Source organism: Amphiura filiformis, chromosome 9, assembly GCF_039555335.1.
Source record: "Amphiura filiformis chromosome 9, Afil_fr2py, whole genome shotgun sequence".
Classification (NCBI taxonomy): domain Eukaryota; kingdom Metazoa; phylum Echinodermata; class Ophiuroidea; order Amphilepidida; family Amphiuridae; genus Amphiura; species Amphiura filiformis.
The window spans coordinates 23,461,617-23,605,795 of NC_092636.1; the positions used below are offsets into that span (position 1 = coordinate 23,461,617).

The window sequence follows — 144,179 nt, forward strand, 5'->3', positions numbered from 1 at the left end:
TGAAGAAACAATTTCACCGTACATCTTCATTTCCCAAACAAGTTTCTACAAAAAACAAAACAAGAGGAACTTGGAGATTTGTGTGTGGAATGTAATTTAAATTGTCAAAAGTGCCTAGTCATAGTTTCAACAATTGTTGGGCAGGAAAAACCTATGTACTTGTGGCCCTTGAACATGTTTAAAACCAAACTGCCAAGAGGTTGACATAGGAGGTTTGCTTTAAACATGTTCAGGGGCCAATGACACATAGGCGGTTTTTCCTGCCTAACGACGACTATTGTGTCACTGCATTGTGGCACATTATTTTGGAATATTCAAATTAAAAGGCAAAGGTCAAATTTATTTCGGTTGAAAAGACAACTAATAATCGGGTCCAAGTTAGTATCAGAACGTCACTTGCAACTCTATTATCATCACATTGTCCAGTTTCTATTTGATAATTTTCCAACTCTCCTCTAGGTGCTGAATGCTGATGTACTTTCATGGTTTCTGGCACTTAGTATAATTATGTACTCTGTATACTTTGAAGAACGTATATGAAGTGTGAATTCAAATGCATCAGATTGTGGTGCATTGGTGGTAATGATATGATTGCATCACATGCAGCCGTTACGAGTGCCACTTACAGTTGCGATATTTACCAAGGACGCACACACCCGACTGTCTAATGCACAACATGATACACTGTCAGAGCTTCATAGAATAATTCTAGATGAACACAGTACATTATTTATAGGACTGAGTGTCATTAAACTCGAAAATGTCAGGAGTAAGGATATTGTTACATTTGCAACAATCCATTTTGATTGAGGCAAACAGACTTCAGATTTTCCCTGTTTGGTTACAATGTAGGCCTAAACAATGAAAATCACTTTTATAGTAGTACAAAACCATATAGAAAGCAGTTCTGCTCAGATTGGGCTTTCCACACACCTCCTATGAAAGACATGATCTTAATCTTCGAATTCCACACAAGGAGTACGAATTTCGAATGGGGTTACCTGAATGGGCGGCTCCATTTGAAATCGCCGATTCAACGCCCCACATGTGGGTGAGAAATTAAGGTCATGTCTTCCATAGGGTGTACATGTATGTATTTCAACCAGAATAGCAATTATGTTGCGCTGAAACCCGAGCAATGTAAACCAAAACCAATGGATTTCACTTGTTTTGCTCACCCTTTAAAAAAAACCTGTTGCTTTTTCTATCACTCAAACAAATAGTCCAGTTTCTACAGATCTAAAGAAACACACACGCAAGCAATTTAGAATACACACAAGTTAGCAGTTTATAATAGAGTTTAAAGGCTTGCAAAGTAAACCCTTACAAAATAACTTAAGTTTTTTCTTAATTTAAAAAACATGACCTCTATGGATAATAATCATCTTGACACCGATGAGAAACGAGGTGGTTGCATTGTAATCATGAAAAGCTGTTTAAATACATGTTATATATTACAACAAAAAAGAGCACCCTGGATGTTAAACATACAAAAGTTCACAATTGATAAATACACTATAGGATGCAATACAATTGCAACTTATTCATTACTTTACTGAGTTGTCATACAGTGTTAATAATCCCGCTTTCTTACAGATTTTTCTTAAAAACACACATCTACATTGTTCACTACCCCATCCCTCCTTCCCCCTCCCGATTTTTGCTACAGTTAAAAAAAATTCACCGCTTTCCCCATGATTTGTAAATGGTGTATGATTTTCAATTACACATCTTGACGGGTAAAAACTGACAATTTATCATCCATCTTTATTCTCTTCAGTACTGTTTGTTTCATGATTAATATTAAATGACCCACAGGTCTCGCAAGATCTAAGATTTACCTATTCAAAACCACACACACGTGTTACTTGTGAGTAACTTTTTTTTTAAAGGAAAGGGTTATTATTTTGTTCACACTTTTTTGCACACTTTAGTATCAGTCTTGCAGCATCATATCAAAAAAAGTCATTCTGGTTACTATGGAAACAAGGCATTAATGGTCCATTGACATAGCACTTAGAATTGAAAGGATTTTGACATTTACATGAGTTTGTTCACATTCAAAGTGATTCTTTTGTGACTTCAGTATGCATATAATAAAAAATAGGCAAATATAAGGTATAATCATAATGCATCAATAACAGAGTTTTGTATTAAATGTAGATATTGCAAATAAAATTTTGTACGAAACTGTAGCTAATTTGGACACATTATTTGATATATCTGCATATGTAATCATGGTAAAATACTTTTGAGTTGAACATTCTGTGTGTATGATTAAAAAATATTGAAACAAATCTGCTGGACGTTTGTAACTTTTCGTAAAGTTCATTGGCGCTTAGCTTGCTTAAGCATAAAATATTTCCGCAAAATTCTCTTTGATATACGTGAAAATACAAAAACTCATGCATGTCCATGTTTACATATTAATCACAATTTTTACACTTCAAAACAATACATGCAGAGTATTTTTTTTCACATATATACAAACAGTAGATTCAGTTCATGATCTATTATAACGAGCCATTTGTTATCAAAATAATTGGTCCTCAAAATATTGAATGGGGAAAAATGTGCTGATTGGAGCGAAACTATCTATTGAAAAACAATTACAAAAGCAATGGTAATGAACATGATTAGCATTTAAGAATGAGGTACAACATGATGAAGAAATAATTAATTTCACACACTTTTTGAGTGCACTGCCCATCACTATTTGGGCTGTTCCAGTTAAAATACATACACTCCCTATGGAAAACATTCAGCTTCAACACAGGGAGTGTGAAATTCAAATGGGGTTACCATTACCTCTATTTAAAATCTACACCCCCTTGTGTGGGAGATTAACTAGTACTTCTTGTCTTTCACAGAGGGTGTATGGCTTTTAACTGGAATAACCCAAATATCTTTAAGTAATACTGATTACTAGTAGTAGCCTCAAATATGAAAACACCCCAATTTTTGACTTTGCTACTTGTTACAAGCAGCCTATTTCCCTGAACTAGATTTTGTTGAACTTCTTTCAGCTTGGAAGAGATGAGTAATTTGCCATTATGGTCTACTAAGGATTAGTTACAATGATATTACTATTTGTAGGCTGAAATTTGAAAATGGGACTTCTATTGTTATAATCGGTGATTATGAAGTGAAAATTTAAAACAATGTATGATATTTTCAAGGCGTTTTCAATTATAAGGTGCCGGTACATCATCTGCAGATGTTCCTAGTGAATCCGAGGCATGTCAATAACCCGATACACATATAAATGCACATCGGACTAATTGTCTCGGACTCTTCCCAAGACTCATATTATAAATGTGTTCTTACATGTATTTTAAAACCAATTTGACAGAAACAGTAAAATAACACAGAAAAAGTTCAACTTTTGAGAAATGGTGACCATTCTTGGAATGGAAGAACTTGAACTTAATAAATAATAGGGACCATATTATGTAGGACTACCTACATTATATACTGACTGCATTGTAACTAATACTGAGTGTCCTTCGCCATGCTTCAATGATTTGGTAGTCCGACAAGATGGGCCTTCCTTCCTCTCCACTGAACTAAAATTTGCAAATCATGCCTGATGAAAAACTACTTCGCTAGGCAGTTTTTCATGTTAAATGGACAAATTTTCTGATTCAATGAAGATATTAACAGTGAGAAAATACAGGCCTATCATCTTGTCGGATTACAGATTGGTTTGGTTTATATCATGGAGAAATTGATATTTTTTGGTTATTTATGCACTGGCAATTCCATATTATTCCTACACAAAAATGTGATATGAAAAATGTTAAGTCCAATAGTAGTATCAGAAGCAAGGTGCGGACCGTAGCTTTTCGCATCCAGAGGTTTGACAGAAAGACAAAAATAAACAGACACGTCATGTTCAAGGCAAATTTAAGGCCTTTAAATGTGACATTCTGTGCAAATTTGTCTCTCGAAATTCATTATAGGGCACTAGCACTGGGCAAAAGTAAATACTAACTTGTTCCTGGATGATATCTAGTGAAGGCTCCTTCATATTTGCTTTTTATGCGCTGAATAAATATTTAAGATTCATAATTTTGCAAGTTTCACTCACAGTCACATAAAGAATACACATGTTTCATGAATAAATATCAGTCACTTGCGCTGGAAAGCATATTGCGATAATTCATACTTAAATGTTTGCGTAATGCCCGTGAAGTGAACTTAAATACATCGATTGCAACGGCAGATTAGAGATATTATAAATGATGTGACGCATTTCAAAAGCTTCCATTTTAAGTCCGTTGAAAATATAGTGCATGTGATTAAAGAAACACAATACAACATGTATATGCGGCTATCCATGGCTATTTGAAACGGGAAGAGTGGGGTAAGAAATGGTGTCCATCCTGAAGAGCTTATGTTGCACATGTTTTCCTCCTGGTAGAGAACCGACATATCATAGTAACGTCCTTGTGTCTACATACAAAAAACAATTCATAAATCACAAGAAAATTGTTTCTTCTTCTTCTAAAATTAAATATAAAATATCAAAAACATTGTCAGAAGTTTTCAAAATTTAAAATAGCACAGTCCCGGCTGAGGTTTTGGTTAACATTGTGAATCCTTCCTCTCGCTTCTCTCTCTCTTTCTCAGTACAGTCGCCATAGCAACATGTATTTAAGTTACCATAGCAACAAGGCACTTTATGTTGCTAAGTAACAAGGCAGTAATGTGAGTCTTCATTTAGGAAGATGGAGGGGCGAATGATTCACTGGTAGAGAATGTATCTCTTGATCATGGTGGGTAACGGAAGTTGGTAGATTTCTTCCAGGTTTTCCTTGCCCATGGAGACGCGGATCGATCGTCGACACAGGTCTTGCAGAGGAAGAGGTGATGCTGCAATGGGGAGATAAGAAAAAAGCAAAATATTTGTAAGACATTTGAAAAAGTGGCTGCAAACTCTAGGAAAGGTCTAGTTATGCAAAGACATGTATGAAATACCATACTGCAAGAGAAAGGGCTCATCCTGCAGCATAATGGCACTCTCACTATGGATCACAATGGCCTCATCCCAATGGCATAGTTCAATAACCTCAATAACAGTCACAGTGCAAAATTTCACTTCAAGTTGCAGAGTGTGAGTTTTTGTACCCAAATTTTCAAAGGTCATTCAATGAATGTACAAATGCATTGGGGTTAAAGAACTGTGCCATGATAGATGCGAATGTTGTGTCTCATAAGATTGTACTGTAGAAAATATGACATCCCATTTCAAATTCCTCAAAATTTTTCAACTAACCCCATGAGAACTATACAGCTGTACCTGCCAATTGGCCAAAAAGAAGTTTTCATTATCAGTTGGACCAATCAGCAACATTGTTAGAATAATTTCACCATGCAAAAAAATTTGGGTGAATTATTTGCAAAGCTCCATTCTGATAGGTGATTAAAGTGCAGACATCATGCAGTGGACCAATCAGAGGCAATGTTAGATCGGCAGGTAGAGCTCAGGGGGTTAAAAACGAGGGCAGCTATTTATAAAATGTCGGCTCATGAACTGAAAAGGAATTGATAAGTCTATCCTCTTCAAATTATAAATACATTGTTGACTTGTCTCCTGCCGTGTCTATAAATAGATTGTTGTCTTTACTGAAAGACGGTCTGAACACGTGCACGCCAAATTAAAATCATGCATGGGTAACACTTATCGAGACTAATACCAGTGAACCATTCGCTTTTCATGTTGATGCCGTATGTATTTGTTACAAAACATGTTTGTCCTGCTCATAAATGTGCACAACTACGGACTATTAAAATCTTTGGCAGGTTTAAATATTACTAGGTGCGCTAAAAATGGCATCATCGTCATGGCAACTGGGTTGACAGATTATTGTGTGGATCAACATCGGATGGTATTAAACAATAACATTTTGGCCTTAAGTTTAATTTTGTAATACATAGATTAAAGCTCATGATTCATCATTATTATAGTCTGCCCTCCTAAATCAAAATGTAGTCTGCTAATATAAATTAAAACCGATTTTCTGTCTACTGCCTTTGTATTTGGGTGACAAGCATTTTATACCCAGTCTGCTCACAAGAAGCCAAAAAAAATCCTATTTATTCTAAATGCAGTACATTTGTAATTTAAATAAATTGCGCACCTCATTACTTGCGTAGTTGCTACGCCTACTGCGCCTTCCGCATTTTAAAGAAATAATTTGCGCACTTCATTACATGCGTACATTGTATTATGCTGCGCCTATTGCGTTTTTCGATAAACATGCGTGCATTTGTTTTTCGCATTTCAAAATTGCGAGCATGCGTGTATGAAAAGAAATAATTACGCACTTCATTGCATGCGTGGTTGCTGCGCCCATCGCGTTTTTCGATAAACATGCGTGCGTATATACTGTGTCATTCGTTTTTAAACATGCGCGCTGTCATACTTTTCTAGTGAAGACGCGTACGCTTTCAACGCTGTGAATTTATTTGTTTTGTTTTGGAGTTACAGTTCAGTGTTCAGCTATTTATCTGATGATCGCCGTTTTAGGCGTGAAATTCCGAGTAATAAATCATGCTGTTATAACATAATTACGCTGTTTTATGTATTTTAAATCAGTCAATATATAGTAAGTCCAGTTGACTAGATTTTAATTTAAATCAACTTGATATACATAAATCAACAATAAATCAAGCAAGTTTTCAAAGTATATGATTTGTAGAATGAACATTTGCAAAACATCAGAGTATTATTTTTCAATAATATTTTGATTTAGATAATGAAAACCAATTTTTTTTTGGCTGTTTCGACCAACAATGCTGCGTCTACCCTTAATAGCAGCTCAATTTTTATTTGGCATAGTCTTACGGGTTTTTTTTATCAGTCTTATTAAAATCACTATGAAAGTAGCATATCCCTTTGCTTTTAAAGGCCATGCATGATAGGGGTCAGCCCCAGTAGCACAATTTGAATAATTTGGGACATCCTACGCGTGTAATTGTTTCCATATTTAACACAGTGCAGAAGTGAACCTGTTAAAGGAACATAGTCGTTACCGATTATAGGAATGGCTAATTAACAAACGAGGAGACACAGTGACCCACCAAACACAGACTAAGATCCTGAATGATTACTTCCTTTAACTCATAGTGGCTAACTTGTTATTCCTGCTGTAGGCCTAATTAATATGCCTACTTATTTATTTGGCCAACTCATACTACCCACTTCAATATATTTATCGTCCAACCACAAAACAAATTTGTTTGTTTTCAGGATAAACAATGATTGGACCTCCCACATAATGATGATCTATCGTCATATTTTGCACTCACTTTTAAAATATGTGCAAACATGAAAACCTATTTATTATACAGATAATAAATAATAATCATGCATTTTTCTCAGAAAATATGTTTTCTTTGGTGTACCTTGCTTTTTTTCTTTCATGTTTTCTTTGTTTTTGAAGCCACATTTTAATTCATCTGGTTTCCTTTATAATGTGTATTGTTTGACTTCATCCTATATTTCAAGGTAGGATTGGGAAGCACATTACTTAGAATAATTTCAACGTGATTCTCATCTGGAAACACCCATCACAAAAGGACAATAATATGAAAAAGGACTTTATCAACATCTAGAAGCACTAGAGAATCGTCAGTCTGTCTATAAATTGAAGACAGAATTAAAAAGACTGTTTGCGTCTGTCAACCAGACCAAAATGACATACTGCGCAGCAACCAATCACCCTGCGCCGATGCCCCGATGTCAGACGCAAACTAGTCTTTTTAATTCGGTCTTCAATTATACCAACAGCATTACACCGCTGATGACGGAGAATGGTGTCTCCCAAAATATTTGGTTCAAAAAGCGGGTGTTGTTGAACAGTTTTTTAGCTTGTTATACCATTAATATCAATATGCTTTGACAAAGCTCTCAGCAATTTGATATTGAAACTTATTAATTCACAATGTTCATATTCGGTAAATATAAAACTTATCAATTCTACTTACGTTCAAGGCCTCCAAGGTATTTCATAGTAATCTCACAATGTCCCCACACAGCACTGACAATAGGATACACAGTTTTCCCTTTAAGTCCTCTGAATGCTATTCCAAGAAATTGTCCGTCGGGCGCTGTAACTGAGCGCATTCTTCATCCATGTCTAGTATCATCAGAAATGAGTCCGGAACTGAGAACGATTCGCTCCCTGGCAGGAGTGGATAGGGCATCCCTGATTTATGTTTTGCATCGTGGAACAACTTCTTGCGTCCTAAATCCCAACCCCATGATTCTGGATTGTTTCCTCACGAGTGACTAACAACCTACGCAATGTAAAGGTGCATTTGACGTGCCTATTCCGACCACCGCATGTGTGCCTCTCTGCCTTGCATTCCATGTAATTTCAAACACATGAAGTCCTCTAGAGAAGCCTGCTTTACCACGAATACAGTCTGTACTCTGGGCAACAGGATGCCTATGGAAAGTTAACGGGTCATCTTCTTTAACAAATATATTCAATGACCTATCTTCTTCGTTCCATGCATATTTGTACTGTTGTTCCTTGTCCGCTGGTGGCATATCCAGCAATGTATCAAGTCTGTTGGGTTTTACAAGATCACCACTATATGTCAGTTCTCTATGTAGAGATTTGTATGAAGGTTCTCTGGCGATCTGCTTCATCCCGCCTGAAACTTTCTGACCCATGACAACAGATCGACTCATACAATTGCCCGCCGTGATGGCCTCGGTGTTAGCGGTGAACGATATCCCTCCAGTTTTTAACAATGAAGTATCTCCTTAGTATATACTCCAGCTAGTTATATGAATCAACACAGTATAAATCCAAAGCGTGTTGTTACCTTATGGTGAACATGTATGCTGATAAATGACACAAAGGATGTGATTTTTCTACACTAGTGTGCTACGTAGTACTCCCACTCACAGGACTAGTCATTAGCCAGCAGCACAGTGAATAAATGCTACACACACTGGCTGCCTACTCAATCTGGTTCTGTACAATCAGCTGGTCCACTGTGCCTTCATAAACAAAGGAGTCACTGCGATGACATCATCAGGACGCAACCATTCTGTGAACAGGTGAGAACAAAAGAGGGGAAATTAGGTGGTGATAAATAGATTTTCTTTTGTGTTTGCACTGGCCTTGAGAGATACTGAGTAAATAGCCAATAGTACAACAATGAAATAGTTAGATTTTTATGGAACACTGCATAGGGTTAGTACTTTGGAGAAAATTACAAACTTTATATAGGTCAAAAGTGAAGAAATAAGATTAACATTATGGAAAGACTTGGGTGGCGAAAAAAGTTGCATAGAAAAGGACAAACTGTAGGCCTATATTTCACCTGAAATAAGTATCAGCTGCTGAAATATATGGAATTTAAAATTAATCCCATTGATATTTTTTTACACAAAGAGACAAAAGAAATATATCATCTAGTATGCCCAGCAAATAACAATTAGGCCTATTATTACCAATACCAGATATTCTCTCATTGTTATGTTGAAATATCATTGTGCTACAGAAAAGGGCATTGTCCTTGAGTCTTCACATTGACACAATAAAGGCCAGTAAATAATGAACATGTGATATCATATCATTACAAATATTGAAATATTTCAAAACACCATTGCATTTCCTGCCATGCCATTCCAAATCAATCCAACTTATTTCATTAACACGTGCTCTGTTGAACTTCCCTAAACAATAAAAAGCAAAATGTCATGACAATAAAAAAGTGTGCCCTGTCACTTAATCATTTCAAAACTTGAATGTTCATTGTTCAATATCTGTTTTTTTACCCAAAAAGTGAGAAAATGTTCCTCAAAAATACATTTTTTAATCAACTGATTGAGAAATTGCAAAGAATGATAAAAATACTACTGACGATATACTTCGTATATCTGTTGGAAGTATATCTGTTGAATACCCCAGTTTTTATACACATTTCCTAGTTTTGGAGATTGATACAAAGGTTATCAACCTTTTACAAAACTTGACTGTTCATTGTTCAATATCAGTTTTTCCACCCAAAAAGTGAGTCAATTTTCCTCAAAAATACATTTTTTAATCAATTGATTGAGAAATTGCAAAAGAATGATAAAAATACTACTGACGATATATATCTGAGGACTACCCCAGTTTTATATACATTTCCCTGGTATTAGTTTTGGAGATTGATATAAAGGTTGTCAACCTTTTACAAAACTTGACTGATCATTGTTCAATACGAGTTTTTCCATCCAAAAAGTGAATAAAAAACCAACATTTTAAAAATTTGATTGAGAAATTGCAAAGAATGATAAAAATACTACTGACGATACTACCCCAACTTCTATACATTTCCCTGGTATTAGTTTTGGAGATTGATACAAAGGTTATTAACCTTTTACAAAACGTGACTGTTCATTGTTCAATATCAGTTTTTCCACCCAAAAAGTGAGTCAATTTTCCTCAAAAATACATTTTTTAATCAATTGATTGAGAAATTGCAAAGAATGATAAAAATACTACTGACGATATATATCTGAGGACTACCCCAGTTTTATATACATTTCCCTGGTATTAGTTTTGGAGATTGATATAAAGGTTGTCAACCTTTTAAAAGAATTACTGTATAAGTGGTCATTTTCGCGTACAGTTATTTTCGCGATTTGTAGTGAGAGACACATTTTCGCGAATGTTATTTTCGCGATTGCCCAGTCCTCCCCTATACTTATAATACATTATGGCATATATTCGCGAGGTGTTATTTTCGCGGTTGGAGCTCTAATCGCGAAATTCGCGAAAATAAAACCCTCGCGAAAATTTCCACTTATACAGTAGTGTATCACAGTATGAAAGTCAGTGACATGACTAGCACTTTAGCAGCATTTTTTACACAAACTATTCAAACTTCCTCTTTTCATACCAAATTAAAAACAAAAGGGGAAATAAAGAATATTGAGTTCGTTTCTGAGAATTTGTTTCAATTTTGATTTTCCTGATGTTATTGAAACGACATAAGCAAATACAAAGTTTCACAAATCTATGATACTATTAATTGTTACTTCTTGCAATGCGTCATTTTGTATTAAAAAGCACAATTTCCCCATTTCAAGAAGTCAAACTAAAAATTATAGTCCTATATTGCCATGTCTCTATCAGAAACAAAAAGTTTGATATGCCAATGTCATTTGATCAATTCTGAAACAAGGAAAATACACACAAATTTAACATAAAAACTAAAATCCTTTCAGTGTCACTTACTATGTTATACAGTTCATGTAGTAAAGTCCCAAACAATGAGTTGACCATATCAAAAAGATGTCAAAAAATATGAAAATCAAGATTTGCAGTTCTTACAAAATCAACAAACAACCTCTACATAAAATTCCTCCTCAACTTGTGAGATGACACAAGATCGTTTCCATTCCTTATAAACTGAACTATTGTCCATAAAAGGTCCCTGACCCAATGTTACTCAATCATGATATTAACAGTAATGATCAATGAACCATTCATAAAGTAACAAAGCCTGCCCCATTCATTGATTAGGCTAGTTCCTTTGATCCTCTAAGTGCCTTTGTGTCAACAAAGCAAAGGCAGTAAATCAGATTCTAGTAGGCATCCTCTTTGAGACTCTTGAATGGTAATTAGGTGGTAAATATATAAATGTATTGTTCAAGTGTATGTGCTTTGCAACTCATTTCAGGAAGCAAATAATCATTTGGAGCTTTTTGGTCCCCCACAGAGGGGGGGTTATTTTAGCAACTTCTACCAAGGCAGAGGTTTACATCCTGCATCCTGGTTTTATGCTAATCAACCATATGGTAGATAGAGATATGATAGCATCCCTTTGTTTTGGGTAGAGGATTCTTTCAATATCTGTACATTACTAGTCGATGCATCCTACTTGTTTTGATAGCTTTGTTTATTTCTTCTTTTAACATCAGCTATATCAAGATGATTTTGAGGCTTTTAGCTCTCAGCTAAATTGACCTTACATATGATTTTTTTGTTCTTGTTTCAGTATTAGGCCAAATAAAAAAAATAAACATGTTTCACGTCCCCTGTCGCTTCCTTTTTTGAGGTTTCTTCAATTTTATTTTTTGAAATTCAGTTATAACTTTTCAAAAACTATGTTTAGGAAGTAGAGATGCTTTCTATAGCCTTGCTAATATACAACTATACAAGAAACACTTTTATAAGGGTTTGTGATAGTTAGAGGGAGCCTATCTCTCAGAACAACAAATAAAAAGAGGCCTCCTCCCGGGCCTCCTCCTTTTTCCAGTCATTTATTGTATACGCTAAAACAGCTCTAATTATGGGTATTTACACTGATTTTGCGATAAAAAATAAAAAGCCCCATCTTCCTCCTTTTTTTCAAAAACCCGGACGTGAAACATGTTTTTTTATTTTACTTAGCTTTATCTGTATAGCCTGTACTCATGGTACGAGGGCTAACTAACATAATTAATTATCTAAGTACAGGGAATTAAAAAAAAAAGCAAAAAAAAAAAAACATCTATTTTTCATATTTTGTCTTCACATTTATCAATTACATGAAATAATTAATCTGAAGGTCTATTTTTGGCTAAATTTGAAGAAAATTACATGCAAGTCATTCAGATCAGACAAAAATAGACAAACTAAAAAACAAGAAAATATTTAAAGTGATCAGCAAATAGTCAATTATTCTAGAAGAACTGGTATGCCAAATTAGATCAAAAGAAGTTCATTAAGAAAATGCCATAATTAAATCCAAAGAGACAGCATATTGATGCAATCTGCTTATTATTAACTCAAATAATTTATCAATCAATGTGCTATTATTACCCTGATTACACTAGTGCATAATAATACATTAATGATATTCTGCATCTGTCATCCTTGCCCATCTATATATACAAAGACATTAAACTAGGCCAGATGGAGCAGCCGATTTCTCTTTCATTCAGTTTTGGGAATCCACGCTCTTTCGTAACGATGCATAATATGATATTCTGTTGAGCACTGTCAATCTCTCTCTCAGCCAAGTACTAGTATTGACACACGCTGATTGTTTTCTAGCTAGTAGTTCGGTGACTGTATGTGCGCTGTAGTTTACGATTCCAAGAAACTGGCCTTGGTTTATTAACTAGTAGTACATGTATAATACTAATACTAGAGCAACAGTTATCTTATTGATTTATATATCGTAGTTGGGCAAGAAAAACCCCCGTCTGTGTTTATGACCCCTGAACATGTTTAAAACAAAACTGCCAACCGGTTACATAAGAGGTGTTGCTTTAAACATGTTCAGGAGCCAATGACACATCGGACGTTTTTGCTGCCCAACGATGATATGATTTTATTTAGAAAATACAAAAGCTGTGATTTAGAGTAGCGTTCACTAGGATCCACAACATGTTCACCTATCAGGGCACAGTTCTCTAACCCTAATACATAGTACATTCATTGGGAATTTGGGACCATAAACTCATACTTGGAGGTCAAATTTTGCACTATGCATGTTTAATTGAGGTTGTCGAACTATGCCATTGGGATGAGACCATTGTGGTTCATAGTGGTAAAACATTGAATAGAAAGAAACCTAACATTCTGTTTTGACTTTTTTCGCTCAATATTTTTTCGTTTAAATTAAGCAGGAAGTTGGTGGCTTCTTCAATCATCAATTTAACAAAAAAATTTCACTAATGAAGAGTTCTGATTCGGTTTTTGCCCATCACTTGTAACGAAAACATATAATTTTGCGAACAAACAGCTGTATTATTCATGACAAATGTTGACAGCAACAGTAATACATGATAATTAACACTTAAAGTTGGTTACGTTATAGACAAGAGAAAAATCACAAAGTAAAGATTAATTTGGACTTAACACTTGACTTGTAGGATTTACTGTTTAACGTTTAGGAAATTATTGTCAATGTGAGAACCCAGGTGTTTACCCTCTGCGTATAATTTCTTGTAAACAAATTAACGACTAGTCTGCGGGGTGACGTAGGGGAGAGGAAGTCGGATTTGCTCTTCAGTCACTTAGGGTTGATAAGTGTCAGTGTGATTTGTTCGAGCTAAATGTGTCATTTGTCGCTAATATTGATTTTGAGATACAGCCCATAATACTGTTCAATTTTTGTTGTATTTTATTGTTCTGAGCCATACAAGAATGAACATAACGCTAGAACCGTAAGTCCAATTGTGATGGAGTTTTCATTTAAATAAATCTTCGAAAATGGTACATATCATGAAATTTAAAATGGAATTTTGATTTTACTTTACAAATGACCTATTTTGCTTGACAGCATCACAACAAATGACTTTATATTTATACAACAAGTGCTTCACTAGGATCCACAACATGCTTATCTATCAGGGCACAGTTCTTTAACCCTTAAACATTTGTACAATCATTGAATGACTTTTGAAAATTTGGGTACAAAAACTCATACTCTGCAACTTGAGGTCAAATTTGCACTATGATTGTTTAATTGAGGTTATTGAAAGATGCCATTGGGATGAGGCCATTGTGGTCTATAGTGCTTGTTGACACACACACCTTGTTTTTCAGGCTGAATGGAATGAGAATCTAAAATAGACTTGTTTTTCAGTATACCAGACAGTGGACAGGCTGAAGGGCTTCACCAAAATACAAATGAAATGTTGGTTTCCATGACTTTATGATGTATAGACGTAAAAGCGACTATTATTAGTTTATTCATATTCAAAGGAATGAAGAGAAGAGCTGAGGACAGTTGTGAGTGGCTATAGGCCTAGTAAAAAAGATCAGCATTAGGAAAAGCTACAAACAATAATAAATACCCAGCAAACACAAAACATTTTGTATGAAAAATGTTATGGTAAAATATTTTTTGCAAACATTTCTTGCCAAATATTTTGTCAGTACTTATGGGCATCAATCTGGGGGGCAGGGGGATGTGTCCCCCAGCTTTCAGCAAAATAACCCATTTCTTGTTCTTTTCAGCCACTTTTCGACAATTCAGGCCGATTGCCCCCCCCCCCACACATTTCAATATGGATTGATGGTAAATGCCTGTTTCACATTTGACACATTTTCAACAGTTCCCTAATTTTCAAGTCAAGCCATTTGTAACGTTCCAATTTGATAGCAATCTGCACTGGTTTTAATAATACCGTAATACCATCGTTATCGTAATACCTGTCTGGTTATACGTGGAATACCTTCTCCTAATTCCACTTCTCTAATCACAGGTATGAGACACAAAGTCAACAAGCTTATCAATCAGTAGATTAGTCATAATGATTGAACCTGCATGTTGATTACTCACTATAATCACTAATATAAGCACTCACCTACTAAAACATGACAAACATCACTCACAAACAAACAAATACAGAAATAATACAAGTGCTATAAATGCAATCTTGATCCTGATCAACAATATTGACATACTGATAATATTCATAGCAGAGGTATTACTACATGTACCACACTGAATGCATGTATTATTCTGGAAGCTAATATTAACGAGGATAGTACTTGGTATTCTCCTGAATCAACATTGACAAAACTGATATTTCAGTGGATAGAAAAACAGAGAAGTTTGAGGATATAGTCTTAATACAATTAATATTTGATAAAAAACACTATGTTGATTCCCAACCTAATAAATTTGATAAAGCTCCACACCTGCCGATTTTATGCAAGCAGACGATTTTGTCCGGTTCTGGGAAGTGACATTTGCTAGTTCTCTGTCTCTAAACTCTTTTTGTTTAGGTTGATAAAAATTCCAATACTTTTCACTGCTTTCTGCTGAACCTGGACCGATTCTCTGAAAGTGAAAGCATACAGTAGGAGATAAAACCAAATTCAGAAAACCATGGTGATTATGGTAATTGTACACTGAAACCTGCACATGTCACTATGGACCACAATGGCCTCATCCCAATGTTATAGTTCAATAACCTCAATTAAACACTCATAGTGCAAAATTTGACCTCAAGTTGCAGAGTATGAGTTTTAGTACCCACATTTTCAAAGGTCATTCAATGAATGTACACATGTATTGGGGTTAAAGAACTGTGCCCCTGATAGAGAGTATGTTGTGGATTATTGTTATTTCACTCCAGAAAATTGATTTCAATTCTATTCAAATTCAATTCTTTCTACACCTGGAGTCTTGCTATTCAATTCAAATTCAATCCACCTTGCTTTACAATTAATTCAATTCAATTCCAATTCAATTTTTCAATTTCAAAATCATTTCATTTCAATTCCAATCCAATGCAGTGAAATCAACAGCTAATCAATTTCAATTCAATTCTGAGCATTCATTTCAATTCCAATTCAATTCCAATTCCAATACAGTTGCAGTTTGTGTTAATTGACCAAAGGCACGCTGCACAAACTGTGTTAGAGATTGAACACCTTTTTGTCCTCGATTTGTAAACACATGTAAAATCTAAACACAAATGTCAAACTTCAAAACATCAAGTGTTTAATATAAACACAAGGCATCAAATTACTAAACATGTTTAGCATTTAGACATGTTTACAAATCAAGGACAAGATGGTATCTAGAATGGTGTTTAATATCTAGACACTGTTTTTGCAGGGCATGTTTTAAATTTTAATACCAATTTTATAACACTTGAGTAGGCAACACGAAGTCAAAATCAAGTACACTACTTGTCACAAAAGCATTTCAACAGAAGATGCTTTTGTTATGTTAACTCACTTTTCACATTCAAACAATGCGAGTGATCCTTGACTTCTGGGTCCTATCATCTATGCAACTTTGGAACTTCTTAGTTCCTAGGTAACTGACTTCCTAATATTTGTCTTAATTTCTTGTCCACCATGCACATTATTTTCTAAACTTCAGGTGTGTGGTACGATCGATAATGGGACCCTGTCCCCACACTGACCTCAAAGATGTCAAAAATCAAGGTTTTGATACTAGATAGCACCTACTTGTCTCCTGCTCCTCCTAAGATTTTACACCCAAAATCCCTGTACTTTTGAAAAAGTGTGAAAAAACCTGTCCAAGATATAAACATTTTCTTTAATGGTTTTCTCACAATTTGTTCAAATGTACATTGAGCATAAAAATTAGGAGCTTGAGAAAAATAGGGGCTTTATGATTAGTTCCAAAAGTTTGAGATCTTTGGCAAGTTGGAGGGGGGATCTCATACTCACATTATCGATCAAGAAATTTAAAACATTCGGAAATGCCAAGAATCAATTTGCATCATATGATATCAGTGTCTTTATGAACATAGAACCCATAATTTTTCCACATGACAAGAGAGACAGTAAATATTCTTCTAAAGAAAGATTAAGAAGAACTCCAAAAAAAGTCTCAAAAAGTTTAACTATACCTGTGTTTGACTACTTTTAATGTTCTTCAATGTATGTGTATTTTATGCTATCAGTTTTAAATGAAATCTTTCCAGAATACTTAGTTGCAATATGTTTTGTAACACTATTGATGCAAAATTTTTAATGTGTGTCTCTTGTGTGAATAGACCTGGAAGTGTAAGGGCACTTTTTACAGGTGGAATGATCTGGAATCACAGACATCTGCTTGTGAATTGAAATGCTGAATTGAAATCAAAGCTGGATTTCATTTCAATTCCACTTCATTCTTCATCACTCAACATGATTTCAATTCCAATCCAATTCAATTCTTCATTGCTCACGATGATTTCAATTCCAATCCAATTCAATTCATGCCCAAGCCCACTCATTTCGATTCCAATTCAATTCCAATGCATTGAAATGAAAATCGCCCAAAATTCATTTCAATTCAATTCGATTTCAATGCATTGAATTAACATTATTGTGGATCCTTGTGTGTAGGGGAGGCAAGTTGTATGGTTTCCATGGAAACCACCCAAGCTGGTATAATTGTGGTAAGTTATTTTTGGGAGAAACCCAGCATTTATCTGTACATGAAAAAGCACGTGGACTGGGGTCTTTTCACTGTTGGCACTGGCTTTTTAGGAATGGGAGGTACACATGTAAGATTAACATAATTAATAGTAAGTTATTTCAAGAAGAAGTCTCAGTATTAAAGTGTTATCTTAAGAAAAAGGGTAGGCCTACATATGGCCAAAAATATGCAATATTTCAATGTAGGGGAACCTTTTTCCTCAAAAATGTAGGCCCTACTTAGAAATAACTATTTTAGAGAATTTCCCTCTTGTATAGTACCATTCTACTTTTTAATGTTTCTTTTTGACTGGCCTTCAATTTTTCATCTTCATACCTACATAACATTTTCTTGAATGTCAATATTGAATCAAATCACACATACATGTATCATTGAATTATAGTTTTTATGATTTTTATAAATGACATTTATTGATAGGGATCCAATCATCATGATCATAGACTGCGCACGCACTACAAAAATATATCAATCTTGAACTAATTCTAGGCCCACATCCTACTGAACATTTTGATCTACATGTACACGAATATCCAAAGTAATGCACATGACTGGTTTCAAGGCAAGAATGTTTACCTATAATAGTACATATACCCTTCACACTCCTTGTGTCAGGTGAAGGGTAAAATAATAACAATAGAGGTCACCCTATTGGTTAACAGGGTGACACAAGGACAATATATTAAATCCAGACTGCTGGCAACTTGCATGGCCAACCTAATTATTTAGACCTTCTTTCCTGAATATAAAAACCAGAGTTTCAAAAACCTTTTTATTTTTTTCGAGCATGTTGCACTTTTATAATTAATTATCTCCTTTCAATTGCATACTTTATAAAATTAGATTAAAAACTATTACAAGCCTGGGAAAAAATGTTTATTTCTTGGGAATAGGTCTATATTAAAGCCAAATGTCCATGAAGATACACAATGTCAGCATCTTACATGTACATGTATGTACGTATATTTCTTTGTTAGTGAATTTTCCCTCCAAAAGTCCAAATTTCTTGCATCCCCCATTTTTCAAACCCTGACTAATTAATGTACGTATTTTTAGAGATAAGTTAAAACATAGCAAATACAATTTTTTTAAAGCCACAAAAACACCACACCCCTTTATATTAATTATTATATTTTTTTCAATAAATATGAAAATTCCAGGCCTGTTGACATTTTTCTGATAGGTTTTTCCTCCTTGCATTCAAAATATATTTTTGAAACAAGCGGTTACTAGTATTATTATAATAGAACTGACCAAAACAAAATCAGAACAGGCAGTTTGACTTTATCATGTTTATGACAACTTGTTTTTAAAAACGCTGACAATGATAGTCCATCAATAACCACACACTTCCTGACACTCCACATCATAAACAGCAAAGGAACAAACAAATTACTACTACTTGTACAGAAGAGAGGTTTGAAATCTCCCCACAATGAAAATATCGACAACATTATATCAACTCATTCTAGGAATTACATTGAATTAAAAGCAAACAATGGTTGGATCAATAAATATTACAATCAAAGCAATAAGAGGAAATCTAATGTTGTTGCAATTGGAATTGTATTGATTTGTTTGGTAAGATGGTGGCCTAGTAAATGATGTTTAATTGCATTATTCCTGGTCTACACAGGAAATACACATTTTGCATATAAATAATGTAATTTCTTGTAAAACAAAACATTCTATGTGACACGATCTGGTCCATGGGGGCCAAAGGCGGCAAATTTGAAACTGAGATAAAGGTAAAAATATGGAGTAAAAAACAATAAAATACATAAGAAAATAGACATGAAAAAACTTCAAACTTTAGAACCAAGTATGCTAGACCTTTGGTGTTTTCAGTAAATGATAGCCTATTGTATGTATAATGTGATAATTACAAGTAACTATGTTTCCAAAAATGCCCCCATGGACCAGATCGTGTCACATATGGGCTTTTTTGACTATTTTGGCTAAGAAAAAGAGCAAGGTACACCAACTTGATGTGGGGAAACAAGTATATTTTGGCTGCTTCTCAGATTCATCAATGTTACACAGAATAAAATAAGCTTTATTTGTTATAAAGGCTATACAGATATTACATAATTTATTAATGATGCAATTCCTCATGTGACCAACTGATAATGCTTGGCAAGTGAAAAAAAGCAAAAACTAAACTACAATAACAACAACAAACACAATATTGGACAGAGTTTGTTCACTATAAATGTGAGCTTTTTATTTTGTAAATTAAATCTATAAATACTGGAACTAAAATTTGCAACTCACTTTGCTATGATGCGTCCTAAAAAACATCGGACTTCATCAGGCATCTGATTGATGATGGTGTGACATCAGAGTTGCAAATTTTAGTTCCAGTACCAGTACTAGATTTAATTTACAAAATAATATTTTGAACTACTGGATAAAAATAATCTACACAAAGATATAAAGTCTCGGTTTAATACTAGCGCTGAAATCCTAAAAATAAAATTTATTTTCTATCTCTGGTAATAGAGTAGAGCGCAGATAATTTGAGACCTACGGGTTACCAGAACTTCAGCCCAAATTGTGGGTCAAGTCAGTAAAAGGTAACCCAGTATGTTCACTTAGGCCTAAAAATTATTTGATTGCCGTAACCCGACTGACCCTAAAAATAAGTCAGACCCTAGACTTTTTTTGTTGAAAAAAAAGGTAAAAAATAAAAAGAAAGAATTAAATTTAAAAAGAAAGAATCAAAAAAGTTCCAAGGCCTTACACAATTTTCCGCTTAAAATGTGTGTAAAAAAAATAAAAAATTGCAGACCGACCTACCCATTTATTTTTTTTATGTTACGCCAATCAAACAATTTTTTTTAAGGCCTTAACCATTATTTTCTATGGCAGAAAAGAAAATGCACCTAAAATTTGCAGTTGCAAATGTCAAAATGTCACCACATTTTTCTCCTATAAACCATCAGATTCTATGGGACAGGAAGTGGTAAAAATGTAAAAATCGGGGTAAAAAAATTTCACAAGTCATTCCAAATCATCCTTCATCCTGCCTATACACATGATCGCTCAGCATGTGTTCAAACTCAAGCAATGTGCCCAATACTCGGTTCATCATCCACTCTATTGTCAATTAAACCATTATATTGCAAGCCGGTTTACTTAATTTCCTAACCAATTGGTGGTAATCACTTTGCAACCCATTTCCACATTGTGATCTCATTTAAAAGAAAAGAAATCCTGTGGTTTTATCACAACTTTAATATTACTCTGTATAGTCAGCCTACGGATTTGAACTGTTGAATTCAACAACCCACAAATGTGTGCAATTTTAAACTTTGGCTGAACTCTCTGTGCACAGCTGAGAATCCCGTTCACTCCACTTTCCACAGGTGACTATATGTAGAACTGCACATGGTAAATGCCAGTTCATCCTTGACCTAGCAAAGTTTTCTAGCACAAAGTATAAAGGAATCTGAATTGTAAATTATTGTAATGAGAAGAACAATAGGATAGAACATGTTGAACAATGATATAGTCATTGACCTTTATTGACCTCAAACCTAATGGTAGGCCCACCTGGAGTCGCACCTATAGTGATAATACACACATGAGGTGTGGCTACCATCAATAGCATGACCAAACAAAGAATTACATTGCATGCCACATTGTTCATGTTCTCCACTTTATTTTTTTCTGGAATCAAACTGCTAATTAGCCCAAGCAACCCCCGCTCTATGGTAAAACAATGCATACCCATTTCCATCCACTGAAGAAAGTGCCATAGCAACGATTTTTTTCAGAGGGGCCCAAGGTTGATGGGTGGGGGGGATTTGAAAGAAATGGGCAAAAAATACCTTAAAAAAGGGGCAAGATGTTTCACAAGAAGAGCCACCTTACCCCTTGGTTATGGCACTGTTAATATGGTACATTCCAGACCGGGGTACTCAGTACAAATGACCATACGGGACATGCCATAAATATGGGTAGCATTTTCAGCCTCTTGGTATATCAATGACCCCTTTTTCAAAGCCTATTTTGGTATATGAATGGGTCCTTTTTTCAAAATTTTCTCAATTTTTTTCGGAAAATAGCCCAATTTTTCCGTAATCTAGCCAACATTTTCAAAATGTTCCCAAATTTTTGAGAAAATTTGTAAAAACTAAGACAATTTGGGTTAAATTCGGCCGAAAATTTTGACTTTTGGTATATCAATGGGTCCAAATTTCTTGAAAAAATTTGTATATTTATGGGTCCACTTTCAAATTCTCAATGGCACGTCCCTACCAAAACCAAACTTGAGTACCCCCCCCCCCCGATCCCCGAAGTACAGCGTACAAATGTAGCCCCTAAAATGGCAGTGCAAGCAAGCACTAGTATTATCTCATCCACATTCTATCACCTGCATTTGATAGCCACTGTTCCTCTTATCCCATTATTGTAGGCCTAAATAATTGTTTTTTTAAGACAATTTTTTTAAAACAAAATTAACATTATTTTTAATACCAGACTATACATGATAATCACCATTAATAACATTGATATAAATTCCAACACTCACCAATTACCTCACAAATAAAAATAAACAATGACACTAAAACACCGCTAAATCGATCATGGCATACTCCTCCTCGCAACAACACGCACCAACACACACGTGCGCACACCTAGCAAAGGAAACCATGCCCTGATCAAAACAATGAAGCAATGGTGTAGACAAAGTTAGCCAACAATAACAATGCACAATACAACCCATTTTTCCACCTGCGACCACCAGGTGATACCATAAAAATGTGGAAATGAAATCATATGGTCTATTGATGAACACTCAGTTTTGGAATCTCTCTAAACAAAGAGATCCAGCACTTTAAAAAAAATTGTTACCCTATTTGTTTTGTTAGTGTCATAGATGTACTCATTTTAAAAGCGGGGGTTAAGTTGAATAAGCTGAAAGGTGTATTTTAAAAGACAAATAGACAATTTACATGGATCTGTAAGTTCTCTACTATTAAAAAGTAGAGAAATCAGCTGAGACATGTATTTGAATGGGGCTACAACTTTGTCAATGGGTTGCTGTTTTCATCATTTTTTGCCAAATTTTTCATTATAAAAATACCTACAGTAATATCAATTTTAATGACTTTAACTTACACAATTTCAATTTTCTTATACTTCGCTGGGATCACAGAATGGGCCTTTAATGTAGCAGTGATCATAAACAATATTACCGCAAATAGATAAATAGATGCAATGGCAAATAAATGTGCATCCTTTTGTTTGTGCATGGCAAATAATTGTTCTCTCAAAATTTTGATTAAAAAAAAAGAAAAGAAATTTGTTATCTATCAACACAGCGACCACACACGTGCAAATATTATTTCTTTTATAGGTCATGTACAAAAACACAAAATTGTGAATGTAAATCAAAAGTTAGGACTAAAACTTGTGTTGTAATACAATTACAACTTTACTGAAATCAGGGATCCCTGCTGAAATCAATTACAACTTTTGCCCGCTTTTAACTGAGTATTTGTGTGAATCATTATGCCGTACTGAGGCGAGTATAATAATAGTTCCACATTGAAGTTGTATCCATTTTGAAATCATTAATAGAGTATGACATGAACACAAATGATCACTTTGCATATTTAAAACACAATTTTTTTTTCAAGTCAACCATAAATGATCCAAGCATTTAGCTGTAGGTCCAGGGATACTCCAAACAAACAAATAAATAAATGCAGATAGTTCCTCCCCCCCCCCAATGTTGACTATTTTTCACCTAAAAATGGGGGACGGGGGTGGGACTATACTTGAGTCGGTATGATCCTATAGCATTTAGCTGTAGGTCCAGGGACACTCCAAAACTGGAAAAAAATTATTAAATTAGAGCGTAGTTCCACCCCACCCTCCAATTTTGAAAAATGTTCACCTAAAAATGGGGTGGGCTAAATTAGAATCAGTACAATATTATCAACATTAGTATCCCATCTAGTACAAACTACAACTCATAACATGATGAAGGATATCTGCTTGATTATTTCCAATCTGAGGTTTCATAATTAATAAACAGCTAGTAAAGCGGGCCTGTTTGGCACACCTTTATAAACTTGTATGAATTAGCTCCCACTCAATGATGTAGATAGTATACCAATCCCAACAGAATAAAAACATATCTGACATACTTTTGCATATCTATTGATTTGTCTGTGTTGCTGATTCATTCATAATAATAACACACATTTGTAATGATGTCATTACTGGTCATTCTGTAATTTCAGCCAGCACTGCATTACCAAGAATAGGTTCATAAAATTTTATTAATTTGATAAAATGTACATGCACAGGTATACTACATTGTAAAGTATTTAAAGGAGTATTGCACACTCCTAGCATCATCTGTTTATGACATTTTTCGGTAAAAAGCTTATCCCCAAAATTTGACGATATTTTTGCTAAACAAATTAATCTGTAAGAATTTTTTTGTACATAAACATTATATAACCAGGTTTCCAGTGGTATAAAAATAATTTTTGAGAAAAGTGGGGGGATGAGGCTGTGGATCACAAAATGCCCCTTTAAATCATTTTGCAGAAAATCTAATGAAATCAAAACTTACCACAATATTTATGTGTTCAATGTACATTGTTTGTTTTATTGTTGAAAAGCTATGGCATTTCTGTGTATGAGCGTGCCAAAAATATGTTACCTGGAAAAATACCCAATATAAGTGAGTTTTCCTCACTCTTTCTACAATTCTTGCTAAGGATATTTATACATTTATAATAAATATTTGAATTTTATGTAATAAAATACTACAGTGTCTGAATAGAGATGACTAGCAAATATTTGTATAGTACTCTCACACTCTCTCAGAAGCACTTTCCAAGTAATTTTATATACAAAATTGTAAATTCAACGAAACCTCCCTAATAACTCTCAATTCTGCACTTTCCAAGTAACTCACATAAAATTGTAAATTCGCCAAACGGTTGCGTCCCTGTCGACTTGTATTGACTTGTGTTTCACAACATTGGAACTAGGTGCAAGCATAGCAGAACATTAGTTTATTTCTTTTGCTAGTTCAACACATAGGAACTGTCGAGACTCTTGTCATCTCCATGCCCAGCTCTTGACTATTAAAATGAATATCCATGGCAATATTTTCCTGAGTGAAAAAACTTTCAACAATATCTGGTATTATATACCCAATCCATACCTATATTTATCCACGATTAGTGACCATTAGGGAAAAACGCTTCAAGAAACACCAAAAGAGAGATTACCCAAACCCCAACAAAACCAGGTTGATGACTCAAATCAAGAATTGTTATGCATGCAATATAGGAACCTCTGTATGCTATGCCAGTTATTCATACATTTCAGTTTCAACAACGAATACATTTTTGTTTGAAAGGACTTCCTCCCAAGTATTCAAAAGTGAGCCCATTGGTTTTGTTGTAATTGGCTTGATTTCAAATTAAGAATTCCAGTTCATTCAGGAGTTTAGATGAAACAGATACATACATATGTACAAACCTACACATACGTATTCTCTGTGGACTTTGAGATGGCTACGTAAGCTTACGTACATTCAAAGCAAATGTTAAAACATATTTGATTTCTTAAAACACAGACGATAACATTACATGGGGTGATGCGTTATATTGAGATGAAAATAACGTGACAAGATGACACCAATGTATGTATGATTCTGTGCACTATAATTTATTAGGCTTTTAACATAAGGTCTGTATTTTTCCCCCAAAATTGAATAAATAAACAAAACAAGACTATTTTTTGTTTGGCATATCATTATAGAACTTTATGCCATATAGGGGTATAGCTTCTGTTGTTTTCTTAGAAATGTTTTGATGAAAGAATAATTGCTCGAACTTGGGTATATAGTAGGCCGGCCTACATCAAACTACATGTAGATATCTGGTCTGAAACTAGTGAAATCTATGATCTTCCTAAAGTTTCTGCATAAAATTTCTATGTCAAATAAAAACACTTGCACAATTCACAATAAGCCTATCTATCAATCAATCGATCAATAAATTAATCAATCAATCAATCAATCAATCAATCAATCAATCAATCAATTAATCAATTGAATCTGACAAATTGAACCTAATTGAAAAAAAAAAATAATGCTGATAAAATTCTAAAAATACAGATCATTATGACCAAAATTGAATAAATTATGGTGTATGTGTCCTCCTTTCCTTCATAGTTTAAAATCTAATGTCCTGTGTATTGTTATTATGTGTAGGCTGTGGGTTTCTAGCCTGGCCTCACCCTAGATACATATTCTGGGATGTGGTTATTTTTAATGTGTGCCAAAATATTGACCCTACTGAACACTGAATTTTGAGTAGAACATTAGTACTCATTCTGTGGGTCTTGATTACAATATTGTTCATTCTTTGCATAAAATTGATTACAATATTGTCCATTCTTTGCATAAAATTGTGTATTTTGAGATATACCACAGAGAAAATGCCAGCTATGTGTCAGCTATTGCCAGCTATGTCAGTGTGTTTTGTAAATACCAAACACAAATTGCTTTTTATTCTCTACATGTAAGTCGGCTAACATTAAAGAAATGGTATAAAAGGTTTACAAATGTAGTGGTGTCCACAATTTAACTAACTGACACAAAAAAACAACAAATGGTAATGTAAGCTCCTACCTTCTATAGCAATCTGGATAGGCACACAGGCTTATTATTACAGGCCTATTATTTTCATTGGACCTTGTAACTTGTCTTTCAAAAATAGACACTGTTGAAGACCTTATTTTTTCTCAAGCTCCATGAGGTTATTTTTTACATGGTCATTAAGCATGATTAACTAAGTAATTATTAATTATAGGAAAAAGCTACATTGGCAATCTATTATATTATTACAAAAATAGCCAACTGCCCTTCAAAAGCTTTCAAAATATTGAAGTACAATATTCACATGACACCAAGTAAGTTTTAGGCCTATATGGTTAACATATTAGGCCTATGTGGTTAACATTTTGATGAGGTGACTCGGTGTGAATTTAGCTGAATTTGAAAGGCATATGTTCACCATAATACACTCAATTTGAAAGGACTATTTTGGGGGTACACTGTATGATGTCATTTCACAGATTTGTATAGTTGAAAAGTCACATCAAAGTTCAAAATGTTTCTAACAATACACTTCCTGTTCAATGATATTGGCCCCAATGACCCATACAAGTGAATCACATTTCATTTAGGCATAATTATTGACATCCAATCACTTCATCCATCAGGACTGTTTGTGAATGTGTCCTTTCTGCAAGATACTGATTTAATAACTAGTAGTCATGGTAGTCATGGTAGTAGTACCTCACATCACACACCAATTATAGGCTAATGAAAGTCGATTCCTTGTTTCCCGTTACCCTACTCCGCTCAAAAGCAATTGCTGGCCAAATATTTCATTATTTTGAATAAAATGTTTATTTCTAACAAACTTTAACATACCAATAAATAATTGTGGTTTTAAAATATCATAAATCTCTTTCTGTTGATTTTCAGGGATTTTCTTTGCAGTAGGAGCATGTTATATGGTTAATAATGAATTTATAATGAATACCTACTCAATTCTTTGTCCCGCACTTTTTGATTTGCTCTGATCTCATCCCGTAAAAAATATTGAGAAACTTTTGATAATAGTTGTACAATCACCTTCATGTGGTTGTAAACTACATCTGTAAACTACAAACTGTGATTTATCACATGTATACATGGGTAGTTATTGGTTTACACCTGTAACAGATGCAATAATGAAATGGTATAAAATAATGAATAATGGAAAATGAAATGGTCACCTACACAGCCATGAAAAATTGTGTAACGGGAAACAATGAATTGACTTTCATTGGCCATACCAAGAATGACACCACAAAAATAGATCACTTTGTAATAGCTTAGTAACTCAATATTGACCTCATTTTGACCAGGCTTGACCCTATGATTCACTGTTTTTTCATGTTTTGTAAAAACTCTTTTCACTTCCCCATTCAGTTCTTCCAAGAGAAAGCCACAAGTTGACCACATAAGAATTATTGCCCTCATAGACACATCACATTCAATCATAAACTACATATTCATGAGCCATATTCAATAATCATTAAAACCAAAATTATGAATCATGATGAGCCACCCAAGTGCTACTGTTACACCTTTCCTCAAAGGCTTATCACATTAATGTACATGAATTCATTTTTTCTTACAATTTGATGATGATCTTTAAAAGATGAATCGCTTTTTTGTACAATTATCTTGAATTCTTGCATTAAAGGAGGATTTCATGATCCTAGCATCCTCCTTTTATGACATTTTTCAGTAGATATCCATGAAAAAGCTTACTCCCAAAATTTCAGTTGATTCTGACCATTTCACAAATAGTTTTACATTTTGTTTGTATTTTGTGTCAAAAACAATGCCATAAGTTGGTGTGTGGATTCATTAATTACTTTTATCAGCTTCATTAGCAGACATATGTGAACATGATTACTTACATTGTAGTGTTACACAATGATTAATTAATAAGAAAATTTGAAAGTAAAAGCATTTGAAAATTGCTATGCTATATCAATTGCTAGAAAATTACAACTTAAAATATTTTAATGTACAATTGTAAAAACTTACTAAAAATCACTCATTAAAATATCAATACCTGTATCTGAAAATTACTGCTATTTATGAAAAATATATAAAATTATATTTATGACAATATTTATCAACACAAAAAGGAAGTGACTTGCAATATTCAATAAAATATGGAATAAATGATAAATAAATACAACAAAATAAAGAAAACCCCCATTAATTAATCAAGGTCACAGTCAACTGAGTAAATTAATAAACCACGCATTACAAATTGTGATACATACAAGATGACAAACCCTGACTGAATTCTCACCTAATGAAATCATAGTTCTATATTTACCGTATCAAGTAAAGCATCTAAGAGTCTAGTCATACTAGCTGGTGTGCTACCCACCCACCCAATACTACGCTGGAGCGTATCTTACGAAACTGCCTATCCACATGGTCCATCCCACTATGTATTCATGGTGAGGGTTAGTCACTGGGCAATCTGTCACACTGGCTTCAGACCGGAGACTTGTCATCATAGCTGTGTGTGTAATCGTTTGTCAACGTAAAATCAGCTGGTTTGAAATGAATTATTCACCGTTAGAATGACGTGAGTCCTGATCATCATAGGCTCTATTCTTATGTAGGTAGATGTCCTGATAATACTGCAAAGTGCCAATTTTTACATGATATAAATTTTTAACCCAACAGCGATGTCAAAATTTTTTGCTTCTTTTAAATGTGGCTAATTTCATGTTTTCTACATAGTCATAGGCTTGGCTTGTACACTAAATGAACTTTTTAATCCGTTTTTAATTTCAGGTACATGTAAGCTATTAAAGAAGACTGCGAAAAGCACAAAAATGAGTGTAGCACAAAATGTTGGTCTTTTTGGAAAGCAACTACATTTACTGTATAAGTTGAAATTTTTGCACAATTAATTTTTCACGCTTTACCAATTATAAATTGTTTCCCTTGTTTTTAAATTCACAATTCCAAGTTTCCTTACATTGACCTATACACTAAAGAAATATATTTGCATGTTGTTATTTTCGTGGCAGCAGCTTGGAACACGAAAAATGTGAAAATAAATGTAGCATGAAAATTTCCACTTTTACAGTATTTGTATCTTCCTGAACTAGATTTGACCTAATAATTAAAAGCAGTGTATCAAGTTCAAGTTCATATCAAAAGAAACTGATAATAACAATACTCAGTATTTAAAGGGAATAATCAGGGAAAAAAATCTTGTAAGGACTTGTCACATATATCTAACATCACTTGCTACTCCCACATTGTATGCTATCAAGCCAAATCTTTATCGTAACCATATTCCCTCTTAAATTCAACAAAATATATAAATTTGAGGAAATTCTATTTTTGACTAAAACTTAATATGCATTATTGCAGAAATGAAAATAATTTTAAGATTACAATCTAAGTTAAATGATTTAAACTGACAAAGTACTTAAAAACAAACATTCAACATTTTCTGAAAGCTGTGATAACAATGCCAACCCCAGCAGAACACCTGCGAATTGCAATTCCTTTTGATACAAAAACCACAAACAGTACATTTTCAAACAAACAAAACACATATATAATTCTTTATTTGTCTGGTAAAATATTTTTAACAATGTGGCTACAAAAAGAGTTGTCATTCAGATTTGTGTGGATTTAGCCTATCCTGCTGAAAATAAACCTGTTAATAATTTTAACCACTTCCAGTTCAATATTTGGAGAGCCTATGAGGGGCTGGGGGGAGGGGGGGGGGTGAGTGAGACTTACTCTAGGGAAAATATTTGCTGAAGAAACTGATGGAAAAAAAAATTACATTTTTGTTTTAAAAATTAGCCTATCAGTATCACTGGGTTTTTGCCTGTTCTTTTATATAATAGTTTGATGAGCTTGTAATCGACGGGAAATGTTAGGCTTTTACCACTACACCGAAAAGCAGACCCAATAAGAGTGCTATTTATTAGTTGACATGTCTGTTCCCTATTTTAAGTGTTAAAGAAAATAGACAAAGTATAGGACTTGAATTACTGATTCGCGATGCTTCTGACATGATGTCACTAGAAATTTTCAAAAGAAAATATTTTGCTATTAATCTGCGATATTATAAGGTCTGCTGATTACGAGCTGATCAAAGTATACAAATACCGACGATGGTTACATGCATGCGTTAGTACCAAAACTAATTATTAGCAATTTCAATGGTTTCTACATTTCACTTAAATTTGTCTCCGAAATCAACAAACTAAATTTAATATTCTACTCAAATGTTACAGTTTGCGTATTTAAATGGTTACCTTACTATTTCTTACTTACAATTCTCATAATTCATTTTCCTTTCCAAAGTTCTATAGATAGCTCACTCAAAATGGCTTTTGGTCCTACAGAGGTTCAAAAAGTTGTGTTGTCCAAAAGTCTTTTAGTCCACATCTGTACAGCTTCCCACAGAAACTACATACATTGAACACAAAACCCTGAACTCAATAAGAGATTTTATCACAAAAATTTGCCTGCTGCTTTTTAACCTCTTCAAACCAACACCAATCTATGTTTAGAAAATTCTTGGTCAATAAACAGCCATTCACAGAGAGCTATACAGAACAATTGAACAATGAGAGTTAAGTTGGAGTTTATTCCTGCTAAAAATAGTTTGCAGCAGATGGTGAATGGAAGGATTGAAGATCAATTCTCTCCAACAAAGGAGGGATGATGATAAAATAAACATACTGCCTCATTGGGCCATTCCATATAAAATTCACAATGACATGTATCAGCTAAATGCAAATGGACTATCACAGTTGAAATCCACACTCCCCCTGTGAAAGATTTTGGTAAAATTGTCCACAGGGGAAGTATGAATTTCAAATGGAATGGGCAAATTAGGCAACTCCATTTGAATTTCATACACCCTCTGAGAAAGAGGCTGAATCTTCCACAGAGGGAGGGTATTAAGTGTCAAATAAGAGTTGGTTAATATGCTTTTCCATTTGAAATTCATACTCCCTCTGTGGAAGACATTTCCAATATCTTTTTAAAAACAGGGGGAATTTGGATCTCAACTGCAATAGCCTGTTTGCATTTAGCTGATACATATGTCATTCATAGCACATGAGTGCTATTTTTAGTGCTCAACAATGGAATGGATTATCTAATACCATTCTGGGGCATTTAATATATAAAATCACTGCATTGAATGATTCTTATTCAATTTTTCTTTCTTTTATTATGATAATTGATCTCTTGCATGAATATTGTTACATGTATACTGTAATATGAAGTGTTTTTTTACCATAATTCCTCCCAATCATGGTGTTGCATTGTTGGATGCTACAAGGTAATTCATGGACCACAGTCCTGTAGTGAAATATTTAGTCAGTACAAAGTTTGTGCAGATTTCAGATGAGATATTTAAAAATATGTTATACCACCGGCATGTCCAGGATCTGTTCCTGCAGGGGGCTCAGAGGGACTTAGTTATGCAGGGGGCTTGATGGCTAAAATTGCCCAAAAAGCGGCTGATTTTACATGATTTTTTAACAAAGTGCGGGGACTTATCACATCTGGAATCTGTACCAAAATGTTCGAAATTTTTTTTTTGGGGGGGGGGCGGTAAAATTATGTATAATGGGGTTCAGTTTTCAGACTCCCTGCTACAAATTCCCACACACTCAGCTCAAACCTATCAAGACCCCGCTCTTCAGTTCCTAAAGATCTTTTCATTGATATTTTTCGACAAGGTTACCGACAGACAACAAGTTATCCCTTACAAGGTTGACATCTTACTTGATCAATACCATCACAAAATAGGGGATAAATGGGGGATTGAAATTGATCCAAGGCCATATTATTATGGAATATCTGACAGAAATTACACATGAATCAATACGAAGACCTTCCCCAAGACATTGACTCAAACATGCTCATCTCTCAGGAGTCACAGTTTCAGAGAATAAGGCCCAAGCCTCGAAATAAGTGGGCGCGGGGAGCAAATTTGCTTTCGTAAAGCCACCAATTGCTCCTGGTCCTTGTACAATTCACATGAACCAGGAGCAATTTTCTAGAACAAATTGCTCCTGGTTACAGTTTTGCACTTGATGCAGTAGTGCTGGTATTACCGGTATATGCAGAAAAGGATTACTATTTGTAAATTGCTCCTGTTTCTTCAGAAATTGCTCCTGGTTGTTGTAAAACCCCAGTGAACCAGGAGCAATGTTCAAAAACAAATTTCTCCTGGTTCCAGTCTGCTTATTTCAAGGCTTGATAAGGCCTAAAAAATTGTTTGATTGGCGTAAATATGGCGCAACATAAATTTCGTTTGATAAAGGCTTTGGAACTTTTTTTCTCCTTTTTTTAAAATTTATTTATTTTTATTTATTTTTTATAACTTTATTATTTATTAACTTTAACAATTTATTTTAGGCCTAACGTTTGAATGTTCAGTTGTTAGTTGGATGTCATTAAACTGTGGCATAAGGCATGATGCTATTTGGGTTCATCAGTGATCTATTTTCAAACCCAGCCTTTTCAGAAGCAATATTTTGGATGATGATGATCATCATGGATTACATTTTGACCCTGATCTCAATGTCATAAGAAGGGTACAGCTTGTACTTTCAATAGGATTCTGTATCCTGTTTATAAGGTCAAATTAAGAGTCCATTGTATCTCAAATTAAATGAGAACTTTGTTTTAACAGACAGACCTATTTATAGATCTGTATGAAAGGGAATTATTATAATATGATCACAGATAATATGCTCTAATTTTTATTACCCAATTTGTTTTGTTTTTTAATTAAAAAAAAAAAAGAATGAATAATTGAATAGTTTTGTGAACTTCATCGGAACTGCAAAGAGGGCCGTTGTACTCTGGTGACTACTGTAGTACTGACTACTGAGTACAGAATATATTAATTATTGAGTACACACACTCAATGCAACCAGTATCATTAGTTTGACAATAAAATGCCTACAGGTAAAAAAAATCTTTAGAAATTATTAGTTTTTATGCGAGCAAAATATAAATTGCCATTTCAATTGATTCAAGATAGTATTTTAAGGGCATTCTATACATATAAAATAATATTAAATGTTCATGCTATCAATTAGGCCCCTAAATAGCGTTCTGCTGACAACAAAAACTGAGCAAAATAATTTAATATCAAGTTTTCTATGCAAATAAATATCAATTGAATTTTTAATTGATTTGAGATTTGTGTTTTTAGTGCACTACACAATTAAGGAATTACCAACTGAATAGTGTGGACCTGAGTGACCTCTTGTATGGTTATTGACCTGCCCTTGCTAGCCATATATGACCTTAACCATATGACCTCAACTTAGATATGCTCAAATGCACATTTAAACATGTGTTATAATGTGGTGCTCTTGATTAGGATCAAACTCCTGCCAAAACTGTTTTAATATTCCTGAAACTTTTTTCATAAATACTGATAATTTTCACAAATGCAATACTAGTCCAAAGTTTATTTTCAGACATGTAGCATTTTGGATTTGACCCCTGGTGACCCCTAAAGGTTACAAAATGTCATAGACAGGTAAATAATTGAAAATGCTCAAATCCTGTTGAAACATATGTGTTTTATACCAAATTACCCCCATCTGATCACAAGGATTGAAAAAATATGTACAGTTTGAGCTCTCTACGATAGATTTATCATTGTGGAGATATTCTACAAAAACACAATTTTCAGGCAAAATTTCAAAATTTTAGTTGCACAAGGGTAAAAATGTCAATTTGCCCCAATTTTGGTAGAAATGGCCTTAAAGTGATGTGAACCAGTTACTGGTAGGATTTTGGGATCTTTTAACAAAAGATGATCACTTAATCATGTTAATAGTAGTGATCATTTCTTCCAAACTCTGCAGGCATTTGGAATGTGCTACCATTACCAGCACATGTAGGCCTATACATGTATGTAGCTTCCCCGGGGTAGCTTCATATCAGAATTTGCAGAACATCAAGAGGGAAGTTAATAGCTAAACCTTGGCATGAACCTATGAGCCTTTTAACTAGAACTATAGATAACTCCTGAACATGGTTAATGCTTAATTGCTTATATTAGCCTTGGCATTAAAAAAGAAAAAGTAACACACTTTCAGCTAAACAGGTCTTGTGGTTCTTAAATACATCAACATTCAACATGATGAGAAATACCTCTCATTTCATTACATGTTTGGCCTATACTTTATGAGTGCAGTACTTTCAACTCCTGGATATTGTGCACAAAACTATTCACTTTTATTTTTTGAGAAAATGTCCAAATCTATTAAATGTTAATGGGGCTTGTGGTGATTCCCAACTATCATTTATAATACTTAACTATCAGAGTCGCTGTATGATGACAGTGCGGAAGTTGTAGGAAGGTTATTTGAGTTTAATGTACTGTATACACAACTTCACCAGATCCTGTTTTTTACATCTCATAAAATAACACTACCTCTCTTGGAAATTGCAATTACTTAAAATTGTCTTAAAATTTCTCTCTTTTTTTCCCAGTGGGAAAAGCATCTGCCACTGCAAATGCAACCAAATTAAAAATCTCTTCTACTGATTTAAGGAAAATGCAAAGTAGTTTTTGAAAATGACATAACGCTACGATTTAAATGTCATCATTTTGCGTAGCTAGCTCATGAATGTACATTCGAATCACTTAAAACTCTGAATGTGTTACATCAATATGAAATTCGAGTTATTAATTTTGCTCATATGGGATGCAAAATTATTAAAGATCCAAACAACAGATAAACACATGTTCACAAATACATAAATGATGAGAATAAGAGATGACATGTGAACTGTCTACCATCTGTGTAGCTGACAGAACACAACAATACAAAGACAGTCTGTGTTATCAAATCGGAATGAAAACTGCAAAATCATATCTTTAGGGTTATGCAAATACTATATACACAATCCATCAAAACTCCCACAAAATGACCGTTTTTTTAACTCTCAGTTTCAGCTAGGAACAACAGAACATGTATACAGTCGGACAAAGGGGTCAAAATACACTTTACTATTCACTGATACTTGCTACTTGCAAACAAAATGATATAATAGATTGATTAGAGCTAGATATATCTTCAGAAAAATGTTGAAATTGAAGGAAAAAAACCCAGCTGTGTGTACAAAAGATATAGACTGGAATATATTTTGCTTTTTTTCTTCTTCAAAAGCACAATAGACCCCATACTGGTACTGATAGTTGACCAGGCTTCCTACGTACATAACAGATGGCTTGAGTGCTGCGTACACTGTACTAGAGAGAACAAAGGATGAGATAGACACAAAGCTATACCTACCACATAGGCAAAATCGCTGATTTCCTACCAAACTTCTGCTAGTATGGTCCCAGAAAAATATATCCTGATCAAAGACAATATATATGATGTGAGTTTGCAAATTCCACAATTTGGAATAATGTAGATAGAATGCTAGAATGAGTTAAATCTGGAGTGATTTTTGTAAATGGTCCTCCACCCAGTTAGGTTCCCTTTATTATTGTCTGCTCCTAAAGCCGGCTCTCAGAATGACCTTTGTGCTGCCGTGACCTCATACTTGCCGGCCTTGCCAGGAGTTTTTAACTCCCAACAAAGCATTTCACAGGAAGTGTGATGATGTCACCAATGCGAGGAAATACCAAGGTCCGATTGCTGCCTTGTGATTGGCTGGTGATGTGGATTACATTGGTAACTAATCAATAAACCATTCAATGTATGTACACACAAAATACAAAGACTGTACCATTATGCCATAGAGGTATGAGGATAATCAAATGAGGGGTTATATATATGCAACAAAACATACGCAATTAAACCTTGATCAAGTACAGCTGATTATTGATTACTGATATTCTCTGAACAAAATGAACCTGTAGAAACTAAATAATTACAATTTCAATTCAGGTTAAAGTTGGAAGATCAAGAGTCAGAGATCTCAGGATGTGGGGAAAGAGCACTGAACGGATGGGTTCCCTGATTTGGGAGGCCTGGCTTACATGTGACGTAATGCTCCTCAAGACATCACTTCCGAGAAACCCAGTAGTAAAGGAGGTTGATAAAGAGGTGAATAACATGAGTAGCCAGGACAAACAGTAACTTCAAGATACATTGCTCACATGCCTGTACAGAAATAAATCATGCTGAAATGTTGGGTAATCAATTGTTTTATATTGGAAATGAAAGTATTTACATGTTGGCCTACTCAATGTTGGTTGATCAATTTATTGGAAATGATGGAATCAATTTATTGAGAAAAATGTTCAACACATAATAAATGTTTTTCCTATATGATATTCATTATGATCAAGATGTCAATACCTCAGTCAACAGTAAATATGTGAGCAAGTGGGTCATGATTCCCTAAAAGACACTGAATAGAAAATGATGATTTGGAATAAAATGTTCGAGGATGTATTTACACACATATTAAAATATGTGTGTAAATTTTTTTTCTTCAATTGCAGACCGACCTACCCTAAAATTTTTTTTAGGCCTTACATGTACCATGCTTACCTTAACATCATACAAGTTCATATAGAAATAATTATAATCAGCTGTATTAAGGAAGCCATTTATCACATCACACAATAGGTCTTGTGGTTCTTGGGTTATGGCCAATAATTACTTTTTCATGTTTTTAACAAACTCAAAATTTCATCATGGGGCAAAAATGTTATTGTAATTATTGACTTTTTTTGGATTCTTACCAACATCATGTAGCTGTGAGTGAGCCTGGGAAACTGAGATAAAAGCCAGGAAGACGCTTTACAATGGCCACAATGTTGAGAGAGCATTATGTGGGTCTGTACATGGTCTGTGTCTAATTTTGAAACCCTAAATATCATGAAAAGAAAGGAAGAGAAAATTAAAAGAAATTAAAATTAATTCAATTTCTACGAACAAATATCGCAGCAGTTATTTAGGGATGCACATAAAATTAACAAAAATAAGAAATAGAAAATTAATGAAATAAAACTAAGCCAATCTAAACTAAGCCAACCAAAATCAAATTAAATTGAATAAGGCCAAATAAAAAAATAAACATGTTTCACGTCCCCTCCCGCTTCCTTTTTTGAGGTTTCTTCAATTTTATTTTTATTTTTTGCAATTCAGTTATAACTTTTCAAAAAATATGTCTAGGAAGTAGAGATGCTTTCTATAGCCTTGCTAAGGAACACTTTTATAAGGTTTTGTGATAGTTAGAGGGGGCTATCTCTTAGAACAACAAATAAAAGAGGCCTCCTCCTTTTTCCAGGCATTATTGTATATACGCTAAAACAGCTCTAATTATGGGTATTTACACCGATTTTGCAATAAAAAAATAAAAAGGCCCCTCTTCCTCCTTTTTTTTTCTGGACGTGAAACATGTTTTTTATTTTACCTGGCCTAAACTAAAAATTAAAAGAAAATATAATCAATCAATCAATGAATCAATAATAAATAAATAGGCCTAAATAATAAACAAATAAATAAATAAGACAGCGTTCAAGCTTTGACTTACTTTTTGTGGCCAGAATGGTGAAAACATAAAGTGAAAGATATCCTACTTAAAGGAACATTTTCTAGGGTGAAATTTTGTGTAGAAACTGAATCTGACATAAAAAATGCATAATTATCAACTTAAAAAGTTTCCCCATAGCACTGTACAGGCATATTTCTGCCCGAAATCCTCAAATATGAGTGAAAATTTACTCTAAAAAAAATAAGTCCTTCAAAATGGGGATACTTAGGGCTAAATAAACACAAACTTGCTCTAGAGGAAGGTATTGGCAAGAGCAAGTTTGTGTTTGTTTAGCCTTAAACCTCCCAGTTTTGAAGGACTTATTTTTTTTAGAGAATCCATTAATTTTTTTCACGCCCTCAAAATTCTTAGGTGTGGGGGTAGCATATTGCAAGTTATTTTCTTTTCTGTAAATCTAGCTTACTTATTTATTATATTACCATTTAGCTATTGAAATACTGAGCAAAAAGACACTTAAAGCATCCCTATAGCTCATACCATTGTGGAGATATGGCCTTTTCAAATAGAAAATGAGGCGAATATCGTACTTTTTTCCAAATCAATTGTCACCCGAACGCTCATGTTTCTACTGCTGCTACGAAAATAAAGAAACATGTTGATCCCATTCAATGCTTTTAATATCACAATTGTACCCTTGTTACACAATTAGTATAGAAAATTAGGCTCTATTTAATAGTGTTCATGTTTATACACTCACAGGAAATCTGCAAGTCAATTTTTTTTTTTTTTTAAAACGGCTATTTTCGGTCAAAATTAGACATAAAATTGAATTTTTCTTGAAATCTATAAAAGATAGGGAGTTTTAAGTGCCAAAATCTGAAACTACATGATATTTTACCTTTGGAAACATATAAACAATCAAGAATTTTATTGTTTTCACCCCTAAATAATTTTTCACACTTTTGTCCATAAGCGTAAGTCAAAGCTTGAACGCTGTCATAAATAAATAAATAAATAAATACATTAATTAAAAGTTAATTAATTAATTTTTTTTTAAATAAATAAAATAAACACATTGATCAAAAGTTATCTACATTTAATCATATTAATGTTCTCATCTAAGAAATCTAAAAAACAATAGATGAAAAGTTAAGTAGTTATCACTGTTTGCCAAGATAAAAACTAATTACTTCCTCTCATTTGCACACATTGCAAGAAATATCAAACTCCAAAGCAAATGTTACAATCACATTAAATTGCTATACAAATGTTGTATTGATCAAGGATGATATGACTATTCAGTCATTGAACCCAATCATACATCCAGCCAGCCTCTGGTATTGGACCAACGGATGCTGGATTGTTTCAGTTCATGGATCTCTGGCTGGGCTGGGTATGTTACCTGCTACCTACTGACATGCTTTGATTAAAAGGTAAAGGGACAAGGTTGAATGAATTGCACATTTTACAGAACATTTTTAAATGACATTGCTATTTTTTATGCTTCCAGTACTAGTACAAATGTAGAAAAAGATAAAATTTTCTTGAAAGAATGGCAAAAACAAATTATGTACATCATCCCTTTTTCTTTTCCTCATTGTGCGAATCATAAGCTAAACAAGGGCATACCGACCACTGGCGACCAGGATGGGGGAAAGCAATATCTGTGGGGAAAGTCATTTAGTAGCAGGTCTGCAAGGCAATAATATTTAATTTCAAGTTGGAAATTTTGCCCCCTCTGCTGGCTCTGTGATCCCGGTACACCCCTGAAGCTCAAGGGTATACCAAAATGGAAAGCTTCCAAATTTTCCATCCAAAATTTGTATCATTATGCTGGCTGTCAGGAAAAACAAAAGTGCTTTCATCAGGAGACTCACCCCCTCCCTCCCTCCCTGAAACATAAGTGTGAAATGATGAAAATTCCAACCCGAAAGATCAACTTTGACTGATATTTTAACTTTTTGACCCCCTCCCCTCCATAGAAACAACTTTCATTCGTACAACGACAATGCCATGGTCCTTTTATTTTGTTCCAGTAATTCAATCCTGTATCTTTACAAAATGGTCTTCAGATGCCCCTAGAGAAAACCAAAAACACAATCTCTTCCTCACACAAAAACAACTGGAAGAGTTAGCATATTATATAATCCAATCCATCAGATTATACAATAGCCCTCATCTTAAAAAAACCCCACATTTTGTTTTTTAACCCATTAAATGTGACAGTAGAAAAACAGTTTGGGAGTAGATTTTCTGTATCTCCCTGTCCAATCCCATCCTCCCACACTTTCCATGAATTCTACAATAAATATTCCCCAACTGATTATTATTGCACTGATATTTTGTATTTGCTTTGCTCTTCTTGACAGCTCTTAACAGTGACATAATATTTTATTGCTAATCTTGAAAAGGAACTTGGCAAAAAGAGCAAATTTTACCAACTTTAATGGCAAACAGTGTTTGTAATTTTAATTTATTTATCAAAACATCGATTTGATCAATTCCCACATGATATAAATCAGTCTTTATTAAAATGATGCAGCGTATATTCAATTATTTTCTGTTTTGACAGTTTCTTGCGTTTCCTGATGTTTAAGAGATAATATAATATAATATAATATCTTAATATGATTTTCTATAAAATTTTGTTTTAACATGTTGTGGAAAGCCGTGGGGAGTCAAAATTGAATACACACATTTGACTTATGTAGCAATGTGCTGTTTGTGTATAACCTGTAAGATACCGGGATCACAGGTGTTAAATTTGACAAATATGCATCATCAGTGGTGTAGATGGGGGATGGGGTTGGAAAAAAATTCCTGAAGTTAACACCTTTTGGTGACAGAATAAGTTTATCTATATAATAATACGCTATTCTCTGTCTGTAGATCTGTAGATCTGTCTGTCTGTCTGTGACTGCTAATGTGAGGCCGCCGTGGGTCATCTGGGGCTCAAACTTAGTGGGTGGGTGCAGCTTGGTATGAGACCGAGCGAGTTTATAATTTTAAAGGTCAAAGGTCAAGGACGGGGTCAAGTTCAATTGAAGTCTAATTTCAAATACTTTAATCGGCAAATCTAGCCATGCCATTGTGTTGACCTTGGACTATCAAACAAAAGTTTCCACGGTGACCTTTTTGTCAGACCAACGGTTTAGAGGTCAAAGGTCAAGAAAGGTAAAAATTTCAAACTGCCCCTATGAAGCTCAAACTTGGTCGGTGGATGGGACTTGGAATAACAAATAAAAGTTTCCACAATGACCTTTTTGTTAGATCTACGGTTAAGAGGCCATAGGTCAAGAAAGGTAACAATTTCAAATTGCCCCTATGGAGCTCAAACTTGGTGGGTGGGTGGACCTTGGACTAACAAACAAAAGTTTCCACGGTGACCTTTTCATCATACCTACGGTTAAGAGGTCATAGGTCAAGAAAGGTAACAAATTCAAATTACTCCTATGGAGCTCAAACTTGGTGGGTGGGTGGACCTTGGACTAACAAACAAAAGTTTCCACGGTGACCTTTTAGTCATACCTACGGTTAAGAGGACATAGGTCAAGAAAGTTCACAATTTCAAATTGCTCCTATAGAGCTCAAACTTGGTGGGTGGGTGGACCTTGGTCTAACAAACAAAAGCTTCCACGATGACATTTTTGTCATACCTACGGTTAAGAGGTCATACCTGTAGGTCAAGAAAGGTGAATTTCAAATTGCTCCCATTGAGCTCAAACTTGGTGGGTGTGTGGACCTTGGACTAACACACAAAAGTTTCCACAGTCACCTTTTCCTCAGACCAACGGTTAAGAGGTCATAGGTCAAGAAAGGTCAAAATTTCAAATTGCCCCTCTGGAACTCAAACTTGGTGGGTGGGTGCACCTTGGACTAACAAACAAAATATTCCACGGTGATCTTTTTTTCAGACCTACGTTTAAGAGGTCAAAGGTAAAAAAGGTAAAAATTTCAAATTGCCTATGCAGCTCATACTTGGTGGGTAGGTGGAAATTGGACTAACAAACAAAAGTTCCATTGTGACCTTTTTGTCAGACCTACGGTTGAGAGGTCATAGGTCAAAACACAAAGATTTCAAATTGCTCATGGAGCTCAAACTTGGTCGGTGGGTGTAACTTTGGCCAAGGAAGCCCAGGTTTGTGTTTGTTAGGTCATCCATGGTCAACGATTTTGAGATCTGCAAAAGCCAATAACTATGACAGCCGAGAACCGCGAAATACGGGTAACCGCCTAGTATAATAATAAAGAATAAAGCGAGCAAATATTTGCACTTTTGGGGCTAAAATGGGCAAATTATGAGGTTCGAAGTTAATTTGGTCAGAAAACAAAATACAATGGGGGGGATTGTATGGATCATCCCTCCTGGTAAAATATTGGGGGGAATCATTCCCCCATTCCCCCTCCCCAGATCTAGGCCTATGATATGCATCAAATTAAACATAAGCCTTTATTAACATCTCTGTCAGTATTCATCTGTAATTTTGTGTCAATGGGACAAAAGGAAATCAAATCAGATATCAATTAATAAAAGAATATTTACCACCCTTTCATTTTATCCCTGTATGAAACAGTTTCATAATATCAAAAGTTTCAATAAAAGGTCGCCAATTGAGGCTGTAGAGCTAAAAAAATAAAGCTAGGGAAATATAAATAATATTCCAATAATTCTGGTCTTGCACAATAACTCTTAATTACCTTATTCTTTTAAAAGTGTGTTATGTCAAGGACATCAATATTATTGTTTTAAGTATATATGTTATTTACAGGTTTTAGTATTCTATTTCATTATCTCTATTGCTTAAGTCTCAAAGAATAAACCTTCAAATTCCCTATTCTTTTCCTACTCATTGGAATAAATTGTGTTTATTTATTAATAAAGAAAAAAAGTAAAATAACCATAACATTATATTTATATTCACTGTAAGTATTTCAATTAAAATTCTATAGTAACCAATGTACTTAAAAGTACATTGGTTAATATAGAGTTTAAATCATTTAGAGAAAGAACCTCTGCGTTATTTATTTAGCTATGTACACATGCTAATCAAATATCATCAATGGACCACAATGCTTAGAATCCCTGACATTAATGCGTCTTATTTACACATTAGTCTGCATAAATCCGGCTGTTTATGTACATTCCTTGAACTTTTAAGTACAAGTTCAGTGACGATTTCAGTTTTCCCTATTTATCGGTCGTCCAATATTTGAACAACCTTCCAAACTATTTCTCGATACCTCTTGAAACATTGATCTTGGTTTGTTTGTTGTTTGTTCTCACTGTATTTTGCTTTGATTGACTACGAGTGATATGTGCCATTGTGTTGAGAAACTGGAGCATGGCGCTATGACGGTCATGACCAAAGGTCAACTCTTGACTGTGCACGTTGTGCACATGGTTTTGTTATGTTTTGCTTTGTTTTGAACTTACGCATAGCACGTGGGAAATATTGGCCGACTGTCAGGATAAGAAATGGAGAATGAACCTGAATTTTAACAAAGGGAAAGCACAGCAAAAACCCTTTCAAATTAATGAAAAGTTGACATGATTATTTCTTTTATTTATTTCCTTATTTGTTTACTTGTCCGTCTGCTTGTTTATATTTATTTGCTTATTTATTCAATTAATTTACTTATAATATATCACTTGATATCAACATCAGTCAGGGATTCAAATCTGACAAGAACCTGAGAACCAGTTCTCCTGAATGTTCTTGCTGGATTACAACTACGAGAACCAAAATTGGTTCTCGTAAGCTTCAGGACTCGATCTTAACTTTTTTTGGCACTAGCCAGTCGGACGTGTAACTCTGAAAAGTTACACGCCTGACAGAAATATTAGAAGCCAAAATTTTTGAAAGATGCCACAATAAATGCGAATAAGAAGACAATAGACGATAGTCTAGTAATTTTAATAGGGGCCTACATATAGCATTTAACAATTTAGATGTGAGCCCTGCTTGTGACTTGTTCTTCATTAACATTGGCGTTGATTTCTTTTTGACATGGGGGAGGGGAGGGGAGGTGGGTTAAAACATTTTTTGAAGTATAGTAAATCCAGCACCTTTTGCGACAAATAAATTTATGGTACAAATGCGCACGAAGCGCACAAAAAATGTTTGCCATAGCCTATTGAAGCTAAAATTGTGAAGGGGGCCTTTGGTGCAAAAGTGGAACAAATTTGCACAAAGAGAGCAAAAATTAGCATTTTTAGGCTAAATTGCCTATGAGTGTCAAAATTCCACACGCCAGTCGGGCGTGTATTTTTAGAATGTTACACGCCTGACAGCAAAAGTACACGCCATTGGCGTGCGGACATGTGTAAAAGTCAAGCCCTGGTAAGCTTTCAAGTCTCATCAGATTGCATGTGGTGTTACATTTTACCTTTACTTGCAATGGAAATATTTCATCAATGAAAATAATCCAAAAATATAATTCTGAAATGTTTGGGGGAAAAAGGTAAAGTTTTCTTCATTTTAGCTGTCAATTTGTTTGGTACGATCACGAATGGAAACCCATGGGCTTAGGACTATAGTTTTAAGTTTGAGCATTGTTGTGAAAGGGTGGTAAAACAACATGCATTGTCTGTCAGAAAAACTGCAAGGCCAGGTATACATGAGGAGAAAGTGGTCACAACCTTATGATTTTGCCTTTTTTTTCTCATATTTTGCAGGAATCAAAAGCCTGGTTTTGATGAGAACCAAAAGGTTCTCGCAAAAACCCCTTTGCGAGAACCTAAAGAGGTTCTCGCAATGGATTGCGTATTTGAACCACTGATCAGTGGCAACCCTAAACTCTTTCATCTTAGCAGTAACTAGTATGTCATCCACACCCTTATCAGCAGTAGATAGCATATTTTCAAGTATGACTAATTGACTATGTAATTTTTTCTTCACACCACATAAATTCTTGCTGATTACTTTAATTTGTATGAAAATCCTTGAGAAATTTGCTACCACTGATTAGGAGCGTGTTTCCACAGAGCCAAATACTGTTACGGTAACGGTATGGAACCGTTTATCACTCCTGTGGAAACAGCCTCCAACGCCTTTTTGTAATGCCTTTTCAACGCCAACGGAAACCTTGTTGGAGTAGGTTTTTGCCGTTGACGAAGCAGATAGATTTTCTGTAGAAACAGACCGAAGCGGTAACATTTGCTGTTTATCGAGCAAAATCAGGGCAAAATGGTTGTTAATCAACACGTAAATTTTTGACACCATGTGTCCGTGCAAAGTGTAGTTACATGTAAATCCAATCAGATTCTTATCCCCGCAATCGTCATATGCCTAATAAGATAATATTACCCTAATAATGCAGGCGATAATTATGAGAAAATGTAAGAGATTGAATAAAAAAGATCGCTAAATCAATATCTATAATAGAACTGTGGTCTGTTACTTCTTTCTTCAAAATTGATCATGCATCCTTCCTAAGGGTTGGATTTCAACTTGTAGGCTTAACTTTGTCCTTGTTAAGGGTGTGGTTAACAAACCATTATCCTTACACAATTTGTGTCTTCAAAAATATGGTTGTTAAGGGTGCTTTTCTGAAGTTCATTCACACGTATGCTTACAACTTTTATGAGTGCCCCCCCCCCCTCCTCCGGACATTATTCATAATAAACCTGTTTTTAGGTCAATGCTTACTTACAAGTTTGTTGTTCACATAGCCATCCTTCATAAAGTCCATTTTGATTCTAGCCATGTATTTGCTATCTTCTCTGCTTGGTTGAGGTTCAAAATTCAAACTGAGGCGAGTGACTGGCCAACAATACAGCATTAATGCTTGCTTGCTTGCTAATGCGAAAATTAATTCAAGCTTGATCAGGATTGCTGGAAACTTCCAGCTTTTACTTGAATAACCAAGCTTATCCAAGCTTTAGCTAAGGGAAAAATCCCAGCTAAATTCAAACCTTGAATATTCTGGTTTTAAGCCAGGATAAAAGCTGTAATGAAAATAATCCAAGCTTTTCCAGCTCGGTCTACCTGTAAGAGCTTGGACATCTCAAACTTGGAAGAGCTTGCACTCCAACATTATGAGCATGGAAAGCTTGGACTTGAAGCTTATAGTTTATAACACATTAAGTCCAAGCTTTTAAGAACAGTGCATTATGGGAGTGGAGGTCAGAGGTCACCAACCAGGGTTGCCAAACCCGTGATTTCGGCGCCCAATTGGGCGATTTTCAACTTCCGTCCCGCGACAAAGAAAGTGCTCCCGCGATTTCGCGACATTTGGGCTACTTTGAAAATCTCACCCTTGAAATGTATTAAATGTTAGGCGATTTGTGACAAAGCCGACTTCAAAACTTAATTTTGATCATGATTGCCAATTCTTTCAATGGTCATTCAACAAAAGCACCAAACAACTAATTCAATAAGCAAAAGTTACAAAACACTCTGTGGTCAGTGTGCTTCCTATGACAATGAGACGCACAGGGAGGGAGGGGGCTGGTTAATCGTTCTTCCATGATCGTATCACATGTTGTTGCTAAAGACCACTTGAGCTGGAGGATTATCCTTAGAATATTCCCGTCTAAATACTCACAAGTGGTTTAAAACAACTTTCGACTTTAGTAGCTTCTTAGTGTCAGCGGGGTGCCAAGTTCAGTCTACATCAACATAAGTTTTTTTTGGTTTTTTTGTTGGCGGTTCTTTTGAAATAAAAATGTGTAAACACCTAGGCCTACCGCACATTTAATTCTTTTAAAACGGCATGATGATAAAAAAAAAAAAAAAAAACCAGGCCGTTTTGAATTTGATTAAAAATAGTACATATGCACATGTTGTTATCACTCAGCTGAAGGCAAATATTTGTAGGCCTATGTTTGTTTTCCTGGCATTTTTTAAAATAATTTTTGTTCCTTTGTTTGTAATTTGTTTCAGCATTTCCCAAAAATTAAAAAGATAGTGCAGAACCTCGTCAAAAGTCAACATTTTATTTTCCTTGCAGTTAATTTTTTCTTACATTTTTGAAAATGTTTGTTAGTTTTTCATTATTTCAATTTGCAGTTTAAAATTGTTTTTTCAATAGGCCTATTAGTTTATAATTTATTTCAATATTTCCACAAAAATTCACAAATAAATTTTCCTTACAGTAGGCCTAGGCCTATAACAAAAAATAAGTTTTTGCTAGTTTTTTCAGCATTAAAAAAATAGAAAGAAAGGGGTGTAGAACCCCCCTGAGCCGTCTTTTAATTTTTCTTTTTTTTTATAACTTTTTTCATTTTTTGTTAGTTTTTTATAATTTATTTCAGCTTTTCCCAAAAATTCCAAAATAAAGGGGGGTATAGAACCCCCTCAAATCGACTTAAAATTTTTCTTCAACTTTTTTTAAATTTTATTTTTTTTCCCAGTTTTTTCAGTTTTTGTTGTTTTTTAAGAATTTATTTCAGCATTTTCCAAAAATCTCAAAATAAAACGGGGGTGTAGAACCCCCCCTAAATCGACTTTAAAAATTTGGGCGATTTTTATGGCTATTTGGGCGACATTTCATGGCTAATACCCGCGACTTGGGCTAAAAAGTTTTGGCAACCCTGTCACCAACTGACAAGGTGAGTTTTCTGGAATACTCTCAGAAGCTACCATTTATAATTTCAAAAATTTCACGGTTTTAAGGATATTTTACTGATTTTCAACAGTGTTTAGTTGATGGGTAGTATACCAAGACTATAGCTGGAAGAAAGATCAGCTTGTCATAAGTTTATAAGCCTGTATTTTGTTCATTTTTTTTTTGAGGAAATAATCTGGCTTAGAGGTTGTTGAATTCAGCAGACATGCACTGCATTATACATAGGCCCCTACTGCAGCATTGATTGGGTCATTTATTGACCTGGGTGACCCTGGTAAAAAGTGTTACTGGTCATGTTGATGTTGTTGGGGTTGATCATGTTGATGTCTTCAGTCCGGGGCATGTTTCCAGGGCATGTTTGTACTTGTACTTTGAAGTGGGATAGGTTTCAAATAGGGAGTTCAAACATGGTGAGTTGTCACATCTTCACTGAATTGGAATAATGTTTGGATCATATGGTGTGCATGTTTATGTATGTTTGTACTTTGAAGAATATGATGTATGGATTTTTGTACTTCGAAGGGGGAGAACTGTGTCATTTAGAAAGTTCAAATATGGTGAATTGTTAATTGGTGAGTTCAGATATGGTTTATAATAGAAAGGCTTATTTAGAAAGTTCAAATATGGTGAGTTATTATTCAGAGAGTTCAAATATGGTGAGTTGCCACTTCCAGCATAATTATTTAAAGAGTTTTGTTTGATAAAGTTAGGATGTGGTGTGCTTTGTTGATGCATCAGGTTTGTTTGTATATACTTTGAAGTGGGAGATTGTCATTTAGAAAGTTCAAATATGGTGAGTTCTTATTTGGAGAGTTCAAATATGGTGAGTTATCACCGCCAGCATATTATTGGACAAGTTTATAAAGTTGGAATTTGGTGTGCTCTGTTGTTGTATTGGGGATGTTTGCACCTTCAATTGGGAAAGGGTCATTTCGGACGGTTCAAATATGGTGAGTTGTTATTCAGAGAGTTCAAATATGGCGAGTTACAAGTCACCTTCAGCACAATAAGAAGATTTTTGGTAACTAAAGCTGGGATGTGGTGTGCTAATTCAATGTATTGGGGTTGTTAGTTGGAAGTAGGAGGGTCCTTTGGAGAGTACAAATATGACATTGAACTGGCAGCGTTTATCTTTTTTCTCCATTTTGTTTGATCATTTTTGTTGGATAATCCAAGCTTTATCAAAGCTCAAAATGTCCATTTCAACCACCACCGGCCAGCCTAGAAAATGCAGGGAATTCAAGCTTTATCCAAGCTTTCAAATTTCCTGCAGAAAGCCACGATTTAAATTTTTCTTCCAACTTTATTTATTCTAGCTTATCCCGCCCAAATTACCACCAGCTTTTCCTAGAAAATGCCGGGAATTCCAAGCTTTCAAATTTCCTGCAGAAAGCCAGGATATCAATTGTTTTTCCAGCTTTATTTATTCCAGCTTATCTCGTCCAAATTACCGCCAGAAGCCAGCTTTATTCAAGCTTTCAAATTTCCTGCAGAAAGCCAGGATTTCAATTTTTTTCCAGCTTTATTTATTCTAGCTTATCTCGTCCAAATTACCGCCAGAAGCCAGCTTTATCCAAGCTTTCTAATTTCCTGCAGAAAGGCAGGATTTTTCTTCCAGCTTTATTTATTCTAGCTTATCCCGTCCAAATTACCGCTGGTTTTTTCCAGCTTTTTGCTGGGATTATCCTGGGTTTTTATTCTAGGATATTCTGGAATTATTCTGGCATTTTCTAGCTATTTTTCGCGTGGGATTCGAGAGGTGTCCTCGAACTGTGATGGCTTTCCAGAACTTTCTGTCCTCCATGTTGCTGTCCTGAAGTCTGCTGCCTCCAAGTCCAGTGTCATCTTTTAGAAAGCTACCTTATTGTCACTATATAGTTCAGTTTAGGCCAAATGTCACAAAGAATATTTCCATTTTCGGTCAAATACATGGAATAGGCCATTGGAAGTTCATATACAAGATCACTTCTCATCAGGAAATGTCTAGTATCCGACTCGGGTATCCGATTGTGTTGTATATCAAGTAGTTCACACTACGCCACTTCCTTCATTTCTTGGTAACACATAATAGTGGTCCAAACAAGGCTTGTAAATAAACATCTCAAAAAAAGTAACTAACCCCCCTTAAATAATGGCCATTATTCCAAAAGCAGGCTATTGTATTACAAATCTGTAAAATGCGTTCGACGCAGAATTTAATTCTGCCCCTTTTGATATGATAGCCCAGAAAACAATAAAACACTGGTCAATTTAATGTAGTGAGGTCCAGATTTGAAAGTGGCATTTTTCCTTCCATAATACTGAATACAAATAAATAGAATTTACTACAACTTTCAAATCTTGGGTTACGTTGATTTAAATGCACACTGTGACGTTAATATTTAGACAATTCCTACAAATGAGGTATAAATGATGCATTTTACAGATTTGTAATACAACTGCCTGTTTTTGAATAATGGCCATTATTTAAGGGGGGCGGGGGGTTAGTTACTTTTTTTGAGATGTTTATTAGGCTAGCTACTGGGCAAGATAACTAAGGATATCAGTCTCTTGGAATTGTTTTGACAGAAGCAATATATAATACTGGAAATTCACATAAAAATGTTTGCAAATCTCTATTTCAGTTCATAAATCTCAGAATTTGTAACTGGCTTCAAAATTTACATACTGTATCGAGCTATATGTGTTCCGTTCGGACAAAACCAGGAACAAGTCGCATTTTCGACATTTCATGATTTGAATAAAAATGTAAGCACTAGACAATAAGCTTTAAAATGATACCAAAATTGTATACATAACATCAATACTTTTCAAGATATGGATAATATTGTAAATGGTACCTTGATATTTTTGCTAAGTTGCTATTCTGAGTATTGGGCTAATTAGTTTCCTGCCTTATACAGGAATGAATAGGGATTATCATAGTTCAATTGTTAATTATTGATTAAATTAGTCTCATTTTAATAAGTATTTTCAAGGATTTGAAAGTACACTTACACATAACCCCACAGTCAAATAAGATGAAATTATTTTAAAAATTAAGAATTCCAAAATTTAATTTTTAGTATGGGAATGTCATCTTTTAACCCTATTCTATTACCCCCATCAATTTCGTGCCATATGGCACGAAATGGCTTACTATGCATAAAAAAATATTTACATAAATAAGGTCTTATCTTTTGAACAGTTTTGATCATTTATCACTTCTCTATCAACAAAAAAACCTTTTTTCCTTATATAACTACCATTTACACATCATAAAATGGTTTAAAATGTTGGAAATTTGCATATTTTAACCATTTTTAGGCCAAATTTTGGCCTAAAAATAGCTCAAAAATGTCCAAAAAATTGTAAAATATAGTCCAAAGTAACTCGGATTTCTTTTTATTATATGTAGATTGTAGAAACACGGCAGTGTATTTAAAACTGCATGAAAATGCCATATTGATGTACTCATACACTTCAAAAATGTAAATCAACACATTTTTTTTCATCATATTTGGCTATGAGCTCATTAATTATTCATGAGCTAATTTGCATAAAATTTACATAATTAATTATTAAACTTGTTTTTCTAAAAGCTTAAAGTCCAAGCTTGCCAATGGTATGCCACTTAGGCCCAAAAAAAAATGTTGTGTTGCCCTCCGCGGCCGGGTCAAAATCGCGAAAATCTGGGCCGGGTTTTTTGTTTTTGTTTTTTCAAAAAAAAAATTAAAAAAAAAAAAAAAAAAAAAATTTTAAATCATTTTTTTAAACAAATGATTGTGTTTTTTTTATATCATACATGTACCCCAAGCCTATTCCCGGATCCCTGACGTTCACTAAAAAGATTGTGCCCCAAGCCAGCACTTTAATTGGATAGTAGGACTTACTCATTGAATCCCAACAACATGGATGTTAGGCCCTTCACAATTGATTTTGAGTTTCCTATTTTCTGCCCGCATCAAAATTGAGAATTGCAAAATATTTTAATATTTGATCTTTATCTGTCATTCTTCTGTTAAATGACATTTTTGTTACATTAATTTGCTACTTTCTTACTTTGATCATGAATCCTGAACAAACAAACAAATAACAAACAAACAAACAAATAACACATATTATTATCAATGTATAAAATCAATATTGCAATATGATCTGCAGTGCCAAAATGTACCATGCAGGATGTTGATATTGGGCTGTGACCACTTGTTTCAAAATGAAGAAAATAATAAGTAATAAATAACTAATAATTAAGTTACCTCATGCCTTTTTAAAAATCTGTAATAGTAAACTAAGAATTAATTGTGAAGGGTCTTAATATTTACTTCAATAAAATATTCAACATTGGGTAGAAAATACAGCCAATATTATGCATATGCCTCTTCACTCATGTTACTGTGAAATAGTAGGTATCAAATGGTTGAGTTGGTAAAAAAAAAAAAAATCCGCCAGCTGTACTACCAGATTTTAGGCTTGGGAGGGCAACACAACAATTTTTTTTTTGGCCTTATTGGTTTTTACCCAACCGATAACACTGCAACGCAGTAGTTTATAGCATACCTCCACACCATTCAAATATGCCACTTTTGTGGGGGTAATAGAATAGGGTTAAGGCCTATAACTCAAAAACATGCCTGGCAACAGATAATTATAGCAACCAAGAGGGCAAAGAGTGGCCCTCATCCCATATGATTTGAAAAACAAGAAATATTTTCATTCATGTATCACTTTCCCTGTAAAAAGAATTGCCTGAATATTGAAGACATATCATGTCATTTTAGGGGTTTCCAGTATGTTTTATCAGTAAAAAGCTGAAACCCCATCAGCTTAAAAACCCTCGTTTTCTACCACACACTATAGGGACTCTATGGTCCTGAACCCTAAAAAGAGGGGACTGCTCCTGGAATCTCAATCAATATACCTCTAGCAATCTCCCCCCTGCCCTGTGCCACCCTGAACAATACATATACACTACTTTGCACCAAAATATGTAAATTTTCATCAGTTTTCAGAATTTGAATCAACCATCCTCAACAAAAGCTTTGAGTCAACTATCCTCACAAAATCTCAGAAAATCCATCTATGTCCTCCCATGAACTCATGCATCATAATCTTATCAACTGCTCAGCGCCAGAAGTGGGTAAGTACAATAGCTGCCATGTGTAGATACCATGTGTAGATGAGTACTATATACTGTGTGTAATTTGCCAAATGTTCACAGGGCAGCTATTGCACTTGAACCCACTTCTGGCACTGAGCCGTTGTTATGTAGATGTCTTAAAGTGTAGACAATCAAGAGTCTATCTGCATGAATTTTTCCGGCTATCAAAACAGTATGAAACCTCAACCTTGGCTATCACATAAATGACAAATGAGTATGGAAATACTGTGTCATAAACATCTCAAAAAAAGTAACTAACCCCCCTTAAATAATGACCCTTATTAAAAAACGGGTGATTGTATTACAAATCCATAAAATGCGTTGGAAGCATAATTTATTTCTGCACATTAGTACATTTAAATCAATGTAGCCCAAGATTTGAAAGTTGCAGTCAATTCTATTGATTTTGCATTCAGTGTAATGGAAGGAAATCTGTGCAATGACATCTGAGTGTTTTTGTATTGTACAAATTTGTATGTAAGTGCAACTTTCAAATCTGGACCTCACTACATTAAATTGACCGGTGTTTTATTGTTTTCTGTGCTATCGTATCAAATGAGGTGTCAAAATGCACAGAAATAAATTCTTCTTCCAACGCATTTTACAGATTTGTAATACAATAGCCCCCGAGAAAAGCCCCTTTTTGAATAAATGCCATTATTTAAGGGGGTTAGTTACTTTTTTTAGATCTTTATGTCTACTCATATAACTCAAGATGACTTATCTATTCTTGCATAAAATCACAATGTCATCACTTAATCTGTTGTTTTTGTAAGCTTTTGTATCTATAGCCATGTTCACATTTTGAGTTACACCAGGCGTAAACGTACGCTAACATTGATAAAAATTCCACAAATATATCCCTACTCCTATTGCATATCCACACCTAGCCTACTCCTAGCATTACACCGACCAGTTCCACCAAGTATTCACTTCTGGTCAGCGTAAACATTGGCTGCTACTTCCGGTGTTTCTGTGACTTTTTTCAATGCGAAATGTAATTTCTTAGTTTTTACCAAAAAAGTCAATCTTACAATATGGGTGCAGTGTTCACATTGTAACGTATACCTGGCGGAGATTATACTCCGAGCTTGCTACTCCAGTGACTTTTGTCTGCAGTAAAGAGTGGGCATACGCCTAGCGGAACTTTAATACGCTGACCATCTTTCACACTGCCACTGCTCCTGGCAGCACCTACTGTTACTTCTCTAGCAACTTGCACTGGCCAAGTTCCGCTGGGCGTAAGTCTGTCAATTTGAACACAGCTTGTTTAAGAAAACGAAGGAACAATAAATATTAATCTAGTGACAGATTTACAAAATGTTTTACAAAATATATCCTGACATCTGTGATAAGTGGGTACTTGCAACCCACAAGTTCCCATGAGTACAAATTATGTACATTTTTCAGTGATGGAAAAAATGTGAAATGAGATTCTACTTGCAAAGTTAAAGGGGACAATATTGCGATGCTAACGATATTATTATAATGTATACCATATTTCCTCAAATAGTCGCCCCTTTCAATTAAATGCCCCCATCCCTTTTTTAAACCAAGATATTTCAAAAATGCTGATATTTCCATGCTATCTTGTGTAGTAAGCTTACCAAGGTGCACACATGGTCGCTAATGGCGTCGGTAGTTGGCGAAAATCTGACGGTAATCCCGGAAGGGAACCAGAAGTCATCGTTCCTATTAAAGTTCATAGTTTGTCATTTCAGCGTGAGTTTTAAGCTTTCCTATAATGATTTAAATGGGAATTATCGTTCTAAAAATGACCTCTAATTAAACACACCCCTTTTGGAAAATGCAACTATTCGAGGAAATATGGTCGGCTACAAATAAAAATAGCCCAATTCAAGGCATTCTATGAAGCCGGCTAGGTTTTAATATAAGATTTCGACCTGACCAAGATTTTGCTTTAAAATAAGATACACATTTCAGAAATTTCTATTTTTACAGACAAGGCTTCTGTAGTGTTTAATATAGGAACGTGCAACCGATCACTTTTCAAACATGTTAAAGACACCCCCCACACACCTAACTGTTCCATAATAAGAATATTGCATAGCATTTTTCTATCAGTTGGTTTATCTACTGTGGTTATATCATTTGAGTGGGTCTGGCCAGCCAGTGGAGAGTGAATTAGCCCCAATTGGGCTTGGTTTTTATACTCCTGGTTTAAATCCAGGTATTTATCTTTTAAATTTTAAAATATATAATAAATATTTGGAGCATTTGCCCCATGCTCCCTCCCCCATGGTTCTACCACTGTCTTTATGTGTTTGTGAATGGGGGGGTATATATGTGTGTTTGTAAACCTTACCCCCCCCCCCCCAATCGGCAAAGGCCAAAAAGGTCCCCTTTGCGAGTCAAAAAAAGTTTTTTCAAACTTTTTCGGCTCTTTATACTTTCTTGGTTTAAAAACTCCACAACTTTCAGGAAAGGTCCACTTTCGGGCAAAAAAGGTCCACTTTTTCGAAACCTGCCCCCCCCCCCCACTCCAAAAATAAATCCTGGCTACGCCCTGGCAAATGCAGACTTTACATTCCAACCGTGCTGACGTTTGTGCCACTGGGGACTGGGATGCTGGTTCGCCACCCTGATTTTTAAGATTTGAATGCCCATTTTCATTCCATTTGCCACTCCCCCAAAAAAGTTGACCCCCTTGGGTCCATTTTACCCAACTTAACGAAGCTTTGTAAATTTCAATATCAATCATAACTTATAACGCATCATAAAATCCATTTCACTGAAATGACTTACAATCGGTACCCTTCGTAAATATTAGGTTTTTCCTACAGCGACCCTTCGTAAAGTTATGTCTGATATTCGTAACTTGCGAATGGTTACTTGAGATAGGAAGGGTTACAAGTTTGTTGAAATGGACTCCAGGTTATGCCACTGACTTTGACAAAATTCTTACATAAATGTATAAAGTTAAGTTGTCAAACACACAAGCCAGTTCCAACAAAATCTGTAACTTGAGTTGTTTAGCAAAATCGTCATGGTAACAACAACACTCTACATGACAGAGTGAAGTTCAGGTCAAGGGTATAAGACATTGAAACTGTACTTTTGATCATTATCAACTCTAAAGTTCAACCAACCAGAACTTGTTTACAAAATATAATTTGCCAAAACCAACAAAAATATCAAGGACACCAAAATATTGACAGTTGGCTGTATCCAGGAGCTCAGCTGGTTACTCCTTGCTGCAACTTAAAGGGAATATCCAGGGGGGGGGCAAGTAAGTTTTGGCAGACATTTCGTCAATTCATCAGGCTACACATACAATTTCACAGCCCATTACCCACTGGTTGAGTGTCAAGGAGGTAGGTGCAGTGGCGGCACCAGAATTCAGTTTTTCTGGGGGGGCATGGGGGAAGTGAATTTCAGGGGGGGGGGCAAAATCATCAAATTTTGCGCAAAATTGCTACAAAAAGCGGAAATTTACGTCATTTTGGTGTTTTTGTCTGAAAAGTGCCCCCGGTAGCGCCGTCACTGGGTAGGTAGTAGGTACAGCCCTTACTTCCATATTCTGACACATACATGCATGCACAAAATAATTTGGTAAAATCAGGGAAAACTTGACAAAGATGCGAGTGTCATCGCATTAAACACTTACCTGTGGAGACTGTTGGGGATATAACACATGATGATGATTCAGGTTCTAAAATATATATCCAGCAGGCTGTATGAGGAAGAGAAGAAATAGCAACCTATTAGCTAACAGGTAGTATGGGATTCTGTATCGGAGCTTTGCAAATGAAAACATCAAACCCATGAACCTATACATAAACCAGGAAAGAATTATTTCTTGTTTTGTTAAGGTGGTACTACACCCCTTGATAAATTTGTGACTATTTTTGCATTTTTCTCAAAAAATAATAACACACTGGTAACAATAGTTATGTAAACATCTCAAAAAAGTAACTATTAAACCCCCCTTAAATAATGACCCTTATTCAAAAACGGGAGGCTGTATTACAAATCTGTAAAATGCGTTGGAAGCAGTATTTATTTCTGCACATTTTGACACCTCATTTGCAGCAATTGACTAAAGATTTGAGAGTTGATTGTATTGATTTTGTATTCAGTGTAATGGAAGGAAATCTGTGTAATGATATCTGAGTGTTTTTGTATTGTAAAAATTTGTATGTAAGTGCAACTTTCAAATCTGGACCTCACTACATTAAATTGAACATTTGGTGTTTTATTGTTTTCTGGGCTATCGTATCAAATGAGGTGTCAAAATGCGTAGAAATAAATTCTGCTTCCAACGCATTTTACAGATTTGTAATATAATAGCCCCTTTTTGAATAATGGCCATTATTTAAGGGGGTTAGTTACTTTTTTTGAGATGTTTATATTATATATAGGGACAAGGAATCCAGTTACTACACTGGAAATTCAGTGACTCAAGAAAAGCGGTATGTTATTTATGATATTAAGAAAAGAGGTACCGCTAGAATGTACCTCATTTCTTAACATATATAATGAACCACTTGTTTTGAATCACTGAAATTTCAGTGAAGTAATTGGATTCCTTGCCCCTATAATATACATAACTTTTGTTATCAGTGTGTAGTTATTTTTTGAAAAAAATGCAAAATTAGTCACAAAATTTATCAGGGGGTGTATAGTACCACCTTAAATATATACATTTTGTGTATTGCATGGGCCTGGCATAGGAAAGGAGTTGAATCTGAAACTGCCCCTACACTAAGGCAATGTTTGCCAACTCATACAATGTAGTGGAATATCAGTATAAACTTCATATATTTATAGACCACTTGACATGTGACGTCATTGCCCGGCAGTATGCGCGTGAATTTTGGCAATTTCCATCGTTCTTTGCCCTGCAATGTGCATACGCATCGTAGTTTGCTCAGGGCACGTGTATTTTAAATCGCCCACCATATATCATATAGCGGTGCAGTTCGTTCATGCATATCAATAGGCCAGTCCCTCGCCATTGTTGATAAAGTGTCAAGTGGTCTATACTGGGAAAAAGACCGGTTCAGAATTTGTGCTATCCAGTAGAAACCCCAAATTAAGAAATTTTCCACTTTTTGCAGCAATTATGCACAATATTTGTTGATTTTGCTCCACCTGGAACTTTGCCCCCCCCCCAAAAAAAACAATTCCTGGCATTGCCACTGGGAAAAGACCAAGTTGTTTTTGACTTGTTTGGTGCTCCTATCTTGTGGCACTGTTACTGTCAAATTCAACACCTTCCCTCCATCAGGGTCTGTCAATTTTTTTAAAGTGAAAGACATTTGATTTTTTTTCCCATATATCTGTAAAAATCGTCATTCAAAAAAAAATAAATTGTGATCCTGATTTTGTCAGGATTTAGGGTCAGTCACTGAAGGCAACACAACATTTTTTTTGCCTTATTAGGCCCTTGAAACCCAATTTCGTGTTTCAGCTCATAATGAGACAACTTTTTCATTATTCATTATTTTGGCGATTTCCATTTCCATAAGGTACCCAAATTTTTATTTTTTGTCATCACTAAATTTTTATTTTTTGTCATCACTAAATTTTTATTTTTTGTCATCACTAAATCTCTCGTGAATTATTTATTCCCTGCTTCCGAAATGATTTTGCTGCCAGTTTTCACTTTGAAGGACACTAGTAAAATATTTAGAGAAAAATTCTGAAGTACAATGTTACCAAATGAATTTTTTTCGGATTCTTGGTTCACAAACATGGGTTAAATTTCATAACATGCGCGGGTGACGGGAAACAGGAAATCAAGTTTCAAGGGCCTTATAGGAAAATGAGGGGAAAATGAGGAAACAAAATAGTGCCTTCCCTGACTGATAACCTTCACCTGAATTATCAAGTTCTAGAAGTTTAATAACTAAAAGGACATCTAACCTTGAAAGATATGCCCAATAGAAACTGTGTAAAACAATTAGCAATAAGCAATAACAACTAATAGTAATTGTTTTTGTAGTGTTGTCATTAAACTTGTCAATGACTAACCAATATTTCACCATTGAAAGCTCTGAAAATGCAACGCTACATTTTGGATGGCGCTTATTTTTTACCTGGTTTACCTAGGGGTGTTTATTAGAGACAAATTTATGTATGTTATAAAAGGGTCCTAAGGCGTTCAATCTAGTAGCTTTTCTGATGCAGTAAATGTATTGTAAGTCTACACAGGACTTGTAGTCTTCCAGCTATTTCACTGTATCAACCTCTATCTGTCACTTCAATATTGATGGTACCTTTTTAGCAAATTGAAAATACCCTGGGTGGGCGCTTATTGGAGCATGTGCGCTTACTGGAACGAATAAGGTACCCAAATTCTTATTTTTTGTCATCACTAAATCTATCATGAATTTTCATGACATAACCATATTGGCAACATAATGCAAATTCTTATCTATGGTGCAAGATGTTGCGGGTTCAAACCCTGGCGGTGTATAGTATGCTCTCATGGAAAAATTTAGTTAGCTTGAAATACCCCTGAACAAGGAACTCACTGCTAATTTGTCTCGTTGTAACCCGTACGAAACTTGGGGAGCTGATCCTGGTTGCGATGGTTATTTGTGGAATGTCTAGGGTGTGCGCATTACATAATCTATTTCCTCTCCTTCCTATATAAGCTCCTTGATCATCATCATCACCATAATCATCATCATCACTACCATTGTCAAAGGAATACATTTCTTAAATCACGTTTTTAAACTTCGAGTCTAGTATGCCACCAAAAAATATCAACTACCAGATAAGGCTCAAATGAAAATAAAGTAAAAAAAAAATTGTTTTAGATAATGATTTGGAAATTCAAAATCATATTTCCAACACAAAGTGAATTTCTTTGAAGTTTAAAAAAAAAGTGGATATAATTACATCCGAAATGAAAGAATTTGGTGTTGTAAGTTTACGCCGGGTGTAACTCAAAATGTGAACACGACTATAGTGGTCAGCGACAACCTGTAAAGTGTGCTGATCGAGGCTTGTGGATCAACGTCTAGGCGTTGTACCTGTGCGTAGCGCACTATAAATCACTGCGCTTTTTTTAATTTTATTTTTTTATGGTGGTCAATGCTGTCACTCAACGTTTCAGATGCAAGTCAATCCCAAATAACCATAAAGAGCATTGTTTAAAAGCATACACAGTCTCTACTGCCTAGATGGTTTAAGATGGTAGACCCACTTGTATTATAAAGACCCTATTTTCCAGCTTGATTCTGTGCATAATTTCTACTGGCACTCAATACTTATGCGAGGGGGGTTGCTGTTTGCTGTTTTTGATACCCCAAACAAGATACAAGTTTGCGTATCACGCACAAATGTTAAAAATTACCCTTTTTAAAAAAAGTTGGCACTTTATTTTGTTTGTGGGTGATATACAACTTGCCCCCCCAGTTTCCCCTAGTAAAAATATAAGAATTACGAAAGTTCCACTTTTTATGCAATTTTGCTGATTTTACCCGCCCTGAAATTTCACTTTGCCACTGACTGTAACCTCTGCATGCCCTCTTACAACACTGCTGTAGAATGCCCATCTTTACCCTCTAAAGTGTTTGCTTCATCAATATTGGCAATATCCGTTAAAGAGTCTGTCTTTCTGTACACATTGCCATAAATTTCACCGCAAGAAAAGGTAAATCTAGATTCTCCTGTCAAAAATCAAAGACTTAAGTTGTGTTCACATTGCCGGACATGCGCCTGGCGGAACTTGGTCGGCGCAAGTTGCTAGGAGTAGCGGTAGGCACTGCTAGGAGTAGTGGCAGTGTGAACGATGTCAGCGTAAGTTTCGTCAGGCTTACGTCCGACGATTTACTGCTGACAAAATTCAGGAGTAGCGAGCTGGGTGTAATCTCCGCCAGGCGTAAGTTGCAATGTGAACGCAACTACGCCTGGCACCCGGTGTAAGTTTGCCCTTTTGTTGGTCGGAACTAAGAAATTACATATCGCGTCCGGTTAAAACAGGTCACAGAAACACTGGTGAAACTGGTCGGCGTAGTGCTAGGAGTAGGCTATGTGTGGATACGCGGTACATGTAGGAGTAGCAAAAATATTTGTGGAATTTTTATCAATGTCAGCGTAAGTGTACGCCAGGTGTAACTCAAAATGTGAACACGACATTACAGGAGTTAAGTGATCACTACCTGGTGAATGTGTATAAAAGGAAGGGGGCAGTCTGGCCAGGCCAGGGTGTTGGTCGGACACTAAGGTCTCAAGGGGCTTCTATCTAGAGCATATAGAGCTATATAGTGACAAGCAAAGTAATACAGGGGCTTCTATATAGAGCTGTATGGTGACATGCATGGTAATACATATTAATTGAATATGTTTGTTCTAAACCTGTGGTGACTACCTACAACATGCTCATCTATCAAGGCACAGTTCTTTAACATAATTTGTACATTCATTGAATGAATTTTGACAATTTGGGTACAAAAACTCATACTCCGCAACTTGAGGTCAAATTTTGCACTATGATTGTTTAATTGAAGTTATCGAACTATGGCATTGGGGTTGAGGCCATTGTGGTCCATAGTGCTAGCTACCGTTACACATCCTCTACTGTTTGGCCAGCTACCCAATTCAAATTCGGATTTGAGGTGAAATTTTTGCATACAACATGCACAATGCCCTGTGGCTGCGCCACTAGGGGAGGGGGTATGTCAGCATCTTCCCCCACACACTTTTAGCAGCCATTTTGCGCAAGATTTTGGCCCCCTCCCCCAAAAAAAACCTCACTTTGCCTCCCCATGCCTCAGAAAAATATGTTGTCTCACCTCAAAAAACACATTTTCTTTTTTTTTTTTACAACTTATCACTGTAGTGATCTGTTTTACATTAACATTTGACCAATTTTATTGATGAGGCACACTAAAAAGGGTGGGGTCTAGCCCGGACGCTTAGCAGTGGCATAGCATGGGTCATCATATTGGGGGGCACCAACCATGATTGGGGGCACTGGGTCTGAGTGGGGGGCACAAGCGGTAAATTGGCAATTTTCCTATGGGATTTTGCACTAAATTTTACAATTGATTGGGGGCCGTGCCCCTATGACGCTACGCCACTGAAGCTTAGACAGTTAGCACTTAACAAATTTTGTAGAAGGGGCTATTATAAGGGTGCAAATTAGGTCAAATATGGGGTTATTTTTCTTTCACCTTATTTCACCTTCAAATTTGGGGAAAAATCCACTAGCAATGAGCCAAATGTCATTCTACATGTAATTCATAACCTCATTAATAAACGCGATGCGTGCGATCCAATCATATTTTATTATTTGTGAAAACGCGAACGCAAATCGAGGTCATTAATATCTCACAATTGACCGCAAAATGCGTATTTGTTCCAATGTCGCACACAATTGACTTCTGCGTGCGCAGTATTGTGCGTCCAACGAACTGCGCGCGCGCTGGCTGCCGTATTTGGATTGCGCGCTACCATATTTGCACAGATTCTGATACGCACTTTTGTCATTGGTCGTTTTGTTTTAGCCTGATCGATTTTGGGAAAGGGAAGATGTAAGAATTGTTTATTTTTACAAACTTTTGAGGAAAATTTTGTGTTATTTTATTAATTTTAAAGATCAAAGTGACGGTTATGATTGAGGTTAATAACTTTGCATCGGTTATATATCGGGCATTGTGAAAAATCTAAACATTTTGCTTTGGACCTCGGGATATTCCTCGGTTCCAAAGGCAAAATGTTTAGATTTTTCTAATGCCTCCTCCAAATAACCGATGCGATTATTAACCTCTAATAATATACTTGGCACAATTTGTGAACCATGCATTCCAATTTTGTTGTGCAAAACATCTTTCCTAAACTGGCAAACTTGACCTACTTAAATTTGCAAATAACCTAATTATTATATTGTTGCCAAATATATTTTTAATGGTTTTGTGCTTGACTTGGTAATATAGGGCATAGATAATGATTATGCAGAATGCAGACACAAACAAATCTGTACCAACTTGCCAGGTCATTATTAGTTTAGTAAGTTTAGTGGGTCAAATCATTTCAGAAGCAAATTGCACTGTGCCCCAATGCGAAGTGTGAATATTTTTTCACTTAAAGTATACTATTCAAGCCTAAAATTAAGGTAACATTGTGTATTTACTGTGCCAATTTTCAATTTTACATTATTGGAGGGAGTTAGGTAGGGTTGAAATTTTCTTTTGGGGGTTGGTTTTAAGGAGGGGGGGGGGGTTAGTTAGCAAACCAACTCATTTGGAGAGTGCATCCCCCTAACCCTCCCCCATTGTAAAGAACATTTCATCACGTACATCACATATTGCACAGCCTCTGGTTAAACAAAGCTATTTCTGGTACAGAGAAGCAAAAGTTCTAAAACCACAAAGTTGGTTTTTCTCTTTCAACATTTCAAGTTACAGTTTACTTCCTTTATCATGTATCCACATATGAAATAAACTTCATGAACTACTCAGTCATTAATTGATGAAATAAGCTTAACTCTCTCCATGCGAGTGTCTACTACAGATGATAAGTTTAAAAAACATCCACTATTGGGCAGCGCGGTCACTGCACACTAGACTTTCGCGATTAGTGAGTCGTCTTTCTTGCGCCATATGAGATACTGAGATAGTGATCATAAAATAAATTTTTAAAAAAGTTTCAAAAACATTTTTAAAAATTCACAAATTTCAAAATTGGAAATTTTCATGACCATATTTGGAATCAGCATGAAAAATGTATTAAAACGAGTACAAACAAGCCTAGTATTGGTTCAGTGGTTCTTAAGATAGCTCTTGATATTTTGAGAAAATATCTCAAAACTTGGGACTTTTTATGTTGAAACCTATGGCGAGCACAAAACCGAGTTTTAAAACCACTCACCTTGTTTGAAACCTGAGAAGAACCATTTAGTGATCACAAATTGATTGCAGTGCCGCAAATTCCTGCATGCATTCAGCAGTGTCCAAATCTGGCAAAAATATATCATAAGCATAAATTAAACCACTAACTGTTTAAACATAAAAAAAAGCTTTTTTTCTTCTGGATAAGAATTATTTTCTTTCATCATATACAAAATGCATGCATGGACCTATTTATCAAATTTCTAACCTGCAAGAAAAAAGCTGTTGCATGCAAGAAAAAAATTCTTACCCAGAAGTAAAAAGCTTGTGCACTTAAATGTATTTTTTTTTTGTATTTTCAGAATTTTAGAATTTTTTTTAATTTTTAAAATTAAGTGAAAGGGTTCTCCTTCCTATAATTAGCTATAAAAATTGCCATTTTGATGAGATGAGGCTAAAGTAATTATATTAATGCATACTAAACATGCTAATATAGGTATGATTTTGGGGTTCCCTTTTGGGGGTTGGGGGCAAGGCTAGTTGGGCTTGGGTGGGTTTGTAAACATGTAGTAAGGTTTGGGAAGGGGTTCGAGTTTGTGTAAGGGTAGGAAAAACATTAAAACTTTAAAAATAATTTTTTTTTTACATACGGTACATTTACACGGTTAACCGACCGGATTGTGGTCCATTTAAACGGTTAGACAAATAACTGTGAACTTACACCCCTATTCTAAAATTATGAAGTTTTCTGATGTCTATTTTCTTATGTATTTTATTGTTTATTTACTCTATATTTTTGCCTTTGTCTCAATTTCAAATATGCTGCCTCATGCCTAAATGGGCCACATTGTGTCACAAATGACAGCAACTCCTAGGAAACACATCCAGCATCCCATCACTGACACCTGGTAGAACAAGACAGCAGCATGAAAAATAGCGCTAGCACTTATGACTCAAAACTGTACAGGGACGGATGGTATATTATGCGGAAGGACCGGGGAAGGACAAGGTTCTTTATTCAAAAGAGCTGGTTCATATAGCTGGCCAGAACTTTTGAGATAGATAAAATTTCCAGGGTCTATGGAGGATAGGATATTGACTTGACTTACTTTCTACACTAACTGAGCAGCACATGATTATGATTCTGTGCACCAATAAAGAATTTACCAGAGTGAAAAAAATACATCAAAAGTTTATCATGATTTACTGGACAGGGTTTCAAATCCGACACAAACCCGTGAAGAACCAGTTTGCCTGAAGATTCGTGCTGGATTAAACTAGGAGAACCAAAATTGGTTTGCCTAAGCTAGAGTGGCAAGTTTTCCGTGCAGGGTTCGGTTTTTGCCGGCAAAAACCTGTTTTTGCCGACAAAGTGGCAATAACTGGCAAAAACCTGTTTTTGCCAGTTTTTGCCTGGTTTAAACCGGCAAAAATGGCAAAAACTGGCAAAAACTCATTTATAGTCACTCAAATGTTAACAAGTGCACAGAAAGCTCATAAACAGTAAACATATATCTTTTAATGAATCATTCAACTTATTTTTGTCTCATCAAGTCCTTAAAATGAAAATATTTTGAATTTGATGTACCACATTTCAGGAAATGGAAATTAATTTTTTAATGTAATAATTCGTTTTGAGATCAAAAATCGGAACTTTAAATCACTTTTTTAGTTTTTGCCATTTTTGCCGGCAAAAACTGTTTTTGCCAAGCGGTTAAAACCGCGGTTAAAACCATGGTTTTTTCCACCTGCGGCAAAAACCTGCGAACCCTGTTTCCGTGTCACGGAAACACGGATAAATTCACAGAATTTAAGAAAAAAACGGAAAACATGGAAATTCACGGAAAACATGTTTTTCCCCTGAAAAAAATAAAAATGAAGAACAAATAATGAGATGTGAGGTTGAAATATTGAAAATGAAGTCCGTCTTCAAAGATATCAGGCTTAAAACAACTAAAAAGATAATGCAAGTAACTTCTTTTTACCCCGAATGTGAACACGGAATTGAAATTAAATCATGGAATTTAGTATTTAAAACCATGCACGGAAAATCGCGAATTCGGTATTTTAAATCACGGAAAACTTGCCACCATAGCCTAAGCTTCCAAGTCTCAGATCACATGATGTGTTATATTTTACCTTTCTCTACTACAATGGATGAACAGAAATACGATTTAATACTCTAATAAATCTAAGAATATAAATCTGTGTAACATTAAATGTGGTGGGGAAAAAAGGCAAAGTTTTCTTCATTTTAGCTGACAATTTATTGTACGATCACGATCGGAATTCGGAAAGCCAGTGATGCATGTACTTTCAATGTTTATATACCGTACTTGACAGGGTTCAAATTCAGTCAATTTTTTTGCACAGCTGTTTGTGCTACGGTATGCAAAAACATGTTTGTATAGCAGTTTCCAAAAACAAGAGCACCAATGGTACTGTGGCTCTGTGCTTTTTGGTGACAGTGAAAGTCGAATGTGCAACAGGTGAAATCATTTGAGTATATGTGACACATTACATTCAATGGGTACATCTGGTCGGATGGTAGCTATCTCATTTGCAGAGCATACAATGATACATCAATTAATTTTGGGAATTACTATTTAGCCACATGGATCTGACCCAAAAGAATCCTGAACTTGCTAAGCATAGCGAGTGGAGCTCTTTTCCAGCACAGCCGGGGGTCCGAGGCCCGCTTAAGGGTCCCCGGTGGGGTCCAGAGGGTTCCTGCACATTTAGCACCACAGGAAAGGCCATTTCAGTGGGTAAAAAGAACATTTCAAAGCTCCTGGCTTGTTCTACACTTTTAATAAAAAGTGCTTCCTTCTTCCAAAAAACATGCTTTAAAGTTTCGAGTTTCCTATACTTTTATGCACAAGAGATACTCTTAAGAAATGTTTTTTGGCTTTATTACACAACCAATATGGCTGATGTTGATATATGTGAAGCAGATTAATAAGGCAATAATTAACCATTTTTGTGCTTGGCATCCACTGCCTCCCCCACCCCCACCAACTGGCACCCCATCCTGGGCCTTGACGGTCAGTGTGCTTTTGGTTAAAATTTCAGGACGACAAACATTTTAGAAGATTTAGCACCCCAAAAGAGACCATTTTTGACATAAAAACCTGTTTTCGACTTTTTTGAAAAAATGCTCCCTTCATCCTAAAAAAGTGGTTTTAAATGTTCAATTTCCCATACTTTTGTACACGAGAGACATTCTTCAAAATTTTATTTTGGCCTAATAACATGGCCTACATGACTGAAATTGATATATATAATGCGCAATATAAAAGCAATGATTCATCACATTTTTGACCCCCCCCTTCGGGTATGCGAGAGGGGGCCCACATGGCGGGGGGGTCGTAAATGCCATTCCTTTTGATTTCTCTCAAAATTTAGCTCATGATTGAGCTGTGCAATAATTATGAGCCCGGGGGGTAAAATTTCCGAACGGCTCACCAAAAATCGCTTGTCCCCCCTCGGCCTGCCAAAATCACTTGCCCCCCCCTCCCGGCCCCCCAAAAATTCTTTGCCCCCCCCCCCCTTGAACAGGCCAAATTTTTTGGACCCCAAATTCCAAACTTTAAATGGTCTAGATGTATGTTGCGAGCGCAGCGAGCAGGAAAATTTGCATATTTAAGCGTTCCGTACCGTATTCCTGAGCCATTTTAGAGTGTTTTATTAAAAAGGCGCCCGTGAATGCGTGCCAAAAATCGCTTGCCCCCCCTCTCGGCTTGCCAAAATTGCTTACCCCCCCCTTCGGCTCGCCAAAATGTCTTGCCCCCCCAATTTTACCCTCCCCCAGGGCTCATAATTATTGCACAGCCCCTAAATATTGCAGAGCCTAGAGCAGAATACTTTGCCTAGAGTAAAACATGAAACTTTGCAACTTGCAATCAATGATTTCTGAAACCACTAATTTCAGTCACATTTGAATTTAATAATTATTATTATGTTCATCATCTAACATTATTTTGAACTTTTCTATTTAATACTGCCACCCCCAGACACCCCCCCTTATGACCTTGAATTATTCATTCATAACTGTGACGACCTTGAGACCATCCAATCAGAACAGATCAGAATCGATTAATACGCCAAAAGGTCATGACCTCCTGCTTGTAAACAAAACAAGCAAGCTGCAGTCCAAAATCATGGCGAGATCGGGGACCATCGACGTACATGTAACATCGATCAAATAAACCTTGGTCTTGAATTTCTTAAGAAGTTCTGGCCTAAAAACCATGTTATTTTTCAAGAGAAAACATATCAATCTTTGATATTCTGAATTATAAAATTGTTGTGCAAAGTGGAACATCATTAATTTAGACTGCTTTTGCTATGGAAAAATACGGAAGTTGTTCAATTTTGCGAAGTGGGGTAAAGTAAAATCTCATTGAAAATATAATTTTTCCTCAAAATAATGTCCACAATATGATTAAATAGACTGTTTTTAACTATATTCTAACAAAACTATAATAAGTGTGATGAAATACGAACATTTTCAGCATGACTTTCGGTCCGTGTTTTTGCACAAATATATGGAGGTCATAAAAATATGTGACATGATCAAGGGGAATGAGTCACATGTCGACCCTGATAAAAATGAGGTTTAAATATGTTTCTAAAGAGGACAATTAGAGCTTTCAGAAACTGAAAACCTCATGTTGATACAACTTTTCTTTGCAAAGTTACATCAATTTATCAATCGCTGAAAACAATATAAAACAAAAGAATTTTAACACCTTTTTTGCCAATATCTCAAAATCAATATTAGCGACATCCGACTCATTTCCCTTGATCGTGTCACATATGTGCACTTGCGCAAGGAAAAATAGTCCACTAGGAAATTCATTTACCCGATTCATTAGTTCAGATTTATTCAAGATTTAGACATGTTCTTGACCATTTTTTGACATTCCTCAACCACTTCTTTATTTAAATTGTAAAGAAATAGTTAAGAAAAGTTATGAAATAGTAAATAACTTCCGAATCTGAACTGAATCTTACGAAATCACCCTCCGTTGGTTTCCGTCACATTCACGCAACTTAAATTATACAGACCAAAATAATCTCTACTTTTTACGGGTACCACAAAACAACTCGTTCATCGTGGCTTTTTTACCAAAAAATCATATTTTATCGACAGTATTTGAAATCCACCTGGAGTGCAATCAATTAAAAAATAAATAAGCAAAATTTAGAAACAAATTTCAAGACCACATATCAAAGAGACAAACATCCTTAGCATAAAAACCAACGCCCGAATTGGTTCTCTAATGGTTTGGGTCACTTAGGCTCTGCCTAGCTTCGCTCAGAGCCAAAAATGTGTAGCATTTGGCGATGTAATATTTGTGTTTGCGTAGCGAATCTACAACTTCTGTCATTGTCATCAAATCTCGGTATTCGCGCATCACACACATTTCCTCCCAAACTCACCTTGTTGCTATTAATAAAATATCAAATATATCCAAGAAAATACAGGTTGTATGTGTTCATCATTTATTTATCATCAATAAATTCATGTTTGTGCTGTATTTTATGCTTAAAAGCCATCAGAATTCACGATTGTTTTCAAGAAGTCAAAATTTATGTGTAATGTCGCCATTGACATTTCCCTCATTAATTATTCATGAGCTCATTATTGCGACATAGGGAGAGAAAGTGGGTATTTTGAAACCGGTATTCAGTAAACATAAACAATTTTTTTATGCGCAGTTGGCATACAGCTTCAGGGGGTATTGAAACTACTTGAAAACATCTCCTAGCAATGGTCAGAGGTCAGGTTTTTTGCTGATATCCGTTGATTTGACAGACGTAATTTTGCTATTGCAAGCCAAGAGCTTGACAGATTCGGGAACACCAAAATTAATACCTGGGGATTTACATTGCTAGCTTTGTGTCAAAATGCCAAAAAAATGCGATGTGGAATTTGGCTCGAAAATCGCGATGTGTTGGGGAACTTCTCAAATTTATGTATAGTACTTTTAGCTAGATGCATTTTGGAAAAGTGCATAGCAGTTGATGGAAATTGCATCGCATTTTGCGATGCGATACCGTCGAATTCGACCGCTGATACTTGACCATCCCATAGTAATCCAAATGTAGATTAAGATTGCTTCCCTGATTCTCCTGCTGAAATCATATCGTAGAATGGGAAGCAGCAACAATCCTCGATAAGGACACAAATGCTTTCAACAGACAGGAAGCAATCTACATTCGTAAAAAGGGGGCCAGCCCAAACCAATCAACCGTGACGAAGGTCTTGTATCTTTTGATCATGTATACGATCCACTGTTCAAAACAAAAACATTATCACTTTCGGGAAATGCCAACAAGCCATTTAAAAGCAGTGGACCAGGTCAGGGTCAGATTCAGAAGCCGCAATATCGTCTAGAATCTATACTATTAAAGAGGAACTTGCCGATAATCGATACTTTGAAGAGGAACTGATCGATTCATCGGTATCATCTCGGAGATTATAGATAAATTATAAATTAATAAATAGATAAATAAATAAGTTCTAGCATTTCCAGATGAATGGTAAATGCATAGATAGATAGATAAATTAATAAATACAAATAATTATTTGGATTTATTCGGTAGATCAACCAATGGTGGCCCGCTTATTTACGGTCCGTTGCTGCGTTGCTATACGCGGATTACGCACAGGTCGTGGCAACTTCCCGACGCGCTAATGGTAACAAAACTTCCAGTTTCATCTAAGACGGAAAATATCACATCTCTTAGACGGAACTAACAAATTAATGGCTGAGACAAAGGTGGTTTTAAGTTACGTATTTTGAAAATAAATGGTCCAAGTGATCTAATAATTTTGAAAGTGATATTAGTTTATCCGTTCGTGGTGACTTTCGACGGAGAGTGGGCATTATGCGGCATGGTAACCGCACCGGCTATAATAATAAATCAACTGCATTCGTTTATGCAAATTATGACTTTCGGAAACTACTTGTGTGATGACTTTCCGAAAATTTTAAATTCAAGGTAGGCCTAGGCATATATACGGTATTGGAAATTAATTTGAGTTTATTCGTTTGTCATGTTGTGATGAATTTCGATGGGGAGTGTGGGACATTATTAGCAGATTATAGCATGGTATAAAACCGCAACCGCTAAATATCCGTGGCGTAGATTTCTTTTTAACATTAGGGGAGGGATGAAAACATTTCTTGAAGTAGGCATATTAATAGTGAAGCCGGCATCTTTTGGCAACATTAACAATAGCGTAGATTTCTCTTGACATGGCATGGGGGATGGGTCCGTTTAAATCAATTTCTTGCAATAGGCCTACAGTGAAGCCAGCATCTTGGCGACAGAATAATTTATGGCAAGCTAATTAGTCCTACTGGTGAATTATATTGTGCAAAAGTGGAACAAATTAGCATCGAAGGCCGCAAAAATTGGCACTTTTTAGTTTGGCCAAAAATGAGGTTAATTTTGTCAGAAACCCACATCTATTATACATGTGTGAGCTTGGGGTGATTGTACGGACCCTTCACCTTATCAAAGCATTGGGGGGGGGGGGGTTATACCCACCCCAACACCGAATTTACGCTATGTAACTCAACCTTCTTGAAACCCAATGTTGCTATAGGCCTACTTGATGAAACAGAAACACATATAAAAAAAGAACGAGCGAAATAAATAAAGGAACCCACATACATGCGTCAACATGGAGGTGATTCAGTAGATCATGCCCCTTATCGAAATATTGAGGAATTTATTACTCATCCCAGGATTTATGCCTATGTAAAGAAAGAAGAAGGAAGGAAGGAAAAAAGGAAGGAAAGAGGGAAGGAAAGAGGGAAAGAACGAAAGAAAGAAAGAAAGAAAGAAAGAAAGAAAGAAAGAAAGAAAGAAAGAAAGAAAGAAAGAAAGAAAGAAAGAAAGAAAAAGAAACAACGGGAAAGCAAGAAAGAGAAAGGAAGAGAGAAACGAAAACAAAGAAGAAATAGACAGAAAGAAAGAAAGAAAAGAGAGAGAGAAGAGAGAGAGAAAGAAAGTGAACAAGCAAGAAAGAAAGAAAGAAGCGAGAAAGAGAAACTGAAAGAAAAAAGGGAAAGACAAAGAAAAAATAAGTAAAAAGGGGAAGGAAAGAAAGAAAGAAAGAAAGAAAGAAAGAGGGAAAGAAAGAAAGAAAGAAAGATAGAAAGAAAGGGAAAGAAAGAAAGAAAGAAAGAAAGAAAGAAAGGGAAAGCAAGAAAGAAAGTGAGGGAAAGCAAGAAAGAAAGGGAGGAAAGCAAGAAAGAAAGGGAGGGAAAGCAAGAAAGAAAGGGAGGGAAAGCAAGAAAGAAAGAACGGGAAAGCAAGAAAGAAAGAACGGGAAAGTAAGAAAGAAAGAAGGCAAAGTAGAAGCAACAAAAAGGGAGGGAAAGCAACAAAGAAAGGGAGGGAGAGCAAGAAAGAAGGAACGGGAAAGCAAGAAAGAAAGAACGGGAAAGCAAGAAAGAAAGCAAGAAAGAAAGAACGGGAAAGTAAGAAAGAAAGAACGCCGTTTGCAAAGTAGAGGCAACAAATGGTAGGCCTACCACATCACTAACCGCGTAATAATTGAGCTGTTAAAAGCGATACCAATTGACATGATTACCATTTCCATCGTTTATACTAACCGATCCCGTTTACTAACCGCTCCCATTTACTCATCTAGCGGGGGCCCGCGCGAAGCGCGGGTACCCGCTAGTATAATAATAAAAGACAAAGATAAAGACAATTTATCGCGTCTGACGTCACCTGTCAATCAAACTCGAGCACGGTTTGTTTACAAAGTGTCGTGATGATGACTTGCTGAACGCGGATTTATAACCGGCCGCCGTATTGTTAATTTTGCACCTTTCGACATGCAAACCATCTCAAAAGTTAGGTCTTTATAGTAGGAAACTTTCTTTGGTGAAGGCACCATATCCACAATGCCTAGAAAAGCTGCTTTTTGCCTTGTAAAAGTACGAACTTTTTCGCCATTTGCTGCTATTCCTTTTCTAGGTAACCTAGGCAAACCTTAGTTAACACATTTACTAGTCAGCGAATTCGCCGAGACCGGGCCCCAACACAATGCATATTTACATAGAAATTTGAATTTTTTTCGAGAATAGGTGGGTGAAGGAAACCTACATAAATATGTTTTCTATACTTCACTTGACCCAAATATATGATTTTTTATGGTGATAATCAAGTCGCACATGGAATTTTAGATGGATTTTGATAGCAGTTCCATTAAAAAAAGCTGCTATCGCCATGAGACTAAGATCTAGAAACACCCCGAAATGCCGTTTTGGGGAATTTTGCTAGCTGAATCTTTTTGATGAAAGTCAATCTTTGACAAGATGTAACTTTGCTACGGAAAGTGCTATGAAAAAAAAAAGGTTTTCAGTTTTGGCTTAGTTTACTCAAGGGCTTTAATTTGATATATAAAACGATGCAATTTGATGTCAAATTTGAATTCACCTAGTATACCTACCTTTTCTCCGATCAGCACCAGATCATAGATCGGTCTTCCTTTTACGCGCTGATTAACCTGTGTTAACCAATCAAGGATCATAATTGACAGTGACATCAGACGCGATAAATTGTTTTTATCTGTGTCTTTAATTATAGAGCTTGACATTCAAGAATTGCAACTTGCAAGCTTAGTGAGCTGAGCTGTGTACTGTACATGTACTGTAACTTGTAAGCCTAGTAAAAATCAAAATGTAAGCTTCCCTCTCAATCACATGACAGAAGAGATGACAAGTGCTTCACTCAACCCCAAGCGTCCACATCATACATAATATATTATAACTACCTTGTGATGGGATTCCAGCCCGTTTGGTACCACTGAAGATGACAATTTTCGCCTATTTCTGCGGTCCACTTTCACTTCGTTTGAATGGCATCTGTCACGCAATTTGCTGCTGGCAATCAGCTGATCAATGTACAGCGCGCCACCTCGAGTTTGCACATGGTTTTCATAGGTTATGATTTTTGTTCATAAGACTTCTCCATTTTCTGAAAGGGTGAAGGGTTTAAAATCAATTATAAAGTTGACTTTAAAAAATGAATTTAAGCTGGAAATTCGAATTTAGCACTTAAAGTTAATATACTCTATCAATTTTATTTGTCTATTATCCGTCAGTCTAATATTCTTATATTATTTATAACAGCATTTTAAGCCCCAGACGATCTCGTTAGTTAAGATTACATTAAATCCACCTATAAAACTTTTTGAACGAACCCAAAAGTTACTTCTTTAGTTAGACCATGGTAGGTTAGACGTCGTCCTGGCAGTATCATGTATGATAAACAAATCACAAGAAGGAATAATATTATTTTTTAAAAAAAAAAAAAAATATAAAAAATTGGTATAAAAATAAACGGAAAAAAAAGTTGGGAGAAAATTTTCACCATAAAACCAGTTTTATGAACATTGCAGTGTTGTAACAAATCACCAAAATTCGGGTTAAGTCAAGTCAGTTTAATGTTTTAGCTCAAGTCAAGTCACCCAAATCACTGTACAAATTCAATGGGATCAGGTCACTAAATATCACTCATTTACTTCATTTTACCTCAAGTCATAACTCATGATAACTCATGACTTGTTACAATACTGGAAAATGACACCACAAAGTTATCCCTGAAAATGATGCACCCTAAAATGCCGCACGTAGGCTATCTCCTTTCCACTAAGTGCCCTCCCCAGGGGTTGAGATTACAAACCCCGGTTACAAACCTGACTCTCTGTTGACTTATAGCCTATATAGGCCTACTATATAGGCCCCCTGTACAACAACCTTAAATTGACCCTTTATCAGCATTTAATATTTTTGGAACACGAGTTTTAGTATAAGATCATATGATCGGGAGGGCATATTATAGGCCTAGATCTCTCCCGTCCAGTTTTGAACCCTGTTTTGAAATTCCATGAATACACAGATATCCTGATATGACATGCATATTCTTTCACGGCCGAGTCAGTCGAGTAGGCCTACATTCTTTACACGTTTTGTTGACATCACGTTCCCAGTTCAGTACTATTTGGTCATGTCTATTACGTCATCAGGTAGGCCTATAGTCAGATGGCTCGTGTGTTCGTGTGGCGGAAACAAAGTTTCATCTTATCTCGCAATCTGTGTGTCATGAATGCGGAAGAAGATATCTGTTCTAGATGGTTTGAAAAAGTGAAGAGCAAAAAAAAAAGGGGGTAATAGGCGGTACAGACATAAGACCACAAGGATTATTATGTATAAATCAATTTAATTCCAAATTTTTCATCATTTTTTAAAATTCGCCCCTTTTTTCTGACAAAGCCTTACGTCTACCGACGGCCTTACATGAACCGACGGCCATCACGAGCGGGGGGGGGGGGCACCGCCCCTCTGGCTCCCCCACTGACTACGCCACTGAGCTTGATCCCACGATTTACGTGATTATTTTTGTAGGTGTAAAACTCCGACAGTTTCCTAATTAAAGTTGAATCATTTAAGCAGTTATAGGCCCGCAGTTAGGATATTGTTAGTTCACAAAGCATGTAAACTGGACGACCACTATGGCCTCAATGAAGACCCGACCTACGTCACAAGCCTACGTCAGTTAGCGTTTAATTAACATAATTATTTAATTATTGTTCTGTATATTAATTACTAAATAACAGCATTGCAACCTGAGTGGGCATTCAATTGCCTTTTTTTTTCTTGGTAGCAGACTTGGTTTTCAGAATTAGAAATATTGACCGTGAAGGGCCATCTTGCTGGGATCGCGTTCCCTATTTTCAAACTCGCAAGACATGAAAACCCAGCGTATAATAATTTTTATACAGGTATATAGGCCTACACTCTACATAAATTATAGATCTGCTCAAATCATAAATTTAACAATTATTATACCCTATAATTACATTAATCTTACAACACGCGATCGCGGCACACGCCGGGGGCACACGTGCCACATGCTTATTTTTTTCTGCAACAAGGTTCATTATTGCTAGGGTCTTAGGGTTAGGCGGGCCTATAGGGTTTAGGGTATACTATAAGGTTATAGGATTTGGGTAAGTGTTTATAGGTTTAGTGTTAGGGTCACAGGGTTTAGGGTTAGGTTTAGGGTTTATGATTAGGAGATTATATACTATTTATTAGTAGTAATATAGGCCTACTACTAATAGTAATAGTATCATTGTGTGTATGTACTTTATTCCGTAATCAGTAAGTATGATAAACAAACACCTTATAGCACAGTGGTGTAGGCAGTGGATTATGAATCCATAGATTGTGGGTTCGAACCCCAGCTGAACCGTTGTAGAATTTTTAATTCCAGTAAAAAAAATTTTTCTTTTATTAAGTAAGAGGAAATAATACGAGCGTAATGGTAATAACTCATGTTATATCTAGCCTCATACTTACATGCATGTAGGCCTACTATGTGTTATCGTATTGCGTTCCGTTATATCTGATATGGTTGCAGAAAAAAAAATACGCGTGCCGCATCGGCATGATCGGGCGATAATTTCAAGGAAGTGAAAAAGGAAGGAAGTCAAGTTTTCCTGCTTTTATGCTTATCATAATTCTGGTCTGTAGCAATGTCTTTGAACACCGTTTAAATGTCTCTTCCTTCCTGTATCCGGTTTAACTGACCTATACCCGAAATCGCCACGATCCATAAGCCATAATCTGAGACTATATAAAATACTACAGAGCCAATCTTGGCAGGTTTTCAAACAAATTTTCCGCAACTTGAGAGGATTATTTCAGTTATCTTTATAGTAGTTCCTGCAGATGTTTCTTATAATATGTGACCGTACAGTACGAATGAGCTGCAAATGTCCTAAATTGTATTTTGAGTTACAGTGTAAAATGTGCATGAAGGTCGCAAAGTGCATTCTGAATACGAATAATGTCCTTCTGATATCAAAATAATTTTGTTGAAATTCGCGATTTAATACCAACTTTATGTCCAATTATTAAAAAAAGAAGATATTTCTGATATTTAACAGTCCTCAAAGTAAACTTTACAAATTTAATGATATGTACTTAAAGTGTATGTAGATGGGAGGAAAAGCCATCCATCATTTGAAACAAGAATCACACAATACAATACATCGATGATGTGGTACAAATCTGTGATTTTTATTCTTGATTGCATAACATTAGTGTATCACAATTCGTGATATCAATATCACAATTTGATAAGGGATAAGGGATAAAATCAAAACTCTACCGGCAGTTGACTGCCGGTTCCGTCCGGTTCCGTCCGGTTCCGTATGGTTGCTATTGTTCTAAACAATGGCAACCAGGTGGAACCAGACGGAACAGCCGGTCGAGTTTTGATTCATCCCTAAAGTTTCTGCTATGATCGTAGCGTAGGTCACCGACTTAAACTTTCATCAGCTTTTTGTTGTAGCTAAGCAATGATATAGGCCTAATCCTTTGTATAAGATTTCAAACTTGTCGTGGACCAGGAAAAGTGGATATTTGTGAATCCCCCCTCTGGCTACAAGTTTGACCTAAAAAAATTATAGACATCAGATTTGTTTGGTCCATATCGTTATTCAAGTTCTTTTGCACCAAGTGCCACTGTCATTAGGGATGAAATCAAAACTCGACCGGTGGTTCCGTCCAGTTGCAATTGTTCTAAACAATGGCAACTGGGCGGAACCGAACGGAACTGCTGGTCAACCGCTGGTTGAGTTTTGATTTAATCCTTTAATACATTTCCTTAAACAATGTTTATACTTCGGGCAAGATGGCAGAGTTGCTGTCAAATATTTTCCTCAGCCAGTCAGTACTTTTGTTCCATATCACAGTGTTGATAAAATACAAGATGTTGTTTTTAAATACAATGATAGATTATATATCAAATGTGCTTGACCATATCTAATATAGGGTAACACTACCCTTAATACCCAAGTGTGAGTAGCACTCTGCCTGTCATGTCGATTATATTATTATAATAAATGCGTATCACTTGAGATAACTGGTCTTACTGTCTTTCTGTACAGGTGTGAGTCATGGGTAATCACCAAGGACATGGAAAACAAGACCAATGCCTTTGCCACATCTTGCTACAAAGTCATGTTAAACATCAAGTGTGTGGATCGGATTCCAAATGAAACCATCTACAATCTGACCAACACCACTCCACTGGTTGCCAGAGTCAAGATTCATGAACTCAAATTTCTCGGCCATTATACTGCGTCTTGAAGACGACGAGCCTGTGAAAGAATATGCCCTTTATATTCCACCACATGGGAAGAGGAAACAAGGACGGCCGCGCACACTGTACTTACAGTATGCCCAGCACCTCATCCCGGCACCTCATGGGAGATACTGAAGGGATGCTGCAGCCAAACAAAATTGTTTCGCTTGCCCAAGATCGCAATAGTTGGAGAAAGCTTGTAGTCACCTGCTCCGCAGCTGACTGATAATGATGATGATGTTGGGAGTGAAATTGTACAAAATAATGCACGCATACTAATGCAGGGAGTGCATCAGACACATCAACATCAACAGTACAACAGCATTATTTTGTACAATTTCTTGAGCAACAAGTGATACACATATATTAATCATTTCATACACAAGAAAAAAATCCTGTGATTTTTTACTATTTTTATAACAAAATTGTCACTAAAAATGTTGGAAAATAAAAGCAAATGTAAATGCATCAACCCACAAGAAAAATGAACGGGTCAGAAAGCACTGTGCGGTTAATACGGAATGCACGTCCATGCAGTGCATGGTTCGCATATTTCTATTGTTTGTTCTGATTGCTTCTTGCTACCCAAGAGTGCATGAAGGTTACTCGCAAAGACACCCCTCCCAAGAAATTTGCATGAAAAAATTATAGCCCTCACTTTCTCTTTGGTCATACACAATAATAGATTTTTTTCTAACCAGGCTCTGTCCATCCCACACACCCAAATCCATTAATACATTTACCATAACAAACAAGTCATATGTTTCATAGAAAATTGTAAATCATACATTATTATAAAAACAATGACTGATAACTTTAACAATACACAACTAAATATACTTGAACTAAGAATAAAGTTTGAAGCACTCAGGCAAACTTTCTTGATTCCTGCACTAATGGGCTATTCCATTTAAAACCCACACTACCACTGTGGAAGATTTTGGAAATATCTGCCATAGTGAGAGTATGAATTTCAAATGGAATGAACGCATTTGGCAGCTCCATTTGCATTTCATACACCCTCAGAGAAAGATTCAACCTAAATCTTCCACACAGGGAGTTTCAAATGGAGCTGCCTAAATAATGTGTTCATTCCATTTGAAATTCATATCCCACTGTGGAAGATATTTTCCAAAATCTTCCACAGGGGTAGTGTGGATTTTAAATGGAATAACCAAAAATTTGTACTACAATAGCTACTAACATTTGATGATCATGAAATTTTATCTCTCCATTGCTGGACTGGTAGCATGGTGCAACATTTATTCAAACTTTTTAGTTCCATTAGTAGCTCACCAGTGGGAGGTGGTGTTTTTCACTGACAGCCCCCACCTCGAGGGAGTCTTGATTATAAGAGGGCCGAAACTCCCCAAGACAGGTGGCAATCAACCGATGATCCCGCTGGTGACAGCACAAGACAATCAACCGATGATCCTGCTTGTGAAAGCACAAGACAATATCCGTCTGTGTGTATATTTAACTCATACAGTTATTAAACAGAAACTGAAATGATCTTGAATGTCTAGTCACAGAGACCCAAGGTATTGCTTATGCAATTCATTAGGCAAAATTAATAGCAATAATTAATAGCAATAATTAATAGCACATAGCCAAACACATTTCGCACACCATTTCCAATTCGACCTAGAGATCATGCTCACACAGATGTTTTTAATTACATTATGAAGGTACCTTATTGCCAATGTAATTAATTACTTAATACAATATTACATAACACCCTAAGTCTTATATCGTGTCAAACGTAGTGAAAGAGGGCAACAAGTTGTGATAATCTTCCCACATTTCTGGGGGTGTAGAAATACGTCAGACAAACAATTCTATAATAGTCTCGATTTTAAAAGCGTTATTGTCCCGGCTGCAAGATATATTTATCTTAAATGTCTGCATTATTTTTGTAAATGTTGAAAGATGTTGTCCTTTGACGTCACAGACAAAATCTGTGACATCACACCTTTAATTAATATATACCACAAAGGGATTTTCTCGGTGTAAAATAAGACCAGCTGATCAATGGACTGTTACAGTTTAAATCCACACTACCTCTGTGGAAGATCTTGGAAATATCTTCCATAGAGGGAGTATGTGTTTCAAATGTAATTTGTCAGGGTTAATCATTTTGAAAAACATACTCCCCCATGTTGTGGCTTTACTTTTATCTTACACATCTGGAGTGAGTATTTCAAATGGAAGTTACCCAAATTTTCTATTGTATTGAAAACTCATACTCCCTCTGTGGAAGACTTTAGCTAAATCATCAACATTGTGAATGTGGATTTTAAATGGAATGGCCCAATGCGGCAGTCTCTGGGTTCAAAATCATTTATTATCTGTTTTATCCCATCTCTGTTATCTCTTACCATTTACAACAGCCAAAAAGCGCTTTGTACATGAAAAGGCGCTTAATAAATTATGCTTATTATTATTAAAACGAGTGGTTCGATGAGACAGGTGCCCTGTAAAATTCTTGGTACTGTTATGTAGTATTGATTTCAAATACTGGCTCCATTATATTAACTATAAAAGCTTCTCAGTCAGGAAACTGAATTTGTGGCTAAAACATAGTACTTCTATAGTGTTTCACCACTATCAGTAAATCTACACAAGAGTTTGTTTGCCTGAAACATGTTTTCAGACTGTTTTATTTTTAATACAACTTCACCTAACTTATTTTATGATGTTCACACTTTTCTGACCTGGCCTGCTTTCTTTGTACATGACGTCTGTATTCTATGCGAGGCAGAAACAGGCTACAGCCAAAATATTCTACGCTGTTCAGTCATACAGATTATTATATACTAAATTTGCTGTATATTTACCATGTCTTCTGTTGACATTCACAATGCACAGAAGTACCTGCTAAGTCACTAATTAGATTCATGATTTAAAATTGATCAAAATGCAGATTTTAACATATTTAAAAAAAACATGCACACATGCAAATAGTACACAAGAATACCTATGTGATGTTTTTTACAAAATTTTGAATAATAAATAACTGGAATCTTTAAGGTGGAATCCCCCCGGTTTGGGTGATCTGGAATCTAAAGCTTGTATGGGTAAACTTAGTGAATGAAACTTCCCAAAACTAGGTGGCATGTATACCATAAACAATTTTTATTCAAATCCAATACTCTGATTGTTGGTCATATCACCCGTTGCCATGGTAACGGCCGCCATATTGGATTTGGTGAATTTCAAAGGTAGAGACCTTTGGAACATGATATCTCAAAAAGTATTTTATCAATAGAAATGGAATTTTGAAAATGTGTTCTTCATAGGCAGGACTCGAATCTGAACTAGAATTATGATAATCATGCGATGTCTTGAGGGTCTACCGGGAGGTCAAAGGTCAAATTCAAAATTTAATAATTATTGCTGTATGCTATTTTGATGCTGCCATAGCAACAACATAGTTCCCAAGCTTGGAATTAAAAACTTCTAGTCTAATTTATAGCCCTGCATATCAGCAACACTCAGTTCAAATTTGAAGTCCATACCTCAAATACTTTTTGAGATATTGCGCACTGTGTGGACATATGTTCGCGAAAAAAAGTTTTCGAGATATCAGGAATTTGGTAAATTTTAGTCTAGAAATACTGTTTTTAGGATTTTTTTATATTTTAGAAACAATGTTTTACTTTTATTTGGATTTAGAAAAGACACAATTGAATTATCACAAATGATAGTGAAGATTAGAGGTCAAAATCTTGATTATTTTTTGAGATATGAATTTTTAAATGGACAAACGTTAAATATCGCAGCTTGAGGAAACAATAAAATACATAAGAATTAATTTTAAAAAATTTGCCTCACTAAGTTACATTTTTGAATATAACTTTTGAATGGAAGTTCCGATTGTTGTCAAACAAAAAGCAAAAGAAAGGTATTTTTTTCCTTAATTCCAATTTGTAAAGTTAATTTTTTTGACCACAACCGGGGGGATTCCACCTTAAGCACGAGTGATACAAAGCCTTGTGAACCTATTGCTTAGTGTGTGCAATCCACACACCATATTTAAAACAGGTCTATTGAACTAGCCTTGTCCAAGGCTCTTCATCAGCACTGAATCAATGCTCAGATGTTAAATGCGTAGATGTTGAATGACCGATGGTCGGATTGAGTCTACCAGGCTATGAGATGAGATGAGATGAGATAGCAGGAAAACTAAGCTCACAATGGGCTTGTAGATTCAATCCCAGTTCAGTCGTTCAACATAATATGCACTGTCATTGGGTTGTGTTGATCAGGAGTGAGGAAAACTTAAAAGAGCCTTGAAGGCTTCTCTAGCCTTGTGCAAGGTTTCTCTAGCATTGGACAAGGCTTCTCTTAAAGGGGCTCTCAGTCGAGGACCCAAACAATCTGTAAAATTTTCTCAAGTCGTCTAAAAATGGTTGATAAAACGGGGCAATATCTTTAAACCATTTACTTTAAAAAAAATCGACATAATGTGAAGAAAACTGTCATCTTTGAAATCGTAAGGGTTTTCCATGCACTCTGCATTGTGGGATATCAGTCATGCCGATTTCGCGATTTTGACACCCAGTGTTTATCTCGGTACACCCACTTCCTGGTTCATGTACCGATGTGATGACAGCCGGTAGCTGTGATGTTCACGGTTGTATCGCAAACCCACAATTCACAGCACGAATAGCTGCGAATCCGATGCCGGGCTTATGCCCGGGCATAGGGTTTGAAGTTTTGCCTCTGTAGATTAGAGATCAAAGCATTTTGCTTATTCCTAGTAGAGGTTAGTTACTACACTAGTAAACATTCTGAAACTACAAGAAAAAGAACATGCATGGGGAATAGAGGCCGTCAGCCTTTTGTGGGTACTGCCGTTCTGCATGTCATGTGTTAGGCATTACACCCTCGATTACCCATTACCCGGAAGTCGCAGCTCATGACGCACCTCTTCAGTCAAGCGTCAACGCGGTGATCTTAGCAACAAGGCACTCTGTACCCGCAAGATGGCGGCGTTGACGTCACAATGACTACCTCTATAGCATAGTTTTGGATTGACAGATTTCTGAGTGCCCCTTTAAAATCTGCAGGATGCAGGACAAAATAATTTACCCCTCCAAAAAGTGACATGTCTTTTTTTTGTGTAGCAAAAACCGCTACTCACTTTCAGATTTGAATTGTGAGTAGCAGTTTGTTTTCACCATATTTTGTGGATTTTTTAAATACCTTTTACCATCGCCAAAACATTCCTAATTTCAGGGGAATTCTGGCCATAACTGTATCTGTACCTTCTTGCAAGTTTGTAGACAAAGGCAGTGGCTAGTGATCGATTTTCGATTGTCTAGCAAAAACTGCTACTCACTTTCAGATTTGAGTAGCAATGCCAAAATTGTGAGTAGCATTTTGCTATGCTAATCCAGGTAAATCGAACACTGAATTATCAACATGGTGATAACTGGACAAGGCTCACCAAAGTAGCTACATTTCCCACAAGAGCTTACATATTAATTTCTTTATTTGGGAAAACAAAAACACCTCCTAGTCTAAACTGTCTGGTCTCCACTTAAAGGAGTATTTCGTGATCCTAGCATCCTCTTTTTATGCCATTTTTCAGTACATATCCACGAAAAAAGCATATTCCCAAAATTTCAGTTGTTTCCGATATTGCGTTTGCGAGTTATGCATGATTATGTGTATTACACTGCTCCATAGACAATACATTGTAATTTCGTTCTGGTGCACCAGAACGAAATTCAAATTTCACGATATCTTTGCTAAATGAATTAATCTGCAAGAAATATTTTGTACATAAACATTATGTAGCCAGAGGTTTCCAGTGATATAAAAATCTCAACTTTTTTTGAGAAAAGTGGGAGGATGAGGCTGTGGATCACGAAATGCCCCTTTAATACTGTTGACACAAATAACTAGGTATAATAAACCAATAACCCCCACCAATATTTTTATTTATATATATTTCCTGACCTCAATAACACCAGGTTATTAAATTATATGGGTTTTTTGATAAGGGATAGCAAGTGCAGGTAATTTGTTGACAACCTGCTAATTAAACTTCCACTTATACAAAGTGTAAAGAAACAGAGTCCATATTAATTGCCTCCTAATTGTTATTTAATTTGTGCTAATGAGTCTTAATTAGGCCTAGAAAAAAAATTGTTTGATTGGTGTATTTATATAAAAAAAAAAAAAAAATTGGGTAGGTCGGTCGGCAATTTAAAAAAAAAAAAAATTGTACACACATTTTAAGCTGTAAATTGCGTATGATAAAGGCTTTGGAACTTTTTTTTTTTTTTTTTTAATTTAAATTTTTTAAATAAAAAATAAGAAAAAAAAGTCAAACAATCAAACAATTTTTTTAGGCCTTAGGACACTAATTTGTCTTAAAATATTATCCCAAATAGGTATGTGTGAGTTTACAAGACATGTGTGATTTGCTACACAGCAACGCCCTCAATTTTTTTCTTGAATTTCTACTTTTTGCTGATTGTAATGCCCAGTGGTGTACTAAAATACAATGTGAAAGACTAAGCGTGAAGTGCTTTAATTACAGTAAAATTGAAGTTTTTATATTAAATCTGGAGATCTCCGGTTTTATTCAGACTTCACAGATCGAGTGCTTGCTCACACACCTCGTGAATGTCAGTACATGTGTACAGGTATCAGTGACATCTAATTGTGTATATAATATGAATGGGCCCAATTTCAAATTCTCAGCAGCAAACCCCTACCCAACCCAAACTTGAGTACCACCTAGGCTAGGTGCAACAAGGTTTAGCAACTCGCACTTGATTTCTTGAGTGGTATTGTGCAGTGGTCTCTGTGATGAAACTATATCATTTAAAGTTTTTTGATATTTTACATTGGTTTGTGTTTGGGTTACAGAAAACAAACAAACAAACATATAAATACTAATATAATCGAGACTTACATACAATATTTCAATAATAACAATTACAAAAACCATATCAATATTCATTTTACAAACCATACAAATCCACCACCAATACAGATACAGTAATATTTCACTATCTCAATCAATTCTCAGATCTCATACCGGAATTATTTTCATTATTAAAACTTTGTTGATCCAAAACAAGACAGATTCAATCCGACAAATCTTCCACTCACAACTTCCAAAAATGTTTTCTCATTCAGCACGATTCCCTAAATAAATATAGTCTGCTAAGTGCTAGAAGTGGGTAAGGGCAATAGCTGCCCTGTGATCATATATCATTACACTCAGTATATTATACTCATCTACACATGGCAGTTATTGCACTTCCCCACTTATGGCACTGAGCAGTCAATATGTTCATCTCATTCTTTCAGCAAGTCAATTTAAACAGGTTCATTTTACCCATGCGATAATATGTCACATTTTCATGGGCATCAACCATATATGTGTACATCCATATCAAAAGCGATGCACTTGTCGGCTGCTACATGTGTCTCATTTCACATAATAGGTAAGAATAAATACCATACTCATCTCTGAAGTGGAGGTCACTTCAAATCATCCCAAGTCACATGGTTTAGGAATACAAAGAACATTCCTTAACCATGAGACTTGAGGATAATGTGAAGTGACCTCCACTTGGAGATGAGTCTGGTATTTATTTCTAACTATTATATGATATGAGACACAAGTAGCAGCCGACAAGTGCATCATTTTGATATGGATGTACACATATGGTATAAATAAATAAGATATGAATGGCTATATTTGCTTCATTTCTATTTTGAGAAATGGGGCAATTAATTGGTCTATTACCACAGGAGTTAACTGGGATTAACACAGTTACAAGGATATCTTGATATTTTTGCATCATTTATTTTGAGAAATGGGGCAATTAATTTGTCTATTACCACAGGAGTTAACTGGGATTAACACAGTTACAAGGATATCTTGATATTTTTGCATCATTTATTTTGAGAAATGGGGCAATTAATTTGTCTATTACCACAGGAGTTAACTGGGATTAACACAGTTACAAGGATATCTTGATATTTTTGCATCATTTATTTTGAGAAATGGGGCAATTAATTTGTCTATTACCACAGGAGTTAACTGGGATTAACACAGTTACAAGGATATCTTGATATTTTTGCATCATTTATTTTGAGAAATGGGGCAATTAATTTGTCTATTACCACAGGAGTTAACTGGGATTAACACAGTTACAAGGATATCTTGATATTTTTGCATCATTTATTTTGAGAAATGGGGCAATTAATTTGTCTATTACCACAGGAGTTAACTGGGATTAACACAGTTACAAGGATATCTTGATATTTTTGCATCATTTATTTTGAGAAATGGGGCAATTAATTTGTCTATTACCACAGGAGTTAACTGGGATTAACACAGTTACAAGGATATCTTGATATTTTTGCATCATTTATTTTAAGAAATGGGCCCATTAATTGTTGTCTACTTACCACAGGCACGGACAAGGATTAACACAGTCAACCTGTTAATTATTGCTTAACTATTCCACAGTACAATGGCCTTTTTTCATATACTTAAAATGTCACCTAGTCTCCAACTCAATAGGCATAAATGTACAAAATTTAGATTTAAAGGTCCGTAACCCAATCGACAGCGACTGCAGACGACAAGTTTCCAGTTTTTCTTAATTAAAAATTTCAGAAATGTACATTTTCATGACAATCAACATGAAAAATGCATTAAAATGAGTACAAACAAGCCTAGTATTGGTTCAGTGGTTCTTCAGATAGCTCTTGATATTTTAAGAAAATATTTGAAAACTTTTTATGTTGAAGCCTATGGCCAGCATGTAGAGAATTACATTTGGGCCAGTTTAGTTTTAAGAAACCAACACATCTGTTGGGGTTCATTTGTTGTCAGGAACCCTGTAAAAATTCTATATTCTACTATGAACAACACAATCTCTTATCCCTAGAATTACAATTTCAAAAACAAATTAGAAAGACACTTACAGATCATAATACAAAATGATTGTTCTTGCTGAGTGCTTGGAATCACGGACCCTCAGCTATGCGCAATCGCTTAACTTAAAACAAATCGCAGAACTAATTGCACTGATTTGTTTTGAGGTGGCATGCAGGATCACTCAAAGTGGGGAATTTTAGACATTGTTTTGTGTTGTATCTTTAAAAGTAATGATAAGTACAAAAAAGTGTACATTTTCAGAAAAGAAATGATGCAAGAATTCCAACTTGCATGGCAGATTTCTGCAAAAATGAGCAGTTTTTGAGAAAAGCACCAAATTTGATTTTACATGCAATTTTAGATAGACCATATACCTAAATATCCAAATCTACAAAAATAGCATTTTTGTGTTCAAAAGATATCCAAAATGTCCAAAATTTTGGTCAAAATTGAAAAAAAAGTCAAAAAATCCCAAAATTTGAGAAACCCTTATTAAGTTGTTTATCTTTAGAACACAAATATGCAATTTTCGTCACAAAAAATATAAAACAATGTCTAAAATTTTCCACTTTGAGTGATTCTGCATGCCCTTAAGTCTAGCAGGGAACTATACAACAATTAAATTTATTGCACAAATCTGGGCAAGTTGATACCTTAAGTCTCAAACTGTCAGGAATTACGAGAATATTTTACACCTTGAGACTAACTAGAATAACACCTGCTTGTGCTCATACTGGCCACCATAGACGAGAAAAAGTCAAAGAACAAACAGTCCAAGTCTTGCATCTGTTATTGAGGGCCGATCGTTTCATATTAAAACTGCTATAAATTAAGATTAATTTTTGAACAAGATTTGTCAAATAATCACTAATTTGACAGTTGCGATGAATATCTTTGTCAACACCGCCTATTTCCATGCTTGTCGAAGCGCCCTCATTGCTGCAAGACGTCTAGTTACGTAAGCTGCTACGATAAGTCCTAATAGTACTGTACTGATGAACATGTAATCAAAGTCATCCTTGAGAACGTCGAACATTTTTGACGGAGTTACCCTGGTAAAATAATAGTCTGAAAAAAAAGTGAAAATATGAGAGTGGATGAGTAATTTTGTTACTGTAAAAGTGGTCATTTTTTGTGCTTTGCCAAATTTGAACTACATTGCTTGTTTTTAATTTTGTGATTTTAAGTTTTCTTACATAGACCTCATACATTAAAAGAATATATTCGCACATTTTTATTTCAGCAGTATCTGTGTGGCATGCAGAAATTATTGTACACTTTAGAATTGCAAATATGACCCTGTTTAGGAATGCTCAGTAGAGGTCAAATTCAATTATTTGAATAAATCATCATTGATTTCACTCTCAGTAAACTGAAAATTAGTTACAGCGAATTACAGTTTAAAAAAAACAACAACAAAATACATCACTAATGTAGACCGAATTTGAGTAAGCCATAGTCATATCAACATTTTACTGGTATAAATTCACATTGACCTTTTCGGTAAATCCCATAAGCCTTTGCAAGTATACCTGAGATCTTGTCATTTTACGTTACACTGACTTGCAATGCGCAGTAACGATGTTCGATAAACGATGTGCGCATCGGCACACATCGGCGTGACATCAAAGGACGAGTTATCAGGTGCACTCTCGCAAAGGCTTATGGGATTCAGCAAAAGTACATTCAGCGCTTCAAGTTTAACCAGACTTCAAAATACTTGATCTAACTTGTGTCAACAAAATGGCATATTCCAGTTGACATAACCTTAATCTTCCACACAGGGAGTGAAATTTCAAATGTGGTTATCGAATGGTGACTTCATTTGAAATCTACATCCCCTATGTGGGATATTAAGGTCATGTCTTCCATAGGGGTATATGGATTTCAACTGGAATAGTCCAATGCGCCCTACTCTTGAATTTGAGGAGTAATGTTGTTTGAAAAAAAAAACTGGCAGTATGAGGTGCAATGGAATAGCTGAAACCACTTATTAACAAAATTGTGCACCAAATGTATGAGCCTACACAGTGTACTTACCTAAACCATAAGCTAATACTAAACATGTTGATTCCAACCCTGCTGGTGCAGTGTGTAAACCTTCTATTCCAACAAGCTGAAAATAACCAAACATAACAAAGAACTTATATTAGTTATTCAAGATTTTTTCATTTTCCATTCTATAGGCTACAAAACGTAAAAACCGCTGCATTTACCCATTCATCATGTATTGCATACAAGGGTGTTTGTCGGCAGATCTGCATCTCAACTGCGTTCAAGTACTAATGTCACTACCAAACTCTAGGTGAAATGAAGTATAGGCAGTATTACAATTACAGGTTTATAATGTACAGATGGTATAATATGCTAGAATATAAACTGGGCTCAAAAAGAAACTTATAATAGAATGTGTACAAGATCCTTACACAGGTATAATTTCCAAAGAGTAAGTGGAATAGTGTGGAGCAGGGCTGCTTCTGCTTTTCACTCACTTTCTTCAAGAAACAGGTCCTTTTCCACACTATTCCACTTACTCACAGATTTCTTGTGTTGGGTGCCAATTATTGGGCTGTGAATGTGGTCCAGGAAGCTGTTCCATGTCAGTGCATTTTGCTGTTGTGTCACTTGGACAACTGTTTGGTTACTGACCAGTGTTTAGAGTAAAGTATTAAAGTAATCCTGTGTTCAATTTTGGTTCATTTTTATGGACAGGATTTTAACATATGTGACTCCTCGCCACAACTGAGCCCGGATGTCGCCAGTACCACTATTGAGATATGCTCCATCGAATTTAACAATAAACAATAGGAAAGAAAGGATTTATTGACTGTTTTATTGATTTTCACTACTTAAATGTCAAGTACTATAGACATGATATACATCATTTTAAAGCTAATTTCAAGCAGAATATTTTGGTTGAATATCTCAAAAATGATGATTGGCGACATCCGGGCTCAGTTGTGGCGAGGAGTCACATATGACCTTGTGAAAAATTATAAGTTTTTTTTAGTCCAGTGTAAATTCAACACACAAGTATCTGGTAATTCTTCAGATTTTTGACCAAAATAATATTACAGTCTGTCCTTAACTCTCCACGCGGGTGTCGACTGCAGACAACAAGTTTCAATTTTTTTTTTTATTCAAAAATTTCATAATAATAAAATTGCCATGACCATATTTGGAATCAGCATGAAAAATGCATAAAAATTAGTACAAACAAGCCTAGTATTGGTTCAGTAGTTCTTGAGATAGCTCTTGGTATTTTGAGAAAATATCTCCAAACTTGGGGACTTTTTATGTGAACCCCCTGAGCCCTACCTGCCGATCTAACATTGCCTCTGATTGGTCAATTACATGATATTTTCACTTTAATCACCAATCAGAATGGAGCTTTGCAAATAATTCACCCCAATTTTTTTTGCATTGTGAAATTATTCTAACAATGTTGCTGATTGATCCAATTAATAATGAAAACTTCTTTTTGACCAATCGGCAGGTAGTTCTCATGGTGTTAATGTACTTACAGATTGATTATAATTGACTATAGATTGCATTGGTATGCCTAGTTCAGGTAGATATGGTATTAAACCTTCTTCTCTGTGTTCTGATGTAGGTACCAGAGGTCTCCTGGGATCCAACATCCTTTTTGGTAATGACAGAATACCACCTGAACTTAATACAACTACAAAGGCAATGAATAAGAGAAAACGATTCAAGTTACTCCGTGATTGCTGAGATACAATTGAAAACAAACAACACTATACAAAACACAGGCATGAGACTGCACTTTCATAAAAAAAACCCCTGAAAATGCATGTGAAATTGGGCAAAAAGTACCAAAAACAGGCTGAAATTAAATAAAGTTGCAGAAATTTTGACTAAAAAAACTGAATTCAACAATTTGCAAAGTAATATAAATGACCACTACAATAAATTTCCTAATTATTCAGAGTTATGTACAATGCCTATATGCAGAAATCATAAACAATCACACTGATTGGTGATCAACAATCATGATAACAGTTGACCAATGATTGATGGTGATCAGCGAGCGTAGAGACCAAATTCTGAACACTTAGGAAATTTACTTCACTCAAAGTAAGAATTTAAACTTGGGACCTTCAGTTTGCAAGTCAGATGCTCTACCAAACAAACACTAATGACCATTAAAATAGTATTGAAATCTATAAGCTTGCATTTTAAAACCAAGATCAATGAAGAAACATGAACATGAGAGAGGCAAACATTTTGGTTCAAAATTCATCAGGGGTTCTTTACAAATGTTAACACTATATTTCTTATGTTTTTTTTAATTACATGGAGCAATTAAAAGGCCAAACAAAATTGCCCTCCCCCCCCCCACACACACAAGGATTTGTTCTGTTCAAATATTTGTGAATCTTGATGATAATGAACTCTTGGATATTGCATATTCTACATACAAGGGGTCTTAATGGAAGTTATGATACTTACGTAATATATGTCTATGAGTAATGCCCCTCTCTGTATAGGATGGTTCCATTGCTTGTACAGCAGAGGAGATGATATATGACTGGCGTTCCACCATGGGGGAGTTAGGTGGGTCTAATGATGAAAAGGCAGTACTGAAATCAAATGAAGAAACGTTCAACAATAGTTAGAATAAATCAACTTGTATGAGGCACTCACTGTCTCCTGAGACCCAACCATATCCTAAACCTCTCTCTGGTTTTCTATGATCCAATACCTTTTCATATTTTCTTGTGTTTTTCTCGAAACAGCCTATCATGAGAGCACTATACCATTTTCACCCTGATGTGGCAGTGGCGTCAGTGCGCATTTTATTGGCGCAGCTTCAATTGCTAGTGTTCACTCAAAGCGCTGGCATACACACGTACACGCTTAAAGGGACCATTGAAAGAAAAACATATTTGGTATCAAAATAAAGCTAATAACATATAGAATCCATTTCTAAAAAGATAAACGCAATTTTCCTTTATTTCACCCCCCAAATCAGCAAATAAAGACAAAGCGCCCAATGTCGCGTCGCTCCGCCCAATTCATATGTGCAGAGACACGTGGCAACCCCTGTGACGTCAAAGTGGTTATCCTTTCCGCTGCATGGCAACACTGCATAGTCCAGACTTGGTCCTAAACCAACGCATGCACGTGTTTACAGCAATGAACTTTTCTGTGTCTTTTAGGCCTAACAAGTATATTAAAAAGGATTTTATAATATAAATTACAAAGCTACAATGACTTCTATGATAGGCCTATATATAAATTCTAGCTAGGCCTACAAAATTGGCCAACAACGGGGAAACATAAGTAAGTTAGGCCTAGGCCTTCATATTGACAAAGTCAAAGCTGTCAGTGCTAGCTGCTCGGCTTTTGCAAGATACTCAGAGTATCATTTGTCTTTACTGAGGCAACTCTTTACTTATTTTCCTCTGAAATATCTGGTGAGGATAGGAAAGAGAAGGCAATGATGTTTCGGGTTAATGACATGCGAGTTAATTTCTTCAGGCCTATATAGGGCCAAAAGCCTACCTCCCGGCGTGCGGCCTAGGTTAACCGCCCGAGGCGTAAAAAGCGCAAGCCGATCCTGACTCGAAGTTTGGAAGCTGAATTGCGAGTGATTAAAGTGTGTTTGTTTGTTTCTAAACGGTCGCTCCGTGTTGAGACACACATATGGGACGGGACCAGGTTAAAAACATAAGTCAGGCTCGGGAGAGCGAGTTGGCGCGGTTCTCGCCTTGCACCACACTGAGGTCCCGGGTTCAACTTCAAGCCCGGCGCGCGGCCAAAAGACTCATGTGAACTTGGTTTATCCCGATCCAGGATCCATGCTCGCAGATTTTCTCCGGGATCTCCAGTTTCCTCCTGCTTCTCAAAAATCGGTGATTACCCAGCAAATACAAAAACGTTTTTAAAACGTTTTAAATCAGTTATATTTTGGGTTTTGGTTTAGGTAAAAACGTTTTAATAACATTAAAATGTCGGGTTATATAAAGGTCATGAAATCGTTTTAAAAGCGTTTTGTATGAAAACACACTACAACAATATTCTTTAAATGTTTTCGAAATGTCATTGTAAACTATTTTTGCAAACATTTTTGGCCAAATATTTTGTCAACACTTAAATAACATTATGACAAAATGTTTGCACCCAGCAAACACAGAAATGTTCTTAAAATGTTTTTTACAAAACGTTTTAATAACATTTAAATGTCGAGTTATATAAAGGTCGTGCAATCATTTTATAAGCGTTATTGTAAATATTTTGGGCAAACATTTTTTGCAAAATATTTTTCAACTAAAATAACATTCTGTTTAGAATGATTTGTACCAAGTTTTCAAAAATGTTTTTGGAATGTTATTAAAACGTTTTTGTACTCTTTATATAACCCGACATTTAAATGTTTTCTGTAAAACATTTGTGTTTGCTGTGCAGTAACTTACCGACAAATGTTATTTAATGTCATGAAAACGTTTTATACCATTAAGGGTTCAGCCTATAGGAATAAAGACCAATCGAACATATTCTTGTTTATGCCATAATATTGTAGTCTTTCAACCCTTTCATAACTTCAGCTGTGTAACTTATGAAAATTCCCGCTAAAAAGTGGTTCTTTTAATTTTTGAAAATCTGGATTTTTCGTACTGATCATACTATAATGATCACCAGACAATAATGTTCTAATCACACTATAGACTGCGTTGACATGAGGCGTCAATTGCTAGGCAATTTCGGTCATATGCTTACGGATATGTTATGTTCAGTACGGTGTACCATGAGGAACATGCTAACTTAAAATAATTTTTGCAAACTTTGATAATTTTTACAAACTCAAATGATTTTTACAAACTCGAATAATTATTACAAACTTTAATTTTTGTTGTTGCAAACTTTAATATAATTTATTGTGCATGTAGAGGCCCATTTATTGTCAGATTTCTGTATTTAGATCACGCAGGGGACGCACCATTAGATTCTCAGGGGTGCATGGGAGTTTGGGTCAGGCAGAATTTTTTTTGTATTTTTTTATCGCCTCCAAAGGGAGGATTTATTTTCACCGCCTTTTTTTATTTATTTATTTATTTTTCAATTATAATGTATACCTTTATACAAAGTTGGGTGGGAGAAATTTGTTTTACTCACCAGTGAGGCAACAAAAATTTCCATCTCACTAGTGGGCGAAGTTGTTTTTTCGTCTCACTAGTGGGCGAAGTTTTTTTTCAAAAAACTCCCATGCCCCTTGGAAATCAAATGGTGCGCCTCTTAACGCGGCTGTGTACTCTAGACATTGTTTCTTTCGCAAAATTTTTTTTATGTTTGCACTTTGTTATGTTTTTTATAAATAAAAGGAATGAAAATCCAGATTTGTAAACTCCAACTGCAATATTTTAAGGATTTTATTTCACTATTCCACTCGTGTTTGAAATTGAAAAGGAAAGAAAATCTTTGTTGAACCAGCAGGGTACCGCGCCCAACAACGCATCGCGTTGCGTATCGCGCAATTTGTTAACGCACAAATACGCTACGATACTGCGACGCTTATCTGCATCTGTGGCGCATCTTATGGAAACACCACGGAAGCACTGATTTCACAAAAACCTAGTGGTCAAATGGCTCCGTTTTAGCTGATAAAATGTGGGTTTTTCAAGTTCTTTCCCCGATTTAAATATCAAGTTATGAATGGATTTCGCTCAAACTTCTCAAGGGCTGTGGATTTACCCGATGTTCACGTAATATAAGGTACAAAAGCGAAAACTGCCCTATTCCCCTGTGAAATTCGATGAAAGTGCAAAATGTGACCACTTTAAACTTCAACGGCCATTATTTCAATGTTCATTTTCTCGGTAAAATGGCGATTTAGGTACTACGATAACTCAATAAATACAGCATCTATAGGTAAGCCAATATGATCATCGTAAAAAGCACGATTGACTCAAGAAGCGGTTTTCTCATTTTTTTTATATTTTGGTCTATTTCCGATTTTAGGCATCATTTTGTGAATTTTAAAAAGTTCAATTTGATGTCTTACATGGTCAATATCTCAAAATATAAGGCCAATTGATATAAAAAAAATATAAAAAAAAACGCTTTTGGAATGGAGCCTCAAGTTGAGCTATAAACAAAATAAAATATTTTGGAAAGAGTGTTTTTTTTGTTATGATGTACCTAACAAATATTGCCAAAAACTCACTTTTTTGTGATTTTCTTCAGAATTGTTGTTTTTACCCCAAATCTGTATTTATATTAAGATTTATTGATGTCTTGCCTTCATACAAATGTATACTTTTATATGTCTTGTGCGAATAATTACAAAGTTATTGCACTTTTACTACATGCATGTCTGAGAGTACACAGCCTCCTTAACAACAATTGGGCGCTATTAATACACATTAATGTTTTTAAGCAAATAAAATTCCAAAATATGGTATGTTTTCTGCCTTTGCTTGCCACGTGGTAAGCCTATGTTGAGGTTACGATTATATGTAAAAAAATTCAAGATGGATACCAACAAGTCGTGTGGCCGGCGGTCTAAGACCCTTCTTTAAAAAAAAAAAATCATATCGCGCCAAGATAGACTCAATCTCGATAGCCTGAGTCTCGCTGGGAGTCTTGCTCTCTCGTGAAAGTCGAAAGTTTGCAAAAAATATTTCAAGTTTGTAAAAAAATATTTGAGTTTGTAGAAAATCATTTCAGTTTGCAAAAAATATTTGAGTTTGTGAAAAATTATTTTAAGTTTGCATGTCCCTCATTGTACACCGTAGTTCAGGGACTGTGCTTTTAAAAAACCCGCCAGATCGCAATCAGGCCATTGACCTGTGTAGTGGTCATACGTTGCTCGCTCAACCATAACATCATGACTGTCCCTAATACAGTACTGGCTGGAATCCACCGGGCACGGGCCGTGCAAAACCCACGCGCGGTATTCGCGGGTTGATGTTTTGCGCGGTAGTTGTTGCACGGTCATCTCTGATGAACCTCTCCATGTGACTAGCATCTCTACTGACTGTACCGCGCAAAACCGCGCATGAGTTTTGCACGGCTTAATCCTATTCGCTTCAAGTGCTTCATCACTTGAAGTAGTTCAACGAGATGTACCTTCACCGTTATTGATTGACACATCATGACATGAAGCACGGAACAGCTTGATGTTAGCTTGGAACATGAAAATTATCTTCAAAAGATCTATATGCCTACTATACTATTTCCATGTTTAGAAGAACGACAAAAGTTAAAACATCGACGATGCGCAATTAATTTACAAAACTAATAAAAAAAATATGACAACCTGTTTTTAAACATGTACAAAAATGAAAATACAAACAGCAAATTTTTGAGAAAAATCCCCGCTTTATGCTCAAACTTGTGTTTGTACGAGCGCTATTATTAACTTTAAAACTTCTCCCGCGATAAATTGGCAAGAACCCAACCGGGAACCTGACATTTTTGCCCGCACTTACGAGCGCAACGTCAGCCCGTGATACGCTGGTCTCCGAGTCATCGGTTTGTGCATCAAATTTCCCCACACATGAATCTTATGAAATAGCAAATTATTCACCCAAAACATAATCGTCTTGCCATTACAAATTTTACAGACCGATACATAGAAGATGGCCGATATAATTCAACATTCGTTACATCAGTGATGTGCCTGTACGTACATACATTTGCAGTCAAAATTATTTTATGTTTTCAATATTATTTCGCCGACATGTTTGATACCCAGTTTTCCCCGGGCCAGGTTTTCAAGCTGTTCTTGTTTGTTCTTACCTTGAGACAAACACATATTTACGATCTCACAATACTTGTTCTACATGTATTTCCTTTTCGTTTCAGAACTAAAAGTGCACGTAGATTATACATCCAATGATCCATAGCCAAGTGCGCCGAAGCCCCCCAGGACTGAGAAGCCGTATTAAGCACCCTTGGGTCTTCCAATGCCCCAACCCGGCATGCGGCAGCTGCCAAACAACCCCGATATGCGCCTTGGCAAGAGATGAATCGGAAGGCTTTTGAGACCGCACCCGAAAAGATCATCCTGATTCCTGGCACAGAGGATCCTGGCCCGGGATCCTGGCACGACTTATTAATCCTTTATGAGCTGACTAACCAGAGATCCTTGCAATTGCTGCTCCGACCAATATTTTATCATCTTTTATCAGCCGATTATGACCAATTTCATGTTATTTGAATTATTCAAATTGGCCAACAATTGCCGTACCGCGTATAGAGTTATCTTTGGAATGTGGTGTGAACATCAAATGATGTATTTTAAAAACAATAATAAGAAAGTCCACTCCCAACATTTTTGATGTCACACCATGTCATAACATTCACCTATTTATAGGCGCGAGAAAAAAACTTTTCGAAAGTGAGTTCTGTGATTGATGATGCAATTTATTCCAGCTAATTGCTTTATATGATTCCAAAACCCATGATCCAAACTTCATTTCAAATGAAAATGCTGATATTAAAAGCTTAAAAATACAAACTCCGAAAGAATATTTCCCCTACAGAATCCCCGGTTGAATCACGCAATAATATTTATTTTGACCTGGGTTTTGACATGCCCGTGCGTGCTCTACTGCACAGTGAGCACGTGACCACGTGGGTCCCCTGATGCACGTAGGCACGACCCTCAGATAGTGTGGGAAAGTGCGCAAATAGTTGTAAACAACCTCTACTAACCGCTGGGTGACCCTCGATCTAGTTATGGGGGGAGGGGCGTGGCGCTCAAACAATAGATGCTAGTCAGCTTTCAGCCAAGGTCACCATGGTAACCCCATTTCTTTCCAGGATCTGTGGTGTGTGTGATTATTTTTTTAACACGGGCAAATTTAAATCAATTAACATTTTCTTTCACCTTTCTTTATATATAATTGTTATTAATGTGTACGTGTAATTGTTTTTAAATACTACGATTTGCGTTTTGATTAATATTTCATTTAAGGGGGTACTACACCCCTCGATAAATTTGTGTCTACTTTTGCATTTTTCTCAAAAACTAATAACACAGTGGTAACAAAAGTTATTTATATTATTGGGGCAAGGAATCCAATTACTACACTGGAATTTCAGTGACCCAAGACAAGCGGTTCGTTATTTATGATAAGAAATAAGGTACCGCTACGATGTACCTCATTTCCTATCATATATACTGAACCGCTTGTCTTGAGTCACTGAAATTTCAGTGTAGTAATTGGATTCCTTGCCCTAATAATATACATAACTTTTGTTACCACTGTGTTATTAGTTTTTTGAGAAAATGCAAAAATAGTCACAAATTTACCACAGGGTGTAGTACCCCTTAATTTATGCGTATTATTCTTTAAATAATAAATACCACCTTTTTCTTTAGTAAATCTGACGTCACCAAGTTACTTTTCTTCGGAAAATGGGCCTAACATTATTATTAGGAAAAAACAAAAAACTTCTTTCGTAAAGAATCTGGCAAGAAATTTCATGATTTGTGACATTCATACATCTATATAATAATACTGGTAGTCTGTGCCTCTGTCTGTCTGTGACTCTGTGAGTGAGTCTGTCTGTCCGCCTATTTTCTCGGAGACTAGGGGTCGCACATTCCTCAAACTTGGTGGGTGGGTGCATCTTGATCCCATACAGAACAAGTTTGTATTGGTTAGTAGGTCAAGGTCACCCGAGGTCATCTACGGGTCATCTGAGCAAAAACTGTCGTATGGGTATGAAACTTAGTGGGTACAGTCAACATTTAGAGCCAAATTTTGTGAAGGTCATTTTTGGGTCATCTGAGGTCAAATAACTGTTGTATGGGCATGAAACTTGGTGGTACAGTCAACATTTATAGTCAAATTTTTCGAAGAGCATTTCGGGGTCACCCAGAGGTCAAATACCTTAAAACTTAATAATAATAATAATACAATAGAAATAATAATATTGGCAAATGCCGCATATATTTCAATGTTTTTTCATGAAATTTTATACTAATTGTCAATAGGGTCATTTGGTGTGCTGTGAAGCCAATTGACCACATCCATCAGGCACGCATACAAAATGTATCATACTGGTGCTCCTTCAAAAGAACGGAAATTCCTAGCAAATGCCCACTTTTTTGTTGGATGATTGCGTAATTATGTAAGGGATTACAGCTCTATACTATCACTTTATTATATTTCGGGTTGGTTCATCAACTTTTATCAATATTTACTTCAGGGCAATATTACAAAGAAAAATAATCTAGCCTATTTGCTTGAACTGAAAATGACAGAAAAATCGCGAAGATGATGAAAGTGTTGGATTAAAATTCCCTTCTAAAACTTGACTCAAGTTCATACAAAACACAGAATTGAAATTTTTTGACTTATGCTCAAAATATTTTAATAGATCAATAATAATAATAATAATAAAAATAATAATATTGGCAAATGCCGCATATATTTCATTATTTTTTAATGAAATTTTATGCCAAATAGGGTCATTTGGTGTATTGGTGTAACTTTTACTACCTCACCCTCTCCCCTTACTTCTTTCTCTCACCCTCCTGCCATTTGTCTCTTCCACCTCCTTATTACTTCATTCTACCCCCTCCTCCCGTTTATCTCCATCCATCTCTCCCTCCCCCTCTCTTAAATTCCAAATATTACCCTTTTTTGTATTAGTTTTGTTAAAATAAAATTCGACTTTTCCTGGGTATCTTTTAAAACTTTTAAAAAGACCCATCTCTCTCTCTCTCTTCCCAATACTCATTCTTTCTCTCACCCTGCCATCTCTTTCGAAGTTCCTCTATTACTTCCCTCCACCACCCCTCCGGTTCTCCCCCCCCTCTCTCTTTCGAATTCCAAATATTTACTCTTTTTTTTAGTGCCATCTTAATTTTTCTGGTCAGACCGCATGCCGCATGCAGATCTTGAGCCAGACATAAAGTTGAGGGGATCGTTGGTTTGAGCTAATAAATAATTAATGAGGCAAATGGGTGTGGACTGTGCTTTGGCTATCAATATTCTGATGAGTGTGAAATCATTGCTGAAAATGAAGAACGCAATAAGACACACAGATTTTATTTTGTTGGATATTTTGACGGTTTTATTAACATCATTGTGAATATTTTAAAACAAAGAAAAATGTTAAAGCGAAACTTGGAAAGTTCAATTCGATTATGAAAAATAATTACCAATAAAATATTCTTATCCCTTCAGCTGGTCCGCGCGCACGTGGTGAAGGTGCTAATCTAGGTCAGCCCCCAATCTATATTTAGACCGTGCGTGCGATGTGTGGGAAAGGGGAAAGTGCCGTATACACATGTTTTGATTTGATATTATAATTAGTGCCAGGATAATTTCATGAATTTAGAATACCAACGAAAGATATTTAAATTCCCGGGATGATAACAACGATTTTGGTGGAATATTATCTTGAATAGGTAAGAAATGTCTCGCGAGAAGTGATGGAAAAGCAACTGTTTTTTGACAATATTTTTTTTTTATTTTGTTTAATTTTTATTTAATTATGAGCGGGGGGGGAGTTTCAAATGACGTGCCAAAAATTGCTTGCCTCACCCCTGCTTAAAATTGCTTGAATGACACCCCCCCTCCCGCTTGCCAAAAAAGCTTTGCCCTCCCCCCTCCCGGGCCCCAGGCTCATAATTATTGTACAGCCCTTAAAATTATGAATAATTAATGATCATGTGATCCACAGGGTCGCAAAGAAATACCCCGGGGAAATACCAGGGCCTGAGAAATGCCATCCAATGAGATCGCGTATTGGGTTGTTTCGCTTGTTTCCTAGGGTTATCAAGGATTCTCGAGTACTAATATACTATAGGATAAGCCACTCGTTTGCGCAAATGAAGTCAGTCATTCAGCCTATGCGCCTTCATGCATGTGATGGCATAGTACCCCTGTACGTGTAGGAGTGTATTTCCTGTGGAAGAGATGATGCAATGTTTACGTCATCGTTTCCAAAAAAATTAAATGGCGAAAAACGGCGAACATTTGGTCGAATCTTTCCATTACTATCATATCGTGAAAAACCAAATAGCTGAGGAGTTTGCTCAATATGCTAGGAAAAATATTATAACCGATTACCCCGTGACGAGACTGGCTAAATAAGCTGTATTTTTGCCGGAAAGGGTCCGAATAATTGGCAGTCGATGGGCGCCATCTTGGAAAAATAGCTCGAAATAGACTTCCTCGACAGTCGTTCAAGATTGAGGAGATTTTAGCCTGACGATGTTAGACTTGATCAAGACGGAGTGTCGTTTGCACTGTATCGGTCTAAATGTGCACATTTCATGCATAAAATTAGCTTGAAATTCAATAAAGCAAGTAAAATATGGGTCTAATATTATCTCTACTAATATAAAATTTGATGAAAATGGTATTTCTTTCTTAAAACAAATAAACATACTTTCAAATTGCGTTACAATCGTACCTGTACTTGCAGGTCTGAAACTAAGACTAATTTACCACCTCGATGCCCTAGCAACTGTCAATCAAATAGAGGATAAGTCCTTTTGACCAGTAAAGCAGAACGCGCATCATAGCCGTTCACAAGTACGTAAGTTTTAGGCTTACCACCTCGATGCATAGCAACCGGCATAGCAACCGTCACTCAAACTGCCGGCGAAGTGACTTCATTTTTTATACAGGGATTGAATACGAGTGTCACGGCCCTGGGGTTATTTATAATCTCCCCATTCATAAAAAAAATTTCATGTTGACATCGACGCATCCGGCTTGTTCGTTATTCGGATTTCGATGTCAACTAGTGGTCTCGTGGGAAGAATATTAATTATATTATTGAAAGATTTGTGGATATGATAATTAATAGTAAAAAACTTAAAATAGGCTAAACTACCCGGGACAAGTTGTATTGTATCATGCAATCTCTAGTCTCCCGATCGATCTATGATGACAAGCACACACGTGTTGTGGTATACCATCCCATCTTGGTGGACGGACTCACGGACATGGTATGAATGGAATGTGGTATAGCGCATGGCATAAACCAAGCTCTAGACGGTGACCCTATGGATGTTCTACAAAATTCATTGCTTTGCACCTGGGAATGTTTTGACTATAATAAAGAGCATGCGACAAACAAGTGCGTTTCAATTAAAATGACGACGACTGGTGAAATGCTTCGAATGACCTTGTATTCTTGTTGACATGGGGAATTTTACAACAAAGAAGGAACTTTGATCTTCTCAACACCTCTTCTTGTGTCTTTCTTGATCACTCTCTCACACGCACATACCTGGAATAAATAAATTATGAAGTATTAGAATAGGAATGAACAGCTGACAGCTCTTCAGGAAAATATAAAATTGTGAATCATGCATGTTCATGACGTTTGAATTACATCCCGGGATTTTATTGCCTCAAAGAACAAGATGGATCATGGAAAGGCCTTCGATGGCAGGCCATTTATAAATGAAACGGCTATCGACATACTTTCTGGAATAAATTGCAGCTTTTATATTTTTGATGATAGATTTAATAAATATAGAACTAAAGGTAAGATGATTTTAAAGTCGAATAAATGCCGTGTCCTCAGACCCACACACGGCACTCAGGACTTGCATAAATTGACCATGACTCGGCGAGAAACATGAATTTATGATGATGATTTTGCGGCGAAGATAGTCCGATACCGTACCGCTGGAAGGCACTCAGCTCAGGCGATCGCGGAGCTCGGGATGGTTTGGTGCCATGCTTGGTGAAGTTTATTTCTCTCTTCAACTCTGGTAGTGGCAGAATGTAATATGGGTCTATACTTTTTACGATATTTTGTCGCAAACAAAGTGATAATCGTGAAAATTAAGCCCAATGATAAGTAAATTTTCATTAATATGTTCTTCCATCGACGCATTTTATTTTTATCTCGATCGTTCTTGATATATTTTTCTTTTTTCGAAGTTGGCCCCCAGCTCTATTATTAATTGAATAATGATAAATTGTTAATCAATTTATACTCAATTTAATACAAGTTACATCTTTATGAAAGACAAAATGAAAACAAATTTATGTAATTTTAATATTTTAAACGTGTAACTAGTAGGCCCTACAATACATATTGATTGCATTGCGAACTGAAGTACCACTTCCGAATGTGTGTGTCACTTGTCAAGTGCTTGACAAAGAAGAGCAAATTAGATCTATAATAGGCTTATGCCGTGCAACAACCCGCTCATAAACCGCGCGAGCAGTTGGCTGGTTAGCACAACTTTTAATGGTACCACGCAAAACCGTGCAAACCGCGCAAATCGGTATGATCTGTGAAGATCGTTTTGAGCGGTCCATGCAAAATGCCGTGCAAAACCCACGCAATTTTTGCCCGGTGGATTCCAGCCAGTACTGTAGCTACTCATTAATAATGCGTTGCGTCAGGTCATGGACTCTATTCAATAATTTTAATCCTTTCTTTAAGGTCAATAGATGAAAGGGGGGGAGACCTTGAAAAACAGATGCCTGTTTCTAGATAATATTTTATCATCCAAGCTGGTGATCTAAGATATTTCTAGGAGGCGACACTTATTAATTCATACCGCTCACATCTTTCTTCATCCAATGGACTTTGGGGAACTGCTGAGATAATAAGTGGATGTTACAATCTAATTGGCTACAATCGGCATAGTTGATGATATCTGATTCTGATAATTCACTAGTAGCAGCGAAATTACAGCGCTTTGTATCCTCTGGTGCACTATATAAATCTTATATGGATTCATGTTATTTATTTATTTTATAAATATTTCTTGTAAACACAATCTAATGTGGTGCTCACTACATGTAGAAGGCCTGGTCTGCAAATGTTCAGTGCATAAATCTAGTAAAGATAAAGCTTCATATGTTTAGTGTAATCAAATGAAATACCAAAGCTGGATATTATACAATCGTGATGCATTCCTTCTTGTTATGGACGACAAGTATTAACTTTGATATTATTATGGCAATATCCATTCCCTTGTCAATTGCTTATGCTTTCTTTTCGAAAACTAAACCATGAGGCCTAGAGGCCATGATATAAACCTATATTCGGTATGCGGAAACCTTCCACGGTTAGGCGGCGCTTGCACTCGCATATTAAGCTAAACTGCCGCCTCCTTCATTTGCCAACCTTTATCGAGGGCGTGTTTGAGGTTTTATAGTCATACATGTAGGCCTACCATTTTTCACCCTGGTGTGGCAGTCAACGTCAGCGCGTTGAAGCAGCTGTTTCGCTCGGCGCATCTATGTGGCGTATTAAGCGTGTGCATGTGTACACCAGCGCTTTGGCGAACGCTAGTAATTATTTGGCTGTGCCCAATTAAATGCTCACTGTACTGACATCACTACCACATCAGGATGAAAAATCGCATATCGCAAACCAGCCAAATTTGTCATAGGTTTGAATTGTAATAGGAAAATCGTGAATATATGGTCTCAAACTCTGAAACATCTGAGCAGAAACGTGTCCTTTTTACTAGTTTAAAGTGAGTCTGTAGCTGTCGCCATCTTTGGAATATAATACAACATTCTCTGGCCAAACATCGGGTTAAATGTAAGTAAATAGTTCAAATCGTCTAAATTCAATAATATCAAACAGTCACGGACATTAAGTCAAGGCTACATGAGAAGTTTGGGGTAGGTCACGCATTTCCTTGGTATAAAAAACAGCCAAAAGGATGTCTAAAATTCCCTCTTTTTATCTGTAGCGATTTATTACGAAACAGCATTTTCATAGTGCATACGCTGGTTCTTTCAATTCTAGATTAAAATCTGTTCGTCACATGCAGTCTGATTTGGTATCTATGTTTTCATCAAAGTCTTGGGAACTAATGTGGACAGTAGTTTAGTTTAAAAAGCGGATACTGTTTAAAATATCAGTATTCTGTGACGACATTTTGAGTGTGTAAATTGCATTGAAAATTGTCGGCTAAAGAATGCATAAATTAAAATCGCGAACAGTAATAGCAACAATAACTATCTACATTCCAAGCGGAAAGCGCTTTTCATAAGCATACCACCTATTTTTGGACAATCGCTGCAACGAAATATGAAATTCCAGGCCATCTGTAAAAAAAGCGTGAGCATATTTTACTATGAACTTGGGACATCAAAACACATGTTTTAATTGGTGTCAGACCTATTTTAATGATACGATAATTATGCCCCCAATAATGGCTTTCATTTGAACTACCTTACTTTTTGAGAAATTAATGAATTTATCGAAAAACTCGACGGAGAGTGTCACATTAACAGCTACAGGCCTTAATGTACCCTTTATATAACCCGACATTTAAACGTTTTCTGACAACCTTTTATAACCTTTTGCGAATGATGTCGAAAACGTTTTGTGTTTGCTGGGTTAGTTGTTTGGTTATCAAAAACTTCCTTCACCCAATGAAATTTGGGGAGCTGAAAAGATAATTGGTGGATGTTACAATCCAAGTGCGGCTAGATTTGCGACAGGTTCGGCAGCATCCAGCCTAGATGATGCGATCTGATTGTGGCAGTACCATGGCAGCGAAATTACAGCGCTTTGAACCCTCCGAGATCTGAAAAAAGGCGCTATTATATAAAATCCGAAATTTATTTTTATTTATTTTTAAAGGCCTATGAAAACGAGAAACAAATTCGAAGATAAAGAACCACGAGAGGAACATATAAAGGCCACTCCAAACAATCATATGAACAATATTAACTGTCAGCCTTTAGTTTGCGTTTTGGAAATGCTTATAGGCCTAATCAATCTCAACTCCCACTGAAACTTGAAAGTGCAAAGTGTCCGAGCGTTTTATCAAAGGTAGGCCTACAGTTACAAAGTTTATGTTGATTGGGTAAATCTTGTAAAATACAGCCTGGCGCCTGGCTGGATATTTCGTTTTAGAAATGACTGACATCAATTTACATAGCCTATGCCTACCCCAGGCCTAACCATCCATGGATTAAAATAAGTGTAGGCCTATAATAGTTCCCATTTGATGTTTGTAGCATATAGGCTTTTTGAAGGCCTATGTATGTTTGTAGGCGCTCCTGGTAATTTATTTCAAGAACAGCTTGCATGTCAGGTTCTTCATCTGCCGTTCAGCTACTGCCCCAGTGCCAACGGCTCAAATAATATTGGCAAGTGTCCCGTATAACACATGGTATCTAGGGGAATAAATTTGTAAAATAAAAGGGCCTAGGCCTACTTTGGCATGTTTGGGGTATGAAAATAAGCACTTTTGAAAGTTAACTTATGGAAGAAAAGGCTTTTTTTAAACCAATTGTCATCTCTTGAATATTTTAAGGTAGGCCCTACGAAAAAAATACATAGGCCTATAATAATAATACCCATGGGAGGTGTTCGCGCCGGCACATCATCTGCAATTTATGTGTTCCGGCAAATCTTGGCGATATTCCCTTCGTCATCGTCACTATATATATATCATAGGCCTAGGCAGGGGCTATTTTAACGTGCTTCCTGGCACGTTCGTGCAGTGAGATTAAAAATCCGTGCAGTGACAATTGAAAATCCGTGCTTAACATATACAGTTGAGATGCTACGCTTGTAGAGCCTTTCTTATGCTAACTTCAAATGTTAATATCAATAATTTTAATTTTAATATTCTAATATCAAATTTTTCTCGCGCTTTTGAGGGCACTCAACACTTCATCGACACTTCAGCATTCCTTTTCGTGAAAACCATTTCACATGGCCCGACGTATAAACTCTTATTTTGTATGAACTTAATGAAAGTGCTGAAACCCCAAAGTACAAGCCTAATTTAATAGATTACTATAATATTTTGATCAATATGTTGAGTGATTAAATAATACATGTAATAATACTATTATAAATGAAACGAAGAACCTTGATCAAAATTTATGTGCATAAAAATGTACGTATTATGTAAAAATGGAAACTAAAACACAACATTAGTGTTGTTATTTTAATACATCACAACAATAAATTATTTCATGATATGTTCACGATTCATCTGTTATACTGTACCGGTACTATAAACATCTATAAAATGCATGATATTGTACATAAATTTCAATCAAGCGATAAATCAGTATTGATGCATTTTAAGCATAACATATCTTGACGCATGAAAGATTTTGTACTTTGTCTAAAAGTACAAAGTGTCTAACAAGAACTGTCTTTAAAAAAAAGACAGCGCAGTTAAAAAGGCTAAGCTAAGGGGTTAACTACTGTAGCTAAACAGTGAACTACTAATATCATAGCTATATGTCAGTGGCAGACGAGTCCGAGTCCTTTTGTGTCCGAGTCCGAGCCGAGCCGAGTCTTTTTGTGTCCGAGTCCGAGCCAAGTCCGAGTCCAACAAAAAGTGGACTCGAGTCCGAGTACATCACTGGTCAGTGGGCCAACTTTGTGAAAAATTGAGCGATTTTAATCAGTTACGTATCAATTTGTACTAAAATTGATAATTAAAACACAAGCTTAATGTCAATGTGAACGACATTAATTGGTCCATAATCAGTTAAGAATATTAGGACATTTTCAATGTGTAGTCAAAGCCAACCTAATACATAATGTAAGCCATGGACTGGAGTATAATAAGGCCAGTTGCTTTGATGTGTTAACAATACGTAGTGGGTCAAAGTATGGACGTACAAGGCTTTTATTACAGCGTCTGTGACTGGATTACAATCTTATGGTAACCATTTCGAGGAGTTCAATGTTCTACTGAACTATTGAACTGGGTTGAAGTTTTATGGCATTTTCCCAAAAATGTCGAAATCTTGTGGTATGGTGCAAACAGCCAAAAGGTGTATTATACTGTGATTCAGTATCAACTGGTATCCTGCTGCAAATAACCCAGCACAGGTTTGGCACTTCTTCAGCACTTTGTTGGGCGAGATTAGAACTAGCCCCGTTCACAAACCGCGACGCCTCTCGAACAGCGAGAATATCTTGCTTGGACATGTTGGACCATCATACTATAAGGTATCAGAGTACAGCACAGAGCCTGTGCTACACTGCAAAAACAAGTGTTTATATTTAAACACCATACTGTGTTTATCAGAGCAACACTTAATAAACACATAATTCATGTTAATGGTCTAACACTAATGTTAATGGTTCTAACACTAATGTTCATAAATTAACACTTGGTGTTATATTACAAACATTAGTGTTTGTAATATAACACCAAGTGTTAATTTATGAACATTAGTGTTAGACCATTAACATGAATTATGTGTTTATTAAGTGTTGCTCTGATAAACACAATATGGTGTTTAAATATAAACACTTGTTTTTGAAGTGTAGGCGAGATATACTGCTCTCACAGATCTTTTAACAGACGCCCCCCTGCACATAAATTTACAGTGCTTTTGTACAATACACCTCTGGGTGTAATTGCAGTTGTTTAATCGATTGTTTCAAAGTGCTTCTCATACTGCGAAAAATGTTGCATGCATAATTGCCGTTTTTTTCTATCTTTCAATCAGGGACGTAGCCCCTGGTGCGGCGAAATTATGTACATTTTTTCTATGTAGATTTTTCCTCTTTTTGTCTCTTCTTCTATTTCCACTTTCCTCCTTTGTATCATCTCTTGACTCCTTTTTGCACTCCTTTTCTTCGCTTTCCACAAACTAGACAAGACACACGGTATAATTATTAGGGGAAGATCCCGTGGGGAAAATTGCCGAAAAATTCTAACATTTTTAGAGGTGCCGAACGGATGGTCTAGGATTAGGCAAAAAAAAAATTGTTGTGTTGTCCTTAACCGTCCGACCCTAAATCCTGAATAGTCAGGGTCGGGATTTTTTTTTTTTGGAATGATGATTTTTACAGATTTGTTCAAAAAATCAGTGTTTTTCACTTAAAATTAATATTTTATTGAAAGACTAGTCTTTAATTGATGTCTAACAGGTATCCAGAAGTCAAAATTGACAAATGTCCCTAATTGAAGAAGCATTATTTAATATTTGAGGGGATTTTTAAAACTGAAGGCTTGAAAAAAAAAAAAAATCCAACCGTCCGACCCAATTTTCCCATTTTCCCACTTGAGGGCAACACAACAATATTTTTTTGGCCTTATTTTAGCGCCACGTCGGCTATTATTGTCTATTTGTGATATGGATATAAAATATAGTGGCCGTTTTGGTTTCTAGTTTGGACAACATGCTTGTACACTTTTGTTAAAGCTATATTAGTGTAAAATATGGTGCACCAAAATTTAATCGGACCTTTATTTTGTCAACTTTTTCCAACTCAAACCCTCCTCTGTGGAGCAAGCGACGCCATGACACCCCCCCACCTGACAACTTAACCCTTTGCGAACGACAGTGGTTTACAAAATCCGTCCGGAAATTAAATTACTAGTACCATTTGTCGACGTGCAGTGACTTTTCCCCACTAAAATAGCCCCTGGGCCTAGGCCTACTCATAATTAGTTCTATGGTTTTATACATGCCATGTAGGGCCTACATAAAGTCATTGGAATCATATCTTGGTCATGTTGACCGGTGGTTGAATTTATGAATAAGTAAAATAGGAAGCTGCATGCTTGCTGATGATGAAAACAAAATGACAATTGATCGTCCCCGCCTGGCCCGCTTCCTTTCGCATGGCATTGCCATTGAGGAGTCTGAAATGTTTAATGCTATTTTTTCTTTATTATAAGGGGAACACTTTTTTTCAATGTTTCAATAGTTAAGGGCTGGGGTATGAGCGTTTGGACAGTATTTATTTTGGGACATTAGAGCACATCAGACATATCGAATTGCATTCTGAATCGAAGAATGTCATTCTGATATCAAATAATTTTGATTTTTGAAATTAGCAATTTAATACACATTTTATGGCAAATCATTAAAAATTTATATTTTTGATATTTAACAGTACTTGAAGTAAACTTTATAAATCTGATGATTTATACTTAAAGTGCATGTAGGTGGGATGAAAAGCCGACGATCAATTGCAAATTTTGACCTTTCAGTATTGAAGATATGGATTTTTTCCCCAAAACACCAAAAAAAATTAGGTCTTTTGGGAAAAAATCCATATCTTCAATATGAAAGGTCAAAATTTTCAATTGACCGTCGCTTTTCCTCCTGCTACATACACTTTAAGAATATATCATTAGATTTATATAATTTACCGAGGACTGTTATATATCAAAAATTTGAAAAATATCAATTTTTATAATTTGTCATAAAATTTGTATTATATTTTGATTTTTAAAAATTATTTGATATCAGAAAGACATGCTTCGTATTCAGAATGCAATTCGATAGGTCTGAGGTGCTCTCATGTTCCACAAAAAATACTGTCGAAACGCAATAAACGCTCATTTTGGATCCCTTAATAATATTGTCAATTGTTTAGATTTGCTTCTGTCCAATAAGCATTTCAATTTAGGGGCTCTGTTTTAATCATCCTCTCAGAGAACCATATAACAAGAGCCCGGGCAAGAGCCTCGATCCTATCATCCTCCTCTACAAGTTACACAACTAATAATGTCCGGGAATAATACATAGGCCTAAATCCATTTGCATTGTAAAAAAATAATAAATGATAAATAAAAAGGCCCTCCACTTCCTCTTTTTGATAACATGTGGACAATCAACTGGTATTTTGTTTTTACTGACCTTTAAATAATTATATAAGTGGTTGTATTATCATGATTATTGCATCTGATATTTAGATCGCGATCGCTGTTGTCAAATTATCCCGGCAAAAATGTCAACGCAACTCTAAACGCGTAACCACAATGACGTCATCCGAAAGCGCCTAATTTTCTACTTTTGATAAATGACGCGCGATGTAAAGCGTCGGAAGGGGGTAAATCGAGTACGTTGTTTTTATTGTATTTTTATTTCTAAAATAGTTAGTTCTTCAATTGTTTTAGATATTGATTCTATATTTTATGGGCTTTATTTTGATACCAAATAATATTTTCTTTCAATGGTCCCTTTAAAGACACCACATAGATGCAAGGGCAATTTACGATATAAATATTTCAGCTGATATTTGTAATGTATTCATGCAAAATCAGGAAATGGACACAAAAATTGAGAAATTTACATTACTCCAGATTAATAAAAATTCAACATTTCTCCCCTTACCTATTTTTCTGGTCTTTTCCTTCATATAATTCTAACACAGTCATCTCATACCGTCTATGCCTTGTGTTCCAATAATGATACTGAAAAGAACAATAACAAAGGAACAGAAATTAGAATAAAGCAATGAAAAAAAAACCCTGTTCTACGGGCCAGACTAACCCAGAATTTGCGTTTTAGACAATTTTTTTATAAAATTGTGCTAAAATCAAGTAAAATCAGCCATTTTTAGAACATTTTTAGAACATATTTGCATAATTTTTTTTTCAGATTCTCATGAAATTTTAGGGTATTTTTAGCCTCCCAAAAAAAAAAAAAAAAAAAAATTGACTGATCAATTGATCTTACTTGAAAGGTCCGCCTGTATAATGGGTTTTTTGTCACCAAATGTGTGATTTAATAATAATAATTTATTAGAAATTAACATGTCAAATCAAAACAAGCAAACTGAATATGTGGCCATCAATTTTGTCGTAATGACTCTAATGAGCCTAAAAAATTTGAGACGAATGTTGTAAAAAATTAAAAATATATATGTGACCATCCACCACGAAGTGGTAGTAAAGTCGGCTCGAGATCATTTTCTGTTTATTGCAGATTTTGAAAGAATGTACTTTCAGCTTTAAAATGACACCTCAACCAGCTTCATCGGACATCTGGAAGTGAAGTTATGGTTCATCAAAGGTCAAATTCCTAGTATATTTTACATAGAAATCCATATACTCTTTTTGATTGTATCTCAAAATGGAAAATGCTGACTTTACGACCAGTTTGTGGTGGATGGGCACATATATATGTATTAACAAAATATTAAAAAAACAATACAACAGTACATGTTTAGATCGACTAGTCCGGTGTGCCAAAAATATCAAGTAAGTCTGGCTTGCACCGGATCATTCCAAATTGCTTGGGATGGGTCGGATTAAGTATTATACAGGGAATACCAGGATTGGGGTTGCCCGCATGGCATTAACTTACCACAACCCAGTTTTCAGCATGAACCAAATGCACTGGACCTGATGCTCTCTTATGGTCTGTGTTGAATAGTATGTTGCCGGTAACCACGTCTACCAGGTACACATGTAGGTGTGCTGTATGAAAAAAAGTAAACAATGTATGCAAGTTTTAAATAAATCTCACAATCAGGGATTTGGAGCCTACCACTCAACTGCAATTTGAGCCTGAGAGCCCACCAAGAGTCCATAATTGCACCATAACAAATGTGTGTTATTGATTGAATCTACACAACATACCTTTTGCACCAGCATCCTCTCCTTCTGTAACTATGGCAACCAGGTTTGGGTTGAGGTATTTATACAAGACGGACCTGTCCCCTAACACACGTCCTTGTGAGTGTACATGCTCTGGATGGAGGGAGAGAAAGGCATTAAAATATGCATCACTGAATCACCTTTGCAAGTGTAAAGATCAAGTATAGTCCTTATATTTTGCAAGTGCTGTTAAGAACCAAGATCTATGTCTACTGCCAATTTGGTTAAAAATAAATAGCCTAGGGTGATTAGGGTTTTAAGCGGGAACCATACCATTTTTCACTCGTTGGCGTTGAAGCAGCTGTTTTATGCGTACATCTATGCAGCATCTTTAAGCATGTGCACATGAACGACAGCACTTTGAGGGAACGCTAGCGATTTGAAGCAGCACCCAATGAAATAAGCACCAACGTTATTCCCACATCAGGGTGAAAAATGGTATACTTCTTTAGCACTTTTAATCTCACACAGGCATGGATAAGCCTGTCCGTATATATATCTGTGCTGTAAATTTACATACACACACCCCCACCCCCACACACTCCCACCCCCACATTCTTATTACCATACCTGTCTGTTTCTTGGATACAATATTTGTTATATTCTGTGAACTAGACAGTAACTGGATATTCACACCAGATCACCTTGAAACTGCCCGATGCCGCTCCGCCTCAAGCGTGCCGAGTTTGAAGCCTTCCAAGGTCCCTTTGACCGTGTTGGCAGTGAACAGGAAAATGGACTCTGTGTGTTCAGTGACTGTGGAGGCAGCTGACAACGGGTATGTGTGCACCTGTTGAAGGGTAAAAGTAAAAAAATAACATGAATTTCATTTGTGTTGGTAATATACAGAGTCATTCTTGAGCTATGACCAAGAATGATAGGAAAAGAGTAGATGCTTTTGAGATGTGGTGTTACGGGAGGCTTCTGCAAGTGACATGGAAAGACAGGCGATCAAATTCCTGGATCCTAGACAAGATTGGTACCTGTCTAACCATCAGAAACGGCATAATGGAGAGAAAGCTGAAGTACTTTGGCCATATTGTCAGGACACATGGAGGTGTAGAAAAACAAATTTTGCAAGGGGCTATGGAAGGCCGAAGAGGAAGGGGACGTCCAACAACATCTTGGCTAATGACGTGAAGCTGGTTTCTAACTAAGAAAATGCAAGGTGCAACGCACTTGGCATCAGATCGAATAAGATGGCGTACTCTTGTGAAGACCACAGCAGCACTACAGAGCGCCACCTGACAAAGAGAGAGAGAGAACTTATCCATATTTCGCAAAGTTGCACACTGGAAATTTTTTCGTTTTTTCAAGCACTTTGTGGAAAGGAGGGTACAGGTATGTGCTGCAGCTTTGGGGTGCATTTACAGGCTTTGGGTTCATAAAACAACCCTTGACAACATAATGAACCAGTTTGTTAATTGCAGGCCTCGAATTTCAATTTTTCGGGGCAACCATTTTCAAGGCCACTGGGCAAAAACCATTTTCAAGGCCACTGGGCAAAGCCACTGGACAAAGACAAAGAAGGGCACCAAGGCCAACAAGTGATGAAGAATGCCTTTATGAGTTTCAAATGTAGCTGCCTTTAATGCCTTTATGAGTTGACAAAGATCTGGGGCACCAAGGCCAAAAACTGAGAAAAGGCAGGCTTGGTGCTTGCCTGAAATTCCAGCCCTGGTTAATTGACTAAGCAATGTTCGACTAATGATGCCCAGCTGATCTAAATCTATTCTCTTTGGCTGGAAATGACGATTAAATAAGATGATACTCACCGTGTTGTCAGTGTCCATCAAGAGCACCACCTTGAGAAAGTCTTCATCCGTTAAACCAAGCATTGTAGCTTGCTTGATCTTGTAAGGCAACACTGAACCATGTGGCGCATCTTCATGAGTTGGTTTACCAGTGATAGGGTTGAATGAGTACAGGAATCCATTACCACTTGCCTGAAGAAAAAAAAATGTAATGGGCTATTCCATTTAAAATCCACACTACCCCATGTGGAAATATCTTCTACAGAGGGAGTATGAATTTCAAATGGAATTGGACACTAACCAACTCTATACTCCATCTGTGGAAGGTATTTCCAAAATATTCCAGAGGGAGTGTGAATTTTAAATGGAACAGCCCAATGTTCATTATATTTGGCCATTCCATTTAAAATCCACACTACCCTTGTGGAAGATTTTGGAAATATCTTCAACAGAGGGAGTATGAATTTCAAATGGAACAAACACATTAGCAGCTACATTTGAAACTCATGCTCCCTCAGAGTGCAGTTCAAGTTGAATCTTTCTCAGAAGGTGTAAGAAATTCAAATGGAGCTGCCTAATATGCTCATTCCTGAAATTCATAATCCCCTGTGGCAGATATTTCCAAAATCTTCCACAGGGGTAGTGTGGATTTTAAATGGAAATTTTTTATGGAATTAGTCCACATCTTAAATTTTCGTTCACTCAAATTTCCCTTGTCGCGCAACCGTGAAAAAGCACGGACGTCACTTCTGAAATCGAAGTGAACCAAATTATACACATATACCTGATATCCTAGCATGGAACAGTTTCCATGCATTTTGAAGTTTTACTTGATTTTGAAACATTTTAAATTCTGCCATTGAAAAAAAAAGTTAAATTGAGCATATTTCAATTTTTTGTAAGATTCAAAATATCATCATGTCATTTCATTAGCCATAACGTACCTTATCTTTGCCAATCACCGTACACTGTGGTGGATGAGGGAAGTGTGCCGTTGTCCTCTGTACAAATAGCAGTAGCTTTGGTTTACCATTAACCATAAACGGCTCCAACTCAGGCAAGTAGTAGCTCCATACGATATCACCATTCTGACTGTCTAACCCATACACCTGCAATGTGAAACAAGTGCAAATTTACAATTGAAAAAAAAAGATAATCTCAACCGTGCTGGTTCTTTTTCAGATTGTGGGATAGGCTGTTTCGGCGGGAGGTCATAGCAATTATTAAGTTTTTAGCAGGTTCGCCGTCGGCCAAGTTTAGACATGGCAAGCTTTCGTCAGGAGTAGCTCTGACTTCTTCAGGACAAAGTACCCAAGAATGACACAAGCAGGCCACTTCTTTTCAGAGCCATCAGTAGGCAAGGGGTGGCCTGCATGTCTCATACTTAGGTACTTTGTCCTGATGAAGTCAGAGCTATGCCTGACAAAAGCTTGACAGTTCTAAACTTGTCTGACGATAAACCTACTAAAAACTTACTAATTGCTTTTTTACTACATACAACAGATTGACCCCACCTTTTTTTAAATAAAAATACCAAAATTGAGGGTTTGACCAACAAAAGCTATGTAAAATTTACTTTAAAATGCAGAAGATAGTCTGAAATAAAAAAAAAAGTGTGGACATTTGGTCGATCCTTCATGTAATTATTTTGTGTACATGCTTATCCTAAGCCTAATCCTTACCTTAATCCTAACCCTAATTTTGTGTAAAACTACATGAAGGAGTAACTGGACATTTGGACCATAAAATACCTGAGTTCAGGTTTAAACCTGTTGTGAGAAAATGTTCATGTAAACTATGACATTAATTCATTCCTGTTTCATAACTTACTTTACTAGCTTTGGTAAGCACTAGCAGGATCTTGTGAAGATTGAAGTCATCTCTAACCAGATAGTATTCATCATCTTCATCGTCGTCATCATCATCATCTTTTTCTTTGGTGATGGGTGTGGCTGTATCATGGTGGGCGTGTCCATGGTGGGCTCGGTGTTCAATCCTCCTCCTCACATGTGCGGCAAAAGACTGCTCAAAACACAACAATATCATATTGGTTTAAGTTACACATAATGAAATTTGTTCACTTACGTGAGCTTTCAACACAACTCTGTGTCTTTTTCAAACTGATGGAATTGGGTTTTATTGATCTGGGTTGTCACATGACGCGCTGGCGATGTCATGTGACAGAACAGGTTTGTAAACCGGTGGTAGTTGGTGGCGGTCTTTGTACAACAATATCAAAACTTATACAGTCATCAGTCATGTACATCTATTTGTTAACAAGTGCAACCGTTATTGATGCTTTGCATGCTAGCCATAGGCTTCAACATAAAAGCCCAGTTTTGAGATATTTTGAGAAATATGTAAATTACCACTGAACCAATACTTGGCTTGTTTGTACCCATTTTTATGCATTTTTCATCCTGATTCCAAATATGGTCATGACAATTACCAATTCTGAATTTTTTTTAATTTAAAAAATGAAACTTGTCATCTGCAGTTGACAGCCACGTGGATAGAGTTAACATCATTCACACTGACATGCACTATGCAAATTGCAAGGCTGTTGGGGGCAATAGAATTCCCAATAGAATAATTCAAACTTTCACATTGATTAGTGGGGTAGGGGTCTTCGTACTAAGGGAATGCATCATTTAGAGTAGTATGCATTGTGCATCATTTACATTTCCAAGTTAGGATAAGCTTCAATTGATCTGATGAATCGAGCTGAAAATATTTAATTACAGCAACAAATTGGCTACAAAAATATAATAATAATACCAAAAAATTACAGAAACAAAATATACTTAAGTTTTAACCAATTCAGTAAAAAACTGAAATTCCCAAGTGGATCAGAGTGGATTATGATATAAAATAAGTAACTATAGGAGTTTAAAGTGGGAGTACACCACTAATCCTGGTGCCAATCTGTCAGCGCTTCCTAATAGATAACTGCGTTTTATGTCTTGATTAACTTTGACATAAATAAATATTAAACAAAACAAAATAGTACCTGCAATTGTGCAAATTGAGTGCTGAGCCTTCTCAGGAACATTGTGCCGATGCTTTCTGCAAGAGAATAAAACGTAAAAAAGATTTAAACATTTTCAATAAGAAAAATATATGCCAAAATAGTATGACCACCAACTATCTTAAAATGTTTTGGCTCTTCTATGCATACCATCTGGAAATACTCATCCACGGTTTTTTTTTTTTTTTATTTAAATTTTTTTTATTCCAAGAACTGCTTTACCCCATGATAAAGTCAAAAGAGTACCAGTGGAATGCTAGTCATATGCATAATCCTACCAAGTATTTACAAAAAAATCAAAACATGTCTTTACATGTAAAAATTTCAAAGACAAAATTTGGTAAAATCATTGGAAAAAACGTGTTGAATTCTGCACCTTGAAGATGAATTTTCAGCAATAGATAAAGTGGCATCATAGAGGTATTTTAATTGTATCCAAAAGTTGTAGAAACATTAGGAATGAAGTAAAACAGTCAATTTAAGAAAGAAATTAAGTTAACTTACATTGATCAAAAATGGTAAAAAATGAAAAAGTTGATTTAAATCAGTGATTAAAAAAAAAATCAAGTGTTTAAAATCGCGATTTTAATCAAACAAGCCTGATTTTGTCAAAGTCAATTTCGTTTGAGCTGCACTGGAGAGCATCTTTTTATATGGTGCAGTATGTTGGACACTCACAGACAGAATTGAACCAAGACTTGATGGTCGCTACACGTCCAAGATCCTGATGATTGTGCTCGATTTAAAACGGCAAAGACCACCCAATCTGGATCAGCCTTTCCTGAGTCTCAGAAGTACTGAAGAGTAGACCTTTAATTGCTGCTCACAATGCAAGAAGGCAGGAGGAGCCTGTGTCACAGTGTGTCTTCTGGAATGCCACATGTTGAGAACACAGCCAAGGGAGACCAAGGCTTACCCTACACAACTTTGCCAGGACAAATGATTAATAGCTCAAGTCCTATACATGTATAACATAGTGCAAGACCGTGAATAACAGAGGCAATTCATCATTCTCTCGGTCAAGGTTGTTCCATCTATTGCACTTATCCATTTCTCATGTCTGTCAAAGGGGACACCCTTGCGAAATCCGTATTGGTTTATACACAACTTTTCAGTTCCAGTCAATTTTCTCAGTTTAGAAAATATCAATTTGCCTTATCTTTTAATTATTGAAATTTCCCTGATAAAAAATTGAACTTTTGGAATGGTTTCTTCAAGAGGTATTTATTTTATTGCATGTTTTGTGATTACAGTAACAATCTTCTTCATGTCAGAGGGCACGAGATGGAACAGCCAAATCCCGGCAAAAATAACCAATGCGATGAAGCGATCTATCACGAGTGACGTCATGCCGACCGACCGAATCGCTCTCGACCGAGGCTGACCAAAGTAAGTATTACTATTTCCAGCAAATACCAACCCATACTTATTGATATTACTTCATTTTCAACACCTAACATTTCTTAATCATACCTTCTGGCTCAGCACCAAACTCGTCCTCAAATTTGGCCTCGGTGTCTGACACAGGCAAATCCACCATCTCTACAGCGACAGCTCCTGGTAGTGCTTCCTCTCTATGCCATGTCATCTGATCTGTAATACAGATGTGGAAGAGACTGTTAGTAAGTCGATCTCTATACGTATAAGTTTGATAACAGCTTTAATAGACACTTGGAAACAGCTGTATATTGCATTTTTAAAATTACTACACCCATTGCATTTTTATTGCGTTTTTTGCATTTTTGAAAAATAAGAAAACAAATTGGACAAAATGGTATGCAAAGCCAAAAAGGGTACAAATCATTCCTCTATTTGGCATCGGTATGAAAAGTATGCTTACATTGATACCGTATGAACCAACAGAATCGAGAAGACCTCTTTTTGCCCTTCATTTTGCATACCACTTTGTCCAATTTTGTTTTCTCATCTCTTCACAAAATGCAAAAAACCGCATAAAAAATACATTGGGTGTAGTACCCCCTTCAGTATTTGCTAAAAATAGGAATTATCTAGCTAGGATAAATTTGGATATTTTTAAAAGAGGTAATCTCCTTGTTTTGTCTTATTCAGCCTTAGTCCCTATATATAAACCACATACCATATTGTCTGTATTATTAAAATGTCCCCTCTAATAAACACCCCTGCGATTTTTCAATGACAAAGTGACCTAAATGCAAAAATGTCAGTGACATATCGTGCGAGTAAGCTTTTAAGCTGAAAAACTTGCATCAGTCATGTCAGTGTTGCTGTCACGATGGTTAAATTGTATGAACTGTACATCTTGATTATGGTTTTATGCTGGTTTCATACTTTCCTGCCGCTTGCCTCTCTGAAGATGATTTTACTTTACTGCGCATTCGCACCAGAAACGCTAGCGGTGACCAGCGGCAAGCCGATATATCAATCACTCCACCGCTTTGCCGCAGCGGTAGCACCGCTGGGAGTTGAATTCAAATCAACTTGGAGCGGTGCCGCTCTGATGTATAAGAACAAAATACGATTTTGGAGCGGTGCTGAGCGGCAAGAGTGGCTTTCAGAGTCATGCCGCTGCTGCTCAGCAGTGTGCCGCTCCGCTTGCAGACAAGTCCAAGCGGCATGATGAAGCGTCACGAAAGTATGAAACCAGCATTATGTAAGACAGAAACTCTACCTCCATAGAGCAGCATCAAGGCATGGTCAGCTGTCTGCATGAGTACTCTAAATCCCAGCTGATGGTCTTTCTTCTCATACATCATCAACGTTATCTGGAAAAACAAGCACATACACGTAATATAACCACAATATTGAACAAATTCTGGATGATCAGTTTTACCTTTCAAACAGCTTTATTCTTTCTAAAGTTTTAATTGTGCCACAGAAACATTAAAAAGAGAAACAATACAAGATGTACAAGTTTGTTTCAGTATAAAGACTGCACAAAAAGTAACGCAGCTGTTATAAATACGCCTATAGCGTCAGAACTAATAATTGTGTTCACAATATTTCAACGTAGAAAGAAGGATGATTTATTTACGCGCATTTTGATATCCAATTTGTCCAATTTCGTTCAATATAAACAACACAGCAGTGTTTTGAAAGAAACATACCCGATTTTAAAAGTTGCAGATATCTGTAATGATTTGAAGTCAGCGCGAAGATAAATGGAGGGTTTTACGTGCCACAATGCTTGCGTAATAACCATTGATCGCTATAAACTGCAACTTTGAAATTCGGGTATTTTTCTTTAAAAGCACTGCTGTGTTGTTAATATTAAACGACATTTGACAAATAGGGTATCAAAATGCCCGTAAATAAATCAGCCTTCTTTCTATGTAGAAATATTGTGGAAACAATTATTAGTTCTGAAGCTATAGGCGTACTTATAACAGCTGCGTTACTTTTCGTGCAAACTTTATATCAAATAATTAACAAGACAGATACCTAACTTTTTTTCTTGTGACCAAAATTTCATAAGAAAAATATGGCGCAACCAACAACATAATACAAATTGTTGGGTGCATTACATAGTGACGGATCTGCACTTTATGGTAAAATCCATAGTGACAGATGTTGAGTTCTCAAAAAATTTGCGCAAGACATAGTGACGGATATCTTTGGAAATCTATTACATATATAAGATGCACGATTTTACTACATTTTAACATTTTGAAAATATCTTTCAAGGGTCTATTTTTAATAGACACATCAATTGCCGAAGATTAATGGCAAGTTTATAATCTATGCCAAATACAATGTACCTACTCAATGTTTTCCCAGATGCATATTTTTTGATAAATTTGTGATCAACATCCGTCACTATATAATACACCCTGGGTTTAACATCCGTCAGTATGTAATGCAGCCAACAAAATGCTGTTACTTTCCGAACTTATAAGTGGTGTTTTCAAGCAATTTCCAAGTTTTATCTACTTATTTTGTTTTATTTTATTTATTTTATTTTCTCGCTGACCAGCTACCAGAACGACTTTATCGAGACAAAAGGGTGTGATGCACGCAAAAATTTGCAATTTTAATGCTAAAATGGGTTAAAATGGGGTTTACATGACCAATACCATGGTACTTTGCACAGAGATGTATTTTTAAAAAATTTTGTCCCCTTTTGGAAGGTCCCCAAAAAGGTCACGACCCACATTTTGGGAACCGCAGGGAAAACATTGTTCCTGCGCACTACTCGACTTTGAAATGTACAGTAACGATGTTCGCTAAACGATGTGCATATCGGCATGATGTCAAATGACAACACTTCAGATCGCAAACAATTACGGGATTTACCAAAAAGGTCAATTCCCGGTTCAAAAAACATCTAGAATCACCAGACCAGAATAAGAACATTCCTGACAGAAACTGAAATAATTCAGAGTGAGTATCAGTTGATAGAAACTGAAAAAAGACACTTTTATACTTCAAATTCTGGTACTGATTGCACCATTTCATGACTTACTTGTTGAGGTTGACCATAACTCCCTGATATCTCTACCTCTTGCTTCAAATCATCTGATGTCTCACCATTTACATAGCATGCTAACTCAAACTCCTGCAAATCAAAAAATTCAGTTCACTAGTTGAGATTAAATATTAAAACATAAATGTAACACAACCAAATGCAACCTGTACTGCCTGAAAGAACCTGTCCATCTTTTTTATGTGTAACTTCCGTTGGTATGTATTGAGGCACAGGTGCTGTCCGTATGCACAAAAGAGTTCGACTGGGTCTAAAGTTAGACCTGGTCTAAGTGGAATTTAGTCTCATGGGAAAGGACATTTTCCTTTACATTTGCTGAAGTTATTTTGTATTATTTTTGAACATTGCATGAAAGTCTTGAGAATTTGCTAGCTACTCTAGGAAGGAAAGAAGAGTAAAGGACCATTCCTGATGGAACTTAATTCCAGTTAGACCAGGTCTAACTTTAGACCCGGTCTAATTTTTTGTGCATACGGACCTAAAAGTCTAGTTACAAGTTACATGTCGAGCAAAATATCAAAGTGGGACAAAATTGCAAAACTGTCCAGGTGATGCGCTACCAAAATTACTTCACTGTGAAATATCGATAACTGTTAGAAGTATAGGGGTACTACACCCCTGTGGTAATTTGTGACAATTTTGCATTTTCTCAAAAATTAATAACAAACTGGTAACAAAACTTAGGTATATTATTGGGGCAAGGAATCCATTTACTACACTGAAATTTCAGTGACTCATGACAAGCGGTTCAGTATAATATGATAGGAAATGAGGTACACCCTAGCAGTACCTTATTTCTTATCATAAATAACAAACCGCTTGTCTTGGGTCACTGAAATTCCAGTGTAGCAATTGGTTTCCTTGCCCCTATAATATACATAACTTTTGTTACCACTGTGTTATTAGTTTTGAGAAAAATGCAAAAATAGACACAAATTTATCGAGGGGTGTAGTACCCCTTAAAACAGGCCAAAACGAAGATAAACATTGATCAATTTTATCCAGGTCAGTAGGCCTATGCCACTGCTAGTTAGATTGGCAAAATTTCAAGGCGTCCATCGGACAAGCTGCGTAGGAGAGTAGCACGTCCGATGACAAAATAGCTTGTCTCGAATGCAACGGCGGGCTCTATTTTACACATTGCGTCCAGCACATATCATAGCACAGGGTCCAATGCACACACTTGACATCGTCCACATACTATGCGATGACTACACTTAATAAGAATTTGGCATTTTACTATAACTACAGCTCCAACTCTGACCCTAACTCTAATCTACCACACAGGGGGTGGGGGGGGGGGTGTACAGGGTAACCCGGAATTATGCTTAGCATGACATATTTAGAAGTAATCTTTCACACTTAGAATTTTTAGAAATGGTTTGTAAAACTTAACCACAGTCAGTTAGCTGTTGATTTTGAATTTAAGCAATACATCCTTTCATTTATATTTGATAAATCTGCAATGTGATTCCAATTAAGTAAAAATGGGTTACATATGAGAATGTTTCTTTACTACTTCTGTGTAGTTCAGAGCCTCCCCTCCCCCATGGTAGAGGAAATAGCCCAATTCTTACATTTGATTTCAGTGATGCTACACCCATAACTGTCTTGCCCCCATGTATGGTACCAGTCACAGCATGAACCTGTAAAACAAACAAAAAATATGATAATTTCATGGAGTGTATCTTTTTCAGGAGATGAATCTTGGGTTCAGAAAATTGTCATCTTGCTGCCATCAAGCTTATAAAGGGACATATCCTCTCAGTCACACACACATACAGGCTTAACTGTTGTGCAACATGTGGGTATTAGACTATCTCTATTATGTCACATCTCGTAGGCTATAATAAGCTCCGATTGGCATGCTTATTATGGCGTTTTGGGTCAAGCTGGGAGAAAAAAATCCCAGGTCGACCTAAAATAGCGTATCGCACACGATAGACCACCTAAGTTATCGTAAATCGGTTTCTCCCAGGTCGACCGTAAATTTGGGGTTGCCACATTCGGTCCGCAAACGCTTAGGATTTTAAGCCAGGTCAACCCACCACAAGCATGCAAATAGCATGAATAGGCCTACATGTATGTGACCCGACCATGGCGATATAGGCCTACACATGTGATGAGTATAAACCATTGTACAGCGTTCATTTATAACTTTTGCAAGCATCGGTGAGGCTTTTACGATATCAGTTTGTCTTGGCATCTAAATTAATTCACATAGGCCTACTCTCATATTCGTATTCTTGTTTTAGTTTGCAAAATACAGAGGTAAATTTAAGGCTGATATATAGTCATACTTCCAAGTTTTCTACTTGAATTTTGCGTCAATGTACACACATGATATAAAGCTTAAGCTTACATCCAAGTTCGCATTGACGGTATACGAGGTATCGACTCGTCAGCCCATACAGCGCTCTGTTTCAGACTTGTGAGAAAAAGAAAGTAATAAATTATGAGATAGGATATAGGATCAAATAATCCAACAAAGAATCACCCTGCCTATGTGCCGGACATAGACCTACATGTTTTATACTTTATTATTATTTGGTCCACAACAACAACCACCACGAATGGAGCTGTCAATTTCTATTAGCCTAAGCTGTCTTTCGATCAACAAGCGCTGAATCTCCCAGCTTGACCAATTCGGCCTTATTATGTCAATATTTTTATTATCTGTTCCAACTCCAGTAACACCTCATGCATATTTGCCTGGATAGAATTGGGCCTCTGTTCACTGGAGGGGCATGGAAAGTAGCACTATAACTATTCTCTATTGATTTTTCAAAGTGGAATGCTAATACCTATTTCAATACATCCATAGGTCCAGGGAAATTAATGAGGTGTCACTGGAGCTGGAATAGATAATAACTAGCAAATTTTTTATGTCAAGGCCTTCGTATTTGTTGTCTATCATTCAAATTATGATTATACGCTTTGCTCAAAAGTTGAATGGTCAAACCTGGTTAACAAGATGTGCTCTTGTAAAGTATTCATTACTCATCTCTGGGCTTATATTCAGGAACAGAAACACCTGTAGAGTCAGTACTTTTGTTTCAAAATAATTATTATACAGAATTGACCTTAATGTGCACACATATCGACTATTCAAACATATTTCTACACTTTCACAATAGGAATCCAATATACAATTCACAATACTTACGCCCTTAAGGTCTTTGACCACCTGAATCTGCCCACTGCTCACTTTAAGAACAACATGATGGCTTGAGGTCACCTTGAGAATGAACTCTGAACTCTGACACAATGCTGGATAGAGTGCTCTGACCTCTGCACCTTGGCTGGTTGGCAGGCCAAGTGCCTGAAAGTAAGAAGAGGAAATGTTTGTGAAAAATGTTGCAATGTCCCTGCAGGCTGACTTCGGCCAACTCTAATGCTGGTTTCATACTACCCTGACGCTTGCCGCTCACTGGCGCACGCGAATTGCAGACAAACGGACACAATAAAGGCTTGTCATTGGTTGAAACGCCCTGCCGCTTGCCGCAGCGGCAAGCCGCAGGAAAGTATGCTGGAGGCTTTAGTCATCCACCCAGCTGAGTACCAATGATTTTGGTTGCAATGTCAGAGATTCTATCTAACAAAAGTTTTTAACAAGACTCTAGGTGCTGTAGTGAAAGACAAAGATAAAGACAATTTATCGTGTCTGACATCACCTGTCAATCTTGATGACTTGCTGAACGCGGATTTATAACCGGGCGCCTTATTGTTAATTTGGCACCTTTCGACATGCAAGCCATCTCAAAAGTTAGTTCTTTATAGTAGGAAACTTTCTTTGGTGAAGGCACCATGTCCACAATGCCTAGAAAAGCTGCTTTTTGCCTTGTAAAAGTATGGAATTTTTCGCCATTTGCTGCTATTCCTTTTCTCCGATCAGCACCAGATAGATCGGTCTTCCTTTTACGCGCTGATTAACCTGTGTAAACCAATCAAGGATTGTAATTGACAGTGACATCAGACGCAATAAATCTGTCTTTAATTATAGGTGCTGTAGTTTTGTCAAAATCTGAGATTTTGAATAAAATGCAGGAACCGTTGTTTAATCATTACGATGGAAATATTAGTCCAACGTGATGTTCATAACACAGTAAGTACGTGGCGTTCGGGACAGTCATACACACATCAAAGGATTGACATCGGCACTGGTAGAAAATTCCAATTTTCTATGCTTTACCTCAGTAGTTCGGCTCAAAACTAAAAGGGGACATATCTGACAGTAAAAGCTACCATTTCATGGAAAAGAAATACTAATCTATTTTTGATGGAAATATTATAATGTGGCTTTATACTGCTAAACCAAATTGCCTCAATTATGCACTCACTGTTATTGGCGTTGCTGTGAAGATATTGCTGCCCCGTGTCGACGCAACTTGTAATGAGTTGGTGAGTTGATCTATACATACAATTTGATTACAACCAACTACTGCACAACTTGTGTCCAGGGTAGCCCAAGCTGCAGGTAGCGACATCTACGTTGGAGAATAAACATGGAAATTAGGTTAGCATAATTTAAATGATGTGTTTGTCACAAATATTGATTTTGAGATACGGCCAATAAAGGTCGGCATACAAACCAGTGTTCATAATAAGCACTTATAAAAAACGCAAGTCGGACGTTCATGATAAGCCATACCCTGTCTGATGGACAACCACCATATTTTACCTCCAATATCATAAATTATAATAAATAGAACTTTTGTCATGTTTCAATATCATATTTGTATTATCACCATCTCCCACCGTATCAATTTCTCATCACCTTCCTTTTCCCAATCAATCACCACTAGCGCATTACATGCCTTGCTGTGCATATAATTAAATCTTTCCCTCGAGTTGGCCTAGGAAGTACAAATTCATTCTTGACCAGGATTTGAACCTGGGACCCCTGGGTACGCCTTGTTTAACAACTTCAATTCTAAATATTTGTTATTACGCATTTCACTGAGTTAACCAATATACCAACATCTAAAAGCCAAAAAACACAAGGTGGACCTCGAGGACGTCAAAATCCTCGACCGTGAAGCACCGTGGTACGAACGGGGAGTAAAAGAAGCCATCTGGGTGCAAGCAGAGCTGTCCCTCAATCGTCATGGAGGACTCAGAAACAATCTCTCACCCGCCTGGGACAGAACCATCAGAACTCTACCTCGCCAACTGACGTCACAAGGTGACGTCATCGGAAATCAAGGTGTTTAACATCACAACCCAGCTGAAGGTCAGTGGTACTGGTTGCGGTCAGTATGCTGGAATAATCTGATTGACTAGATTGAATTTCATCTCTCGTTTTACGATTCCCAGATGATTGAGAGTATTCATAACCACCAATATAGTAGTGCCAGTGGTGAATTTGGAAGCTAGCGCATGTTTCTGAATTCTTAGCTGCAGAATTTCCAGAGCAAAAAACAAACAAATTTGATTTCAAAAAAAAAAAAAATAAAAAATTTCAGCGATGGAAATTCTAGGAGCCTCTGCAGTATTTGTTAGAGGTAAGGTAAATATGCCTCAAAGTGTGCATCTCTGTCTGTGTTGGGGTGTGTTTACATGTGTACATAACTATACCTACCTGATTTGACATATTTTCATCTGCAGTGTGGTATGATGCCACAATAATGTGTGAGTGATCAGCTACACCCACGCTGTGCAAATTTGTATGGTCGCCTTGTAACCACTTGTACTGGACTGTATCGCTGAAAAATAATGAAATGAAAACTCTTTAATCTTAATCTCAGTTTAGCAAGCAGGTCTAATGTAGCCTGCTACATCAGAATTAATAAGAGCGACCTCAACAGGGATGCCGGGAGATACTACCTGCCCGCCGTGTACAACTCTCTTCTGAGCCGACTGACACTGTCTGGTGTCGGTGGCTCAGAATAGCCAACAGCGCCCCACGTGCCAAATATTGGGGCTGAAGACGTCCAACAATGGATGAAAGCTTCCTCTCGGTAAGCAATTTCAAGTTTATGAGAAATAAGAAAAGTTAAACAGGTCTAAATAATATTTTGGTGACTCTGCATATATTTTTTGACAAAATTTAAGTATAACTGAATTTTGGCATACACAATATTTTGATTTAACGTCACTTGAAAGCGAGGGCTTGAAACTTTGTAGGAGTACATGGTAATTGCCAAATGGTCCCGATTTAATCTAGCAATGCTGATGTTCTCCACGATAGATGAGATTACCAAAGTGTTTATGAACAAAAGGTAGGAACTGGTCTATCGATATGCTTGAGGTAACAATGTATATAATCTCTTCACTGTTCAATGGCATTGTTGCCCAAGAAGGCTCAACAAAACATGATGTGCTGGAAATGGAACAATTCTGACCATTGTTTGGTCATGCTGTCACATGTTATATCATATATGTACTGCGTTTATATGTAATTCTTGGCCACAGGTGTGCATGCATGGCGTTGTCTCCAACCTTAGCGACTTGTTGCTTCCTAAAAACATTGGTTTGTTTAATTTTTTCACGTTGTGAATAGTCATACGCTTGTGGGATGCACTTGTTGCTGCACATGTCATGTCCAAGAATTAAATATAGTAGCTATTGTACTTTTAATTGATGAACATAATAGGTTAAAAGAATCTGATTTCACAATAATGTATGTAAGTTTTGAATGACAGCCAAGTAAATGCGTCAGTTCTTCTCTACAACTTTTCACTTCTTCTCGTCACTAGCTACTTTTGGTATTATTAGGCGTTGTAGACATTTTCTTCCACATCACACTCTTGTTATGTTATCAAATGCTCTTACCCCTAATTTTGATTATGCTAGTTCAGTGTGGTGTAACTTTTCTCTTGAATATCAAAGAAGGCTTCAGGTTTTACAAAATAGTTTAGCTAGAACGATTCTATGTGCTGATATTAGGACGCCAGTAATAGACATGTTAAACTCACTAGGGTGGATCAAACTAAGTGACAGATGGAAAAATAATATGCTTATTCTTACATTTAAATGTTTAAGAAATCTTAGTCCTTCATATTTATCATCTCAGTTTGAATTTGTTCATAATACTCATTCTCATGTAACCAGAAATCATTAGTCTAATACATTGATTGTTCCAAAATACAACACTAATTCTGGATTGCGTACATTTCACGTCAGAGCTGCTCATATTTGGAACAGTTTATCACCAATGATTCAAACTGATATGGAAAATATGTCTTTGAGACAATTCAAAACAAATGTTCTCATTTCATGTTAAAATGTATATAGTCTATGAATTCCTAATTGTGATTGCATTTTTTTTTGTATATCTTATATTGTATCACTTTTGTGTACTATTATACTTTATAATATATTATGTTTTGTATTGACTGAGGGCCTGCTTGGAAAGCAGTGCTGGTCACTGAAGTTGTTACCCTCAATAAAGAAAGAATAAACTAAACAAAACTTTTTAAGTTCTTGAAGACCTGAGTTTGATATTCAGGTTAGTAATCACTCTCAATACCTGCTAGGCAGTACTTCAGAGTTGAGTTGCGTCCCGTCCTTGATGTTGTGGGTGTAGAGGGTTCCTCCAGCTAATACCGCTATGACTGATCCGTCCTCACCCTCAGCAATGGTTGCCGATAAACTGGTAGGAAAAACAACAGACACACTGCTGGCCAGTAACAGAAATATAAAACAAGAAAACAAAACCAAAAAACACCATTACAACAATCATGCAACTTATAAAACAATATAATACAATGGACTGTATGCACACTGCTTTTAATTGAAATCCAAAAATTTGAAACTGATCATGCGCAATCAAAGGCGGTGTGTTTTATGGCCCAGTCGCTCCATGCTGAATCACACGCTACGGATGCACTATAATAATCAACTGATAACTTGTGCATGTACATTGTATCACAATAATGGCACCAAAAAAACTAACAACTTAATCAACAAAACCATGCAATGTTTCTAGCAAATGTCATTATTCAGTTGACTCCCAGTAAACTTACAAACAGTTGAACAATACAGGAACATGCATATAATACATGTATTTAAACATTAAAATACCATTCTTACATACGGATGGAATCAACATATATATTGCAAAATGTAACTTTATAAAAGCTAAGGGACAAAATCAAAACTTGACCAGCAGTCAGCTGCCGGTTCCGGGCAGTTCCGTCCAGTTGCTTTTGTTCTAAACAATGGAAACCGGGCTGAACCAGCAGACAATTGCCGGTCGAGTTTTGATTTCATCCCTAACAGATTACATCTACAGGGTGTCCATTCTTCCCTTATTCCCTCAAACACTGGCCAATAATTTTATCCCTTTGGGGAAGATTTCTCCTCTTATTTTTGTAACAGTTCCAGCTGGTCATTTTAGGGAATCAACATTCTGAGATAAGCTATTTTTCATTTTCTATTAAAAATGGGGTTCCTGTGGGTGGGATCACTGTGGTGGGATTTAAGTAGGGAAATGATGGGTGGGGGATGCGGTTACCAGTTATCACAGTAGCACTGAGGAATAAGTTTTTTGGAAGAAAAGGCACTCACTGTCTAAAGCACAAACCTCAGTGAGACTGTACTGAATCAAGTGACCATGGATCTGAATTCCTGAAAACCAGGCATGAGAATGATCATCCATAAAAAAAACTGAAAATGTGAAATTAAGCTAAAAAGGCCAAAAACGGGCTGAAATTAAAAGAAAGTGTGGAAATTTGGACCAGAAAAAAGCTGAATTCAGGCTTAAACCTGAAAATTCTCATGCCTGGAAAACAAATACATTCCGTACTGTGTGCTTACCCTTGTTGAGAGGCTGCCAGTGTGGTGGTCGGCACCTCCCATCGTAAAAACCCACTGGATGGGTCCCAGCTTCTCAAAATTCTTCCACCACCAGACAATGTTATCAAATCTATTACAAATTAATAATGAAAAATTAACAATAATTATAAAATCCAATCAGATAAAAGTTGGAAATAATGAAATTTGAGATACAGGCAGAGTAAAAAAAAATGAAAAACATAAAATAATTAATATAACTAAAGTTCAGAAATTGAAAAAAAGGGAATTGAACCCAGGACCTCAGGCTTCCCATACAACCCTACACCATTTCAATTTACCTTCATTATTGTAGAGTAAAGCATCGATGATACCACCAGCATCCCTCTTAAACACCTGTCTCCACACAATTTGTCCTGTTCTAGCACTCAGACCAGCCAGCACATTGGCTTCAGTGGCTACAAAGATGAAATGCCTTCTGTTACCAGAGTCCAGGTAGCCATGATGGATGAACTTGGCCTTACCAATGAATTGCTGCTTCCTGTAAAAAGTCAAATTAATGCACAACAATAATTTATAGCTCAGTAAATATTTCAAAGTGATCTGGGCATATAGATTTTAAACAACAATGCAAAATTGATAACAGACCAGGCATGATAAAACGCTGACCAAGAGAAAAATGATAGCAATGAACTCTAGCATCGAATGCATTTAACTATTGTGTGCAAATTCTAAGCTAGAGTTCTCGAGTAATGGTACACACTTGATAACCAGTTTATGACTACATCCTGAGGACTCTGTACTTGTGTCGATTAAAAAAAAATTGAAATCCTACTATTACCCGTTATTGAAAATTTTGTTCGATTTATGTCAACCAAAAGAATGCACGAGTCGAGTTCAGTTGACCAAAATGGTATCTGCTGCCTCCTGTCACCTCAGATATGACGTCAGTATCAAGCTGCTTATTAAATATTCATGAAAAGGTCACAATCGGTGGATCGGATTGGTTGAAATCAACGCCACCTTTTTGACCTTACAGGGGTCAGAGATATGCATATTCATGTATGAAAACAGCGATGCGGATATAGTATCATCACGGGACTGAGAAATGCGACATTTTCGATGTTTGTACCGGGAATTTTAGACACGGAGACTCCATGGAGATTTCTACAAATTCGTCCAAAGGTAACCAAAGGGTTGGGGATCGATTTTTAACTATCACTAAATGTTTGAATTGAGGTCGGCTAAAAAGTAGACAGTTTCGGGACTGTAATTGGTGTAGATGTCACATTTTGAACAGTGAGCGATAAGTGACCAATTTGACGTTCAGCACAAGTGTTTATCTTTACTCAGAGTAGTGCCGTACTAACGCTGTTACTTTCCTATTCGGGGAGGATGTCGATATTGTCATCCTGAACTTGTTCATGACCACTCTGTGTTTTACATGATATTTTTCACCACTAAATCATTTTGTATAATTACCTGCAATCCCCTATACGTGATAATAACTTACTTACCTCTCTCCTACAATACTTCAAGCTTCTGGATGTGCACTGGAAATGTGAAAAAAAATCTAATTTCTCACGCCTACACCGTCGAAAATTCCTGGTCATCGCGAACCTTGTTTGCATGGACAAGCTGGACAACGGAGTAAACCTATAGTCTCCTTCGCAGACAGTTTGGTGTCTGTGTGGCGGGAGCGGAACCAAACTAGCCGGCGAGGAGACTAAGTCAATCGGCATTAGGCCAAGTAAAAATAAAAACATGTTTCTCGTCCGGGTTTTTAAAAATTAGGAGAATGAGGGCTTTTTATTTTCTATTTTTTTATTGGAAAACGACGCTAAATACCTGTATTTGACACCATATTTCGGTATTCGACATACAGATTGATATCTGAGAAAAAGGAGGAGGCCCTTTTTATTTTATTGTTTTGAGAGGTAGACCCCTCTAGTGATCACAAAACCATTTACAAAGCCGTAAAATAAGTTTCAACTTCTGAAACATCTTTTTCAACAAGTTATATCTGAAAGTTTACAAAATAAAAAGAAATTTGAAAAATCTTCAAAAAATGAGGAGGGCGCGGACGAGAAACATGTATTTTTTTTTACTCAGCCTTAGCAGAGGTAAATAAATACGAGTGTGTGGCGAGAGAAACTGTGCTAAAACCGCAACTGGAAAATAGCTTTTTTGTTGGAATGCAGAACCGTTTTTGACATCGATTGTACACCCAAACTTCTGTGTACACCCAAGCAACAATTTGTGTTATATATCCAAGTGAGTACAAGTGAAACTAACTCAAAAGTGACATAACTGTTCCCATAAGCTTTACCGCTGTAACCAATTCAGTCCCTATACAAATTTTGTATTGGGACTGATTATTCGGTCTAAAGTAAGTACAAGTGCAACGCTTTTGATGTTTTGGGAGACTGGGAGGGATCAGAACAAAAAAATGATGGAGCCTATTCTTGACTGTGTAATATTCCTTCACCACACTGTCGTACGGCAATAACCTTATACGATGGACAGATAGTATCAGTTTGTGAATGAGGCCATCGTATAAGTTCCTTGTACTACTATAATGAGTATTGTTCTCCAAAAAACCCGGTTTCTCTACCTATGGTGCTCTAGCTGAAATACAGCAAGATAATGTAAGACAGTAAATTTAAACCTGTATTTTAGCTATAGAGTATCTCGAGCTAGGCTCTGCCTAGCCTTTAATACGGGTAAGCAGGTGCAAAATTCTGCTACTTGACGGTGCACAAACTGAACTTCGCGAAACATTCGAAGTAAAAAAGCGAATATATCGCTCGGTTCTTGGAAAGAATAATAGGTCATGCATTAGTCAATGTACTTACCAATCGAATTTGCCGATCTGATCCTCAAAAAGACCCGAAATATTCGGGATTATGAGTGTTAATTGAAGCACTAAAACGCAGATTATCTTCATTGTGCAGGTCGCCATTTTTTCTTTCTTTCTTTCTTATGGGATTTCCTCCTCTTGTATAGGAGCACCTCCGAGTTCACAAAACTCTCCCAGAATAATGCACAATAATAAGGGGCTGTGCAATAATTATGTGTACCCCCGGGGTGGTGAATTTTCAAAATGGTCTGCCGAAAATCGCTTGCCCCCCCCCCTTTGGCCGTGCCAAAAAAAAATTTCCGGGGAAATTTTGCATGTTCCTAACGTTTTCCTAATGGTGCCCAAAATATCTATGCCAAATAAAAATCGCTTGCCCCCCTTTCGTCCTGCCAAAAATCGCTTGCCCCCCCCCCCCTTTCGACCTGCCAAAAAATGCTTGCCCCCCCCCTTTTGGCCTGCCAAAAAATCACCATATAATTCACCCGACCGGGGGTACACATAATTATTGCACCACCCCTAATCAATACGCGTCACGGTGAGAACGCGTTGAAGGGGGGACTACACTACAGTAGCGTAGCCAGCGGAGGGCGGGGGAGGGGTGCCCCCGACAAAAAATTAAAGAAAAAGGTGCCCCTCTAACAAAAATGAAGAGAAATCAGGAAGGCAAAGGAAAAGAAAAGGAGCAATTCACCCCGATCATGAGGCTGAGCCAATTTTTGAGCGCTACGCGCGCATATCGTCCCAATAAAGCCTTTTTTGTAAGCTCGAAGACATACATTCATGTAATGTATTGTAATATGATGCAACTGTATTTTTTATCGTCTGTGCCCCGAGTTTATTCCCCCCACCCGAGAATATCTTAGACGCGGTGTTATAGTAGTGCTCGGTGGAATGGCATCGGGCATTATGATATTTTTTAAGTGAGGCCGATTTGGCGCCCTCCCCCTTTGCCCCCACCCCTAGTTGCCAAAATTGTTCTTTGTAGAACCTTATTGAAGAACCTTTAATGAACGCGTCTTAAAAGAAAGAACCCTCAAAGGCTTCTATTAGAATACCGCTATAAGTAGAACTGAAAAAAGGTTATTTGGCCAAGTAAATGATTTTTAGTACCAAAAGGATATCAAAAGAATATATGACTTTTTGAAATCCGCGATGTAATACAAATTTTATTGCAAAGTATTAAAAATTAATATTTTTGACATTTAACAGTCCTCGAAATAAACTTTATAAATCTAATGCAGCCTACCTATAAAGTTTATGTAGCTGGGAGGAAAAGTCATCCATCATTTGAAAATTTTTACCTTTCGTATAATTTGAAGATAATACATTTTTTATATCGCGAATTTCAAAAATTATTTGATACCATCAGGACATTTCTCATATTCAGAATGCAATTTGATACTGTGTCTGATGGGCTCTCAGGCTCGACAAAAATATGCCTACTGTGCAAACGTTGCTAGGGGCATGCCATTTGAAAATGTTATCCCCAATTTATGCTATTTTGGCTTTTCGTCACTTTGACAGTACTATTGATGACACTTTACCATGTAGGCCTACTACCATTGGTATATTAGGCCTACCAGTCATTAATTCTGTGCGTAGGCCTACTTATCAACCTTTCCGCTCCCTTCGATCATCCTCTGCAAAATTATTCAAACCTCTTCGGGTTTAAAATCTCAAATCAATTTTGGGCATGCCATCATATCCATCAATTTATGCCTAAACTTGCTGCCCGGATTTGCTGTTTTGGCTTTTCGTCACTTTGACGTGACAGTCCCTTTGATGGCACTTTACCACCATATAGGCCTAGATCATCCTCTGCAAAATAAGGTCTTCGGGCCGGGCTAACCTCAAATCAACCGACGAAAGCTCATTTTATTTTGCTGCTCCAGCTGTTTGGAACTCGCTTCCAAACAACCTTCGTATAAACATCCCCAAACTTTCTCCATTTAAACGTCAGTTTAAAACCCAGACATTTTATTGCATTTATATTTGACATTTTCATGCTTTTGCGCGCTTTGAGTTCCTCTGAATATTTAGCGTCATGAGAACCATTTACCGTATTATTATTATTATTATTATTATTATTATTAATATTATTATTAATAATATAACTTACGTCCCAATAGTTTTAACTTTGCCATTCATGCATATGTGTGTAATTTTGCCCATGTAACTTGAAATGAAAATGAGCCCATTTTTGTCATACAGCGTAAACGCGTCGTGCAATTTAGCGCGTCGCGTAATTAGACGCACAGTATGACGCACTGAAACGCGAAAGACAAAGATACATGTACGCGAATTTTACCTAACAACGCAGCCTGGCAACAAGATAAAGCGGTAAACAAAGATGTCGGCTTTCGGTGTTGAAGGTTCAATTCTAAAAAATGTGCACTAAAGTTGACAGATATTTAGAGCATGCACATTCCAATCGTCATTTTGTGGAATCATCTGCTCTTTACAAGAAGTATAGACAATGGAGGATTAGTTTCCAGGCAACAAATGAGCGCAATCGACCTACAACTTAAAGAGGATAAAAAGACAATGCAACGGTACAAAACTAAGTGAGTAATATTTACTTGTTGATGACCCTAAAAACCTTAAAATCACCCACATCAGTTCAAATATGAAAATGATGCAGTTGTTTTTTACTTACTTCACTCGCATTTTTTCTGTTGAAACCGTTAATTATTTGTTCATTTGTTCGTTAGTTTGTTAACTACTTTGGCCGTTCTTTCGTCAGTACACGTCCAGGGCAGTACAGTACGTTCGCAAGAAACGTTTAAACCTACTTTTCAAATGTCTTTATTACAGTTATACATTTAAACAAATTCCAAACACTTTGAAATCAAGAAACGAAGGGGACAGTACGGTACAGAGCTGCGATAAAAAGGGAAATTATGTCATAAAAAAACAGAGTTAAAACATACAGGGGAAAGAAGAATTACGCATCGCACACTAGCACATTTAAACATGAATTAACAAATGGAAACATAACATGCATAGGCAGATATACCAGAGAAAAAACTCTGGACATACCTGCCTGTGCGGGGACTTGAACCCCAGACCTCTCGCTTGTCGGGCGAGCGCTCTAACCACTGAGCTACACAGACTGTCCCTGATAAACAGGACTCAAGTCTGGTACTTATGGATATGAGCAGTCAAGGGTGAACAGTACAAACAACACATTACACACCAGTGTACGAGATCAATTAATGATGCTTACCCGCCAGCCTAATATAATCATACAAACAGAGTTAAAACAATTTTTTTAAACAAGTAAAAATGGTCATTCTGCTGGACAGTTTTTGACTCCGAGTCCGGAAAACAAGCATTATACTTCAGTCACATGGATTTGCCCTACTTGGCCAGTGGTGTGAGTGACTATATTGTCCGGTAGTGACGTTAGGGAGTGGTGCATGACTGCATGATGTTCTTAGCTCATTTCTTTAAGTGATGTTGCCGACAGGCAATTTAAGCTATTTTAAAGTTGCCACATGATGGCAAGGTATGTGAATTGTAGACTGAAGACTAGTACTTACATCAAGAGTAGTATAAGGTTATAATCAATGTTTGATTTGTAGTTGTTCTTGAATTGTAGACTGTATAGACTTGTACTTACTTTAAGCGTAGTTTAGTTACTTATATTCAATGTTTGATTTGATGTTGTTCTTAAAGTTGCACACCTTTATAGAGTTGATGTGTTCTAAATTTCTATAGCAATGTGATTTTACAAACCGAGCTAGTGCATCAGTAGCGAAACATCATCCCGCTGTGCCTCCACATCCGCCTCTCTATATGCTCACTCCGATCGAGTCGGTGAACGTTTGTCAGTACCGACAAAGACCCCCAGAACCGCTGTGCCAGATAAGTTCATTGCGGCAACATGTAGATGATGATGGCTAGGTTGACTAACTTAAGCCACCTACTTGTTGCAGCTACCGGGTACTCGATGGAACTTTGAAGGCCTGGTCACGATGGGTGAAACCGGCTCGAATGTTAGCGGGGATATGGTCATAGTTTATGGGGCATCTCACCCAGCCTTTAGGTCTTAGGCTAGGAGGGTTTAGGATTAGGCCTCTGTTCGTAAGTTAGACTGGGGGGATTAACTAGTCATATTTCATATGTTTGGGCTTGGGTCGGAGTTTGCCCTACTTGGCCAGTGGTGTGAGTGACTATATTGTCCGGTAGTGACGTTAGGGAGTGGTGTATGACTGCATGATGTTCTTAGCTCATTTCTTTAAGTGATGTTGCCGACAGGCATTTTAAAAGTTATTTTAAAGTTGCCACATGATGGCAAGGTATGTGAATTGTAGACTGAAGACTAGTACTTACATCAAGAGTAGTATAAGGTTATATTCAATGTTTGATTTGTAGTTGTTCTTCAAATGTAGACTGTAGACTTGTACTTACTTTAAGCGTAGTTTAGTTATTTATATTGAATGTTTGATTTGATGTTTTCTTAAAGATGCACACCTTTATAGAGTCGATGTGTTCTAAATTTCTATAGCAATGTGATTTTACAAACCGAGCTAGTGCATCAGTAGCGAAACATCATCCTGCTGTGCCTCCACATCCGCCTCTCTATATGCTCACTCCGATCGAGTCGGTGAACGTTTGTCAGTACCGACAAAGACCCCCCAGAACCGCTGTGCCAGATAAGTTCATTGCGGCAACATGTAGATGATGACGGCTAGGTTGACTAACTTAAGCCACCTACTTGTTGCAGCTACCGGGTACTCGATGGAACTTTGAAAGCCTGGTCACGATGGGTGTACCGGCTCGAATGTTAGAGGGGATATGGTTATAGTTTAAGGGGCATCTCACCCAGCCTTTAGGTCTTAGGCTAGGAGGGTTTAGGATTAGGCCTCTGTTCGTAAGTTAGACTGGGGGATTAACTAGTCATATTTCATGTGTTTGGGCTTGGGTCGGAGTTTGCCCTACTTGGCCAGTGGTGTGAGTGACTATATTGTCCGGTAGTGACGTTAGGGAGTGGTGTATGACTGCATGATGTTCTTAGCTCATTTCTTTAAGTGATGTTGCCGACAGGCATTTTAAGCTATTTTAAAGTTGCCACATGATGGCAAGGTATGTGAATTGTAGACTGAAGACTTGTACTTACATCAAGAGTAGTATAATGTTATATTCAATGTTTGATTTGTAGTTGTTCTTCAAATGTAGACTGTAGACTTGTACTTACTTTAAGCATAGTTTAGTTATTTATATTGAATGTTTGATTTGATGTTTTCTTAAAGATGCACACCTTTATAGAGTCGATGTGTTCTAAACTTCTATAGCAATGTGATTTTACAAACCGAGCTAGTGCATCAGTAGCGAAACATCATCCCGCTGTGCCTCCACATCCGCCTCTCTATATGCTCACTCCGATCGAGTCGGTGAACGTTTGTCAGTACCGACAAAGACCCCCCCAGAACCGCTGTGCCAGATAAGTTCATTGCGGCAACATGTATATGATGACGGCTAGGTTGACTAACTTAAGCCACCTGCTTGTTGCAGCTACCGGGTACTCGATAGAACTTTGAAGGCCTGGTCACGATGGGTGAAACCGGCTCGAATGTTAGAGGGATATGGTCATAGTTTAAGGGCATCTCACCCAGCCTTTAGGTCTTAGGCTAGGAGGGTTTAGGATTAGGATTAGGCCTCTGTTCGTAAGTTAGACTGGGGATTAACTAGTCATATTTCATATGTTTGGGCTTGGGTCGGAGTTTGCCCTACTTGGCCAGTGGTGTGAGTGACTATATTGTCCGGTAGTGACGTTAGGGAGTGGTGTATGACTGCATGATGTTCTTAGCTCATTTCTTTAAGTGTTGCCGACAGGCATTTTAAGCTATTTTAAAGTTGCCACATGATGGCAACGTATGTGAATTGTAGACTGAAGACTAGTACTTACATCAAGAGTAGTATAAGGTTATATTCAATGTTTGATTTGTAGTTGTTCGTGAATTGTAGACTGTAGACTTGTACTTACTTTAAGCGTAGTTTAGTTACTTATATTCAATGTCTGATTTGATGTTGTTCTTAAAGTTGCACACCTTTATAGAGTCGATGTGTTCTAAATTTCTACAGTAATGTGATTTTACAAACCGAGCTAGTGCATCAGTAGCGAAACATCATCCCGCTGTGCCTCCACATCCGCCTCTCTATATGCTCACTCCGATCGAGTCGGTGAACGTTTGTCAGTACCGACAAAGACCCCCCAGAACCGCTGTGCCAGATAAGTTCATTGCGGCAACATGTAGATGATGATGGCTAGGTTGACTAACTTAAGCCACCTACTTGTTGCAGCTACCGGGTACTCGATGGAACTTGGAAGGCCTGGTCACGATGGGTGTACCGGCTCGAATGTTAGAGGGATATGGTCATAGTTTAAGGGGCATCTCACCCAGCCTTTAGGTCTTAGGCTAGGAGGGTTTAGGATTAGGATTAGGCCTCTGTTCGTAAGTTAGACTGGGGGGATTAACTAGTCATATTTCATATGTTTGGGCTTGGGTCGGAGTTTGCCCTACTTGGCCAGTGGTGTGAGTGACTTTATTGTCCGGTAGTGACGTTAGGGAGTGGTGCATGACTGCATGATGTTCTTAGCTCATTTCTTTAAGTGATGTTGCCGACAGGCATTTTAAGCTATTTTAAAGTTGCCACATGATGGCAAGGTATGTGAATTGTAGACTGAAGACTAGTACTTACATCAAGAGTAGTATAAGGTTATAATCAATGTTTGATTTGTAGTTGTTCTTGAATTGTAGACTGTAGACTTGTACTTACTTTAAGCGTAGTTTAGTTACTTATATTCAATGTTTGATTTGATGTTGTTCTTAAATTTGCACACCTTTATAGAGTTGATGTGTTCTAAATTTCTATAGCAATGTGATTTTACAAACCGAGCTAGTGCATCAGTAGCGAAACATCATCCCGCTGTGCCTCCACATCCGCCTCTCTATATGCTCACTCCGATCGAGTCGGTGAACGTTTGTCAGTACCGACAAAGACCCCCCAGAACCGCTGTGCCAGATAAGTTCATTGCGGCAACATGTAGATGATGACGGCTAGGTTGACTAACTTAAGCCACCTGCTTGTTGCAGCTACCGGGTACTCGATAGAACTTTGAAGGCCTGGTCACAATGGGTGAAACCGGCTCGAATGTTAGAGGGGATATGGTCATAGTTTAAGGGGCATCTCACCCAGCCTTTAGGTCTTAGGCATGATGTTCTTAGCTCATTTCTTTAAGTGTTGCCGACAGGCATTTTAAGCTATTTTAAAGTTGCCACATGATGGCAAGGTATGTGAATTGTAGACTGAAGACTTGTACTTACATCAAGAGTAGTATAAGGTTATATTCAATGTTTGATTTGTAGTTGTTCTTCAAATGTAGACTGTAGACTTGTACTTACTTTAAGCTTAGTTTAGTTATTTATATTGAATGTTTGATTTGATGTTTTCTTAAAGATGCACACCTTTATAGAGTCGATGTGTTCTAAACTTCTATAGCAATGTGATTTTACAAACCGAGCTAGTGCATCAGTAGCGAAACATCATCCTGCTGTGCCTCCACATCCGCCTCTCTATATGCTCACTCCGATCGAGTCGGTGAACGTTTGTCAGTACCGACAAAGACCCCCAGAACCGCTGTGCCAGATAAGTTCATTGCGGCAACATGTAGATGATGACGGCTAGGTTGACTAACTTAAGCCACCTACTTGTTGCAGCTACCGGGTACTCGATGGAACTTTGAAGGCCTGGTCACGATGGGTGTACCGGCTCGAATGTTAGAGGGGATATGGTTATAGTTTAAGGGGCATCTCACCCAGCCTTTAGGTCTTAGGCTTGGAGGGTTTAGGATTAGGCCTCTGTTCGTAAGTTAGACTGGGGGATTAACTAGTCATATTTCATGTGTTTGGGCTTGGGTCGGAGTTTGCCCTACTTGGCCAGTGGTGTGAGTGACTATATTGTCCGGTAGTGACGTTAGGGAGTGGTGTATGACTGCATGATGTTCTTAGCTCATTTCTTTAAGTGATGTTGCCGACAGGCATTTTAAGTTATTTTAAAGTTGCCACATGATGGCAAGGTATGTGAATTGTAGACTGAAGACTAGTACTTACATCAAGAGTAGTATAAGGTTATATTCAATGTTTGATTTTTAGTTGTTCTTGAATTGTAGACTGTAGACTTGTACTTACTTTAAGCGTAGTTTAGTTATTTATATTCAATGTTTGATTTGATGTTGTTCTTAAAGTTGCACACCTTTATAGAGTCGATGTGTTCTAAATTTCTATAGCAATGTGATTTTACAAACCGAGCTAGTGCATCAGTAGCGAAACATCATCCCGCTGTGCCTCCACATCCGCCTCTTTATATGCTCACGCCGATCGAGTCGGTGAACGTTTGTCAGTACCGACAAAGACCCCCCAGAACCGCTGTGCCAGATAAGTTCATTGCGGCAACATGTAGATGATGACGGCTAGGTTGACTAACTTAAGCCACCTACTTGTTGCAGCTACCGGGTACTCGATGGAACTTTGAAGGCCTGGTCACGATGGGTGAAACCGGCTCGAATGTTAGAGGGGATATGGTTATAGTTTAAGGGGCATCTCACCCAGCCTTTAGGTCTTAGGCTAGGAGGGTTTAGGATTAGGCCTCTGTTCGTAAGTTAGACTGGGGGGGATTAACTAGTCATATTTCATATGTTTGGGCTTGGGTCGGAGTTTGCCCTACTTGGCCAGTGGTGTGAGTGACTATATTGTCCGGTAGTGACGTTAGGGGAGTGGTGTATGACTGCATGATGTTCTTAGCTCATTTCTTTAAGTGATGTTGCCGACAGGCATTTTAAGTTATTTTAAAGTTGCCACATGATGGCAAGGTATGTGAATTGTAGACTGAAGACTAGTACTTACATCAAGAGTAGTATAAGGTTATATTCAATGTTTGATTTGTAGTTGTTCTTCAAATGTAGACTGTAGACTTGTACTTACTTTAAGCGTAGTTTAGTTATTTATATTGAATGTTTGAGTTGATGTTTTCTTAAAGTTGCACACCTTTATAGAGTCGATGTGTTCTAAATTTCTATAGCAATGTGATTTTACAAACCGAGCTAGTGCATCAGTAGCGAAACATCATCCCGCTGTGCCTCCACATCCGCCTCTCTATATGCTCACTCCGATCGAGTCGGTGAACGTTTGTCAGTACCGACAAAGACCCCCAGAACCGCTGTGCCAGATAAGTTCATTGCGGCAACATGTAGATGATGACGGCTAGGTTGACTAACTTAAGCCACCTGTTTGTTGCAGCTACCGGGTACTCGATAGAACTTTGAAGGCCTGGTCACAATGGGTGAAACCGGCTCGAATGTTAGAGGGATATGGTCATAGTTTAAGGGCATCTCACCCAGCCTTTAGGTCTTAGGCTAGGAGGGTTTAGGATTAGGATTAGGCCTCTGTTCGTAAGTTAGACTGGGGGGATTAACTAGTCATATTTCATATGTTTGGGCTTGGGTCGGAGTTTGCCCTACTTAGCCAGTGGTGTGAGTGACTATATTGTCCGGTAGTGACGTTAGGGAGTGGTGCATGACTGCATGATGTTCTTAGCTCATTTCTTTAAGTGATGTTGCCGACAGGCATTTTGAGCTATTTTAAAGTTGCCACATGATGGCAAGGTATGTCAATTGTAGACTGAAGACTAGTACTTACATCAAGAGTAGTATAAGGTTATATTCAATGTTTGATTTGTAGTTGTTCATGAATTGTAGACTGTAGACTTGTACTTACTTTAAGCGTAGTTTAGTTACTTATATTCAATGTCTGATTTGATGTTGTTCTTAAAGTTGCAAACCGTTATAGAGTCGATGTGTTCTAAATTTCTACAGTAATGTGATTTTACAAACCGAGCTAGTGCATCAGTAGCGAAACATCATCCCGCTGTGCCTCCACATCCGCCTCTCTATATACTCACTCCGATCGAGTCGGTGAACGTTTGTCAGTACCGACAAAGACCCCCAGAACCGCTGTGCCAGATAAGTTCATTGCGGCAACATGTAGATGATGACGGCTAGGTTGACTAACTTAAGCCACCTACTTGTTGCAGCTACCGGGTACTCGATGGAACTTTGAAGGCCTGGTCACGATGGGTGAAACCGGCTCGAATGTTAGAGGGGATATGGTCATAGTTTAAGGGGCATCTCACCCAGCCTTTAGGTCTTAGGCTAGGAGGGTTTAGGATTAGGCCTCTGTTCGTAAGTTAGACTGGGGGGATTAACTAGTCATATTTAATATGTTTGGGCTTGGGTCGGAGTTTGCCCTACTTGGCCAGTGGTGTGAGTGACTATATTGTCCGGTAGTGACGTTAGGGAGTGGTGCATGACTGCATGATGTTCTTAGCTCATTTCTTTAAGTGTTGCCGACAGGCATTTTAAGCTATTTTAAAGTTGCCACATGATGGCAAGGTATGTGAATTGTAGACTGAAGACTTGTACTTACATCAAGAGTAGTATAAGGTTATATTCAATGTTTGATTTGTAGTTGTTCTTCAAATGTAGACTGTAGACTTGTACTTACTTTAAGCATAGTTTAGTTATTTATATTGAATGTTTGATTTGATGTTTTCTTAAAGATGCACACCTTTATAGAGTCGATGTGTTCTAAACTTCTATAGCAATGTGATTTTACAAACCGAGCTAGTGCATCAGTAGCGAAACATCATCCCGCTGTGCCTCCACATCCGCCTCTCTATATGCTCACTCCGATCGAGTCGGTGAACGTTTGTCAGTACCGACAAAGACCCCCCAGAACCGCTGTGCCAGATAAGTTCATTGCGGCAACATGTAGATGATGACGGCTAGGTTGACTAACTTAAGCCACCTACTTGTTGCAGCTACCGGGTACTCGATGGAACTTTGAAGGCCTGGTCACGATGGGTGTACCGGCTCGAATGTTAGAGGGGATATGGTTATAGTTTAAGGGGCATCTCACCCAGCCTTTAGGTCTTAGGCTTGGAGGGTTTAGGATTAGGCCTCTGTTCGTAAGTTAGACTGGGGGATTAACTAGTCATATTTCATGTGTTTGGGCTTGGGTCGGAGTTTGACCTACTTGGCCAGTGGTGTGAGTGACTATATTGTCCGGTAGTGACGTTAGGGAGTGGTGTATGACTGCATGATGTTCTTAGCTCATTTCTTTAAGTGATGTTGCCGACAGGCATTTTAAGTTATTTTAAAGTTGCCACATGATGGCAAGGTATGTGAATTGTAGACTGAAGACTAGTACTTACATCAAGAGTAGTATAAGGTTATATTCAATGTTTGATTTGTAGTTGTTCATGAATTGTAGACTGTAGACTTGTACTTACTTTAAGCGTAGTTTAGTTACTTATATTTAATGTCTGATTTGATGT

The 144,179-nt window shown here is 36.5% G+C and overlaps 2 protein-coding genes across 2 annotated transcripts; both read right to left on the bottom strand.

Annotated features, from left to right (window-relative positions):
* Nucleotides 1–1,914: 1,914 nt before the first annotated feature.
* Nucleotides 1,915–73,434, bottom strand: LOC140160766 (SPRY domain-containing SOCS box protein 1-like). Its single transcript, XM_072184065.1, is given in 9 exon segments — nucleotides 1,915–4,875; nucleotides 7,993–8,116; nucleotides 8,119–8,286; nucleotides 8,288–9,069; nucleotides 35,854–35,917; nucleotides 37,260–37,386; nucleotides 56,356–56,421; nucleotides 63,573–63,660; nucleotides 73,338–73,434. Coding segments are annotated over 4 exon segments (837 nt in total). The 5' UTR covers nucleotides 8,705–9,069; nucleotides 35,854–35,917; nucleotides 37,260–37,386; nucleotides 56,356–56,421; nucleotides 63,573–63,660; nucleotides 73,338–73,434; the 3' UTR covers nucleotides 1,915–4,747.
* A 13,665-nt stretch (nucleotides 73,435–87,099) lies between these two features.
* On the bottom strand, nucleotides 87,100–132,910 carry LOC140160767 (ER membrane protein complex subunit 1-like). The gene is given in 23 exon segments (XM_072184066.1): nucleotides 87,100–87,704; nucleotides 88,677–88,752; nucleotides 90,161–90,318; nucleotides 91,110–91,240; nucleotides 110,675–110,754; nucleotides 111,650–111,762; nucleotides 111,925–112,035; nucleotides 112,513–112,732; nucleotides 113,718–113,888; nucleotides 114,641–114,805; nucleotides 115,527–115,718; nucleotides 116,707–116,762; nucleotides 118,198–118,317; nucleotides 119,375–119,468; nucleotides 121,166–121,258; nucleotides 122,764–122,832; nucleotides 124,353–124,508; nucleotides 125,527–125,673; nucleotides 126,768–126,891; nucleotides 128,658–128,780; nucleotides 129,947–130,055; nucleotides 130,264–130,463; nucleotides 132,778–132,910. Coding segments are annotated over 23 exon segments (2,976 nt in total). The 5' UTR covers nucleotides 132,885–132,910; the 3' UTR covers nucleotides 87,100–87,543.
* Between the last annotated feature and the right edge of the window lie 11,269 nt (nucleotides 132,911–144,179).